Source organism: Rhinatrema bivittatum, chromosome 3 (assembly GCF_901001135.1).
Source record: "Rhinatrema bivittatum chromosome 3, aRhiBiv1.1, whole genome shotgun sequence".
NCBI lineage: Eukaryota > Metazoa > Chordata > Amphibia > Gymnophiona > Rhinatrematidae > Rhinatrema > Rhinatrema bivittatum.
In genome coordinates, this window is record NC_042617.1 from 313,315,329 (window position 1) to 313,449,135 (window position 133,807).

The following is a 133,807-nucleotide window of genomic DNA, read 5'->3' on the forward strand; positions in this document are numbered from 1 at the left end:
AATTAAAATAGTACAAAAATATTAAAACAGATTTAAGACACACTTGTACAAAATTATTATGATTAGTATCAGCAATGATGGTGGCCATATACATAATCATCTTTGAGTAATGCTCATTTTGGCAGACCTCCAGCATTGGACCGGAGTCTTCTGCTTTGGGAGCTCATCTCCTGTTCTCCTGTGCAAAAGCAGAAAACTCCCATACAGCCAAGACTCAGGCAAGTATCGCCACTGATCCTTAAAATGAGCACAGGATCTTGAGTAGAATGGAGGAGAAATGGCAGGAACCCGTCTTGTGGCAGCCGCCAATTCTGTGAGCGACTTCAAATCTTGTAGATGGCACTTCCTGCTGTTGATCTTGCAAGATGAACAGGAGGAAGTGCCAGCCGTGAGATATGAAATTGTTTGCAGTGCCAGTGATTACCGCATGATGGGCAACTGCTATTGTTAGTTGCCATAGTGAGGTAAGAGGGGATGCTGGAGAAGAGGAAAGGAGAGGTGTAAGAGGCAGGTAGAGACTGGGAAAGGAAGGAGAAAAGAGGAAGATAGGAAAAAGGCACAGGGCAGATGGTAGGAGAAGAGAACCAAAGAGGTAATAGGCAGTAGGACAGATGCTAGGAAAAGGAAATAAGAGGCAGGGGCAGATACTGAAGGAAGGAGGAAAGGCAGAGTGATGGAAGCTGGCAAGAAGGGGGAAAGAGGCAGGAGGGTGAGTGCTGGGGAAGAGAAAAATAAAGGATTGGTCGAGGCAAGAGGTAAGAATGGGAAATGAGACATTATAGGTTGGCAGGATGCGAGATAAAGCACTAGAAGGGTACAGAGAGAAAAGTGAAGGAATAGGTGGGGGCAGGCATGGATGCTGGGGATGAGGAAGGGGGCAGATGCTGGGTATAAGAATCAGAGGGTAGAAGAGAAGTGAGGGAGAGAAATGGAGGGTTGGTGGAGGAAAGGGGTAAGTAATGTGGAAGGATAGAAAAGAAGGAATTATAGGGATGAGATCTGATATGGAGGTGGAACAGGAGAAGGAGGTGGAAGGGATGGGATGGGAAACAGGAAAGAAATTGAAGTGTAGGAGAGAGGAAAATAGAGAGGATGGGTAGGGTAGAAGACTGAAAGATATCAGAAAGGCTATGGAGTGAGAAGAGAAGAGATGGCAATTAATGGACAAGAGATGGAAGCGTGGGGAGAGAATACTGGGGATCAGAACAGAGGGAGGGAAAGAATCTATGATGGGGGGCAGGGGAGACAGAAAATTGAGAATAGTGGGGAGGAGAGAGGATTGGGAATGGGGCGTGAGAAAGATGACCCTGGATTAGGTTGTGGGGGAGAGGACAAGGAGGAATCCAGGGAGATGATGGAGGGAGGAAGAAAAGAATGAGACTTGAAGGAGAAAGGGGAAGAGGAATGGGGAAGTGAAAGCATGCAGGATGAGATACAAGAAGAGAGAAGTAGGAGAAAAAAGCAGAGAAAAGAAAAAGAGTGTTAAAATATTAATTCTGAGACACAGAATGAAGAGCAAGAACTGAAACAGAAAAGAAAAAGGGAATGCACCAGAAGGAGTGAGGAGGCAGAGACAAAACTAAGAAGATGACGATCAAGCAGATATATGAGGGCAGAAATCAAACTGCAGACACCGAGATTAGAAAATTATTTTTTATTTTTTGACTATGATTTCTTGCCTCTTTTTTCCTGTGCAAGATAGCTATTTTAGGCCAAGGCAGGAGCCCCAAGATGTGGAGGACATGGCTATTATATATCCTTCTTAGGCATCCCATTCATTCCTAGTCTGCACCTAGCCCAGAACAAATACAGAATGTCTCAGGTGCCTAAAAAATGCCCATAAACACAAAACCTGTATCTAAACACCACATTCATTGAATCCACTTTTTACTGTAACCCACAGTAAATATCACTGGAAGATTTTCACTGTGCAGCTGAAGTAGTTACAAATGCATAGCGCATGTCTCTGGATTACCACATAGTGGTAATAGGGACAGGGTAAATCAGTATATAATATGTGTGCATGTTTACACATGTGCATGTATGTGAGTATACATGTTTGTGTGTATGTGTGTGAACATGGCCTGTGTACATGTGTGCATATGTTTGTGTGTGTGTGCTGTTCTGTTTGTGGAGGAGGCACATGTGCTGATCAGTCTATGAGGTCCCACATCCCATGAGCTGCTGAAGGCGTCGCTCTGTGCAGCTGGCACTCAGTCGTCCATCGGGGTCATGGTCCCAGCAGCTTTCCAGGGTTTCTTTTAGAAGGCTGTAGATCTGAAAGATACAAGGATGTGAAACTGGGCATCTCTTATATTCTACGCTCCCTACCTGTCCTCAACTACCTCTCCCATATCTGTCCATCTTCTGCACTCGCTACCTCCTCCTTGGTCCCCTGTGTCCTGATTTAAGCCATATCTCTTCCTGATTAATGCAGAGTTCTCAATACAGTAAGAGAAAGCACAGTATGGTATTATTCTCTTCTGAAGGTGAGATCGCTGTGCCAGCTTGCTCTCTCTGCAAAGCTGTAACAACGAAGAAAAAAAAGACCTTTCAGAACAGCTACTGTGTTCTCTCTGACACAGCAGCACCTGCAACATCAGACTGACCTGGCTAATGAAGCCCTTGCAGTGGTCTGCCATTGGGCTGGGTGGGTGTATAGCACTGCCCACTTATTTTCACAAGAAATGCAAGCTTGTAGACTTCAGACAGCCCAAGTCTCCTGGAACTTCCAGAAGACTCCCGGGCTGTTTGATTTCCCAATCAGATTGACCTTTGGGTATCTCAGAAACTGAAAAAAAAAACCCTTTTCTGCTCACTGTCCTCCATAGTAGCTTCATCTCTCTCTGTAGTGCCTGGTTCAAGCTCAGATAAGGAAACCCATGAAGGGAGAGAAGGAGCTACCATGGGGACAGTGAACATGTACACTCATTCAGAGTTCCTGCAGCTTGTACTGCCTAGTTGTTTAATATAAATGACAAAAAAAAGGGAAAAAATTATTAAAGAATGTTGGTCATTGCTATTCTCCAGTAAAATTAGCAAGCAGTACTAGCCTTGCTTCCTAACTACTGCTGAATACGTACTGTACTGTTTTTAATATGCTTGTGCTATTCTTCTTTTTTCCTTTTCATTAAATGTTCCCAAATTTTGCTATTTTTAAATTTTTAAATGCACTTAAAATTTCTTCCATTTGACGAGCTTGAAATATAGATATTCATTCAATATCAATCTCAATTCTCTCTCAATCTCAATCTCAAATAGAGCAGGATAGTACTGATCTATACTTATCTTAAAGTTGAGTAGGGTTGACTTTGCAGTGAGCAAGTCAACCCTACTCTATGTTCCGAGCCTCAGGGGCTAGAGAGAGGACTAAATACATGGATTGCCAAACTGTTAGATCCCTATACTTCCAATAGTAAAACCAACAGTAGTTAAGAAGCAAGGCTATTACTGCTTGCTGTCTTTACCGGACAGTAGTACTGGTCAACATTTTTTAATAATTCCCCCCTCCCCTTTTTTTTGTCATTTATGTTACTAGCGTTGAGATTGTTTCTGAGCTTGTTTTTGGTTTAGTAGTGAGAGCTGCCTAGCTGCTTGCCAAAATTGTGCCTCTGCAAGCACTGCTGCTTTGGGAGACTCAGGCTTGATCTTTGCACTGAGATAAGAAACTAAATGGATGACTAAGGTTTGGGGAGAGTGCCTGAGGTGAAAGATGGAGCACGGTGGAGATAAAAAGGGATGAGGGGAGGGAGTTGAGGACAGGAGGCTGAGGCAAGGGGGAGGTTAGGGTAGGAGCTAAGAAGCAGATATGATAGTGAACTGGGATATGGGCAGTTGTGGATTAAGACCCTCTGGGATTCTTAGGCACCAAGATTTTGGGGAGCTGAACTACAAACAGAGGTAATTTTTCTGACTTGAATTCAGCTGCTGAGACCTTATTTTGAAGGAGGATATTTTTTCTTTATTGCTTTTTTTTTGTTTATTTTTGGTTATTGTGCATTGCTTTTTTGTTTGTTGGTTATTATTACTGCTTAACTTTAGAAAGGAATAGCAGAATGGAAAAGGTTGCCTTGCTGAAATTTTTATTTTTCATATGCCTTTAGATTCAGTAGTTCAAAGGAAAGGTTTTTGTTTGGACTTGAAAGGAGCTTCTTATCTGTGTTAATTGTATCAGGGCCTGAGTTCTGTGTATAGGTCAACCAAGCTAAGAAGTTCTGCCACTCTTAGAGGAGCTGAACTACAACAGGAGATAATTTTTCTGACATGAATTCAACTGCTGGACCCTATTTTCAAGGGGGGATACTTTTCTTCATTGCTCTTGTTCAGCGATGGATTCCCGAGGAAGACCGGCCCGGGGATTCACTGCCCAGGCCGACCCAGGACACATCACGTGGTCTGCTAGCGCGGCTCCGTCACGGCCACGCACGGCAGACCACGTGACTGGAGCGACCGGCCTACCAGGGGATGCCCGATCCCCCGATAGGCCAATCCGCCCCTGCTCTTGTTTATTAGAAAAGAATAGTAGTAGGGAAAGGGCTCCCTACTTCCCACTCCACCCTTACCTTCTATTCTATCTTTATAGACTAACCCTGATTAACCCTCTAATTATAAATATAGCAGGCTATAATTATAAATATAATTATAATTATAAATATAATTATAAATATAGCAGGCTATAATTATAAATATAGCAGGCTATAATTATAAATATAGCAGGCTCCCAGGCGCCGCGCGCCGAAGGAGCACGCCAAAGAAGCCTGCTCCTTTGTGCGCTCCTTCGTGCACTCCCTTTGTGTACTCCCGTATGCTCCTCTGTCTTCAATGTTCCTCCCCTCCAACCCCCCCCACAGCCCTCAACAACTACCAGCCCCATTATATTCTTCCCAACACTCAACATATGAATCTCTGAAAAGTAATCATCCAACTCTCAAACAACCTAACAACCCCTACCACCATTCACTCCCCACTCAGCAACCAAGCAACAACCTTCTCACACAAAACTCACACAATGGCCTCAGCCCAATACATCCCCAAACTAACCCATCGCCACAACAACCACCACACTCCTAAATCCACACCCACCACTAGACGCCTCACCAAAATTCACCCCAACCCTAACATACCCTATACCACAATCACACTCATTACTCTACTCCTCATTAATGCACAGTCAATCACCAAAAAAATCCCAATCATCCATGACATACTCACAGACGACCAACCAGACATATTCTGTATAACCGAATCTTGGCTGAAACATTCTGACACAGTCCTACTCAATCAACTGCCCAAAAACACATACAACATTTTCTCCATACCCAGAAACAAAAGAAAGGGAGGTGGCCTACTATTCCTAGCTCACAAAAAACTTAAATTCTCTTCCCACTCCCTAAACTTACCACCCCCTATCGAGACCAACCTATTCAAATCAAAACATCTCCAAATTCTCCTCCTATACGCACCTCCTGGTTGCCTACAGCACAACCTTTCCCCCCTGATTGAATCCATCACAACCCACATAAACTTACAAGAACCAGCCATAATACTAGGAGACTTTAACCTCCATATCGACACCCACCCTCCATCCCCCACAAGCGAACTGCTCCTATCCACCATGTCTGCCATCGGATTCACCCAAATCATCAACTCACCCACTCAAAAATCAGGACACACCCTGGACTTAATATTCATAAACAACAAAATATCTGCAACTGAACCACCATCTACAACCCCCACCCCATGGTCTGACCACAGCCTCATCCAAGCCAAGCTTCAACTCCAATCAAACCCACTACAAACAAACAACCGAATCATCGAATTCACCAAACCATGCTCCAGTGAAGACATCGCCAAACTGTTACCTGAGGCACTAAAAACAATCAACTTAAATGATGCCAACACAGCCACAAACTCCTGGATATCTATCAACGCAGACATAGCCAATACATTATGCCCCATGATAAAAAAGGAAATAAAACAATCCACAAAGCAAAGAGCACCATGGTACACCCCAGAACTGAAAACCTCAAAGCGAACACTGAGACAGACTGAGAAACAGTGGAGACGAACCCCCACCTCAAACCTGAAAGACAAATACAGAACACTACTACACAACTATACAACTGACCTTAACACAGCAAAGCGTAATTTCCACACATCAAGAATTCACGATTACCAATTTAACCCAAGGACCCTCTTCGCCTATGTCAAAGACCTTACCAACCCCATCCAAAATGACAATACGCCAAACTCCAGCAACATCTCCAGTGAAAAACTAGCACAATTCTTCAAGGATAAAGTCAACAACATCATTGCCAAGATTCCCCAAACCCACAATGACTTAATTGACACCCCCCCTCCTATCCACTCATGGTCACAATTCACTCCCGTTGCTACCACAGAAATTGAACCTATCATCAGAAAAACCAACCCTGCATCCCACCCCTTAGACCCCATCCCCATCAAAACCCTAAAACTCATCAGAGAGATTATTGTCAAACCAATAACCTACATCATCAACCTATCCCTAGAACAAGGAATCTTCCCAGAAAAACTCAAAAACGCCATCATCAAACCAATCATCAAAAAGCCTCAACTCGACAAATCCGACCCAGCAAACTACAGACCAGTCTCCAACCTCCCATTCCTAGCAAAAATCATCGAAAAAACAGTCAACAATCAACTCACAGACCACCTTGAAACCTTTAATGTTCTTCAGCCTGCACAACATGGTTTCAGAAAACTCTTCAGCACTGAAACCCTCCTCCTCTCCCTCACCGATACCATCCTCAAAGGCCGCGACAAAGGCAAATCGTTCCTCCTGATACTTCCTTTAGTTATATTCCTTTAGTTATCTGGAAACCGATGTGATATCTCGATCGAATGTCGGTATACAAAATAAATAAATAAATAAAATAAATAAATAACCCACTAATTAGGAGGTTGGATACCACCGAATAACTTGATATTGGTTGGGAGAGAACCACAAGGAAGTAATTTAGATAAATTTAGTGTGAAACCAGAACACTTTAGTAAAATTCAGGGGGAGTTAATTAAATAATACCATAGTAAATCCTTCAGATAATTATTTTTAGTTGGTCTGATCAGTAGTAGCTAAGGCAACAAGATTTACAAAATATACTCTTAATAGATACAAAAACATATTTTATAAACTAAAAAGGTTTTTTTTTGAAATTTGTCTATAAACTGTATCTATTAGTGACCTTAGATAAATACGTTGAAATCCTAAGCAAAATTATAAGAAATAATAGGTCTATTAGAGATCATAGGTAAACAGAATATAATAAGAGATTAGGATAAAATACTAATCAGTTGGAGAAAATGCTGCTTTGTACCAGGAAGGGAAGGGATAACAAGTGGTTTAGGTCATTTTGTGTGATCTGCAAATATAACAAATTAAGTACATTTCTTGTGAGCTTGATTGGTAGCAACATATTTGATCTTTGTGGTAATATATTCTAGATGCTCTGGTTTACTTTTATACTCTGAACAGCAACTTTTATACTTTTATTGTTGCGCTCGGGGGTGGACCCTTGTCCTGAGGCAGAGGAGAACTGCCTCCTGGTAGGGACCAGGAAGCAACTGCCCCCAGGAGGCAGAGCACAGGAGGAGACAGAGGCTAGGAAGAGGTTCACCACTGGAAGCCCGAGGTCCCGCCAGGAGCAGCCTGTAGGGACCCGGGCCACTTGGACTTAGGTGGGCCTCACAGGGTCTCCTGGGAGAATGGTAGTCCGGCATGCCCACAGGCAGAAGGGGAGCGCGGTCAGGTTCTAGACTGGAGGTCAGATAGAACAAGGAGGACCAGAAGAGTGTAGGCGATGACAAGGCTAGGAACAGAGCCAGAATCTAGAGACGTGATCAAGCAGGCAGAGGTCAAAGTCCAAGAGTCAGTCCGAGGAGTAGTCAGCAAAGCAGAGGTCAGGTTCCGGAGATCAGACGAGGTCACAGGCAGGCCGAGGTCAGAAGGCAGGCAGGTCGAGGAACAGACTGGAGTCAGACGGCAGGCAGCCTTCTGACTCCGAGGAACACTCCGAGGTCAGTACCAGTAAGACAGTCCAAGGTACTACCTGGGAAGACAGACGAAAAGGAACAGAAGGACACTGGAGTACTAGGAAGCAGGAACAAGGCAGGAACAGAACTGGAACAGAAGGATCCTGGAACGAGATTTGGAACAAGAACAAACACAGTGACAATCTAGCACAAACGCCGACCCGATTGCCAAGGCAAGGAAGTACAAGCAAGGACTTCCTTATAACAGGGAATCAATCAGGGCGCGCCGCGGAGCTAGGACCCGCCCTTGGCCCTACAATAGGCTGGGCGGTCCGCGTGTAGGGGCATGGCCAACACAGCCAAGGATGGCGAGCTCCGGCGTGAGGCCTGGTGCGCAGTGGAAGGCCCGGCGACCGTTGTCGCGGGATGCCAGGGCCTGGAAGCACTTACAGCTGCCGCTAGGGAGGCCGACCCAGGACCTGCCATGGAACCATGAAGGTGAGCAGGCCCGTGCGTGGGCCAGGCGCGGATGGGATGCATAACAGTACCCCCCCCCCCCCCCTTCTAGGCCTCCCCCTACGTGGCCGTGGTTTATCAGGATAAGTCCTATGAAAAGTTTTCAGGAGCTCCTTATCAAGGATATTGTGGGAAGGCTCCCACGAATTCTCCTCGGCCCCATAACCCTCCCAGGCTAAAAGGTATTCCCATTTTCCACACCGCCGCCGAATGTCAAGGACCTTTCTTACCAGGAGGAAAGAGTCAGGTTTTGTAGAGACCCGTGGAGGAGAAAGAACTCTATGTGAGGGCCAGGAGAGGACCATCGGCTTCAATAAGGACACATGGAACATGTTATGGATACCCATGGCACGAGGTAGCTGGTGTTGATAAAATACAGCTCCCACTCTTCGGATTACAGAGAATAGTCCAATGTGCTTCGGAGCCAGGCTATGAGAGGGAAGTCTCAGTCGTATGTGTCGAGCGCTTAGCCACACTTTCTGGCCAGGACGGAAAAGTGGAGGAAGACGTCTATGGATGTCAGAGTTATGCTTGGAGCTTTCAGCAGCTTGGGAAAGATGCTCTTTCACTTGGTTTCATAATTGAAGAATGGTGTGAGCCATGGATTGTGCCGCTGGAGAAGGAACTGTCAGAGGGACTGGAAGAGGCAGTCGGGGCTGCCGTCCGAATACCACGGAGAACAGGGATACATCGGTGGCTGCAGCAACATGAATATTGTGCGACAGCTCAGCCCAAGGAAGAAGATCAGCCCAATTATCCTGCTGATCATTTTCATAGGAACGGAGGAAAGTCTTCAGAGTCTGATTGGTCCTTTCCGCTTGACCATTGGCCTGTGGAAGATAGGCTGATGTATAGTTTAAGGAAATGTTAAACTTCTTACTTAGGGAACACCAATATTTGGCAGCAAACTGTGGTCCCCGATCAGAAATGATCTCCTTGGGGAGTCCATGAAGGCGAAAAATGTTCTTCAGAAACAGCTTTGCCAATTCCGGGGCTGAAGGAAGGCCTGGCAAAGGAATGAGGTGACCCATTTTCGAAAAACGGTCAATGATGACCCAAATCACGGTATTGTTCTGGGAAGGAGGCAAGTCCATAATAAAGTCCGTCGAGATGCTAGACCATGGCTCTGTAGGTGCTGGGAGTGGTTGAAATAAGCCCCAAGGCTTTCCAGTAGGTGGTTTCTGTTGGGCACAGATGGGACACGAGTCCACATAGTTTCGGGAGTCTTGCACCATATTGGGCCACCAATAGTGTCTTCGCAACATCTCTAAGGTCCTGCCAACTTGGAATCATGAGCCCATTTCAAAACTCGTTCATATAGTCTACGCGGAATGACGGTTTTCCCAGTAGGGACTGTAGTGGTCACAGCAAGAGATATACGGGCAGGATCAATGATGAAACTAGGAACTTCAGGGACATCTTCAGGTTCAAATGATCTGGATAGTGCATCAGCGTGGAGATTCTTGGAACCAGGGTGGAAACAGAGGACGAAGTTAAATTGTTCGAAGAAAAGTGTCCATCGGGCTTGACGAGGGTTCAGGAGTTGAGCCTCTTTAAGGTGCTCAAGGGTCTTATGGTCAGTGAAGATGGTAAACTTGTGTTGTGCCCCTTCCAACCAGGGGCGCCACTCTTGAAGCGCCAACTTGACTGCGAGGAGTTCACGGTCACCAACTGTATAACGCTGTTCCATAGGAGAAAGCATGTGTGAATAGAAAGAGCAGGGAATCAGTTTACCCTTAGGGGAAAACTGGCTCAAGACGGCTCCTGCGCCAATTGCAGAGGCGTCAACCTCTACGACGAATGGGCGTTTAGGGTCCGATTGCTGCAGGCAGGGGCCAGAACAGAAAGCCTCCTTGATTGTCTGAAAGACGGCTAGTGCTTTGGGTGTCCACACCCGAGTGTTGGCCCCTTTCCTAGTCATCGCGGTGAGCGAGGCCACCAGGGAAGAATAATTAGCAATGAAGCTCTGGTAATAATTGGTAAAGTCCAGAAATCGTTGTAAAGCACGGAGGCCTACTGGCTGTGGCCAGTCGCGGATCCCCTGGACTTTCTCAGGGTCCATAGAAAATCCTCAGTCAGAAATGAAATACCCTAGGAAGGGTAAGCGATTACGCTCAAACAGGCATTTTTCCAGCTTGGCATACAAATGGTTCTCTCTCAGGCATTGGAGGACGATCCAAACATGATCTTGATGAGATTCAAGGTCTTTAGAAAAGATCAGGATGTCGTCAAGGTATACAACTACGAAGGAATACAGAAGATCCCGGAAGATTTCGTTCATAAGGCGTTGAAAGACCACTGGGGCATTGCATAGCACAAAGGGCATCACAGTGTATTCATAGTGACCATCCCTTGTATTAAATGTGGTTTTCCAAATGTCATCAGGTTGGATGCGTACCAAATTATACGCACCCCTCAGGTCCAACTTGGAGAAGATCCGCGCCCCTTCAAAGCGATTGAACAGTTCACTAATGAGGGGCAGCGGGTACTGGTCTTTGTGGGTTATGGCATTGAGCCCCCTGTAATCAATACAAGGGCGTAGACCGCCGTCCTTTTTCTTAATGAAGAAGAACCCCATGCCTGCAGGGGAATCAGACGGACGGATGAATCCTTTTTCTAGATTCTCCTTAATATACTCAGACAAAGCTTGAGTCTCGGGTTGAGACAACGGATAGGTTCTGTCTTTGGGAGGCAGGAGTTCAATAGGACAGTTGAACTTGCGTAACAGAGGCAAGGTATCTGCTTTCTGCTTCGAGAAGACATCAATGAAGTCAGAAAACTGCGGAGGCAAACCAGGTAGAGTAACAGACTTCAGGACAGGAACTACTGGAGATATGGAATGCAAACAAGTCTTCTGGCATTTGAGGCCCCACTGTACCAACTGCAGGGAATGCCAATTGAACTGGGTTTGTGGGACTGGAGCCAGGGCAACCACAGGATAACCGGATGGGTTGATCGCTTCAATACGTAGAAGGACATCTCCTCCTCGTGGAGAGTGCCCACGGTAAGACGAACAGATACTGTCTGGTGAGTGATGAGTCCTGGAAGATGATCTCCTTGGATGGAGGCTATGCGAAGGCTCACCTCCAATGGCTGAAGAGGAATGTTGAGGAACTTAACAATGTCATCCATAATGAAGCTGCCGCTTGCTCCGGTATCAACAAGAGCAGTGGTGGCAAAGGTGTGGGCCTTAATACCCAAGGATACAGGAAGCAGAAGTTGAGGGCCAGTAACAGTTGCGCCCAAGCTCAGGACCCTCGCCGGACTCAGGCGTTGCAGTTTCCCGGCCGAACAGGGCAGGACTGCAGACGATGTCCAGAAGTGCCACAGTAAAGGCAAAGGCCCTCCTTCTGCCGACAGAGATGTTCGGTCGGAGACAGGCGCCCACCATTCACCTCCATCGGTTCCACCACGGAGGGGGGTGGTGATGCTGAAGTTTTCACTGGATGGTTGGAGGCACTTGTGGGACGTGCTATAGGAGAGCGTGGAGCCTTTACTTCTAGGCGTCTTTGCCGGAGACGATGATCAATCTTACCGGCAAGGGATATCAGGTCCTCTAGAGACTTAATCTGGTTCTAGGATTTTGACAAATTTCCACTTTTCATACTCTATGAAGTCTCTCCTTAAGCTTAATTTCTTGATGATGATGTTTCTTGTGGTGATTTATTCTGCGCGTCCGGTCAGAGCTGTGGGCTCTTTCTTACTGAGAACTGTTCCTTAGGATGACTCCAGGGGCGGTCCAGTTTCAGACTGTTCCGTCCTTTTTTTGCTAAAAGTGGTCTTGGATTTTCATTTGGATCAATCTGTTTCCCTGTCAATGCTGGACAGGGAGAGATATGTGGATGAATATCACCTATTACAGACCTTGGATGTTAAGAGGCATCTGATGCAGTATTGGAGGTTATTAAAACCTCTCAGGAAGACTTACCGCTTGTTTGTTCTCCACAGTGGAGGTAAACAAGGTGAGTTGGCCTCACGAACTATGTTAGCCTATTGGGTTAAGGAGGTTATCACGGCCGCGTATGTGGATGCTGGGTAGTTGTTACCTAAATAGGTTAGGGCTCATTCCACTAGGGCTTAGGCTGTGTCATGGGTGGAGCTTCGATTGTTGTCTCCCATCAAGATTTGCCAAGCTGCGACGTACTCCTCCTTACAAACTTTTTCCAGGTATTGTCACCTGGATGTGCAGGCCTGGGAAGATGCAGCCTCTGTGCATGCAGTGTTGGTTGGACTGCAGGCAGCTTCCCGCCCTGTTCGGGAGTAGCTTTGGAACATCCCACTGGTCATGGATTAACTTGTCTGAATGCTGAGAAATGAGAAATTACTACTTACCTGATAATTGCCTTTTCTCTAGTGAAGACAGGGTAATCCACCTTCCGGCCCTTGGTGCTGGTTTGTGGTTCTATCGTCCTCCTGAGTGCCTGCATGTCTAGGGATAACTGGTAAGGGTCAAGTTTTAGTCCCTAGATTAGTGATGTTACCTTTGTCTGAGCTCAGTGTTTCCTGTTGAAGGAGTATTTTGAGTAGTTGTCTGTTAAATGTTATAATGAAGTGTTGTTAGTTTGTCCACAGTTGGTTTCTGCAGAGAATACTGGCAGGCTGTTAGTGCTGGGGTATATATACCGTGATGTCAACTTTGCTCCATCTCCATCTGCTGGTAGAGGTGCATAACCCACTGGTTGTGGATTAACCTGTCTTCACTAGAGAAAAGGAAATTAACAGGTAAGTAGTAATTTCTCATTTCCTGTTTCAGCAGAAAGGAACTGAAAGAGTCTACAAACACCTGTTGAAAGCCTTCCCTTGTATTTATTATGGCATTATTAGGGCTCCTTGCAGCTACTAAGCACCTAATTTACACTTGATGAGAGATGTCAGCATTTTCCCTTTCTGTTTTCATGTTTAAATCGCTGGTGTATAAAATAAAGCATAGATTTTTGGGTTTGTTGGTGTATCAGGAAGTTTAGTGTCTGAGAGGCTATGAAAGCAGCCCTGGATTGTGCCTTCTGTCTCAAGGCCATGAGCATACGGTCTCTATGAACCTGCGCTTCTAAGCTCATTTTTCCCTTATCCAAATCTCACCTAATTTTATTAGGAAGGCCGTGATCTCACCCTGAAGGATTCCTTTGCCATTTCCTAATACAAACTAGGATTACCCTGGTAGTCCTTGTTATATTGGTGATACTCTGCCCACTTATGCTGTAAAAAGACTATAAACCCTGGATCCGAAAGAGATATGCAAGAAATAGGCATGCCCCTCTCTTGTCCAATACACCTTTCCATTGCAGATCAAGCCAGATAAGCGTGAGGTCAGACACCTTCAAGGGTCCTATCTCCACCTTACTAACTGAGGAAAAGATCACCATCGAGACTATAATGTAATTATTCCTGGACTGAGAGGCATAGGCACAAGAAACATGAGTATAATATCGTTCTGTTGGATGTAGAATCTTCCATGCATCTAGGAGATTCAGCTAATTACAAAGCAGCAGCATGCTCATATGTAGCCTAACTCTTTCCCCTGGGAGATTGTGAGTTCAATCTAATAGTGGATCATAGACCACATTAAAATCTCCTCCAACTATAACCAGCCCTTCTACCCCTTCCCGTAATTTATGGAGGATAGATGTAAAAAATGTTTTGATCATATACGTTGGGGCCATATACATTGTAGAGTGTAATTGGTGTCCCATTAAGAGATCCCTTGAGAATAAGATAGCGGCCCTCAGGATCTTTATCAATAGTCCCAAATCAGAAAGAGATATTCTTTTTTGTAAGTATCACCACCCCTGGCTTCCGTGTCCCAAAAGATGCCCAAAAAGCCTGGCCAATCCATCATCTCTGGAGTTTCCTATGCTCTACAGCATTAAGGTGTTTATTGCTAAATCTCTATGTCTGCATTGTGTCTCTATTTTTGCCTTTTAATTGGGGACCCTAGGCCAGCCACACTCCAAGAAACAAGACGCAGTCCCTCCTTACTCATTTACCTTCCTGAGGAAGTGTGAGATCAAAAGTATACTGGCTTCTAATACTAGGAGCTCCCTCCCCCAGCCTAGAGGGAGCCACCAACCAATCTCATTGTATGCCATCCTATAACAAGTCTGTAGCGTAACCTCGGTAACCAAACTTGCTAACCTCAATCAATTTTCCAATTCTGAATTCCTTGTTCCCTGCATGGAACCTCCAACCGACCACCTCCCTCCCCCCCCCCCCCCCCAATTCTGACTTCATGTGAATCACACTGCCATGCTGTGAACCTCTCCACCATCCACCCCCCCCCCCAATCCCTGAATATGCACTCTCCATCCCACCCAACCATGAGCCCACAGTCCTCTCTTAAATCCAGGCGCCCTTGACTTGCAGAGACTTGTCAACATGGTCACTGTGAATCCAAGGAAGTCAGTCTGATGAGAAAAGAAACTGGTGAACAGACCTTTTGCAACTGCTGGAAGCATCCATTCGGTAGAGTCATGGTCCAATCACACCATTTCCACATCAATTGCACCACGGTGTAGACTCAGAAAGCCAAAGAATAACTGTGTACAACAGAAACTAATTTTGCCAACAGTGAATATAGTTCTTCGCTCCTTCATGTTCCATATAAGAGTCTTCATAAGAATATAAGAACATAAGATATGCCATTCTGGGTCAGATCAAGGGTCCATCAAGCCGAGTATCCTGTGGCCAACAAAGTCACAAGTACCTGGCAAGAACCCAAATATTAAATGAATAGATCCCAAGCTACTAATCCTTATTGATTATCCACATTACATTTCATCTGCCACTTAGAAGGCCACCTTCCTAGTCTCACAAGGGCCTCTTGAAAATCCTCACAATCAGCTTGTATTTTGAGTATGAATAATTTTGTGTTATCTTCATATTTGATCAGCTCACTCATAGGGCCACTGTAAATATGACATGATTTTGTCTGCCATGCAGCCTCATTGAGTCCCAATTCTGCTCGCTACAGCACCTGCTCACCAGCAGAGGCCTCCAATGAGCTCTGTTCTGAGCTATCCGAGCCGCCTTCTCACTACCTGATTCTGTCTGTGGTGCAGCCTTCTCTCTACCAAGGGACCTCAGCAAGCTTAACATCCAGCCTTACCAAGTTCTTCCTCACTGTTCACACCACACCCAAGCTCTAGACCTTCCCAGTACACCTTTGCCTCTTCAAGAAATCACTCTTGGTTCTTTGACTTGGCTGCTGTTACCTTGCTCTATGCCTTGTGGCCTCTGGGCCTTCTTGTTCCTTGCTTCTTGCCTTACGGTTTATCTAGGCCTTACCTTACCTTGTGACCTCTGGCCTTCTTGCTCCTTGCCTTGTGACCTCCAGGCCTTCCAGCCTACTCAGGCCTTACCTTGCCTTGCAGCCTATTGAGTCCATTTCTTGCTCTTGATCTGTGGCCTACTGTAGGTCTTACCTTGCCTTGTGGCCTCTGGGTCTGCTCTACTCTTATATCCTACCTTGTGTGGCCTATCCAAGCTTCACTGTACTTATGGGCCTTTGGGCCTATTGCTTAGTGGCCTACGGGCCTCCAGCCTTGCTGCCTTCGGGCTTCTATGGTCCTTGTTCTCTCTTGCCTAGTCCTTATTCAGTCTTATCCTAGTCTGTCTTGTCCATTCTTGTTTTTGTCTGGTCTTGTTATGCCCTGTCCAGTCCAGTCCCTAGCATCCATTCCCTGTTCCAGTTCCTGCTCAGTATCTTGTCCCAACTTGTGTCTGAGCCTAGTCCTAGTCTTTGCTTAGAGTCCTGTCCAGTATCCTGCCTTGCTTGTATCTCTCCCTGGCCGTGCTCTCTACCTTGTCTTGTCTCTGTCCATATGCAGCCCCGGTCCTTGTTCTGTGTCCAGCTCCAGTATCCAGTTCCTACTCTGTTTCAGCCTATCCAAGCCTTGCCTCATCCTGCTTGTACCAAGCCTTGCCTTGTCCTACCTTGTTCCAGTTGCCCAGGAATCACCATGATGTACTGCTGCTGCAGCCAAACTCTACTGGTCCCTACAACCCAAGGGCTCAATCTGTGGGGGAGGGAGCTGACTAGAAAGAAGACAAGCCCATATCATGCCTTGCAGTCCTGCACATTTCCATAAGATCATAAGATATGCCATAGTACAGGGTCAGACCAAGGGTCCATCAAGCCCAGTATCCTGTTTCCAACAGTGACCAATCCAAGTCACAAGTACCTGGCAAGAACCCAAACATTAAATAAATATCAAGCTACTATTGCTTATTAATTAATGGCAGTTTATGGATTTTTCCTCTAGGAATTTATCCAAATCTTTTTTAAACCCATTTACACTAACTGCTGTAATCACATCCTCTGGCAATGAATTCCAGAGCTTAACTATGCACTGAGTGAAATGCCCCCTAGTCCTTCTATTATCCAAACGTGTAAATAACTGATTCACATCTGCTTGTTCAAGACTTCTCATTATTTTAAGTCCTCTATCATATCCCTCCTCAGACATCTCCTCTCCATGCTGAACAGCCCTAACCCCTTTAGCCTTTCCTCATAGGGGAGTTGTTCCATCCCCTTTGTCATTTTGGTCTCCCTTCTCTGCACCACCAGTGCAACTATATCTTTTTTGAGATGCGGCGACCAGAATTGCACACAGTATTCAAGATGTGGTCTCACCATGGAGCGGGGTGGTGTACCCCCGAGTCCAGCCTAGCACCCCATGACAAAGTATATTAAGGGCTCTAGGTGAACTTTCAATCTCGCACCCTCCCCTTTACATACCTGTCTATTGGCATCAGCTCTGATATAACATCCCCCTCTCTTGCCCCACTCAGCATCCACCTCTCACCTCTGCCAAATCCCCTCCCTTTGGGGTTTTTACGGATGCTCCATGTGTAGATCTTAGTGGTCTGGAGGGCATGTGTGAAAACAGCCTTTCACAAAGGTCAGCTTCCTTTCTCATCCACACTCCAACATCCTTTCCTCTCCCCTTCACTCCCCGCTCAGCTCATCAGCAATACTCCCATCTTTGACCCCTTTTGAGATGCCCAGCACCCTCTCTTCACAGCTCCCCCACCCACCCAGCTTCCTTTCTGTCTTTATTCCCCTCCATAACCATTCTATTCTTTCTTAGGGTGCCATGCCTTAAAAGGGGGTAGGCGGCACCTGGAGGTTTCTGGGGATTTTGCCTCCCCCAAAAAAAGAATTGGCACCTTAAAGCACTGCCTATCATCTAATGAAAGAACCATCTCTGCTCGCTCATTGCTTCTTTTTCTGGATAATTAATAAGTTAAACAACACTGGTCCCAGTACAGATCCCCTTGGCACTCCACTATTTTCCTCTCTCTACAGGGAAAATTGACCATTTAGTAGGGGGTGTGCAGGGGTGTTGTTTTCATTTCTTTGGTAAAGGGGTTTTGTTTTGTTTATCTTTTTTTTTTTTTGGTACAGGCCATTTTTTAATAGCACGCACTAAAAGTGTGCACTAAAAGTTGGCTGCCAGCCCTTCTCATTCAACCTCCTGCCAAACTTTAGAAATAAATCTCCATGGGCTTGCTCCCATTCTCCCCAAACCCTCCCCTTCCGCATCTTACCCCATCTCTGTGAGGTCTAAAGGGGAGCAGGATTGATCCCCAGTCTGTACGGTATGAGTCTGGTCAGTAGGTGTCGCCATTGTACAACAATCGAGATTCTCTCCTGCAAGGTTGTGAGTGCTGTGTCTGCAGCATCTTCTGCCCTAGCCTGCCCAAGTAGCAGAAATAAGATCCAGGTATTGAATCTGGGTCTTCTGCACAGCTGGCATAAGGAGCAGAAACTGGGCTTGGAAAGCAAACCAAGATCTCCCACACTTACTGGAGGAATTTGTGCCGCATTGTATCTGATATTGCTATATTTTATGATCCTGCAAAATGTACAGTCATACCTGGAAACTGTTCAGGTTTCACTTGACGAATCTGGGATTTTATTGATACCTCTAGGTAGTGTTGGGCTGAAAGGGTGGTGGTGGTGGTGGTGGAATTGGCCCAATGAGGGCCAGAAGGAGGAGGCAGTGGCATTGCATCAGAAATGCAAGCTACAGTAAGGAAGAAGCGAAAGTGGATGAATCAGCTGGCGGCAGCTGCAACTATAGAGATGGGAGGGTTAGAGGCTTGGGGGGGGGGGGGATTGGAAGTTAGGCCTTGTTTGGGAGGGGGGAAGGGAGTAGAGAGAGTACTGGGGTCAAGCCTGTGGCAGGAAAGGGGGAGGGTGCAATAAAACTAGCAGGGAAAAGGAAAACTTCAAGAAACAAGCTAGGAAACTTCCCTTACTGAACATCTCCTGTCCTTGGGTTCCTCTTCAGGATGGGATGTCTTGCCTTCATCAAACACAGGGGCAGCAGCCGTACCTGTGACTTCTGCTTCCAGGGTTCAGGAAATTTTGGCCTCCTCCTCTTCTCAAACACCAGCTCCCGTAGCATGCTGAAGGTGGGCTCGCTCCCCAGCTCTGCTTCAAAGGCTAGCTGGAAGTCAGGCACCACAGAATCTGAAGAAAAGAGAAAGAAAGGAACGACAGAGGGAGGCAAAGAGAGAGAGAGAGGAACAGAGAAGATGAGAACCAGAGCGTCAGAAAAACCATGCAAAAGTGCACAGAGAAAAATACAGAAAAAAAAGAGACAGACACACGAGCGTAGTATTTAATAAACGGTTAGTGGACAAGTTATCCCACAAAAGATGGCCAGATAACTTGTCCCGTAGACTTAGCGGGATAAATATCCTGCTGAATATACTTTCCTAAAGCTATCTGGCTACATGTGGCCAGATCAGTAAAAAACCCAACCGGTTATGTTTGAATATCGCCAGTTAGGGTTTTGTTTTTTTTATTAGCCAGCCTTGTGTGGCCGGACAAGTTTAGGCTTCCTCTAAAACAGGTCTAAAGTTATCTGGCTGACTTAGGGCCTGATTCATCAAGATATTTTCCCACAGACACAGAATGGGAGAAAAGCCTTAGTGAATCAAGCAGTTATCTAGTTACAATTGAAAATCGGCTAAGCTAGCCAGATAAGTTAATCACGCTCCAGAACGCCCCCAGAATGCCTCTTATCCAGCTATAATTTAGAAGGATAAGTGGCTAAAGATGCCAAAACTTGCCATTTAGACAGTTAACATGCACGTTATCAGCCTAAATGGCTATTGAATATTGAATTTTTTGAATATTGACCTCTCAAAGGAATGGAGAAAGAGGGAAGATGAATGAAAGAGTAAAGTAAATGGAGAAATACAGAAGGGAAGAGTAAGAAGGGAGAAAGGATAGTGATAGGGAAAGAGAGAGAAGGCAGAGAGCTGAACAGAAGGGGTGAGCGAGTGAGAGAGAGGAGAGAAAAATGGGGAGGCGAAAAAGGGAAAGAAAGAATGGAGGTGAGAGAGGATAGATATAGGGATGGGAGGGAGATTAAAAGAAGGGCAGAGAGGAAAGCAAGACATTGGGGAAAAGGAGAAAAGAGAAAAATTTAGGGGAGAGAGGTGAAAAACCATATTGAAGAGGAGACAGAGACAAAGGAAAGGAGAGATATTATCGGGATCCACTCATTGTGCCTCTGTAGAGCTCTGCAGACGTCTGATATAAGCTATACAGTTGATTATTATTAATAATAATAATGGCGGGTAGCATGAACGCCTCTTCCTGTGCCAGTCAGCAAGGGCTGCCAGTTCTCACCTGGGTACAGGCTGTTGCACCTGCTGAAGGTTTCCCAGAGGAGGAGCCCCAAGGAGTACACATCGGCTTGTCGGAGTGCCCACTCCCAGCTCCTCAGGTTCATCGAGCCGTCTTGCATCTCAGGAGACATGTACCTCAGGGTGCCTGTCTGTACAACGCCGACATATGCACATTAGGCATCAAGAAACACGCTGGCACAAGTTAGACAAGAAGGAGCACCCAGGTGTGCAGGAAGTGTGGTACATGTGAGAAACCCCCCTGCGGTCCTCTGCTCAATATCATCTACATAGCTTTCTCTTTCTACCTCCGTTGACTTGGTCTTCGCCATGCCTGCCTCCTTTCACCTGGAAGGAAGGAGTCTTGAACAGGGAGGTCAGTAGTCGCCTACTAGCACATTAACTAGTGTCTGTAACTTACTGTGGGCCCTATGTACTAAGAAGTTTTCCCACAGACACCAAATCGGAAAAAAAAATTAAGTGCATAGAGCCCTATGTTTGTTTCAGGGGGTATTCCCCAAGCAACTCTGGGTAGGAACTAACTGTGCTTAAGAGCCTTTCTACCCAGTATTTTTCCATAGACAAAATGGGAAAAAGCCTTTAGTGCATCACTTTATTTATTACTTGGATTTATTTTACCCCTTTTTGAATATGAGATTTAATCAAAGTGGGTTACAGCATATTAGAGAACTGGCTTACAAGCAAATCCTTTATAGCTTTACATTACAAAGTATAAACAGTTTTGAGTAGAAGCAATAAAACAAAATAATTTGATAAATTTAAGGTGTACCTCAGGTCTAACTCTAATAGATCAACAATCACACCTACGTTCTAATTCTATAAATATATAGCTCTATTGCAAAACTCTCGATTGTATCAGCAGGTTTTAGGCAATTCGAGGTGAAACTCCAATACAGTTTGCTATAGGCAATTTAGCAGTTTTGGGTTTAAGTTTTAGTATTAAAGGCCTAGTAGAAAGGCTAGGCTTTTATTTGTTTCCTGAAGTAAGAGTACTCATGTGTTTATCAGAACTCTTCTGGGAGGGAGTTCCAAAGGGCAGGTGCTGCTCCTGAGAAGGATCGACCTTGTGCATCTGTATTTCTGATCTCTTTTCTCGATGGGGTTGTTACGGATGCTCCATGTGTAGATCTTAGTGGTCTAGAGGGCATGTGTGAAAAGAGCCTTTTGCTAAGGTAGATAGGTCTTTCTCATCCTAGAGCCTTGTAAGTCAGTGTCAGAGTTTTGAATGTTGTTCTGTATGAAGTAGATATTCAGATGCTACTTAACCAGATGAATCAGACTTATCCGGCTAAGTGGTATAGCCGGATATTCAGCAGCAGTCACTTAGCCCGATAAGTGACTTATCGGACTAAATAGTTAGTTGCATAGTCAGTGGATAGGCAGTGGATGTAACTGGGCAAGGCTACCTATCTGGATAACTTAGCCAGGTAAGTAGCTATATTAAGGATTATCCAGTTAAGTTAACCAGATAACTTAGACGTGGCCCATAGCAGGCCTAAAGTTAGCAGATAAGCTTATTCAGCTAACTTTTAATACTTATTCAGGTATATTCAGTGGCACTGCCATGCCGCTGAATATCCCATGTAAGTTAGCCAGATGTCTTATCCATCTAACTTACATAGCCGGACATATATTAATATTGGCCCCTATGTTACTGATAGCTAGTGTAGCTTGTATAATTCAGGTGTAATCTGGTCATGGGGTTTGCCTCCTTCTGTGTGTCATGTAGTGGAGTTTTGTATTATCTGGAGGGCCTTGTCTGTCAGACTCTTCTACAGTGCATTGCAGTAATCCAGTTGTGTGGTCACTGCGGCATAAACCACTGTGAGTAGGTTTGAATTCTCGATGAGTGGTAGCAATCTTCGTAAGTTACTGTTGCATGTACTGGCTGCGGCCAGGCCCTCTTACCCTCATCTGCCTGTTCCAGTGTCTGGCTCCACTTCCCTCGCGGCCATGGGCCGCTGCCTTCGACCTCGGGCCACCTCAGGTGCTCCTGTCTCCACGACGGATGTCCGTGCTCCGTGGCAGGCCTCCCCACGTGGTCCGCGGGGAGACGTCACCGTCCTACGCCGCACTTCTCCCTAGGTGCATGCGCATGCATCTTCTTTCCTTTTAAAGGGGCCGCAGCGAGAAACCAACCCGCAGCCCTGGATGATGACGTCACTGGGTCCCGGTGTATAAGGCCGGGCCCAGCCTCAGTTAGTTGCCTTTGCAACAGGTCTCCACGCTGGTCATGTACATCGTTGTCTCCTCTGGTGAATCCTTCATGTTCCTGGTTCCTCTTGTCTGTGTTCCTGATCATGGTCTTGTTACTCTTCCTTGTTCTTGTGTCTTGCATTTACTCTACTTGTTTTACGGACTGGACCCGACCTCTGCTTTGCCTGACCACGCTACTGATCATCTCCTGGACCTGACCTCTGCCTTGCCCAACTTCGCTATTCATTGTCTCCTGGACCTGACCATTGCCTTGCCATTCCTCCTTGCCTGCCGCTTGCCCTGACTCCACCCTGTTCAACGATGCCTCTACTATACTTATTCTGGACTTGGCCTCTCAGACTTCGGCCTGTTCTTATTCCGGCGTCCACTGTCTGTCTCTCGTTCCATTTGGTGCCCGGATCTCTGGGACTCTGCCTCGTCCAGTTCAGATCTTCCACTCCTACTGTTGCTGGTCCCTGGCTGACCTCCTCCTCATCCATCTGAAGACCTCGGATGGAGGCCCACCTAACTCCAGCTGGCCCCGACACCCAAGGGCTCAACCTGTGGGGAACGAGAGCTGGTATTGGTGAAGCTCCAGCCAGCCTCCGTCAGTCATCCAGCTCCGCCTACCAATGGTGGGGACCCGTAGGGCTTGCCCTGCGGGTAGCATCAATCCCACCTCGGCTCAAGGGTCCACCTTCTGCGCAACAGTTACAAAGTTGAAACTGGCAGCGTTTTACTGTTGCTTGGATTTTTGGCAGCTTGATGAGTTCTATCTCCAACAGGCTTTTTACCTGAGTTATTAGTGGAGTTCATTGGTCCCAAATGGGATTTTCAGGTCAGGGATTTGTTTGTGCCTATTCTGAATCCATAGTATTTCTGTTTTGTTGGAATTCAGAAGGATGTTGTTTTTTTGTCCATTCTTGAACAGCCACAAGACATGTGCTTAGTTTATTTATAACTGTTGATGGGGCTGGATTCAATGGTAGTACCAGTTGTATGTCATCCGTCTAGATATAGAGATCAAAGGTTCGAATCAGCTGTGACTCTATTGGCCTGTATTCTTTTTACAATCTACTAAGGAGGAGCCCCAGATGCAACCCAAAGTGCTACTTCTCCACCTCCCTAGGGCATTACCCAAACTAACTACTGCCTTAGGATAGAAGAGAAGGGAGGGGCCCCACCTGTCACATGCATGAAATGTGCAAGCGCATGTTACAGACAGAAATCACACACATGTGTATTATGCAGATCAGGCTGGGCCTGATTTGAGGACTATACCATGGTGATCACTGCTGAATCCTGCTCCCCTGCCTTTCCCTCCTGGTGTCTTTGAAGCAACATGGCAAGACCAAAGTCGGAGATGACACACGTTCCATCATCTTTCACCAGCACATTCTCACTGCTCAGGTCCCGATGGGCAATGCCTGCCTTATAGCAACCTGGGAAGAGAGAGGAGAGTGCAGGACAGGTCAGAACCTGGTGCCTGACCCCCAGCACTGGCTGTCGTCTAAAACAAACATGGATGGATGGATTACAAATAGAGAACATATAGCTGTTACCCATTCAGAGAGCCATTTTTAGAGCCATTTATCTGGCAAATAGTGATTTACCAGGGTGTAGAGACCACCTGGGATCTCCACTAGATGGCTTCAGTTTCCAGCCCTTGGTAGACAGCTGTAAAGGGTCTTACCATTCATAACAGCTGACTGGAATGGAGAGCCCCTGAGGCACAAGGGAGTGGGAGGCTAGTCCAGGTTAGAGTGTGGCAGAGTAGGTTTGATTTTGAGGCAGAAGGAGCCGTGTCAGTGTGCTTTCCGAGTTAGGCCCCCAGTTTAGCATAGAAAAGGAGAGACCCCGCCCTGTCACTTCCTGCTTCAAGGCTGGGGAGTGATTTTTGCTGTTTTTCTGGTTTTTACAGTTTTGACCTGTGTTCCTAGCAGACTGTATCTCCTGCTCAGGGTGGTCAGGAGGGGCTGTGCACCTTTTTCCTCAGATCGAGAGGAGGTTAAAGTGCCCAAGCAATGAAAAAAAAGAGAAGGTTTTTCTCAGTTTGAGTTTTTCCCTATTGCAGAGGTAAGGAAGAATTTTTCTGTCACCCTTCTTACCCAGAACAGTATAACGTTTAAGAACTGTTATCCAAGAGAAGGTCCTGCAGTTCTCTTTTGAAGAGGAGTCAAAGGAAGAGGAGATTGACATCTGGAGACCCCTCATGGAGCTTCCGCCTTTGGGACATAGGACACAGGACAATGGCCAGGTTGGGACTGCAGGTACTGGGGACGGGGATCTAGCCATGGTTAGGACACTCCAGCCAACTTAGAACAATTATCATTCCACCCCATGGAGGATAAACAGGTTCCAAGCCCCTGCCCTGAGGGACACATCCACAGAGGTAGAAAAATTAAAGATCAGCACTCCTGTAGAGCTAAGGATGCTGGATATATCAGGATGCTTCATTTTTCTTTTTGCACCTACTATTTCTTTTGAGAACAATCACAGTAAACTTTAATTTGAACACCCATCCAGCGAGTCCAGCCTTGTTTGTAACTGTGCCTTGTCCTAAAGAGCTATGGTAACCCACCCACGAGGGAGATCATCTATGCCCTGAGCTTAGAAGGTTCTCCTTCCCCCCAACAGAAAGGACCCACCCCTTGGGACAAGAAAAGAGGGAAAGAGTCTGAGGAGTTAGCCCCAAGAAAGAAATTCTTTTATGGCCCTTTGGAATACAGCCTACCCCCCAAAAAAAGGTTTACTCGGGTGAAATGGCCTGGTTATAAATCTGGATCCTCTGGCTGGATAAAACAACACATGGGCTTCCATAGAGTGCATACTTTTAGAGGGTTAAAAAGAGGCGCCCCCAAGGACGGGTGTAGGTTGGGGGGAGTAAACCAGCGTGTGCGCATTTGATTTTTAAATATGCACGCGCTATATTGTGCACCCTAGGCCAGCTGCACACATAGCAGATGCAAAGTGTGCAGTCGGTTTTAGCACACAGATTTTGCGGCTGCTAAATTTCATAGAGAAACTACGTGTGTGGGTTTCCCTGGGAAAAGTGGCTGCAACATGCATGAGCTGAAGGTGCAAGTGCACATTGCAAACTCCCCAGTGCTCCAGGCTGTCCCCCCAAAAGAATGTATTCTTCCTGAGTAAGAGGTGGCAGGGTGTTGCGGTCATCACTCAAGGGTGACACCTAAAGACTGGATTCAGGGCCCGTGACTGCAGGTTTCCAGAAGGAAACATGGACTCCAGCTGAAGAACTGTAATTTCAATGATCAATTAGGTATACTGAGTGTGTAGGGAGGGGAGCTATAAAACTGAGGGGGAAATTCCTGAAGAGTCATGGTGCCAGAATCCCAGACCTGGTTCTGACTGTCCAAGTGTGCTGGAGACCGAAAGGAGCAGGAAGAAACTGCAACCTGTACCTTTACCTTTGATCTCCTTTTCGAGGAATCTTCCTGTATTAAAATCGGAGCATGGTTGTTTCTACCTCTGTTTGTATGTACTGCAACATCATTGTTACTGTGTTAATGCAACAGTAAAACAAAAACCTTGGGAACATGGAGATTTGTTTGGTGTCTTGTTTAAGCTGTATGCAGAGACTTAACACACCGGTAAGGCCTTGGATTCTGGCTTCCCCCCATGGAAAGACCCATAGAGCCCAACGTAATAAAACGTAAGTAAAAATTATGAGCTAAATTTTAGCTCACATTTTCTTTACTCACGCAATAAAAATTGAGTTAACTTTTGAGGCGGGAAGCTAATGGTGGTCAAATGCATTGCGAGTTTTAAAAAAGTGCGCTATCCCAAAAATGTGTGCACCATAATATGCACAGCGCACACAAAACACGATTTATGCACAGAAAATGTGCCATGCAAAATCAAGGTTTTTATGCATAAATCATGATGTGTGCACATTGAACACGTTTTCTATGCATAAAACGATTTGTTTATAAACATTTACAGCCGGATTTTAAAAGGCCTGCGTGCGTAGAATCTGGGGTTTACGCGCGTGGCCGGACCTTGTGCGCACTGCACGAATTTTCAAAGAGGCCCGGCCACGCGGGTAAACCCCAGTACGCGCAAAAGTGCCGGGTCTCTTCAAAGGGGCGGGCTGGGGAACGGGCTGGGACAGCGCCATTGAACGCTGTCCCGAAGACTCGCACGCCGGCAGCTGGCCGGCGCGCGCAACTTACTTCAGCTCGGGCCCTGAAGCAAGTAGTAAAACAAAAAACAAAAAAAAGGATAGATAGGTAGGGTTTAGGGGGGTGGGGAGGAGAGGGGAAGAGGGAGGGAGTTTAGGTAGGGGGGTAGGGGAAGTTCCCTCCCCTTAATTTCTCACCCAAACTTGTAGGCACCTGGGTGAGGCACAACAACAACTATACAATAATACTTAAACTGTAAAATAAAATAGTCAATAAAATAAGCAGTCCCATTACCCATCCCAAATCTCTCCACAAAGAAAACAGGATTTGTGAACATAAAGCAACTGAAAAGGGGCACTGGACAGGTGTAAGGTTTAAAAAAAAGTGCTTCTCTTTGGGGAAGGCACTCATTAGCACAATTGTCACCCAGCAGTTTGGGCAGACACGTTTTATATGTATGTAACGGACCCTGTGGTCCATTACCATTAAGCACTGGGTGAATCTTCAGTTTACTTAGAGTAGCATAGGTGGGTACGTCAGGGGAGGTGCCATTCTAATGCAGCCCCTCTCTTTCAGGCTGCTGGAGTGGCCGGGCCCTGGGAAGGTTTCTTAAGCAGCTCTCTCCTGAGAACTCTGGGGGCAGCTGAAGCTTGTGCTTGAAGGTTTAGGAGGTGTGTAGGAGCTTTTGCATATTTTTGGATTTTTGCCCCATTCTCAGGACTCCAGCAAACCCTGCTGGAAGTCTGTGAGTTAGGTGGGGGATCTGCCCTGCTTATCCACTCCTTGGTGGGGGGGGGGGGGGTAGGATCTGCATCCTGGGATCCCACCCACCCAGACTTTCATTTGTAGGAAACCTGGTGAAACTCTATGCACTGCCTGGGCTCAGGGCATGGGGAGACCTGTGTCTGTGGCTGCCCTGCCTAGGGAAGACCTGCCCCTCTGCACCCTCAGCGAGGACGGAGGAAGTTGGTGATCCCGGCGCCAGGACCTTCCAGTGTTTTTACCTGAGTTCGGGGAAAAGAAGAAATTATTTTGAGAAGAGAGGGCAGGAAGCGTATGGCTGTTCACTTCCTGCCCATCAAAAGGAACAACCTGAGCTGCTGTTCCAGAGTGGATCCCTTCCATCAGGGATCGAGTTGAGATAAAGAGAGAACTCAAGATCTGCTAACTGTGAGTAATGAACTGATTGAGAACACCGAGGACCCCCATCTTGAATCTTCATCCTGGGGGGAGAGAGGTTTTGGACTCCCTGTGCAGTGACTGTGATTTTTTTTTTTTTTACCAGTTATTGGAAGGGTTTTTTTCCTGCCTATCTAAAGAATACCCCGCCCACCTGGGGACTCCACTTACCCAAGAACTGGAGGGTGGATGTTTCCCTTGCCCTGGTAAGAAAACGCTTGCACAGATAGAGGGAAAGAGACTGTGAACAAAGAGAATTTTGTGGTGCTGAGGATTAAGTTTATTGTGCCATACTTCATCAGAGTTTTCAATAGTAAAGACTTTAATTTTGGATACTAACCCAGTGGCTCCAGTATTTTATTTGGCACACACAGTGAAAGAAAAATACCCCTCTCCCAGGGACGGCCGAGGGGAGATATGATAGGGGGCTATAAAATAATGAGTGGAAAGGGTAAACGCAAATTTGTTTTTTTACTCTTTCAAAAAGTACAAAGACTTGGGGATATTTAATGAAGTTACTAGGTGTTACATTTAAGACAGGAGAAATACTCAATGCATAATTAATCTCTGGAATTCATTGCCAGAGGATGTGGTGAAAGCTGTTAGTGTAGCTGTGTTTAAAGAAAGATTTAGACAAGTTCCTGGAAGAAAAGTCTATAAACCATTATTAAGGTAGACTTGGGAAAATTCACTGCTTATCCCTGGGATAAGCAACATGGAATCTATCGAACTTTAGGGATCCTGCCAAGTACTTGTGTCCTGATTTAGCCAATGTTGGAAACAAGATACTGAGCTTGATGGACCATTGGTCTGACCTAGTATGGCAAATCTAATCTTCTTATGTTCTTATCTGCCCAGCATGCTACTGTCATGCAGCTTCTGTCTGGCCAATAGTTCTTACGCCAGCTGTTTTCACAGGTCTTACACAAATCTAGAGAAGCATGGGATAACAGTAATAGACAGTTGTACATATGGCGAACACTGCACAATGGTGAAAATTATGCTTCTATACGTGCCTTTCCCAAAGAGCTTACGTAACGATAGAAAGTTGCATGCACAACAACTGCGTCTAGGACTCGCGGATCCTGGGTTAGAAGCTGTCTGGCTCAGGAGTCTCAGGCAAAGAATTTCTGGCAATGTTTCCTGTGAGCTGTGCTCATGTGCACATGCACACAGGAAAACCTAGCACTCACAAAAAAAAAAGGAAAATAGAGTGGTAAAGTTTCAAAGAACATTGCATACACATTTGTACTCATATTACATGAGACCTTCTTTTCTGCACAGAATATTAGAGGGAATATTAGTCTCTGGCTTGAGGTCCTGGACTTGGATACCCCAATGCTTAGCCCAATTTTTTTAGGCTTGGAAATTAAACTCCTGGGTTAGAAGTGAGGTAAGCTCAACTCACATTTCTGGGGCATGTCTATGGTGCTGTGCCAGTATGGTTCCAGACCTGGGATTCCCAGGTGCGCTGGTCCACCCTGGACAAGTCCAGGACCCCTGCACCCAGAAACTGTGACCATGCCGGTACAGTGATGGAGAACTCCAGTCCTCGAGTGCCACAAACAGGCCAGGTTTTCAGGATATACACAATGAATATGCAGGAGATAGATTTTCATACAGTAGAGGCAGTGCATGCAAACCTTTCTCATGCATATTCATTGCAGATATCCTGACATCCTGGCCTGTTTGTGGCACTCAAAGCCTGGAGGTCGCCATCCCTGGACTAACACTAGCCCCGGAATGTGAGTTAAATTCATTCCACCTCTGACCCGGAAGTTAAATTTCCAGCGCTACTTGGAATTCAGCAAGGCTTTTGATATGGTCCTACATAGGAGGCTTTAATGCACCTCCCTGCTTTGGAGAGTAATAGCTAATGCCTTCATTAACATGGGATTTACATGCAGGAGCATTCATTTGTGCACATACATTTACTCCCATTTGTGTGCACATTTTTGTGTGCTACAATCCTTTTGAATCATGAGTAGAATTATGTGCACAAAAACAGGACACGATATGAGTGCTGAGCCTAGTGCACCTTAATACTTTGGTCTCTCACACAGGCTGATGTAGCAAGGTGTGCTCAGCTATGCGCAGGTTAATGCACAGTTTTGGGCACAGTTTTGGGGGTACAGATTTACTCCCAATGTAAGAAGGAGTTTAGTGCACAAAAAACCTTGCATACAAATGTGAGTAAAACTATGCACCCAAATTAGAGGGCCTCATACAAAATCCCATGTTAATGAAGGCATTAGCTATTATTCCCCAATGCAGGAAGGAGCAAACCCTGAAGGCTTAACTCTGGTTTTTACATTTAATTTAATTTTTATTGAATTTGAATACATTCCAAGAATAAATCTTTGTAAGCAAAGTGTATTCAAGAAATAACATCTTAATAATAAAAGCTAATATGAAAATCATAAATACACAAATGTCCACAAAATATCTGTTGGGGGGAGGGGGAGGGGGTGAGAGAGCACAGAACTAGTGGGCCGATACAGTAAAGTCCGCAGGAGAGCGGGCGAATGCCCGCTCTCCCAGCGCGTGCACAGGCCACTCTCCTTTGCGCGCAATTCACTATTCAAATGAGGCCCGGCGGTAAAAACAGGCAAAAGGAGGCGCTAGGGACACTAGTGCGTCCCTAGCGCCTCCTTTTGGACCTGAGCAGTGGCTGTCAGCGGGTTTGACAGCCGACACTCAATTTTGCCGGCATCGGTTCTCCAGCCCGCTGACAGCCACGGGCTCGGAAACCGGTCGCCGGCAAAATTGAGCGTCCGGTTTTCGACCCGACAGCCGCAGGCCATCTTCAAATTTTTTTTTTTTCTTTTGGAAACTTTCGGGACATCCGACTTAATATCGCCATGATATTAAGTCGGAGGGGGCACAGAAAAGCAGTTTTTACTGCTTTTCTGTACACTTTCCTGGTGCTCGAAGAAATTAGCGCCTACCTTTGGGTAGGCGCTAGCGCTAATTTCTGAAAGCAAAATGTGCGGCTTGGCTGCACATTTTGTTTTCTGAATTGCACAGGAATACCTAATAGGGCCATCAACATGCATTTGCATGTTGTGGGCGATATTAGGTTCGGGGGGTTGGACACGCGTTTTCGGCCTCTTACTGAATAAGGGGTAACGCCAGCGTGTCGAAAACGCGTGTCCAATAGAAGGTTAACAGTGCACTCCGTCGGAGCGCACTGTACTGTATTGGCCCATAGGTCAGCAAATAATCATGGATGCTAATTCTGCCCTGTCAGTCAGGAGAATTAATCCAGCAACTTCTAGAATATCACCCACTGTTGACTTACCACTAAGAAAGAGTGAAAGCTTACTGAGTTCCAAATAAAAAACATACCAGAATTAGAAAAAGTACAGAGAAGGACAACCAAAATGATAAAGGGGATGGGACAATTCCCCTATGAGGAAAGGCTAAAGAGGTTAGGACTCTTCAGCTTGGAGAAGAGACAGCTGAGGAAGGATATGATAGTGAGCTATAAAATAATGGGTGAAATGGAACAAGTAAACATTAATCAGTTATTTACTCTTTCAAAAAATACAAAGACCAGGTGACACACAGTGAAGATACTGGGTAATGCATTTAAAACTAGTAAGAGAAAATATATTTTTCCTTAGCGTTCAGGTACATCAATCCTGAGTGGGTTATGTACCTCTACGAGCAGATGGAGACGGAGCAAAAGCTGATGTCACCGCTATATAGTCCCGCCCCGACATCAGCCCACCAATATTTTCCATCTCTAGCAGATGATGGACATGCATTTCCCTTTGGGAGATTGCCTGTGAGTCTCTGGCTTGAGTCCTGAGTAAAAGAAGAGTAAAAGAAGAGAAAAAGAAGAAAGAAGTTGGAAAGGAGATATCAGGAAAACAAGCTGTCTATGTAGTGCCGCATGCCTCCTGAGGTGATACCATTCGGTCCCTCCCTCAGTAGAGTGCCATCAGTCTGGTAGCCTTGACTGCTGTGGACCTAAATTCCAATTCCAGGCTGAGAAAGGCTTGGCGGTGAAGGCTTTAGTCCTCTCCCCCAATAGCTGAGACACATTTTTGCTCTCAGCCACGGAGGGCTGAGCTCAGGTAAGTTTTCTTACTTAAAAAAAAAAGGTAGCAAAAGGAAGACAGCAGGAGAAGAGTCTGGTTCTTCAGCGTTCGACTGTCCCTCTCAGTCTCTGGGTCGTTCTGTGAGGTGAGGATAGAGGCTGTCGGCTCGCGCTTGCGTGTCCGTGTGGGCGTCAGTTCTTGCCTGTGCGTTCATTTTGGGTGTTCTTCCTTCTGCACACATCTTGTGCATCTAGTTTAGGCTTCAGTGCTTGGGTGCCCAGTTGGATGAGCGGCCTAGGCGCGTGGACTTGGATGCACTTTTTTTGTGCATTCATTGTGGGCGTGCTTATATGTGTAGTTCAGCTAGGTGCGAGTCTTCCTCAGTTTGCATACTTACAGCATAGTGCCCGCAGTGAAGAAACCTAAGGGGCGGATTTTAAAAGGGTTACGGGCGTAATATACGCGCGTAGCCTTTTAAAACCCTTCCTGCACGTGCCGAGCCTATTTTGCATAGGTTTGGCAACGCAAGCAAGCCCTGGGACGCGCGTATGTCCCGGGGCTTGAAAAAATGGGCGGGGAATTGGCAGGGGCGGGGAGTGGGCATGGCTAGAGGCCTCGCCACTGCCGCTGGGCCCGGGGATCGTGTGCCAGCACTCGACTGGCTCATGCAACCTACGCCTGCCTGGAGGCAGGCATAAATAATAAAACAAAGATATGGGGGGGTTTAGATAGGGCTGGAGGGCGGGTTAGATAGGGGAAGGGAGGGGAAGGGAAGGGAAGGTGGGGGGTGGAAGTAAAGTTCCCTCCAAGGCCGCTCCGATTTTGGAGCGGCCTTGGAGGGAACGGGGAAAGCGTTCGGGGCTCCCCGAGGGCTCTGCGCGCGCAAGGCGCACAAGTGTGCACCCCCTTGCGCGCCCTGACCCCGGATTTTAAGACATGCACATGGCTCTGCGCGCATGTTATAAAATCGGGCGTAGATTTGTGCACGCCGGGTTGCATGCACAAATCTACATCTGTGCGTAGGTTACAAAATCTGGCCCTAAGTGTCTATCTATCTGTGCTGCATGCCAAATCAGGGCCATTCAGCTGGAGTTTTCTTTAAGCATGTGTCAGCACTGCCTGGATGCTTGGGGAGGTTTGCCTCCTTCTGATTTTTCCGGCAATGGTTCATCTTCTCGATCTGAGGGGAGTGGGACCGAGGGAGACACAGCAGGCTCACCTGGTGGTGCAGGAGATAGATGGTCACCTATCCCGGTTTTATCACATGAAGGTCCAGATTACTTTGGATCAATGGGTTCTCAAAGTGATTCGGAATAGGTATGCTCTAGATTTCTTCGCATTCCTCTGGATACCTTCATGGTCTCTCCATGCAGCTCCCCTCAGAAGAGGGTAGAAGTGGAAGCAACATTACAACGGCTGTTGAATCTGAAAGCATTGTTTCCTATTCTCAAATCACAGAGAAATAGGGCCGATATTCCATTTATTTTATTGTGCCCAAGAAGGAAGGGTCGTTTCGGCCTATACTGGATCTCAAGGGCATCAACCGTCATCTATGAGTCACACATTTTTGGATGGAAATGGTGAGCTCTGTCATAATGGCTGTCCAAGGAGGAGAGTACCTCACATCTCTGAATCTGATAGAGGCATATCTGTATATTTCCATCAGGCAGGAATATCAGCGGCTCCTCCGATTTGCTATCTTGGATCATCATTACCAGTTTCAGGTTTTGCCTTTCGGTCTAGCCACGTTGCCCAGGATCTTTTCCAAGGACATGATGATAGTAGCAGTGACTCTTCACAAGGAGGACATTCTAGATCACCCTTATCTGGATGACTGGTTGATTCGAGCCAAGACTTTGGAGGAGAATCTTCGCGCCTCTCACAGGGTGATTTCCTTGCTACAGGAACTAGGCTGGGTGCTGAATCTGGCCAAGAGCGATTTGCAGCCATCTCAGACCCTGGAGTATCTCGGGGTTTGATTCAATAAAGGCAGGGCAGAGTATTTCTGCCAGAGTCTCGGATCCACATATTGATGCTGCGAGTTCGATCCCTGAAGAACTCTGTTCATCCGACTGTGTGGTCTTATCAACAGGTCCTGGGGATTAATGGCTGCCACTTTAGAAGTGGTTCCATGGGCAAGAGCACATATGTGCCCTCTTCAGCGCGCCTTGCTCTCCCGATGGAGTCTGCAGTTGCAGAAATATGAGGTGAGGCTGCTCCTTCCATTATAGGTGAAATCTCAGTTGGACTGGTGATTATATGTGGATCATCTCAGGAAAGGAATTTCCCTGACAATTACAGATTGGTTGGTACTCACAACAGATGTGAGCCTCTGGGGCTCACTGGCAGGAGTTGGTGGTGCAAGGCCACTGGAATGCAGCAGAGCGGCAGTGGAACATTAACAGACTGGAGGCATGATCGGTTTGGTTGGCGTGTCTGCGGTTCACCGAGCAGCTAGAGGCTCAGGTGGTCCGGATAATGTCTGACAATGGTGGCTTACATCAATCATTAGGGTAGAACCAAGAGTCAACAGGTGACGGAGGAGATAGATGCGCTCATGGTGTGGGCAGAGCAGCATCTCCTAAGCTTATATGCCTCTCACATTGCTGGAAAGGACAATATCAGAGCTGATTTCCTCAGCAGGAGAAACTTGGACCCAGAAGAATGGGAGCTGGTGGATGAGGCCTTTGACTCCTGGTGAACCACTGGAGCCTACCGGATCTAGACCTGTTGGTGACCTTCAACAACACAAAGTTCTATGATTCTTCAGTCGCAGGTGTGACCCAAAAGCAATGGGCATCGACGCTCTTGTTCTCGACTGGATATGCAGCACTCTTCTATGTGTTTCCGGCCTGGCATCTAATAGGCAGGATTGTTCAGAAGATTGCAAGTCAAGCCAACACTATCCTTTTAGTGGTTCCGGATTGGGCTCAAAGGCTGTGGTATGCCGATCTCCAGAGACTTCTGGTAGGCAGTCCCCTCAGGATACGGTCTCAGATGGATCTTTTATGTTAGGGGCCCATTCTGCATGAGGATCCAGGTAGATTCTGTCTTATAGTTTGGCCTTTGAAAGGGCTCGATTGTTGAAGCGGGGTTTTTCACCTGTGGTAATTTCCACTCTTCTTCGGGCCCGGAAATGTTCTACTTCTCTAGCCTATGTTAGAGTTTGGAGGGTGTTTGAGGCTTGGTGTTCTGAGTCAGGTTCTCATCTGCTCAAGGTGGATATTCCATTGATTTGGAATTTTTACAAGACGGCTTGATTAAGTGTTTGGCCCTTAACACCTTGAAGATCGAAGTTGCAGCTCTGGCTTGTTATAGAGGAAGAATCAGTTGAGGGCATTTGTCTTCCCTTACAGATGTATCCCGTTTTCTGCAGGGAGTTAAGCATCTTTGCCCTCCGTTGTGGCTTCTGGTGCCCGTGTGGGACCTTAACTTGGTCCATGAGTTTTTGGCAGATCCGACCTTTCGACCAATGTGTACTCTTTCCTTGTGGCTGCTTACCTTGAAAACAGTTTTTCTGGTAGCAATCTGTTTGGCATGTCAGGTCTCGGAACTGCAGGTTCTTTCCTACCATGAGCCTTTTCTCCGTATGACTCCGAGTGTGGTTCAACTTCAGACTGTGTCCTTCTTTTTGCCCAAAGTGGTTTTGGACTTTCTTTTGAATCAGTCTATTTCGCTACCTGCCTTGGACAGGGACAGAGATGAAGTTAAGTACCACCTTTTGCGTTCCTTGGATGTGAAGCGTCATTTGCTGTGGTACTTGGACATGACTAAGACTGTTCAGAAATCTGATTGCCTGTTTGTGCTCCATGATGGAGGTAAGCAGGGAACACTTGCAACATTGGCAACGATTGCCCACTGGGTTAAGGAAGTCATTATGGCAGCCTATGTGGCTGCTGAGTTTGCCTTACCAAAACAGATTAGACCACATTCCATGAGGGCTCAGGTGGTATCGTGGGCAAAGCTTCGTTTGTTATCGCCTGCTGAAATTTGCTGAGTGGCGACATGGTCATCTTTGCACACCTGCTCCAAGCATTATCACTTGGATGTTAAGGCTAGGGAAAACGCCATGTTTGCATGGGTAGTATTGACTGGACCACTGGCAGCCTCCCATCCTTTTCGAGATTAATTTTGGTACATCCCACTCATTGGGATTTACCTACCGAATGCTAAAGAAGGAGAGATTACTACTTACCTGATAATTTCCTTTCCTTTAGTGAAGGGAAGTCAATCCCAGACCCGCCTTCGGCTGCCAGTGTTTGAATTTGTGGTTAGCCTTTCTTAGGGCGAGCTATGCAGAGTATGATTCCTGCTCTTCGTTGACAATTGATAAGTGCCTTCTCTAGCCCTTAGTTTGCTTGATGTGCTCCTTCTTTTGGCTGAGCTCAGTGTTCCTGTTGGTTGAGAAACATGAATGGTTGCCTGTAGTAAATAATGTTCAAGTATAATCAGTTTTGTCCACAGTTTGGCTTTTCCAGAGAATACTGGAGGGCTGATGTCAGGATGGGACTATATATCTGTGATGTCAGCTTTTGCTCCATCTCCATCTGCTGGCAGAGGTGCATAACCCACTTGTTGGGATTGAACTACCCTTCACTAAAGGAAAGGAAATTATCAGGCACGTAGTAATTTCACCTTAATCAATGCATAATTAAGCTCTGGAATTTGTTGCCAGAGGATGTAGTGAAAGCTATTAGTGTAGCTGCATGAGAGGGGGCATATAAGGATCCCCACTTGGAGTCTTCACCCCTGGGAAAGGTGGAAAAATTGGGATTCTGTGCGGAAACAGTGAAATCCTTTTTATTTACCAGTTGGAGGGTTTTTATTTCTGCCCAACAAGATTACCCCTGCTCATCTGGGAACCTCACTTTTTCCAAGCCCTAGAGGATGAGTGTTTCCCTTGCCCTGGTAATAAGAGACCCTTGCACAGATTGGGAACTGTAAAGTCTACCGTAGGAAAAGGACTGATGTTGAACTGTGCTATTTACTTAACTAAAACATCATCAGTAAAGTTTATCTGTGGTTAGGCCACAGATAAATAAGCCAAGCAGGAAACTCCATCTGAGTTTCCTGCTTGGCTTATTTGGCATCTACATCATTCTCAGTGGCAAAAGAAGGTATACCTCCCCAGGTGAAAGAGACAGTGTCATCCCTGCCACTCAGGGCCTTGAAAAAGACATTCCTTCCCTCCACCAGTAAAGAGCCCAGGCCCTGGGGAAAGAGTCTTGCAAGAGAAATAGTGGAAGTGGAGCCAGCCCCTAGAACTCTAAATTCTTTTATGGCCCCATTGGTAATTAACTGCTACCCCAAAATGGGATTACATAGATAAATTGAGGTCCATATTCAAACGCTACTTAGACTTATCTGGCTAAGTGGCATAGCCAGATAGTCAGTGGATGGGCAGTGGGTCTAACTGGGCAGTGCTACTTATCCAGCTAACGTAGCTGAATAAGTAGCGATATTCAATTTTATCCAGTTAAGTTAACTGGATAAATTTGACGTGACCCATAGCAGGTCTCAAGTTAGCCGGGCAAGCTTATCCAGGTAATTTTATTACTTATCTGGGTATATTCAGCAGCATTGCCATATCGCTGAATAACCTGTGAAAGTTAACCGGATAAGTCTTATCTGTCTAATTTAAGTATCTACCCCACTATCTTTAACCAAAACAGACTTATTTAGTTGAACCTGAGTCATCTTCTGCTCCAACAAATCAAGTCTCTTATTACTCTCCTCCAAATTTTACTCAGAGACTAAAAGCCCTGATAGTTGGAAGAAATTTGTGAGATTTGTGCAGTCAAATTTTCCCTAAATTCTCAATAAACATTCAGATTGCTCCAAGTTCAAGTACTTGGGGTTTTTCCAACCTATACAATGCCTGTCTCACCCCTGCTTTGGCTTTTTCCTCCAGTAAGCCATCGTCTCCTTTCCTGATCATTCCTCCAACTTCCTTGAGGGCTTTCACTAATGCCAGGGTCTCCAAATCTTTGAGCACAGCTTGTTGACTCATCCCCATCCATGCTCGAGTCAGATCCAATGCAGTGATATCATCCCTGGGGAAGCACTCCCGTCCAAGACATCCTGAAGGTCCACCAGGCTCAAGGAGACATATAGGGCCATGGAAGTCGACAGCAAATCTTCCCCTGCTGATCCTCCAAGCAGCCTTCTTTTGGAGAAAATTGACTGACCCTCGCTACAGCAAAACTAGTGGTTGATGGGTCCAGAAACAGGGGCCACTGATGGCTCCGATGAATAAAGACGAGTCAAGCCTTTTCTCTTCATCATCCCTACAGTGCTCAAGAAAACTTAAAAAGAAATATAGCGCAAGCTCAGCACCATGGCACAATCTACCACATTCTGCCATCTTGCTCCAAGCCTCAGAATTAATTTAAACTGAGACCAACACCACCTACAAGGTTCATGAAGTCCTTGATGTTTGCCATAGGGGTCACCGGTGGGATTACCTCCTTTCCTGGGAGGGTTATGGCCCCGAAGAAAATTTGTGGGAGCTGGATAAAACCCTCCTTCAATTTCATCGTGCCCATCCGGGCAAACTCAGACCTCCAAGGGGGGTGTGTGTGTGTAAAGGGGGGTACTGTTATGCGTGCCAGATGCGGCAGACCCGCGGCTCGGCCCCCTTACTTAGGGGGCCGAGCCGCGGGTCTGCGCCACCACTCAGCGCCACGCTTAGGGAGGGGCGTGGCGCTGAGTGGTGGCGTCTCCGCGAGGCCCGTGGAGAGACGCCACCACTCAGCGCCACGCCCCTCCCTAAGCGTGCGCATCACTGTATCTTAAGTAGGGCCTGCGGCGGGAACCGAGCTGCGGCCCCGGATGATGCAACAGGTCTCCTCGCTGGTCGAGTACTCATTGCCTCCTAGAGCTTCTCTTCGTTCCTGGTTCCTGATCCTTGCTGACTCCTGTTCCTGGTTTACTCGTTCATGTGTTCCTGATCCTCAATCTTTCCTTGGATTGCTTCTTCAAACTTTGACCTCTGCTTTGCCTGACCACGCTATTGACTCTTTCCAAGCTCAGACCTCTGCCTTGCCTGACTACTCCGTTGCCTCTCTCCAGACCCGGACCTCTGCATTGCCTGACTACTCCGTTGCCTCTCTCCAGACCCGGACTTCTGCATTGCCTGACTACACCGTTGCCTCTCTCCAGACCCAGACCTCTGCATTGCCCAACTACGCTCTTGACTCTCTCCTCATCCAGACCTCAGCCTTGCTTGCCACTGCTTCCAGATTGCCACTGGCCCTGACTCCTGCTTGCCCTACGACGCTTCTTAAGTCTACGTCCTGGACTTGGCCTACTCAGGCTTCGGCCTGTTCTTGCTTGGGCGCCCCCTGTCTGACTTTGGTTCTTTTGGCGCCCGGGTCTCCGGGACTCCGCCTCATCCAGCATAGACTCTTAACTCTCTTCTGTTGCTGCCTCTGGGCTGACCTCAATCCTTCCATCAACAACACCACACGGAGACTCACCTAAGTCCAGCCGGCCCCGGCACCCTATGGCTCAACCCGTGGGGAACGAGGGCTGCCATTGGTGAAGTGCCATCCGGCCTCCGTCCATCAGCCCTCTCCCCCTGCCGACAGTGGGGACCCATAGGATCTTTCCTACGGGTTGCATCAACCCCACCTCAGCCCAAGAGTCCACCTCCAGTGCAACATGTTATTAGAACATAAGAACATAAGGTTACCAGTAAGCCCTGGGTATTTAGTGACAATATCAACTAGTCAGACAATATCAACTAGTTGGGAGGTCCATGCAGATGCAGCCCCTCCTTCTGTGAGGTTAGCCATGGCATCCCACTTGTAATACTATATAACAGTGCCCTTGCTACAGCTTGGGAGGCAGTCCTTTGGGTTTAGAACTGAGTACAGAAGGTAGAAAGTAGTTCAACTCTTATTTTACAGGCCCAGCCGGTTTCAGCCAGGCAAGCTCTGCTTAGTAGTCCGGGCCAGGGTGGGGAGGGGGTCCTTTCCAGTCCACTCTCTGGCTGGTAATAAGAGACCCTTGCACAGATTGAGAACTGTAAAGGCCACCGTAGGAAAAGGACTGATGTTGAACTGTGCTATTTACTTAACTAAAACATCATCAGTAAAGTGTATCTGTGGGCACTCCATCTGAGTTTCCTGCATGGCTTATTTGGCATCTACATCATTCTCAGTGGCAAAAGACCCTCTGGGTCATTTTTGAAACGTTTACTCTTTAAGTATTGGGGCCTCTCTGGAGCCTGTTCAGAGCCTGGCTCAGGGAATGGGAAACCCTGGGTTTGGGCCTGGGCAGATTAGGGAAGACCTGCCCTCCGTTTGAGCCTCAGTGAGGAAGGGGGGTGCAGTGACCCCGCTGGGAGCCACCCCAGAGTTTTCCTGAGCTTTGTAAACCTAATTTCAAGATCCAGGTGGGAAGATCTGACTGCCCTTCCATCCTGCTGGGAGCCTTAAGAGTCCTGCTCCCAGGGTTCCTCCCATCAGGGACCCGAAAGAAAGGAAAGAACAAGAACTGCAACAGTAACCAAGGCTAATCCAACAAACTGTGAATAAAAGCAATTCCTGCTATTCAAGAAGTCACCCAACTGCTGCTTTCAAACCCTAAGGAGAGAGAGGAGTTTATCTCTCGGTGCAGAGCCTGCAACAAAATATCCTTGCCAGTTGGAAGGGATAGTTCTGCCCATCAAAAGGACACCCCGCCCACCTGGGGATCCTATTTTTCCAAGCCCTGGAGGGTAGGAATTCCCCTGGCTGGCGTTTGACTTTCCTGCACGGATTGAGGAGGAAATTCTGACAAGAGCAATCATTGGGCTGCTGTGAATTAAGATTGAGCCAGTTTTCATTGCTTTCATCAGTAAATATTCATTTGGACACTAACCCAGTGACTCCAGTCTTTCTTTGGCAGACCCAGCTCGCTGTGGGACCAAAATAATAAAAGGAGTCAAGGAAGCCACCCGTAGCACATGGGGCCCTGGGAGTTACCCCCCCCCCCCCCATCCCCCAACTCGACCATGGATCCAGGCCCTGGAAGGAAGATTCAGTGTTCAAGCTAAGCCGGGGTGGGTTCCTGACCCCCCCGAGAACAACAGATATTTTTATGGCCTCATCGGGTACAAACCTGCACCTGGAGTTGGGGTTACATTATTATGAGTACCCAGTCCTTGTCCCCCCCCTAGCAAGGACACTTAACAATTGCAAAGCACTTTATATTGAGTCTTTGGGGTATTTTGCTAATTTTTTTATCTGTCAAAAAAAAAAGAATTTTTTGTAAAATATATTTTTGTTGACTTTTTCAAAAATAACCACATTATGGAACAAAATGCAGACAGGAGAGTGGCCCAGGGCATGCTCTTAGAGGGGGGCGGGACTGGAGGCAGGGGTGCAATTGAGGACCTGGGGTGGTGGGTGACAGCATCAGTAATACAACCAGGCGTGTCCATGCAGACCTGCAGCTCATCAGCCCCTCTTTCCAGAAGGAGGTAGCCAGAGAAAAACAACTGATCACACTGATTGGCAAACTGATTTAACTGGTGGCGGGGCAGGCCAAGAAAAAGGCAACCAACATTGCGCCCCTGTGAGCGCAGGGCCTGGGGAAGCCTCCACATTCGCCAGCCCCTAAGGTTGGCTCTGGGGGCAACCATTTCCGATTCTAGTGCCTCAGCCTCTGATGGTGTACTGCAGGTGATACGATCACTGCATAGAGCTGTAAGAGGCAGTCTAGCTGAATGTGAAGCACTGGAAGATAGAGACATTAAGGGCCCAATTAATGAAGCATTTTCTCCTAATCTTTGCCTCTCTGGGTCTGAAAGAGGCCCTGTTTTGGTGTAGTAACAGTCACCATCTCCACTCTTAAGGAGATTCCCTTTTATAAATTAGCTGTGCCACAGGAAGGAGCCATATCCCAGAGGCAGAGGTCGGTGGGGACCGTTCTCACCATCTCGCCAGACTTCTTCATGGAGAAATTCCAAGCCTCGAGCCACGGACAGGGCCAGGCGCATGGTAACATACCAGTCACTGGTGTGATGAGTCAGGTAATGTCTCAGAGAGCCCTGTAGAAAGAAAAGCACAATGTGTAAATCTGAGAGGAACTTCAGAGGAGGAAAGAGAGAAACAAGGATGAGAGGTGGCTGGTCCAGTGGCTCAGCTGCAATGCAGGGCACTAACGCGAGCAAGGTCTGATACCTGAGTTGGGTGGGCTGGGGAAGATTTGGAGGCAGCGCTGACAGCCTCTGGGGAGAGTGCCATCCTCACTGCTCTAGTGACACCTAGTGGCCAGGACAGTTTAAAAGCCTAGAATTGCAGGGTGCCAGGGGAATAGTCCAAGCCCTGTACCAGGGAGGGGCAGAAGATTATAAAAGAGGGCAACAATGTCCAGGTTGTTGCAAATGAAGGCTCATGGCAGCAGGACTCCTAGCATTGGTTCTGATTGAGCTGGAGGCCTCCTCACGGAAAAGGGAAGATGAGAGACAGAGGAGGAAGGCAAAGAATAAACTTAAGGCAGAGAGACAGAGAGAGAGAGAAAAATCTGAAAAGTAAAGATAGAAATATTGGAAAACGGAACAAGCTGAAGGGCAGAGATGCCTACACAGCACCTACTTGCTTAGCAGAATACTTCACCTTGGCCACACACGCAACACACAGAGAGACCGACACCAAGTGACCCACAAATTAGAAACAGAAACAGGTACTTAACTGGAAGCCCCCAAGAAACTAGCAGCATTAGAGAAAAGAGAAACCGAAATTCATTTTCTCCTGTACTGTGCAACACAATACAGGAGAAAAGATACAATTGGAAATCCAATTAAAATTGCAGAAGTGATATTTTTATGAAATTTTGCCCGTGCTTGGTCTCTGCTTCAGGAGTCCGGGAGAAGAGAGGATCCCCTGGCCCCACACTCACTGTGTGTCCTCCTAGGACCCATTCCCGGCTCAGTGCTGACCATGTGCATCCGTGCAGCAGTCACTGTGACCACTGCCACACACCTTGTTTTGTTCATTTTTTAGGTGTCGTGTCACTTTTTTCTTAAAAACTCTATTTTCACCCCAAACTACAGCTTTTGCTGTTTACAGATATGCTTCAGTCACCGGTATAAGGCAATAGGATGTCATGAATGTGAGTCCTTGGTTGACTCAGCTTAGCAGGTGAGCCCACTAGGCCCACACTGACAGCAGGTGGACGCGCTCTTCCAAGGACTGGGATGGGAGCTTCACCTAAACCAGCCTCATCCCCCACAGTTTGAGTCTTTGGGTTCCAGGGGCCGGCAGAGCTTAGGCGGGAGTCCTGTAAGAAGCGGTCAGACGAAGCCGAGTATCAAGCCAAGGTCAGAGCGGGCAGTCAGAAAGTGGTGTCAAGGTTCAGGCCAAGGTCAGGGCAGGCAGAGGTCAGACAGTGTCGAGGTCCAAGCAGTGGTCAGGGCAGGCAGCAGTCGAAAAGCGTAGTCGGGGGGTCTGAGGCCAGGGTCAAATCCATAAGTCAGGCAGAGATGAACAGAGAGACAAGAACAGGGAATCCAGAAACAGCAAGATCAGGCAAGGCAAGGCAGGGCAATAACAGGGAGGCAAGGCAAGGAGACGATGCAAGTACAGAGGCAGCGAAGCAAACATGCACTGCAGGAGCAAGAGGAACTGTTGCTGAGGCGCTGGCTGGGGTTCAAATCCCAGCCCGTGTAGATGTCATCTGCTGGCGTCGATACTGTTTCCCACCACGGGGGTCCTTGTAATTCACTGTGTGCCATGCATGCATTGCCTAAGGGGAGCTAAGGAGGAGGCAAGATGGCGGCGGCCCTGCCTTGGAGTGAGCGGCGGCATCATGGGGGGGGTGGGGGGGGGGTGAGTGCGGCTGGTCACAGGGCCTTCCCGCGGCCGGCCCAAACGTTTCACAGGAAATGCGCTAAGGGAGCATTTTCCAAGGCTGACAGGGAATAGAAAAGATTTCCCACAATCAGGAATTTTGAGAGAGAGAGAAAAGGGAAGAGTAACGGGGACGATTTTCCAGAAGCCGCTCAGTGGCAAGGTAATGGGGTATGGGTAACCCCCCTGCTATTTCTGCAGCCAGCACTACGTATATTGAAATATTCCGTTTTCTCCCCCTTTCAAGTTATGTACTTCCCCCTCAGGAACATCTACATTGAGCTGCTTAATGAAGCTAAGTGGCTAGACGCAGCTGCTCTCTGCTCGGCAACTTTCACACAAGGGATCTAACCGCTTACCTCTGTGGTGAAGCAGCTAGATCCCTTCTCAAAATTACCCTCAAAGAGAGAGAGCGAGGAAGAGGAGAGAGAGAGAGGACACGGAAAACCACAGATGCTGAGACTGCGAGCATGAGCTTTGTAAATTTTATTAATCCAAATGTTAAATTATAATCAAACAATTCTGCATACAAATTAGCGAGACTCCACTGGGCACCACTGAGTTGATGTGAAGGGAGGATTAAGGTCTCTGCTCATCCTTAGGCCTGGATTTTGGCGCAGGCAACATAAGCAACTGCAGACCAAAGAGGAGCCTGCCTGTGTCTGCTTTAGGGGCATGTGCTAGCACAGCTTCAGAAGGGGCATTGCTGTAGCACCCTGCCTGTGGGCGACAGAATCTTAAACCCAGCCCTCATCCTTCCTGACTTTTACGCCCCTGAGTGAGGCGGTCTTGAGGGTTGGAACGGGTAAACTCACCGCTGGGTAGAACCGCGAAACCAGTAATCTTTCCTTCCCGAGCCCTGCGCTCCCTGCGGCGAGGAAGCACACCACATTCTCATGGGGGACGGGCAGCATCGTACTGAGCACCTGCCACTCATTCATATACTGCGCTGACCCACAGGCAGGAAAGGATTTAATCACAACGTCCTCTCCACGGAGGATTCCCCGCCAGAGCACAGCAGTCGGGCTCACTTTCAAAACCTGCAGAATCAGAAGAGAACAATGCAGTTTATATTCTGACCCTAAGTGTCTCTCTCTTTCTCACACACACACACGCACACACACACACACACACACACACACACACACAGGCACCCATGCACGCACACACACCCCAGAGGAAGGGACTCATCTCCCAGTCTGCGCTAAGGACGGAAGCACATGGCACACAGAGGAAGGGGATGGAGTCAAAAGATGCGTGCGGCACTGTCTCTAGGGGGTACTGTGCCTGACAAAAAAAAAGGCAGGAAAAAGGACCTGCGTAAACTGGAGGTCCCGAAGATCCTCCCTGGGTGGATGTTTCACGCTGACGTAGTTAAAGCTGGGGGCAACTTCCTCCAACTCCAGAGTCTCTTCGCGCCTCGGCATGACACGGGCCCTCAGCCACCACAGCACTAGGAAAGAGAGCGAGGAGGAGACAGGGAGAGAGAAGCAGAAATGAGAAGTGGGTTTCTGAGCTGGGTTAAGGCTTTACAGGGCACATTTGCATTAAGCTGCCCAACGGTTAAAGTATGTACAAAACTCTTTGCCCACAGAAAACCAACTTGATCATCGGAGTATCCGCAAAATGTGGATACAAGGTACACACATACTTTAAGTTGCCTGAAATGAGGGCATAAAATATGCATGTACATTTTTTAAATTAAATGTACATTCTTAGTTTTCTTCTGTGACACGCCTCTTTTTAATGTCCTAAGTGTGCACATGTATATGAACACATGGGCGGATTCAGTCCTTCTACCTGCATAACCCCTTGTTGTACCTCCATAATTACTGACCAAGCCCTTGAAAATGTACTCATGAAATAAATCTGAAGGCAGAGTACAAATCAACTGCAAACCGTCTGAGGCCTTTCAGCTGAATAGTGACACAAGGCAAGCTAGGTTTCAGTTTGCCATCTCACTAGAGTCCCTAGCCCAATTAATCAGGTAATGTCCAAGGGTAATGGATAATAGAGGTTAAAGGCATAGGTCACAAAGTGGCATTACAAGAGGGTTCCCTGAGAGGAACGAGGGCTGGTATAAGTGAAGCTCCAGCTGGGACTTTGCTTCACCCAACTCCGCCAGCCAAAGGAGGAGACAGGTTGGGTCAACCCCACCTCAGGCCACACCCACAACAATCAGTCTTGAATAATGTTACTGATTCTGATATGATGCCATCTTATTTATCTGATCATCACTCTCTCACTATTTCTTTGGATTTTATAAGGGATAGAGGTTCTCACATTAGATGGTGACTCAGTTTCTCATTTTTTAAGAATACTGAGTTTTCTGATTTGGTTAGGCAGGTTATTCAAGATTTTAAGACTCATCGTTCAGTGACTGAATATAATTCATGGCTGCATTTGGGAAACCTTGAAGGCAGTAATGCAGGGCGAAATTATTTCATGTGCTAATCATAGGAAAAAACAGAATTTATCAAAACAAAAAGAATTGATACAGGTAATAGAGGGTCGTGAATCAAGACATAAAATTGACTGTGCACCCAAAACTTATAGAGCTTTACTGCTTGCCAGGGACGAATTGGCTGCACTGCAAACTTCACAGATTGAAAAAATGTTTAGATTTGCAAAGCAAAAATATTACGAGCAAGGAAACAAACCAGGTAACACGTTGACCCATTTAATTAACACAAAAGGTCTCCCTGCTGCCATTAGCACTTTAAAGGGAACATCAGGTGCAACTTTGCACTCCACGAGTCTAATTCTATAGGAGTTCAGGAGCTTCTCTGAACCAACTGCATGAGGAAACACCTTGGGTTACGGAAGATGAAATCTCGACATTCCTGGCTTCCATGCAGCTGCCCAAAATCTCTGTGGAAACACAGGAATCTTTATGTGGCCCCTATATGTCACACAGAGCGTGCAAGTTGTAATCTTCTAAAGATGTGTAACATTAAAGTGGAGTCTGTAAAGGTTGCAGTGAAGTAATATGAGAAGGTTCTAGTGCAAAGGGTCCACTGTTGGTCAGACAGTTTGGTACAGCCCCAAAGGACCTGGTTTCAGGAGAAACTATTTGGTCTGGGGCTTTGCCAGGGTCACAGAGCCTAAAGGAGGATGTAGCTATGACCCTCTCTCAGGGGCTACAGGGGGAGAAGCAGGAGTTCAAGCAGAGATAACTTTTCCAGCAGTGTCTCAAGAAGCTTGAGGGGAATAAGGGTCTATGAGGGTTTGTCTGAAGAGTGAAGAGGAATAGTATTTTAACTGTGGTGGGAACCTGTTTGGGTCAGGTTTCCAATACTTCAGGATCTCTCCATTCGCGGGCACATTCCCTTGGAAAAGGACCCGCTTCTGATCACTCAAAACGACGGGTGCCTATGCCACCCCAATCTTCAAGCCTTGTCCCTGACAGCCTGGATGTTGAAAGGTTAATTCTTCAGCTACCTAACCTTTTGGAGCCAGTTTCCCGTGTCCTGATTGCTTCACGGAAGCCTTCCACGAGAAAATCCTATCTTTACAAATGGAACAGGTTTAAGTCATGGTGCTCTTCTCAATCCCTTGACCCCTTTACCTGTCCTACCATGAAATTTCTAGACTATCTCTGGTACTTGTCAGAATCCGGTCTAAAAACTTCCTCCATCAGAATGCATGTCAGTGCGGTAGCCGCCTTCCATAAAGGTATAGGGGATATTCCTATTTCAGTACAGCCCCTTGTAACAAGTTTTCTGAAGGGCTTTCTTCACCTCAAGCCTCCACTGCGTCCTCCGGCCCCTTCTTGGGACCTCAACCTGGTTTTGGGTTGGCTCATGAAACCACCATTCAAGCCTCTCCAATCCTGTGATCTTCGCTATCTTACATGGAAAGTGATCTTCCTTTTGGCAATCACTTCAGCTCGCAGAGTTAATGAGTTACAGGCTCTAATCACCTCTCTGCCTTACACTAAACTTCTGCAGGACCGGGCAGTGCTCCGCACTCACCCTAAGTTCTTACCTAAGGTAGTATCGGAATTTCATCTCAATCAATCCATTATACTACCTACCTTTTTTCCCCAGGCCTCATTTCCAATCCAGGAGAACAGACTCTGCATACCTTTGACTGTAAACGGGCTCTAGTGTTCTACCTAGACCATACAGCTGCCCATAGGAAGAGCACTCAATTGTTTGTCTCTTTCCACCCCATCAAATTGGGGCAGCCTGTGGGTAAGCAGACTCTCTCCTCCTGGTTAGCGGACTGCATATCCTTTTTCTATCAGCAAGCAGGCATTCCACTTCAAGACCGTGTTAAAGCACACTCTGTAAGGGCCATGGTGACTTCAGTAGCACACCTACGCTCGGTGCTGCTTCCTGACATTTGCAGGGCTGCCACCTGGAGTTCTCTCCATACCTTTACAGCCCATTATAGCTTAGATAAAGCCGGAAGACAAGATTCCATCTTCGGCCAGTCTGTCTTACGCAACCTATTTACAACTTGACGTACCAACACCCTTCCACCTGCCCGGTGGGGTTCAGGATGCCCTCCGCCAAATTCCACCCCAGTCCTAGTGCCTTTGCATACCTGGGTACATTTGGTGCATACTCGGACATCCTCAGCTCGGTACTCACCCATGTGTGAGGACTACCATCCTGCTTGTCCTGTGAGAAAGCAAATGTTGCTTACCTGTAACAGGTGTTCTCACAGGACAGCAGGATGTTAGTCCTCACGAAACCCGCCCGCCACCCCGCGGTGTTGAGTTAGTTACGTTTCTTATTTTCTTTTTCGGCACTTCCTGTAGCTTTTAAACAAGACTGAAGGGGGACCCCTGCTGGCTGCAGGGTTAGTGCCATGCTGGGCATGCCCAGTAGGTGCTAGTCAAAGTTCTAGAAACTTTGACAAAAGGGTTCCGTGATTGGGCTCCATCCTGTGATGCCACCCTTATGTGAGGACTAACATCCTGCTGTCCTGTGAGAACACCTGTTACAGGTAAGCAACATTTGCTTTATGTTTGGTTATGGGACAGCTGGAGGTACATATATTTCTAGGAAGGGTCTGGGGCATTTTCCCTTACAGGCAGCCAAACTCACTGCTACTTCTAGAAGGAAATGGGTTGTACCCCCATAAACATTTTGATTGCTAGTTAAAGATTTGCAAAATATTAGAGGTGGAAAGTTTGACTTTCCACCTCTAATATTGACAAATCCCTTCTGTTTCAAGAAATTTGGTCTCCTTTCCTCCAATAAGTTGGAAGGCCATAGTAACTCTCAATAGCGCCCTATAACAAAGACTGGGCCTTCGAAAGCGACAGCTTCCCTTCCCTTTATGAACAGGACCCTTTCTCCCGCCCTGTCCAATTCAGTTGCTCAGTCATGAAACCTTGGAGAAGTTTCTAACACCTCTCCCATCTGAAATGGTTTATCTGCCCTTTAACCTTCTGATGCTTTTTCATATGTGTAACACTTTGTATTGTTTTCTACGCTTCCATTGGCATTTTGTACTGGCAATCCTGTATGCCTGTTCTCTAAAATACATAGAAACATTTTTGTAAGAGAAGAAATGAGAACTTTACCTTGCAGTTTTCATGACTCTTAGGCAATGTTTTTGTTTTGACTCTCCATCAGGCCGAAGCAAGAAAGTGCGCTCAGCCTACCACACAGGCTTACGTGCGGTTGGACGCGTGTTTTGGACACGCTAGACTAGCACCCGATTGAATAAGATTAGTGCGTCCAAACAACTGCTTAGCCTATAGTGCTCATCACATGAACATTTCATGTGGATGAGGCTATCAGCTATTACCCCCGATTCAGAAAATCGCCAGGCACCCAAATCGCACTTTTTAATTCGGAAAATTTAACTCCAGCCCCAGAGCTGGCGTTAAATCAATCTGCAAGTCAAGGGCTCAGGAAATATGTAAAAAATAGTGTCCTGTGTAGTTCCTTCCTTTATCCAGAAACACCTACTGCTTGCAGTGTTTAAGAATGAAGGTATAATGTAACGACTTATGAAAAAAAAAAATTCTGGACGTGTTATATACACGCACAACAGACACACTCCAGGACGATTTCGCCCCTTGCTATTGTGCATGTATATTTGGCGTCCAGAAATCGACCTGAAGCTGCATAAAACGGATGCTTGCACTGAGTGCTCGTTGCAATTGTGCGAAAAAAACAAACCGGAAACCAATCCAATACTGCAGTAGCGACCAAAACAAGAGGATCAGTGAACACCAGGAATTCTTTTATTCTGCACAAAACATCATAAAAAGCCCGACTCAGGCCGAGTTTTGCTCATTTGAGCTGCTTCAGGGGCTTTCCGGTTTGAAGAAGTTATCGCGCCGACCAGTTAAGTGTTGGCGGTGAAATACTTTTGAATTTAGGAGTGAAGCTAAACGGCGGCTCCAGCTTGTTTTTTCGTGTTTGATGTATACGGAGACTTCAGCTCTTGAGAAGCGATTGTGCCGACATCAAGGTTTGGCGCACGCTCAGAGAAGCTGAACTGCTGTATGGAGACAACCACCGGCATCAAATTTAATAGCCCCTGAAGCAGCTCAAATGAGCAAAACTCAGCCTGAGTCGGGCTTTTTATGATGTTTTGTGCAGAATAAAAGAATTCTTGGTGTCCACTGATCCCGTTGCAATTGTGCGTGCACAGACACGTCTCCTGGGCGCCCGATGCATTTGAGCCTTAGGGATGCATAATGCGTAATTCTTCCCTAGCGCGTCCTTTTTAACGCAGCAGCTCATTAAAATATAGCATCAGGCGCCCAGGAGAGGTGGCTGTGCGCACGTTAGGAAAACGGGCGCTCAATACGCTCTTATTGCATCGGCCTGTTTGTGTTCCTATGTAGACAAAGTTTCAAAACAAAGAAGAAGAAATCAGGCCATGGACTCTGGAACCTTCTGGCATTAGGTTAGGTTAGTGTCTACTCTCTTGCCATATAATCTACACCTTCACCCTCTCATACACATCCAGTCATCTCCCCATCATCCTCCCACACATTCTCTCCTCTCATTCAGTCTTTTCCTCCTCCACCTCCCACACGTATCCTCTCCTGCCATCCAATCTCCTACTTTTCTACCCTCCCATATACATCCTGTCCTGCCATCCAGTCTTCTCCCCCTACACCCTCCTACATACATCCTCTTCTACCATCCACTCTTCTTCCCTTCTACCCTGCCACACAATCCTCTCATGCTATCTAATCTCCCTCCCCACCCTTCCACACCAGTCTTGTCCTGCTAACTAATTTCCTACCCCTCCACCCTTCAATACACATCTTACCAGATACCACTCTCTCACACACAGGCCAATACAGTAAAATCGCAGGAGAGCAGGAGAGCGCCCGCTCTCCCGGCACACGCACAGCCCACTCTCCTGTGTGCGCGATACAGTATTTTAATTTATTAAAATTAGGGCCGGCGGTAAAAAGAGGCGCTAGGGACACTAGCACGTCCCTAGCGCCTCTTTTTGGACAGGAGCGGCGGCTGTCAGCGGGTTTGACAGCCGACGATCAATTTTGCCGGTGTCGGTTCTCGAGCCCGCTGACAGCCACGGGCTCGGAAACCGGACGCCGGCAAAATTGAGCGTCCGGTTTTCAACCCGCGAGCCTATTTCAATTTTTTTTTTCAAATTTTTTTTACTTTTTTTAACTTTCCGGACCTCTGACTTAATATCGCCATGATATTAAGTCAGAGGGTGCACAGATAAGCAGTTTTTACTGCTTTTCTGTGCACTTTCCCAGTGCCGGCAGAAATTAGCGCCTACCTTTGGGTAGGCGCTAATTTCTGAAAGCAAAATGTGCCGCTTGGCTGCACATTTTGCTTTCTGAATCTTGCGGGAATACTTAATAGGGCCATCAACATGCATTTGCATGTTGCGGGTGCTATTAGGTTCGGGGGCGGGGATTGGACACGCGTTTTCGACGCGCTATTACCCCTTACTGAATAAGGGGTAAAGCTAGCACGTCCAAAACGTGCGTCCAATCGCGGGTTAACAGTGCACTCCCCCGGAGCGCACTGTACTGTATCGGCCTGTAAGTCAGAAAATTCCAAGTATTCCAATCTGAAAATGTTATGAAGTTTTAAGGAGATTAAAATATATTAAACATAGCCAGTTTTGAATGTGAAATGCTTGTGCCTGTTAGTTTTTACATATATTTTTAAGTAAATATTTCCAATAGAAGATGAAGTGAGCCTTAACTGATAAATACTCAGGCCTCCAAAAATGGATACTCAATTTCTGTCTATTCTATTATCTTCTGTACTATAAAACCTTGCAGCAGCTCTCAGAAAGCTGCATTAAGTTACAATGAAGAAAATGTCTCTTGCACTGTTGGGCACCTGCAGGTTACTAGTCCCCAGTTTCCCATCTGGTCACACCCATGTCTGTATCAGAACGGGGGGGGCATGCCCCGTACATCTTGCTATACCTATGAAGAGCAAGGACATCACCAGCAGCAATGAAGGAACAGCCACAGATTCCCAGATGAACGCTGGGCTGCCTGGTAGGGACTGATCTGAAAAACAGAGAAACAGGGTAGAAGTTACATGGGGATAGTAGATGCTAAGAAAGACGGTCCAGGTTATAAAAGAGAAAAAAAAACAACCCCACAAAGATGAGCATTCCCCTCCCCAGATGAAGGTCAGATGAAGGAATGGTCAAGTTACAAAAAAAACTTTGAGGACAGAAGTGATTATGGCCACAACACTAAAACACTTCACATTAAAACTGAACATGCTTTCAGGGTTAAAACGATCCTTGGCTATGATATATATGTAGGGGCGCCTTAGATTCCCCATTAAATAAATGTGTCCCCTTTTCAAGGACATATATTTGGTTGTAAGGTGAAGGAATGATTCATTTGTAAGAGCGCTCTGTGTAGAGGTTGCCCTAATGCATTGTGCCTGTCAGGGCATATAGAGACCCCCTAGAGTTTATAGCGAGCTTAGTAGAGGGAGACACACAGGCAGCTTATCTGCTGTTGGAGACCTCATCAGGCAGGAGTCTGTAGGCTAGCTCCCCCTGCCAAAAATGTATGGAGGGGAAAGCAAGTCTGAAACTTTCTGTTCTGATTTTCTTTTAAATTCATAAGGGCGAGAAAGAACGCAGCAGGAGGAAGAGCTTTCAAAGTATTGGAACATAGCTCATACTTCAGGTGAAGGAGAGAACGGTGACTCTGAGTGGAGGTGAGAGTTCCAGTATGAGATTGCCAGAAGGGATCTGGAAGCCACCCAACAGTTGGCTGTGACCCCTGCAAGGAGTTTGGCGCTGATTTGTCCAGTCCGTGTACAAGGTGCCAACAAGGTGCTACACAATTGTGAAGCAGAGGAGTCAGTGCCAACCAGGTATATTCAGGAAAGGAAAGGGAGAGGCAACTATTCTGTTGAGGAGCCGTGCGGAGCTATTGGATTCCAGGTAGAAGGGGCCTTAATGAGTGTAGGATTTTCCCTTAAATCTTCAGTAAGAGAAGGTACACAGGAAGAGGAGGGAGATCTTGACTGCTTGTAAGTTATGAATCAGTAAACGGAGAATACAGATTCATCTCCCAGTAAAAGTACTGTTTGCCAGACGATTTGTTTCTGTAAAGATTTCTGTTGGAACACCAGTTTGGGTGTGGAGACTTTTTGTTCAGGTCCACTTGTGCAACCCCCAAAGGCCTAGATGGGTAAATCTCCCCCACCCATCCTGTTTGGGAATGATCCTCACCCAGAGCCCATCTTCAAAGTGAGGACATGGAAGGGGGTAGGGGTTAATTGACCTCAAGGGAACATGCTAATTAAGGGACTTCCACTATTCACCATATCCAGAGTAAGGAGAAATGGTTTTGCTCACGATGCATCTTGGCAGTGATTTCCCAGCTCTCTCTGGATTACCGTGTACAGAGACTCAAAATAGGATCGGACTTGATGAGCTTCTGACCTTCTTAGAAACACATAAACACGAAGTCAGAAAAAAAACAACCTATGGCCCATCTAGTCCTATTAACTTAGCATTCAAATTCTCATCACTTCCTTAGAGATCCCCTGTATTTATCCCATGCTTTCTTGAATTCAGATACTGTTTTCGTCTCTAACTTCAACAACATCTCCAACTCACTATGTGCAAGATATACTAAGCTTTTATCCCATAGACCCAAACGGGGTAATTTTGAAATTAAGAACATGAGGACAGAGTTCATGGGTACTTTTAATCTCTGGACTTTGCATCAATTTTGTAAGAGAAAATGCTTGTATGCTGGGATCCCGCCTGCGGACCTAGCCGCAGGCAGTCCCTTACCTCCGGCGGCAGGCCGTCGCCATCCTTCACGTGGCCCGGAGGCCGCTGCTGTGCTGGTGCCTCTGCGGTCCTAGCGCCACCACCCGGACTGCTGCTCCTGCTTCTTCGCAGCTCCTAGTCGCCGCCGGGAGTTCCTCATTGCGGCATGAAGTCGCCGCTGCCTGTTTCCTCTTCGTGGCAGGGGTGCTGCTGCCTGCTCCCATCCTCCACGTGGCAGGACGCCGCCACAGGCTCCTGCCTCCCGGTTCTCCATAGGCGCGGGTGCCCATCTCTTCTCTTCTTTTAAAGGGCCAGCAGCGGGAAAAGCCCCGCGGCCCTCACCGATGACATCATCCATCCTTGCCTGGATCAGCCCTATAAAAGGGCCCTGCCTCATTTCCTCAGTGTCTTCGGATTTGGTCTTCACAGTGTCTGTGGTCTTCCTTCCGGTCCAGGTCTTCTGCGGTCTTCCTGTGCCTTGATGGATCTTCGTTCCATGTTCTTCGTGTTCCTGGTCTCCTTCATCGTCCCTCATCGGAGCTCCTTCGTTGCTTGATCCTTGTTCCTGTTCCAGATGTCCAGATGTTCCTGATGTCCGATGTTCCAGCCCTGAATCCGTCTTCCTCGTCTCCTACTCTTCGTCCAGTTCCCAGGTTCCTTGTCTGTTCACCTTGCCTGGCGTGCCACCGTCGTGGTCCATGACCAGCCCATGGGGGGCTGTGTAGGGCGCCTCGTGGCACAAGGCCTCCCTTCTTGTCTTTAGCGCAAGCCTCCGGAAGGCTCCTGTTTTTAATGCCAAGTTCCTGAATCTGAATCCTGAGTCTAGAATCCTGTCCCGGTCTTCGGAGATCCTTGTTTCTGCTTCCGTCCATGCCCAAGACTCTGGCAGAACCTGCTCCGCTTCAGCGTGGTCCGCAACCAGCCCAGTGCAGGCCTCTCCTGAATCTTCATCATGTCCCGGCTTCAAGTTCCACTGCTTTGTCTGGAGTCTGCTTCGCCTTCGGCTTGGTCCACGACCAGCCATGGGCGGCTGTGTAGGGTGCGCTGCGATGCAGCACTCACCCAGTACTTTCTCCTGAATCCTGAACCCTTGCCTGATACCTCCAAGTATCCTAAATCCTTGCCTGAGACCTCCAAGCAACCTGAAACCTTGTCTGAGCCTTCTGAGTAACCTGAATCCTTGTCTGAGTCCTCCGAGTATCCTGAGTCTACGTCTGAGTCCTCCGAGTATCCTGAGTCTACGCCTGAGTCTTCTAGTTCCTGTCTCATCTTGTTCCTGCCCTCAGCCTCCGTCTGGCCTCACGCACTCATCGTTCCCAAGCAGCGGGTCTGGAAGGGCTATCGAGTGGCCGGAGGGCTACTCCCAAGACCAGCCTTGTGTTGCTGGGTCTTATTGGTGCGTGTAGGTCCAGTGGAGGGCTGAGCCTGCCTTGTTCCTGTTCCAGTCGTTCCTTGCCTTGTCTTCAGTCCAGCCTTGCTCCTGCTCTGCCTGTGCTTGTATTTGCTCACCTGTCGCGGTGTGTCTTGGGGCTCCTCCCTGAGCCGCGCCATGATAGTGTTGGAACAATGCAAGTACTTTCAGTCACACTGAAAGAGGGAAATTATCAGCCAGCAGATTAACATGGATAAAAATTCTATTTATTCACAGCCATCACGTTGAATACTGCCTTCATAAAGAACAATTGTCAAAGGTATTCACGCAGGCGAAATCATGTTGACCCACACAGGTTGCCCTGTTTGAAAACTGCTCCCCTGGGGGACCCTCCAGATTCATAAGTACTGATTCCGGAGGGGTGGTGGGTAGGAGCGGACAGGCTGTGGAGGGGAACTGGATAGTCATTTCGGGGATTAGTGGTGGGAGCTGGGGAAAGAGGCAGGTTAGGGAATCTTTTACATTGCTGGTCAAGTACCAGGCCTAAGAGAACTGGAACTAGCCTGGGTAAAATGTACCTGTGGGGGTTCAGGACCATGCACAGGGGTTTATTTTCCCCGCATGAGTTTCTGCTATGGGTCCAGTTTTCAGACTGTCCACATTGCTGTGAAGTTCATGGGCATGTTTTACCCGCGGTCTCTGCACTCGTTTTCAAAGTGTATTTTCACTTTTAATAATTGCTGCAGGGGGGAAAATGTATCCTCAGGCATTTACACCTGCTTTTTCTGTGGTTGAAAACAGCTTGTGCGGATCTGAAAAAATGTAATCTCTGTGTGCTATTTTCCTTCCCCGGCCTATAAATGCCCCTCAATGTGGCAAAAAGCATGCATGACATGAAATCCTGCATGCACTTGTCACCAGCTCTTTTACCCGGGTAAATGGCTTTAGAAAGTTTGTCCTCTGTTTGGGCAGTTTTTCTTTTGCAAATCCAACACTGGATGTGCAGGACAGAACTACCTCCATTACTGACCCACACAAATGGGATCTGAAAATTGTCTCCAGAACCCTTTAGCACGTTTGGCCTCTGTGCAACCAGAAAGGACAGGCGGTTAGAAGTAACCCTAAAGCCAAAACATTTCATGTTGGAAGTGGTTTAGTGGGCTACAGACCCCCAGCCAAGTAAATTATGATTTACTTGGAAAAGAGCCAAGGGCCTTGAATGCATCTAGAACTGTTACCGGGGAACTGGGCACTGGCGACTTTTGCAGTCAGCACCCCACACTCGCACTTCCCCGGGTTGCCTGCACATTTCCCATGGCCCAGCCCTCAGATTGGGAAAGGCTGCTACTGGCCAGCTTGGGGAGATTGTGCACCCATGTCCAGAGGTGGAAGAGGAGACAGAAGGCAGCCGGAGCAGTGTGTGACGCGCTCCTTTTACCTCAGGTGGGTGATTTACTCACCCTTCTGTGTCGATGGTCCTGAATGCACTATGCCGAGAAATTGTGAAGCAGGAAAACTCTACCTACACAAAAAGCAGGTGCAAGTGACTTTTGGTAGTTTACCTGTTGTACAATATTGAATCTATGCTTCCCTTCTATTTGAGTGTCCTTCTTGGTGCTGTAAACTGGAAATTCTAATGCGTATGGCAGACAATGTCAAACAAAGAAAACTTTAACCCCCTTGAGGAAAACCTACCCAGTGAACCTAAGGAAAGTGAGAGACGGTAAGCCAAGAGGTCCCACGCTGAAAACACTCGCGACAAGAAAAATGTTCTCACAGCAAGAGGAAAAAAAACACAGCTATTAATGTTCCATGGAAAAAAATAGAACTGAAGGGGCCTCATGTGACATCCGTGACGAAGGGGTATGAACATGCCAAAAGCTTCTAGAAGCTTTCTAGTAATCTTTACCAGCTGGGTTCTGTCAGATAACATCACCCATCCTGCTTTGTCCCTGGAGAAAAATAATTTATTAGAAAAAAAAAAACAAAAAACCCAACAACAAACATGTCTACTGGAATGTAAAATCCAGTTATTTTTTGTAGGATACATTCAGCAGAGGTGAATAGGTCACACACCAATTGATCTTAGAACCTCCATGAAGCTTCACAGTCAATTCTAAGATGATGTTTCCATGCACGGAGGGAAAAACTCTTACTTTCTGCAAACATCAAAATCAGATGTATGACACGATGAAGGAATGAGCAGCTACCTATATGAACACAGGTGTCTTATTATCCCAATAAGGGGAACTGCTCCTGAAGCTCAGCAGCAGAGCTCCTGATATGGAACCAGAATCTTGCAGGGTCAGATCTTAAGATTCCAGCATGGAAAATAAACCCTTAGGGGGCTGTGGCAAGGGCAGGATCCTCATCCAGGGCAGGTTCAAATGAGATGGGATCTCCATCAGTGTGAGAGACTGGGCCGGCTGGAGCCTGAAGGTCATGAGTCAGGCTTCAGATGACTCAACTAACCTTGACTGCAAGCACGTAAAAGCAATCCCAGCTCCTGCCTGGTTGAAGCAGGGAAGCATTCCAAGGCTCTCCGCTGCCTCCCACTCGGGCCAAGTTCCTACTCTTTCTCAGCAGGCACTGTGCTGCCCTCCCTCGCTCGCAGCTGTAGCAGCTGATAGCAGATCAGTAGACACGTCACTGGGCTCTCACAGGACTCTCCTCCTCATACCACCTGGCCTCTCGGTGATAAGACATTCTCTCTTTTATCCACATGCACACACACAAACATAACTAACAGTCACATGCTGCTTACAGATTGCTTAAGGCGCCCTCAAAACTTACTGAACAGGATTGCCAACTTATAAAATCTTTTTGTTTTCTGACAGCCTGCCAGATTTTTACTAACAACCTAACTTTTTTTTTATGGATGCATGTTTTACCATTGCCGTTTTGGGCAGCGCTGAACTTGCCCTTCCTAGATCCACCCTTTTAGGCACCACGGAACTCCCTGTGACTGAATAAGGAGTCTCTGGGGCTATGTATTAATTTTTGTATCATGCCCTGGTTTCTGCGGAAGGAAGGCGTGTGAAAAATAAACTGTTATTGTTACGTTTACAAAGGACTACAATTGGGTACACCGCCTGCTCCTCCTCTCCTCATGTCAGCTTAGCTCCATTCTCCTGCTGGGCCCGATTAAACCCGCCATTTCAAGCCTGGCTGTGGAGACATGGAGGGTTTCTGAAAGTCTCTGGCCCTCTTTCAGTCAGACCTAGATTTGCCATTAGGCTCACTAGGCCTTGTGCTTAGCATGGCATAAGCATGGGGGCTGCTGGCTGCCTGAAGATTTAATGCCTCCCAATTGCTTTGAATCTCACTCAGCAGAGAGCAGCCCTCTGCTTCCTGCTCCAGCCTTTCCCTTCCCAGGCAGCATGCAGAGGAGTGGAGGGGGTGAGACTGGAGCAGATAGCAGAGCAAAGAAATGCTGCTCTGCTCCCTAATCCAGCTCACCCCCCTCCCGTCATGTACAAGGAGCTGGGAGGTGGCGGGGGGCAACAGCACCAACTATGCCTAAAGCAGTCACTGCTTACATTATATTTCAACTGGAGCCGCTGCAGGAGCTGCTCTTGCTTCCTGTGGCACAACACCTCAGGGGAAAGCAGAGCCCCTTAACCTTACAGGCAGCGGCTGCAATGAGGCCTCCCATGAGTCCCGATGGCGGCAGAGCCATCTTAGATGATAGGAGTGAAAGGTGTCAGCTTTGTGGGTGCAGTGGGTACTCGAGCACCCAAAATACTGAACAAAGCCCTTCACTGGGTTCAGACAGGGGTAACTTGTACTGAGTTTTGCATCCCCGATCCTTTTGAAAGTTGGCTCCTCTGATGAGGAGACCACAAAGGAAAGTAGTGCTGGAAAAAGAAATCCAAGCACATTTTAAAAGGGTTGACTAAAGTTTGCGCTCTCTTCCAAACATGGGACTGGGGCACGTACGTGTGCAGAGCAGATACCGCATGCCGTACCCCTGTTGCGCACCTGGAGCTGGCAGGAAACGTAGGGAGCATCAAGGAGGAGGAGCCGAGATGCTGACCCAAAATGATGCAGCTTTGTTCTGAATTCTCTAGAAATGGACTGATGCCTGAAATTCCCACGCTGCACTAACAACAAAATGTCATGCTTGAGGCTGTGGTGATCAGGCGCGCAGTGACAACACACAGACTGACAGGCCAATACAAAGTAATCTGAGTTTTAAGAAACCGTGCGCTGGTTTTCAGTGCAATTTTAACGCTCAAATTAAACATTTTTTAAATTCCTTATGCAGTAAGCTAATGCTATATGCTATACAAAAAAGTGTATTGAGTGTAAAATGTGCGTTCGGCACAGGCTGAATGCACATTTTAACTTGGGGGGGGGGGGGGGGGAGGTACATTCCTGACAAGCCAATGGAGTCCTAATAGCCACTGCCACCACTGATCAGGTAAGTATAATAAGTTCTTATTCAGAGAAAACTTTTTTTTTTTTCATGCAACGCACAGTTAAGTTCTGAAATTCCTTGCCAGAGGATGTGGTAAAGGCAGTTAGCATAAACGGGTTTAAAAAAGGTTTGGACAAGTTCCTGGAGGGAAGTCCGTAAACTGTTGTTAATCAAATTGACTTAGGGAACAGCCACTGCTTATTACTGGCATTGGTAGCATGGAATTTATTTACTGTTTGGGTATTTTCCAGGTCCTTGTATCCTGGATTGGCCACTGTTGGAAACAGGACGCAAATCTATCTCAGGCATCATCATTGTGGATATCCTGAAAACCTGTCAGGCTAGGTGTGCTGAGAACCCCTGCCCTAGCATATATCTGAGACTCTCCCAGAACCCTGAGACTCCCCTAGCACATCTCTGAGATTCCATTAGCACATCTCTTGGAGACTTTGAAGCACAGCTACCAGACTCCACCCCCCCCCCCCTTCCCCCAACACACCTCTGATGGCTCTGGGAAGGTCTGCTAAGAGTGACCAGCTGACAGTAATTCAACCAGTGGTCCTCCTGCTTCTGTGACAGAGAAGGCCCACAGGAGTGCGGTCCTTACTCTCATTCACCCAAGGATGCAGTATACCTTCCAGCTGTGTTTATTGCTGTATTCTTAGGCACCAGAAGTGTTTGTCACCTTACTGCACCCCTACCTCCCTTCTCTGGAGCAACCTCTATTATTATTATTATTATATATATATTTTTTTTTTTACTTACAAGTGGTCTGGGGATGGTGAAGGGTGGGCAGAGTCCTGCTGATGTTGGCATTACACATGTCACTTCTGCACAGACACTTGTACAGGGAGGAGTTGGAACTGATGGGCTGAAGCAGAGCCTCACAGTTTGCATCACACCTAATGGCTTTATCTTCCCAGCATCCTGGAGGGAGAAAAGAGTCAGACACAGCAGAAAGGCAATCCTACAGACATGACTTCATATCCCAGTATCACTGCTACTCGTTCCCATATATCTCAGTATCACCCTCACTTATATCCCAGGATAACTCCTACTGCTCTCCGTATATCCCACTGTTACTCCCACAGCTCTTCTTACATCCCAGTGTCACTCCCACACGCTTCCCCTACAACCCTACATCATTTCTTTTATATAATGATAATTTCCCCTCAGTCTTCTGTGGGTCTCTTTCTCCCTTCTTCATCTTGTATCTGCGAGGGTTTCCCTGCACCTAGTACCTGCAGCTGTTTCTCTCTCCACCTCCTATCTGTAGGGGTCTCTTTTCTCACCTTGTCTGGGGGTGTCTCTCTCCACCTCCTATCTGTAGGGGTCTCTTTTCTCACCTTGTGTCTGGGGGTGTCTCTCTCCACCTCCTATCTGTAGGGGTCTCTTTTCTCACCTTGTGTCTGGAGGTGTCTCTCTCCACCTCCTGTCTGTAGGGGTCTCTTTTCTCACCTTGTGTCTGGGGGTGTCTCTCTCCACCTCCTGTCTGTAGGGGTCTCTTTTCTCACCTTGTGTCTGAGGGTGTCTCTCTCCACCTCCTGTCTGTAGGGGTCTCTTTTCTCACCTTGTGTCTGGGGGTGTCTCTCTCCACCTCCTATCTGTAGGGGTCTCTTTTCTCACCTTGTGTCTGGGGGTGTCTCTCTCCACCTCCTGTCTGTAGGGGTCTCTTTTCTCACCTTGTGTCTGGGGGTGTCTCTCTCCACCTCCTGTCTGTAGGGGTCTCTTTTCTCACCTTGTGTCTGGGGGTGTCTCTCTCCACCTCCTATCTGTAGGGGTCTCTTTTCTCACCTTGTGTCTGGGGGTGTCTCTCTCCACCTCCTGTCTGTAGGGGTCTCTTTTCTCACCTTGTGTCTGGGGGTGTCTCTCTCCACCTCCTGTCTGTAGGGGTCTCTTTTCTCACCTTGTGTCTGGGGGTGTCTCTCTCCACCTCCTGTCTGTAGGGGTCTCTTTTCTCACCTTGTGTCTGGGGGTGTCTCTCTCCGCTGGCCTCTAACCAGATTCCGTAGCAGCACATGTTCTCTTTGCAGCGAATTCTGCTGCTGTTGACCAGATCCCCCTGGCTGGGAAAGTCTTGCTTGATATCTGGCCCTTGGTAAAAGGCACAGGTGACAGGACCTCTTCTGGGTTCTTTCAAAAGGAAATAAAGGTTTGTAGCACTTTAATGCCTAAATCAGGAAAACCATGCAAGATATCAGTAGGACCGTATGGGTTTACTGCAAGATAATGTAGAAGAAATGTATGTATAAAACAATTTGGTTTGTCAAATTTAAGATATCACAAGCTCCTAAGTACTAGATTAAATCAATGGGAAAAACAAGTTTGCATCTACAAATCAGGAAAAGTGTGACAACGAAAGCCCCTTCCAGCCCATGGAATAAGGAGCCAGTACCCGCAGGGATAGTAGGAAGCATATAACAAAACTGTATATATATATATATATATATATATATGATGTAAACACGTAACTTAGATTCAAAACAGCATCATATTTTATGGAAATATCAATAGCTGATACCATGTATTCTCATATGTGGGAACAGAGAAACCTCATATCAAAATGGCGGGCTTTGCTTCCGATAGCCCTGATTGCCACTAATATAATTGTGCAGTCACAGATAAGTATTCGGACCGTCACTAAATTTTCAATCATCGGTTTCTCTGTGGTAATTTTTTTAAGATTTTTGCTTTTTCAAAATTATTTCATTATTTTAAGTCTGGTTACATTACCAGTCTAAGGGCAGTGCGATTACACTTATTGTAGCAGAGTATATGCAGCTGGAATATCAAACTGGCCCCAGTTAACCAGACTTAAAATAATGAAATAATTTTGAAAAAGCAAAAATCTTAAAAAATTACCACAGAGAAACCGATGATTGAAAATTTAGTGACGGTCCGAATACTTATCTGTGACTGCACAATTATATTAGTGGCAATCAGGGCTATCGGAAGCAAAGCCCACCATTTTGATATGAGGTTTCTCTGTTCCCGCATATGAGACTACATGGTATCAGCTATTGATATTTCCATAAAATATGATGCTGTTTTGAATCTAATAGTAGGAAGCATGAAAGTGACAGTTAATCTCTGCAAAATTGGAGGTGTGACACCAGGCGGGCTTCTGGGGTGCACGACCAGTGAGGCCGCACAGGGTGCCACGACTAAGGGGGCACCACTGCTCCCCTTCTGCTTCCTTCCATGTGATGTCTGCAGACAGGAGACTCAGGAACACTGTGCAGGAGGAAGGAGGCTTCTGTCTGTAGTGGTGGGTGCAGGATTAACCTGCAGGGAGGAGGAGGAGGAGGAGGAGAAGAGGACAGAAAAAGAGGGGGATACTACTGGGCAGAAAAGGAGTGAGAGGGAGAGAGAGATGCCGAGCACTGTGAGCAGGGTGAAAGAGAGAAGAAGGCAGAGAGGATTCTGGTGCTGAGCAGAGGTTGGGGGGCATTGGGAGGGGGGAAAGATAAATATACTTTGCAGGAGTCACTGCCACTGCCAAAGGAGGGAGTGCTGTGCTGCTAAGGGGGGCGCCAAATTAATTTTTCACACAGGGTGCCAGTTAACCTAGAGCCAACCCTGTGTGAGACACTGACAGGCAATTACTGCAGGAATGGAGGCCGTGTGTGACGATAAGAACCAGTCCCTGTAGGGATACAGCTCTGTGTGGTAGTGACAGCCAGTTTCAGCAGACATGGGAGGAGTGGAGGCAATATTAGCCAATTCCTGTATGGATGGGGAAAGGGGTGTGACAGTGTAGGCAGGGGTGTAGGAGTCTTACCCTGAAAGCATGGTAAGACAACACTATGGTAATAGCTACTCTCTGCAGAGACAAGAGGAGGTGTCATAGCAACCACTAAACTCTGTAGGGTTGGGAGAGGGTGTAACGGGATGGGAAGAGATGTAAGAGAGATAACCAATCACTGAAAGGATGGAAGGAGGTGGGATGGTAATAGCCAATCCCTATAGAGATGAGAGGAGTGTGACACAGTCAATACCTGTAGAGAAGGGTGGAGGTGTGATCCTGACAGGCAATCCCCATTGGGATGGGAGGACGAGTGACAGTGACAACTGATACCTGTAGGGATGCAAGGAAGTGTGCCAGTGACAGTCAATATTTGTAGAGGTGAAAGGAGGTGTGACAATGACAGACAATACTTATAGGGATGGGTATAAGTGTGATAGCAACAGGGGATCCCTATAGAGATATGAAAAGAATTGATAGTGACAATTGAACCCTGTAGGGACGGGAGGAAGTGTGACATTGATAGCCAATAATTGTAGGGATAGGAGGAGGCGTGACACTGGCAGCCAATACCTGTGGGAATGGGAGGAGGTGTGATGGTGACAGGCAATTTCTATAGGGATGGGAGGAAGTGTGACAATGGCAACAGATCCATGTAGGAATGGGAGGAGGTGTGACACTGGCATCCAATAACTGTAGGGATGGATGGAGGTGTGATAACAACAGGCAAGCCCTATAAGGATGGAATGAGAAGTGATTGACAACTGATCCCTGCAGGAACGGAAGTTTAACAATGACTTTCAATACTTGTAGGAATGGGAGGATGTGTGACAGAAATAGCCAATACCTCTAGGAATGGGAGAAGGTGTGACAATGACATCCAATCCCTGTAGAGCTGGGAGGAGGTGTGACAATGACAACCAATCTCTGTAGCCTTATCTTTATTCACAGGAGGAGGTGTGACAATAAAAACCAATCCCTGTAGAACTGGGAGGAGGTGTGACAATAACAACCAATCTCTGTAGCCTTGGGAGGGGGTGTGACAATAACAACCAATCCCTGTAGAGCTGGGAGGAGGTGTAACATTGACAGCCAATAATTGTTAAGGATGGGAGAAGGTGTGACATTGACAGCCAATACCTGTAGAGATGGGAGGAAGTATGACAGACACAGCTAATACCTTTAGGAATGGGAGAAGATGTGACAATAACAACCAATCCCTGTAGAACTGGGAGGAGGTGTGACAATGACAACCAATCTCTGTAGGCATGGGAGGAGGTGTAACATTGACAGCCAATACCTGTAGAGATGGGAGGAAATATGACAGACGCAGCTAATACCTCTAGGAAGGGAGGATGAGGTGTGATACTAAGAACCAGTCCCTATAAGGACGGAAAAAGGTGTGACAGAGACAGTCAAAATCTGTGGAGGAGGTGTGATAGTTACAAGTGATCCCTACAGGGAAGGGAGGAGGAATGACACTGGCAACAGATCCCTGTGTGGATGGGAGGCGATTTAACCTGTGGGAATGGGAGGAGGCGTGATAGTGACTTCCAATTTTTGTAGGAATATGAAAGGGTCTGACAGGGGAGTAATAGCACCATTTTGGGGCTGACGGTGAGAATCTCTTCACTCTTTGCACTCACCTTACCGTGCAGTGCCCCGTGCTCTGGAGAGAAACTCTGGCACTATCCTGGGTCTTCTTACATCTCTTCCTAATGCACTGCGGTACCCGTAGTGCTGATTTCCAATGTCAAAAAAGCAAGACCACAACTGCCCAGTGCACTGGGAATGGAAGTTCGAACTCCAGGGGCTGGGCAAAAGTCTCCCTGCAGAAACTGGGTCTCATGAAAGCGCATCTGGGAAAATGACCTGGCATCCTGAACCTGTTCCCTGAGACTGGCTCTGACCCGCAGCCCCCGTGTAACACTCACCAGGGATGGGCGCTCCTGGGAGCATGGCGAGCAGCGCCGAGACCCTCGTCCAAGGAACTGGTGGCATGGAGGTGCAGTAGGTCCACCGCTTCTCACCGATCGTCTGGTGCCTGGAGCAGGGACTGCACTGCTGTTCTCTCTCTCTCAGTCCTCTTTTCCTTCCCTCACTATTGCTTTCTCTGTCTTTGTCTGTTTGTGGCTGTTTCTTATCTTGCTCCCAGCTTTTCTCCTGGTGCTTCTCTCCTCTTTTTTTCTCTCCTCTTTCCCTCCTCCCCATCTGTCACTGTCTCTCTTTGTCTGCTTCTTCTTCTCTGGTCTGCCTTTCTCTCCCCATCACTGTCGGTATCTTCTACTCTTTGCCTCCGTGTCTCTTCTCTCTCTCTCCCTCTCAGTCTGTCTCCATCACTGACACACTTTTTCTTTTCATGTCTGTCTCATCACGATTTTTCTACCGTTCTTGCCTGTCTATCTGCATCTCTCTCTCTCTCTCTGTATGTGCCTCTGTCGCTCTGTCTGCCTGTTCCTCGCTGCCTTTGCTTCTGAAGTGAGCTCCTCTGCTTTCCCCGGCAGGTGGGACAGTCTGGGCTGGTGACTGTGGGAGTGGGAGTTGTTGTAGGGGCCGTTCCACACGCACAAAGATATCAGACTACAAATGAAAAACTTGGCCACTGATCCCATTGCTGGGCTAAAGTCCCAGGGACCTGACGGGGGTGGATGGGGAACGAGAGGAATGCTGCAGGTTCTTGGACATCACCCCCGGCCTCCACTCATCATCCCCGGGACGCATGGCAGGGGATAAGTCCCACCTGCCTTAAGGGAATGAACAGCTACACTCAGGGAACTTTTTTCTTCTTCTCTGCTATGCTAGTGGTTCCTATGTTTTGTTTTATTTTTAATCAGCAACTACCCCCAAACTATTCAGATCTCACCAGAGCCCCTCTAGCTCACAGTGAGACTCTGAATATTGGAGGGAGACTGGCCAGTCAACTTCAACTCACCCAGTACAGCCTTGTCTACTCCTGGTGTAGGTAATACACGATTCAGTTCTATTCACAGAATGGGACTACCCCAGTTCAGGACAGAATGCCGAATGGTTTCTGTTTATATTAAAATTTAGCTCCACATACATTTAATTCAGCAATAGTTCTACTGCCTCCTGGGAATGGATTAGTTAGGGAATAAATGTGCAGCCACTCCCCATGCACTTTGCAGAGTGAATGCAAACAGAGAGCAAGTCCAGCCTGAAGCTGCACTCAGACCAGAATTGCACACTAACATACAGGCCGATTCAGTAAGAGTCGCAGGAGAGCAGGCGAGCGCCCGCTCTCCCGGCGCGCGCACAGGCCATTCTCCTGTGCGCGCGATTCAGTATTTAAATGAGGGCCAGCGGTAAAAAGAGGCGCGAGGGACACTAGCACGTCCCTAGCGTCTCTTTTTTGACAGGAGCAGTGGCTGTCAGCGAGTTTGACAGTCGGCGCTCAATCTTGCCAGCGTCGGTTCTCAAACCCGCTGACAGCCACGGGTTCGGAAACCGGACGCTGGCAAAATTGAGCGTCCAGTTTTCAACCCGCGAGCCACGGGCCGATTTAAAATTATTATTATTTTTTTATTATTTTTAACTTTTGGGGCCTCCGACTTAATATCGCCATGATATTAAGTCGGAGGGTGCACAGAAAAGCAGTTTTTACTGCTTTTCTGTGCACTTCCCCGGCGCCGGCAGAAATTAGCGCCTGCCTTTGGGCAGGCGTTAATTTCTGAAAGTAAAATGTGCGGCTTGGCTGCACATTTTACTTACTGTATCGCGCGGGAATAACTAATAGGGCCATCAACATGCATTTGCATAGGTGTCGGATTTGGGGGAGGCCGCAGGGGCCATGGCCCCTCCAAACATTTCTGCCTCATTACTCCTCCTCTCTCTTTGGCCTCCCTTCTCCACGTCCTTCGCTCCCTCCCTTCCTTCTCCTTTTCCCTGCTCCTACTTCTTCCTCTTTCTTCTCCCTCCTGCCACCACTCCTATCCCTACCGAACCCGTACCTCTTCCCCCAACAAGAAACACAACAAAGGCTCGGTAGACCCAGCATAGTACCGCATAATGCTGACACTGCAGAGCCTTCATTGTTTTCCTTGGTGCAGACCTCTCTTCCTGGCCCCCACACCTTTCCTCTTTCTCTTCAGCCCACCCATCTATATCCTGATTTCCCTTTTACTTCAGCTCCCCACCTCTCTCCCTAATCCCACCCCTTCTTGTAGTCTCCCCCTCTCCCTCTTCTCCACCTTACACCATTCCCCCATCTCCATGCCTCTTGTCCCATACCCTTCCTTTCCCTTTGGTCTCCCTTCTCTCTTCTCCCTGCTCCCACCCCTCCCCCCTTCCTGCTCCCACCCCTCCTGCCCCCACCCCTACCCACAAGAAAAATGTGGGCAAGACTGTCATTTTTCTTGTGTGAGGTGCTATGTAACAGCTCTCACTCCCCATAAGAACAGTGACTGGGGCCTGGCTTAGTCTATGAGGAAATGCCCGTCTGTTTCTAGTGCTCCAGGGTTGCCTCGCATGCAGAGTCTGGCTTCTTGAGATTATTACCATTCTAATTTTTATCTGCATATTTCTGTTTTTAATTTATGATCACTTACTTTGCATTTGAGAGCCATTCTGCATGTGACTAAGGTAAAATATTCCGCTCACATATATAGTTTCTGTGGATCTGTAGCAGTCTTGATAGTTGTGTTTTCCCAACAGGAGGTGTACTGGTGTTCTATGACCTGCTGTAATCCTGCTTCTGTATCCTTAGGCCACGTTTTCTTGGTCTTTGAGTCCATCTTTTAATATTTGATGATTTCTCTTTCTCCATACATAGTACGGAATAATCACTTAGTACTGACTTTTTTTTTTTTTTATTAGTAATACTGCTTTTGTTATTTTTCCTTTAATTCTATGTCTGGGTTTCTAGCATCAAGCATTTAATTGTTCTCAGAATGAATTATTATACTCTTTACTATATGTGAAGCATGTATGTAAGATAGAATGACATAAACTGTAATGTAAAGTAAAAAACTGGCAGTGGGAATGTGGGTGGTTAGTGGCGGAGCTTGGTTGCCCCCCCCAACTAAAATGACGCTCCACTGCTCCTGCTCAAACATCCTTTCCTTTGAAACAGGTTTGATTCTTGTGCATTATTAATACCTTTCAGGTGTCTGAATGTCTCCATTATGCCTGCCCTCTCCTCCAGGGTTCATGTTTCAATGTCCAAGTCTCATCTCATAGGACTTCTGCTGTGGAGCTGCCACCATCTTGGTAGCCTTTCTTTTGACTGCCTCCATCTATCTCCTTCTGGAGGTAAGGCCAGGTGCAACCTCACCAACAAACCGAACAACAGCATAGTCATCTTCTTTTTCTTCCACTATTATACCCTTCTTCTTTCTGGCTCTGGCTCCCGACATGTCATATTGTTTCCCTACCTTGAAACCATCATAGTGCGGCTGAAAAAGATTAGAAGTGAGAGGGAGGGGGGGACGACTTATTGCTTAGACAGATGGACTGAGAACAAAGAAAGGAGAGTTCAAGTCCAGGCCTGGAGAATTTAGGAGGTCAGGTTTTCTCCCGTTACCTCAGATAGCCTCAGAAATAGTAAGCTCTTTGGGGAAGGGCCTTGGTCTACCTGCACGTGATTTGTTGTAAAACTCTCTGTTATAGAAAGCTGTATAAAAGCCTAAAATAAATAAAAGCCGGAAATAAAAGGCTGGGTTTGTGAGCAAATCTCCCACACACTATATCCGGTCTATCTCTAGCACAATCCAATTTAGCTCCGGATTTTAATGGGAACCTCAAGAGGGGGGGGGGGGGGGGACTTTCAGCGGCTCAGGAGGGGAATAACGATGACCCTTAACCCTTGATTGAAAAGCATTTCTCTCTTGTGCATGGATAGTATCACGCTTTCTCTTATGTTTTACACTGGACTGGAAGGCGCTCCTGATCGGATGAGGGCTGATTCCCCTCTCAGGTGCTGCCTGTTCTCATCACTGCTAGCAGAAGTCGAGAAAGAACTCAAAACGCCAAAGAGCAGAGATCTGAGCTTTAGGAAGCAAGCGTACTCAGCGCCGCCGGCAGGGGACGCAAGTGCTACTGCGGCCCTCGCCTCTGCGCGCTGTCTTATATGGGGGGTGTTCCGAGCTCAGCAGGGTGGGGCTTCCTCTACAGAGAGCAGGGTACGGTGGGAGAGGGAGAGGGTGAGGGTGTGGTGACCACGGAGGATGGCTGAGAAGGAAACGCAGGTTTGTACCGGAACAAAGAAAGAAGAGACCGTAAGTTTATCGCCGTCCTGCAAGAGACATCCACCTCCTACTGTTCAACTTCCTCCAAGACATCCCCTCCAATTGCCCAAACTCACCACCTACAAGAGACATCCCCTCGCCCTGTTCCACCTTCCCCAAGACATCCCTTCATACTGTCCCTCTACAAGAGTCATCCCCATGCAGTGCCCCATCTGCCCCAACCCATCCCCTCACGCTGCCCCATCTCCCCAAGACACCTCTCAGGCTGTCCCATTTTCCCTCTCCCAAGATATCCTCTCACACTGCCCCTTTGATAAGAGACGTTCACTTACACTGCCTCACCTCTCCTACCCAAGTCATCCCCCTCACACTGCTCACTACAAGTGACATTCCCTCACATTACTCCACTTCCCCAAGACGTCACTCGTACTACCCCTGTACAAGACACACCCTCACCCTTTCCCACCTCCCCCAGACATCGCTCACACTGTCCTCTAGAAGAGACACCCCCTCACCCAGCCTGACATCCCCTCACACTGCCCCACTCTCAAGCTTCTTTCTCACTGTCATCTTAATCAACATCTCACACTGCCTGACCTCCTCCGGGACATCCTTTACCCGGACTCCACGAGTAGACATCATCTCACGCCCCAGCACACTCAGGACAGATTCCCTTCCTTTCAGAATGGCTAGACCTCTCCCTCCACTTCTGCAAGCCTTGCCAGTACCATTGTCGGATTTCATTTTCTTTCTGCAGAGTGGTACATTTTACAGTTAAATATCTGTAATGCTAAAATAGCAGCTGACAACATCAGCACCTGATGAAACTTTTATTTAAAAGAAAAAAGCTGTCTAGATCAGTGGTTCTCATCCTTTTTTCAGTGGGGACATGCCTGACAGATGGTTCTCACATGTGTGACACTGAACATGTGACCATCACGGGGCTAAATGTAAACATGCACTCTGCATCCACAGGAACCCCCTCAACTCCCAAAATGGGTACAGAGCAGAACTGTACAACTCACCATACAAAAAAGATGTTCTGGTGACATCTCAGTAAAAGCAAACCAAGCTCCCTCTCCTTCCAGAGGCAATAGCCCGTCTTATGAAAAGACAGTAATTTACCACCAATGCACGTCCTATTGAGAAAACACAACAAATAGACCTAGAGCTGCTAATTCCTCTTAAGCCCTCCCTACCCCTTCCTCTCTCCCCTCCTTTTACCACTCATCTCTGCCTTTCACCTGCCTCTCTGCCCAGCCTCACGCCTCCCTTTCCCCCTCTCCCCCCCCCTTCCGTTCCTTTCTATAGTTGGTCCCATCCTTTGGAACACCATCCCCCCCCCCCCCCCCCGATCTGAGACAAGAACCCTGCATCAAGAAATTCAAACAAATATCTCCTCCCCCCCGACCTTGCAACCCATCTCTCTCCTACCTCTCTCGTCATAACTTATTAGCTTATTGCCCACCTTCCCCTTCCTCTCATTCCTCCCCCTCCTTCCTCTGCAACCTTCCTACCTCCCTTCTCCTCTCCTTCTCCTGTGACACTCTTGCTCTTATTTACCTCTACAACCCTGTAAATTGCCTCAACGCCTGTAAATCGTTCCAGCGCCCCCCTTTGGTATACTCAGCGCCTGTGAATTCTCCCAGCGCCTCCCTTGGTATAACTGTTTCCTCCATCTTCTTCCCCTTTCAGCCTCCTCCTTTCCCTCCCTTTTCCATTCCATCATATTGTCTTCTGATGTAGCTGATTTATGTGACTGATACTCCTCGCCGGATGTACCTGATTTATATGATTGTTACTGCTCACCTATCTCATCTCTCCCCAATTTACTGCTTGCCTGTTACAGCTCTCCCTGTTATAACTGATTCCTTGTTTTAGTTTTTTTTTCCTGGTTTTAATCTTAACACCACTCCCCCTCCCAGTTGTAAATATGTTTATTTCATAAGAACATAAGAACATGCCATACTGGGTCAGACCAAGGGTCCATCAAGCCCAGCATCCTGTTTCCAACAGTGGCCAATCCAGGCCATAAGAACCTGGCAAGTACCCAAAAACTAAGTCTATTCCATGTTACCGTTGCTAGTAATAGCAGTGGCTATTTTCTAAGTCAACTTAATTAATAGCAGGTAATGGACTTCTCCTCCAAGAACTTATCCAATCCTTTTTTAAACACAGCTATACTAACTGCACTAACCACATCCTCTGGCAACAAATTCCAGAGTTTAATTGTGCCTTGAGTGAAAAAGAACTTTCTCCGATTAGTTTTAAATGTGCCTCATGCTAACTTCATGGAGTGCCCCCTAGTCTTTCTATTATCCGAAAGAGTAAATAACCGATTCACATCTACCCGTTCAAGACCTCTCATGATTTTAAACACCTCTATCATATCTCCCCTCAGCCGTCTCTTCTCCAAGCTGAAAAGTCCTAACCTCTTTAGTCTTTCCTCATAGGGGAGCTGTTCCATTCCCCTTATCCCCTTGTAATATGTTTATTGTAAAGCTCTGTTTCGTTGCATTACTAGTTCTCTGGAAACCGATGTGATGTTCCCAACGTATATCGGTCTATAAAAATGTTAAATAAATAAATAAATAAATAAATAAATATGATTGATACAAATGCCTACAGGCTAGTAAAATACCTCACCTCGATCACACAAAAAAACCAACCTTCACCAAGTACAGAAAGACCACAAATTATAAATATGGAGACAGAAACTGGAATGGAAACCCAAAAAAGCCACTCTACCTCAGTGGCGTAGCCAGAACTGATTTTTTGGGTGGGCACAAGTTTAAGATGAGTGACATGCAGGTCTGAGACCTACTAGTTGTATTCTTATTGATATAAAATGCCATATTCTGCACCCTACAATGGCTTTCTAAGTAGTTTGCAACAGTCATTATGCATCATGTATGAAATTTTAAAACATTTTACCTCAATTATTTCAAGCACTTACCAGCGTAGTCAGGCAATGCAGAGGTCCGGGTCTGGAGAGAGGCAACAGCGTAGTCAGGCAATGCAGAGGTCTGGGTCTGGAGAGAGGCAACAGTGTAGACAGGCAATGCAGAGGTCCAGGCTTGGAGAGAGTCAACGGCGTGGTAAGTCTTTAGGCAGTGGGCACATAGGGAGATCACGACATTTGGTCATTTATTTCGCATAGGGAAATTAATGATGCCAGATGAGTTAGAACATGTATATCAAATAGAGAATGTCAATTTTCTTGTGTATGCACAGATTAAGCACTTTTTGGACCATATATGAAAATCTAATATTATGCGAGAGATCTTTGTTTGAAACATACTTTACTCATGCTGACACAATACGTGGGATAATTTAAAAAATGTATAGCTTATTAAATGACCAGAGCCCCCAGACGCCATCTCATGTACTAAAGTGGGAAACAGATTTGGGATTAGCCTTGGACCCTAAAATATGGAGATCTATCTACTTAACAGACATTAAGTGCTCAATATCTGCACGAATGCAAGAGAATTGTTATAAAATGATATTTCGGTGGTATCAAACGCCAGAACGTCTACACGTAATCTACCCAAACCAATCCCCCCTATGTTTGCATCAGTGCGGACAACAAGGGGCCTTTATACATATATGGTGGCAGTGATAGATGTTATTCTTGCCGTCCGTGGCAGACGCCGGTATGGCCCTCTCACCTCTTTGCAGTAACTCCAGCTCCTGGTTCCTCGTTGCTGGCGGCGGTAGGCTCCCTTGGACCTCCCCTGGTGCCTCCGGCCCAGCTACAGTACCTGGCATTCCCGGTCCAGCCACCACTTCCATTGCTTTACGTCGGGCCTCTCCGCGTGGCCCACGGAGAGACGCTGCTACACCGCACCCCTCCCTAGGTGCGCACACACGCATCACCAATGCTTAAGTAGGGCCTGCAGTGGGAACCGAGCCACGGCCCCGGATGATGAAGTCAGCGGAGCACCAGTACTTAAGCCCGGGCTCTGCTCCCTAGCTTTGCCTTTGCAACAGGTCTCCTTGCTGGTTGAGTACTCATTGCCTCCTGAGAGATTCGTCTCACTCCCATGTTCCTGTTCCTGGTTCCTGATTCCTTGCCTCAACGTAACTGCTCTTCACCTTCCCTCGGATTTCCTACACAGACTTTGACTTTGCTTTGCCTTACCTCGCCGTTGACTCTCTCCAAGCCTGGACCTCTGCACTGCCTGACTACACTGTTGCCTCTCTCCAGACCCAGACCTCTGCATTGCCTGACTACGCTGTTGCCTCTCTCCAGACCCGGACCTCTGCATTGCCTGATTACGCTGTTGCCTCTCTCCAGACCCAGACCTCTGCATCACCTAACTATGTTGTTGCCTCTCTCCAGACCCAGATCTCAGCATCGTTTGACTACGCTTGACCATCTCCATGTTCAGACCTCAGCCTTGCTTGCAACTGCTTCCAGATTGCCACCAGCCCTGACTCAAGCCTGTTCTTTGACGCCTCGTCAGCCTGCTACCTGGACTTGGTCTATTCAGGCTTCAGCCTGTTCTTGCTCAGGCGCCCCCTGTCTGCCTACGTTCCTTTGGTGCCCGAGTCTCCAGGACACAACCTCGTCCAGCGTAAGACTGTACCATCTTCCTTCTGCCTTCTCTGGGCTGATCACGATCTCCTGATCGACAACAAACAGAAGCCCACCTAAGTACAGCCGGCCGATTCAGTATGGTGCGCTCAGGCTGAGCGCACCATTAGCCCCCGTCGTGACACGTGTTTTCCACGCGCTGATATTACCCCTTATACAGTAAGGGGTAATAGCGGAGGAAACCGCGTGTCCAACTCCCCAAAAACTAATAGCGCCCACAACTTGGTCCAACTCCCCAAAAACTAATAGCGCCCCAACTTGGTTAACTATATGTAATCTCATTTAATAACTGTGGCGCCCGTTGGCTCTACAGTAAAGTTGTCACCTTTTAACTTTCTATCCTTCCTCCATCTATCATTGTAATTTCCTTTCTCAGTTGTCTGTAAACCGACATGATGTTTTTTTACGAATGCCGGTATATAAAAGTTATAAATAAATAAATAAATAAATAAACATGCAAATGCATGTTGATGAGCCTATTAGTTAGTCCCGCGCCATACAGAAAGTAAAATGTGCAGCCAAGCCGCACATTTTAATTTCTGCCGGCACATGGAAAGTGTAGAGAAAAGCAGAAAAAAATGCTCAATTTTGCCGGCGTCCGTTTTCCGAACCCGTGGCTCTCAGCGGGTTCAACAACCGACGCCGGTAAAATTAAGCGTCGGCTGTCAAACCCGCTGACAGCCGCAGCTTCTGTCAATAAGGAGGCGCTAGGGACACGCTAGTGTCCCTAGTGCCTCCTTATTACCACAGGCTCTCATTTAAATACAGAATCATGCGCCCAGGAGAGTGGCCTGGGTGCATGTCGGGAGAGCGGGCGCTTGCCTTGGAGCGCCGGCTCTCCCGCGAATTTTACTGAATCGGCCCGATAGATTACAGGAAGGAGCTGGGCTTTATTTGATGGGCTGGGACAGAGACTGAATGTATCTGGGTGGAGGGGGGGTGGGGGCAGCACAGTAATTGTTCAGACAGGGCAGCAAAAACCTAACACTGGCCCTGATTGTGCTAAGAGGGGAATATTGAGTAAAGCTGAAGCTGGGGAAGGGGTGCAATTGATTGCAAAGAGGTTGCTTATCCATTTAAATATGCTTTGCCAATATTGTGCAACTCTATTGTTGCGCCGGAGATGGACCCTTGGGCCGAGGTGGGGTTGAAACAAGAGCAAGAAAGGCAGCTACACCATCAGCCCCCAGAATCATACCTTATAATAGCACCCCAGTTTGGCAGGGACATCCTTGCATGGGATGAGTTTCTCTAGACGCTATACTGTGATTCCCATCGTCTCAAATCTAGTGTCCCGTGCTTGTTACAGCGGTACAGATACAGACTCGGCTGGGTGGCAGTTGCAACAGTGTGTGTAAGCTGAGCTCTAAAATGGTTGAGCTTCCAGCCATGAATTTGGCAGACAGAGGAATTAACACAAGGAAAAAGAACTTCTAGCAATACAAGCATTCCCTTTTCAGGAAAGATGCATCTTCGGGTACAAATGTTGGAAGAAAAATCTTTTTAATGCATCCAAGGATTTTCATCACAGGTTTTACAGTCTTGTAAGTAGTATGCAATGCGCATACTATAAAAAACATCAGTCCTAGATATAAGAGGATCTGTATCCCTGTGCCCATCCTCTGAGCCATCCAGTCCTAGAGGAGCGAGGTTCTGAGTCCCTGTGCCCATCCCCTGAGCCATCCAGTCCTAGAGGTGAGAGGCTCTGTGTCCCTGTGCCCATCTCCTGAGCCATCCAGTCCTAGAGGTGAGAGGCTCTGTATCCCTGCGCCCATCCCCTGAGCCATCCAGTCCTAGAGGTGAGAGGCTCTGTGTCCCTGTGCCCATCTCCTGAGCCATCCAGTCCTAGAGGTGAGAGGCTCTGTATCCCTGCGCCCATCCCCTGAGCCATCCAGTCCTAGAGGTGAGAGGCTCTGTGTCCCTGTGCCCATCTCCTGAGCCATCCAGTCCTAGAGGTGAGAGGCTCTGTATCCCTGCGCCCATCCCCTGAGCCATCCAGTGCTAGAGGTGAGAGGCTCTGTGTCCCTGTGCCCATCCCCTGAGCCATCCAGTCCTAGAGGTGAGAGGCTCTGTATCCCTGTGCCCATCCCCTGAGCCATCCAGTCCTAGAGGTGAGAGGCTCTGTGTCCCTGTGCCCATCTCCTGAGCCATCCAGTCCTAGAGGTGAGAGGCTCTGTATCCCTGCGCCCATCCCCTGAGCCATCCAGTCCTAGAGGTGAGAGGCTCTGTGTCCCTGCGCCCATCCCCTGAGCCATCCAGTCCTAGAGGTGAGAGGCTCTGTATCCCTGCGCCCATCCCCTGAGCCATCCAGTCCTAGAGGTGAGAGGCTCTGTGTCCCTGTGCCCATCCCCTGAGCCATCCAGTCCTAGAGGTGAGAGGCTCTGTATCCCTGCGCCCATTCCCTGAGCCTTCCAGTCCTAGAGGTGAGAGGCTCTGTATCCCTGCGCTCATCCCCTGAGCCATCCAGTCCTAGAGGTGAGAGGCTCTGTATCCCTGCACCCATCCCCTGTATCCCTGCGCCCATCCCCTGAGCCATCCAGTCCTAGAGGTGAGAGGCTCTGTGTCCCTGCGCCCATCCCCTGAGCCATCCAGTCCTAGAGGTGAGAGGCTCTGTGTCCAGTCCTGCAGTCTTAATACAAGGTTAAATTTACCTCTTTATGACATTTTTTCTATACACTAGCTATTGCTAACTCTGTATAATTAGGTAAAGTACTCATGTATTGGTGGACATGGGTGGATATCTTTAGAAATGTGTCACTGTAGTGCCCCGAGGAAGGAAGTATTAGCTCCTCAAAGCTAGTCAAGAAATGTATTAAATTAGTCCAATAAAAAGGTATCACCTTTCTTTGTTGTTGTTTCTATTTATTAACCTTTATTTCTGTGTAATAAGTCGTATTCTCTGCCATACACGCCGAGTAGATGTTCAGATGGGAAATGGGGGCCTCTGAACGATTAGAGATTAGTTGGTGCTGTCTTGGCGGCAGAGATCCTTATTCATCCAGGCTATTGGTTGATTTGCAGTCTACGGTGCAGGATTCTGACAGTGTGGATCCATCAGACGCAAAGAAGGCAGAGACAGAGTCCAAGTGCTCCTTTGAAACTGGAAAGTTCGCCCTGCGAGTGGTGCTAAGGATGACCCAGTCATCTGCAGCCAGTGAAGAGGGGGAAGAGAGGACAGGATCCCTGACAGCTTTTCCTCTCACCACTGTGACGCCACCTGGCATCTCCAAAGCACAGCTTGACTCCGACCCCGAGGAAGAAGCTGAAGTCAACTTCTTGGAAAGAAGGGCTTTGAACATCCAAGCCAACAAAGCCGTGGTATTATCCTCCCTCCACCCACCCACCACCTTGCGCTCTGTCCCTCTGCGGCTCCTCCTCCTCTCTCTCTGTTTCCTCTCCATTTTCACTCTCTCTTTAAAGAGGAGAAGGCACTGCTCAAGATCTGTGCCTCAGATTTTGCCTTGGTTGATTACCTTCTGGAAGCTTTATAGCATTTTTTCAAATACTCATTCTCTTTGTATTTACTACAGAACTTCAGGCGGGATAAGTACATAGAGTACATCACAAATCTACATCTTTCTGGATGATAAAACTGCATGCAGGAGACATTGCTTATGTACAAATGTGCCCAAAGAAACTGATACAGTTAGTTCGCTCTTTGAATAACTAGTTACAGTAAGTGGTTATAGTTCTTAAGGTACCTTTTTATTTATAGCCGTGTGAGCTCTCTGTGCAGAGCAGGTCTGCAGCAGGCAGTGTTTCTGAGATGCCTTGACAGTGGCTTTTGCTGCCGCCATATTCGGCAGGATGGACAGCTAAAAGCCGCTGCTCCTCTCCTCACATGTATCCCTGTTTGTTCCACAGCTGGCCAAACCGTTTGCAGATCTGGAAGAGGTGCCAGGCCAGCCTTTCCCTCGTGCAGCTGGTGCTCAGGTGAGTGTGTTGGTAATATTCCCCCTGGTGTCCTGCTGCCCCATTGTGTGCTAAAACTGGAAGCATTGACTGTCTATGGAGCAGGATGGAGGGCTGGGAGTGGGTTGGGGTGGGGGAGTAGTAATGTAGGAAACAGCTTTAAAACATTCTGAGGAGATGTTAATCTGTAGCAATAAAACTGACACGGAGGCTGGTGTAACCTCATAGACTAACAGAATTATTGAGACGTGAACTTTCAAGGACAAGAGTCCACATCGTCAATCACATCTAATGAACTGGACTCTTGTCCTCGAAAGTTCATGCCTCAATAAATTTGTTAGTTTATGTCAGAAGGGGCAAAACCTTTTTATACGGGGCCGCATTACTGGTTGTTGTCTATACCAGAGGCCGGAGGTGGGGAATTCCCTCTTGGACCTCCTTGAGCAAGTTGGGTGGGAAGGGGATTGCTACCACTTCTTTCTCCTTTTCCTCAGCAGGTTAGTCCCCAGGCTGGACCAGGCACAAAACGTCTGTCTCCTGGCCGAGCCTGAGCATTATACGCTGGGCCTGTCTTCTTCTACCCTCCCCTGCCAACTTCCCCTGTTCGACATACCTTCTTCCCTCCCCACCCACGTTGCTGTGTTCTCTCTCTCCATTTCTTCTCCTCAAGCCTCACCTCTTCTCATTGTCGTTGCTGCTTTCTTCCCCATTCCCATGCTTCTGGCTCTTGTCTGTGGGGGAATTTGAGAAAATGAGTGTGAGCGAGCATGTGTGTGTGTGTGTGTGTGTGTGAGAATGAGAGTAGCCTTTGTGAGAGAGAGAGAGAGTGAATGTGGGAGAGTGTGTGTGAGAAGGAGATGAGCCTTTGTGAGAGACAGAGAGAGTGAACGTGAGAGAATGTGTGTGAGAAGGAGATGAGTCTTTGTGAGAGACAGAGAGAGAGAGTGAACTTGCTTCTCCCACCTAAAATAAGCATTGCAAGCGCCAATGTAAGGCTGGGGAGTTTACCACAAGAATCTGCACCAGACACTGAGGAACTCCTTGAACCCAGGTTGTGCTACCACCACTGCAGTGTCTCAGCAGAACGTCAGGCCGGCCCTGAAAAGCTCCTCCCCTGCCCAGCCATGGAAGTAGCAGTCGCCGGCTGCAGCAGTGCTCGCACTACTCCTCTTCTTCCTCTGACCTTTGCCGGGCGCTTGCGCTCATGCCTGCCACCGACTCCTTGCTGTTGCTGTTTCTGAAGAGAAGTGCTGGCTGCCATCTTCTTCTCCCACCTTGAGCGAATTGATGTGCTATTGCCGGGCTGGAGATAATGCAGTTTTTAGGGGAGGTAGCCGGCCGGAAGGAAGGCGCCAATGGGCCCGTTTTTGCCTGCAGACCATACTTCGCCCACCCCGGGTCTATGAGGTGCCAACAGTTTCTGTGTTGCTTTAAATCGGTGCCCCCCCCCATTTTTGCGCCCACGCCCCCCATTCTGATCGCTGCACTGTTCTAACTTGCAGAAAACCTGTCATTAAATGGCATTGATCAATTTTTAAAAAGCAGGTGTTCTTTATGGTTTCTAGGATTATAAGAGTTAGCATTTCCTTTTGCAAGAAAGTAAAACAAGACCCGCTTTCTACAATAGAGATCCCCCCCCCCTCTCTCTCAAATCTCCTAACACGTTTCTCCTCATGCAGTAGGTAGTCTCTCCAAAACAAATAAGTTTGTTTTGTGCATATTATGGTCAGAATGAACCTCACTCATAATACAGAGTACGCTGGGTAAGATCTCAATCTTTCAGATTTACTGCTTGTGATCTTCTTAATACTTGCACTCTGCCAAACAGGTTCTTTCTGAAGTTTGTACACTGTCATATGCACAGGAAACATAGTGAGGTGCATTTTGAAGTTATTTTTAATCAAGCTGATTGTGCCCAATACAATTAGAACCATTTCTGTATCTTTCAGCCCCTTTTCCCTTGGTCTCAGATTGCATCTCTAAGTACATGAGCATGTTCTCTCATTCCATACGTTGTATAGAATAGCTGTTTGTTACTGACACTTCTATTGACATTGCTGTTCTTGTGTTTTTCTCCTTATCCACTCTAACCCCATCTCGGGCCTGTCCCAAGGGTGAAGACTAACACTCCATACTGGGGGAGTCCCTGGTTTACTGAACCAAAACTCCAATGTAGGTTATCCATTAAGAGGATAAACCACCAAGGCCCAAGTTGTTAGGTGTACTCTTATCTTTCTAGGTCAACATTACAGCAAATGCAAATTCTAGATCATATCCATACATATTCTAAGTCAACACATCAGCAAATATTTAATCTAGTACCTATTCATACGTTTTCTAGTTCGACACAACAGCAAATAGAAATTCTAATTCTACTAACAATACAATTTACATCGTTCGGTCCTTATCGCTCATTCTGATAACATTATATCTGGTATTGACATTGAAGTTATCAGCAAATTGATATTTTACATTAAATCATATGCATTTCTAAAGAACCATATTTATAGCTCTCGCTTGAAACTTTTTATTTCTGTTATTTGACTTAATGGCTCTGGCAGACAGTTCCATAAATTGGGTCCTGCTATGGAGAACATTCTTTCTTTTATTGGTTTTGGTGTGTGTTCTGAATAGAAGGCACCTGTAGAAGTCCTTTGTTTTGTGATCTTAAGGTTCTCTGTGGTGTGTAAAGTTGATGTGTAACTCCTAATAAACCTGAGGTAATATTGTTGATGATATTGAAAATTAGAGTTAATACTTTGTAATGAATTCTGGCTTGTACAGGAAGCCAATGCAGTGCTATCAGCGATGGGGTGATGTGGTCAAATTTCCTTGTTCCTAGTAATAGCCTAGCAGAGGCATTTTTGAGTAACTGTAGTGGTTTTAGTAATACTGAGGGTAGGCCTAATAATAGGGAGTTGCAGTAGTCTAAGTCTGAGAATATTAGAATTTGTAAGACAATGCGGAAGTCCTGTATTATTCATAAAGGTTTCAGCCGATGTAATATTCTCAGCTTGGTGTATCCTGTTTTGATTAATTTGCTTATATGCTTTTTCATAGTGAAGTTCTCATCGATCTGTATTCCAAGATCCCACACTTGATCTGAGGGAGCAATATCCATTCCTTTACACCACTACTGAATTCTTGTTTAGTTTACTGTAATTTTAATTTAATTTATTAGTTATAGTTTTATTGTTATTAACTATGTTTCATTCTATAATTAATTTGGATTGTAAAGCCTGTTGCTAATTTAATGTTCTTTGTAAACCGAGGTGATGTTTGTTAACGAGCCGCGGTATATAAAAATCCTTAAATAAAATAAATAAATAAAATAATATTAATATCTCCTAGTTCTAGGGTTGGCAGTTTGATTATTGTGGAATCTCTCCTTAACCACACTATTTCATTTTTTGGGGGGTTAGCGTTAGTTTCAGTTGGGAAAGTTTTAGTTGTATTGTCTTCATGTATGTTGACAGATGATACAGTTTTTTCAAATGTTTTGTCAAAAGGGATGTTGAATTGTATGTCGTCTGCATATAGGAAGAAGTTGATTCCTGGATTTGCTAGTAGTGTGCATAGAGGCAGCAAATAGATGTTGAATAGTGTGGCCGAGAGTGCTGAATCTTGGGGGACACCTGTATTGATTGGGAAGGTGTCAGAAATTTGATTGCCCAGTTTGACTTGGAACTATTTGTTAACTTTTCTGTCTATTCCAATTTCTCTCAGCTGGTAGCATAGCAGGCTATGGTCAACTGTGGCGAATGCTGCTGTTAGATCATTTAGAACCAAGATATATGTTTCATTGTTGTCAAACCCCTGTAGTACAGGATCGGCTAAGGAAATGAGTAGGGTTTCTATTGAGTGATTTTTTTTTTCTGAATCCGAAGTGGTTATGGTAAAGTTAAAGTATATTATTGTCTTCTAAGTGGTTCTCTAATTGTGATAACACTGCTTTTTAAGAACTTTGGCAATGAAAGGTAGGTTGGAAATTTGTTGATAATTGTCCCAATCATCACTTCTGCCAGTTTTATTTTGAATATGTGAATGTTGACCAAGAATTTTAATGCTGACTTTGTAAACCATTGTGATCTTTTTTTGGAACAACGGTATATAAAATGCCTAAGTAAATAAATAAAATATCTTCTAAGTGTCAGTAACTAATCTGGATGCTGAATTTGTGCTCCAACACAAAACTTTACTGAAGCATTTGTTCAACATGAATAAATGTGGCACTCTGTATAGTTCTTCTTGGTAGCATCCATAATGCAACTCAAATAGTAAATTAATGAATCTGTATTCCCTTGATATCTCCCTCAGGATCACCTTCCGTTCTCTTGTTGAAATCTGAAGCTATCCTAGGCAAACCGAAAAGGATCCTCCTATTTACCTGGGATCTATTGTTTAATCTTCTATTCCTCAATCCACTCCTATACGGGGTAGGCACCTTCTTAGCCATCTCCACTGGGTGAGCACCAGCTTGATGGTTTTTCTCCTCCTCTTTCTACCCAAGTATGGTACTGGATGGGTATCTACTCCTCCAACAATATGCAGGTTTGACAAATGAGTCTCTTAGGATGAAGGACCCAAGAGTGACTGAAACATTTCAAAATCCTCAGAAAAACTTTTAGCCACAAAATAACAAAACAAAACTCCATTCTTTTTTCTTGCAAGAAACAAGGCCTTACCGGGACTGAAGCTTTCATCCAGATCTTAGCTACTTCTGACCTCTTTCTGTGGAAAGGAAGGATGGACAAAACTTCTTTCCAAAACAAAATACAAAAAAGAGAGAGCAGTTCATTAGCCACAGGGTCTGTGTTGCGATTCTGCTTATGGGATAAGCCCCCAAGAGCCCTTTCACCTTGTTCGCGACCTGGAGGCTGCCGCCATTGCAGCTGCCACCGTGGTCCGCATGGGCCAGCCGCCCCCAACTTCGCCGCTGCTCCTTCCACGGCCCAGAGCTACCGCCGTCAGCTCTCCTGCAGCTTGAGCGCTGACTCTGTCCATCTTCGCAGCCGGGAAGCCGCCGCTATCACCGCTGCCGCGGCCTGGGAGCCGCCACCAACCGGGCTTTCCACGCAGCCTGGGAGCTGCTGCCGTCCTTCTCTTCGCAGCCTGGAGGCCGCCACCAACTCCGCTGTTTCTTTGCGGCCTGGAGGCCGCTTCTGATGTCCTCTTCTGCGGCCAGGGGGCCACCCCGGAGCTCCTCTTTGTGCGGCAGGGAGCTGCCATCAATCTTCCTCCTTCGCGGTAGGACGCCGCTCTCCATGGTCCTGCCTCTTCCTAGGCGCGTGGCCGTGCTCCCTCTCTCCATTTAAAGGGCCAGCAGTGGGCTGTCCTCCTGGGCTCCTCCTGCTGACATTCCAAGGCGTTTCCTCTTCAGCCCTGTAGAGGGCCTTCCTTAATTCCATCTCGTCTGAGTTCCAAGTTCCAAGATTCCTCGTCTCATCCGAATTCCAAGATTCTTCGTCTCGTCCGAATTCCACGTTCCAAGTGTCCTCGTCTTGTCTGAGTTTCAAGTTCCAAGAATCCTCGTCTCGTCTCGTCCGAGTTCTAAGTTCCAAGAGTTTTTGTCTGAGTATCTGGAATCCTCACCTGAGTCTTCGTCTGATTTCCATCTACGTCTGAGCATCTTGCATCTGGGTTCCAATTGTCCTCGTCTCGTCCAAGTTCCAAGCGTCCTCATCTCATCTGAGTTCCAAGTTCCAAGTGTCCTGTTTTTGCCCGAGTTCCAAGTCCCAAGCATCTTCGTCTCGTCCAAGTTTCCTCGTCTCGTTCAAGTCTTCAAGTCTTGTCCAAGTCCCGAGTTCCAAGTATCCTCTTCTTGTTCAAATCTTCAAGCCTTGTCCAAGTTTCGAGTTCCTGTCTTGTTCCAAATTCCAGTACCATTGCCTGTCCTCGACCTCTGTCCATCCTGTCGCATCTGCCGCTCCCTAGTGGCAGGTCTGAAAGGGCTATCGAGTGGCCGGAGGGCTACCCCAGAGACCAGCATTGCATTGCTGGGTCTCTACCAGTGCGTGTAGGTTCGGCAGAGGTTAGGGCTCTGGTGGTAAGCCTGTTCCGCCCATGCTTGGAGAATTCTTGCCTGCCTCGGCGCTTCCACAGAGCTCCTCTCTGCAGTCGCGCCGTGGTCCAAGGGCACACAACTCTCTCCGGAATCAGGACCACTCCCTAGCGCTCCCGCAACAGTCTGAACTAACCATGAAACTCTTGCCCAGCACCAGGGCATCCCCCAAAGCATTGGGCTGCAACTCAAAATTATGCTCTTTCAAATTCAACTCACAGATGCAGAGAGGGGGTCACTCTCTGATGCTGAAAAAGAATTGGACTGTTACAGCTATCTTCTGGGCATTTCTCTGGACTTCACTGCAGGGTATGACCTTCTTAAAGGGACATGCTTCTTAGTAGAATTCTCAGTGATGTCTGATTTTATTGCATTGAATTTATCAGTTTTTCTTTTTTTTTTTTTCAAATTCTGGTGGAGTCTCACTCATTCTTTCTGGTATTCATCCTTAAATGAAACCAGGGTCTCCTTTAATCACTAATATGCATGCGCTTCCTGCAGTGGAAACTCCATCTCACCTCCATCTTCTGGGTACATCACCGCAAGCCTGGCTGAGGTTGGAGGCCAAGGCATAATATATTTATTTATTTATTTATTTATTTATTTAGGGTTTTTATATACCGACTTTCTTGATATATATATGTCAAATCAAGTCGGTTTCCATATAACACAACTATCGCCGGGGGGGGCATTACATTAAACAATAAACATAGTATTGAACAGAGAACATGTAGCGTTACATTAAACAATCAATAAGGTCGTTACATTAAACAATAAACATAGTATTGAACAGAGAACGTGTAGGGTTATTTTAAACAATCAATAGGTCCTGATGGTCCTGAGGGTATTAGGTTGGCGGTGGACTTTATATTGCGCTATTTTGTTCTTTGTCCTGTGTCGAAGTGTTCCTGCGATTCCGGAAAGGCTTGCCGGAAGAGCCATGTTTTAAGGTTTTTCTTAAAGGTTAAATGGCAAGTTTCGAGTCGAAGATCTGGCGGAAATGAGTTCCAAAGGGTGGGCCCGGCTGTGGAGAGTGCTCGTTTGGCTAGCGAGGTTTTAATCAGGGGAGTGTGTAGAGAACCTTTGTAGTTATATCTGAGAGGTCTTTTTGATGTGTGAAGGCGGAGTTGCGAGGTAAGATTTAGGTGGGCGATTCCCATAATATCTTTGTGGATCATTGATAGTGTCTTGAAGGTGATTCTAGCTTTTATTGGAAGCCAGTGAAGGTGGTGCAGAATTGGAGTGATGTGGTCTCTTCTGTTGGAGTTGGTGAGTAGCCTCGCCGCGGCGTTTTGTACCATCTGTAAAGGTTTTATGGATGATAGCGGAAGACCTAACAGGAGGGAATTGCAGTAGTCTAACTTGGACAATATTAAAGACTGGACTACTAAGCGGAAGTCATAGAAGTGAAGGAGTGGTTTAAGATTTTTTTAATACTTGTAATTTGAAGTAACATTCCTTAGTTGTGTTGTGGATGAAAGATTTAAGGTTGAATTGATTGTCAAAGCGCACCCCTAAGTCTCTGACTGAAAGTGAGATAATATAGAATGTTTTGTTTAATAATTTAATGCAAACTTTCCCATGTTATCTCCCACCCTCTTTTAATACCTTGTTTACATGTTTTAATCGTTCAATGTAAGGCGCCATGCCTGGCGCCTGTTTATGTTACAATGTGAACCGATATGATATCCTGGATGAATGTCGGTATATAAAAATTTTAAATAATAAATAATAAATAATGAATTCATCAGAAAAGTAGTAGCTCACTATTCGTCTATAAACAGCCCAAGGACCTCAAACATCTGTATGTATATTGCTTCTACTGCCTCCGGGGGGGGGGCTTCTCCATTCCTTTCATCCTTCACATCTTGTCCAGCTTACTGCCCTGCCTTGCACCCCATTCCCTGTCCCTGCTACATACACCTTCACATCTCATGCTGCCCTGTAATTCTGTCTGCCCCATGGCCCTCCCTGTGTTCACTCTGTCCATCAGCCCCATGTTCGGATACACTCACTGTCCCAACATTCAGGCCGAACCGACAAAGCAAGAGGGTAGGCTATCTAAGAAAGCCGTTTAGGCAACAATGTGGACTAGACGCCAAAAGATAGTCTAAGTATGAGCTTTATTTGAATGGAGACATAATTTCTGAAAGTAAAATAAAGCTCATACTTGGACCAACATTCAGGCCAATACAGTACAGTGCGCTCCAGTGGAGCGCACTGTTAGCCCGCATTTTGCTGCGCGTTTTTCAACGTGCTATTTTTACCCCTTATACAGTAAGGGGTAACAGCGCGTCAAAAACACGTGGCCAACCCCCCCGAAACTAATAGCGCCCGCAACATGCAAATGCATGTTGATGGCCCTATTAGTTATTCCCGCGCGATACAGAAAGTAAAATGTGCAGCCAAGCCGCACATTTTAATTTCTGCCTGCACCAGGAAAGTGTACAGAAAAGCAGAAAAAACTGCTTTTCTGTACACGGTCCAACTTAATATCATAGCGATATTAAGTCGGAGGCCCCAAAATTTAAAAAAAAATCAAAAAGTAAAAAAAAAAAAAAAAAAGTAAATCGTCCGGTTGGAAGACGAACGCTCAGTTATGCCAGCGTCTGTTTTCCAAACCCATAGCTGTCAGTGGATTTGAGAACCAACGCTGGTAAAATTGAGCATCGGCTGTCAAACCCGCTGACAGCCGCCGCTCCTGTCAAAAAGGAGGTGCTAGGGACGCGCTAGTTGCTTGGCTGGCAGCTGCTTACATTGTGTTTGTCACTGTAGGTGCAGGGGTTTATCTCTTCTTCTTTCCACCCCGCCATCCTTGCACCAACAAAGACCCTTGGCCTTAACTTTTCACATCGCTGAAAACCTTTGTTTCACCAGTGAAATATAAATACAGTCTAAAAAAAAAACATCATTTGCACAAGCCTGCTGGTAGTGAGATAGAACTGATTGTAAGTGCTGTGTTTGATCTTCATTCCAAGGGCAGTGTCTGGTTTGTCTCAGGTCTCTGGCAAACATTAAAAGGGGCTCTTCTGCTAGGGTGAGTCTCCTTTTGCAGAATTTCATTAATGCTCTGCACAGGTCTGCTAGAAATATTTTTCCCAGCCCTTGCACATAGGGGATGTCAGGCTGCATGGGTTATTGCATGCCACCCAAGGTCAGCATGACCTAGAGAATCCTAAATTCACTACCCAGGAATGAAGACTCTGGTTGGAAATGGGCATATGCAGCCATCGCTCAGCAGCAAAGGCCCCTTTGTAGCAAGCAAGGCTTGGCCAGAAAGGGTAGGAGGTGGGTGCTCAACGGGACATTGCTGAGTGCTTCACCTAGAGCAGAGATTGCTCCAGATGCTGGTCTTGTTTTGCTCCTTTTTTTTCTCTCTTGCTAAATAGGTCACCTTGGAACTTCCAAGTAGCACCCAGTTCGTTCTGGTGCCACCCTGGGTCCTGGAAAGAGCTGCCAGTGGATATCCCCACTAGATCTTGCAGTGGGGTACAGTGAAACCGGAGACCCCAGTTCTCTACCCTCGTTCACCAGAACAAGTCAATTAAACTGTTTGTGTTCCGTCTTGGACTGTAAGCTCTTTGGCTCAAGGACACTGACTGTTTCCTATTTGGCACTGTGAATAATTAATATAATTAATATTAATTTCCTTTGCAATGCTGCTAGCTACAGCTGGCCTGACAAAGGCAGTCATTGCAATCAGGTGCCATCATCTGTCTGCACAATGAAATGCTTCTAAATGTTGCTGCTACCAAGGGTGGCAAGGACTGAAGTAGTGTGTGTCCGGGGAGGGGATATAAGATGGTCCCACTTGAATAAACTGTCAAAAGTGGTTGTGGAGAGGGGAAATGCAGATATGCAGAGAATGAGACAGCAGCTGGAATGGAGTAGGGAATATTAAATTGGGAAAAACACAGCATGTACAATGGGAATCAGAAGGGTTTGACAAGACTATTTGTTGTTGAAATGGAGTGGCAAGTGGGGCTATGATATGTGCCCCTTTGCTGGATGAATGTGGCCACAAGGGAGGCAGGAATTAGAATTGTAAAAGCCTCTGAAGCCTTTGTTAAATATTTGTCGTCTATTGGCCAGAAATCTAAGAGCCAGTCCAGGTCCAGCTGTTGCCAGCCACCCAGGGCACTGCAGCCAGCGGCAGACACGTTCCATGAGGGCTGTGGTGCTCCTATCTCCTGAGCGGCAGCGGAGGCAGCAACAGACGAGGAGCTTGCAGGAGGATTTCCTGAGTGATAACGTGAGACCAGCGAGTGATGAGGCAAAACAGAAATGCGTAAGATAGTCCTCATATGGAACACACTGTTAGCAGCATTACACATGGACATTTACCACACAGTCAGTCAGACAGGAATTCAAGACTTGAAATGAGATAGAATGAAGCAGTGGGGTGGTGGGGGCCACACTGAAGTCAAAAGAAGCTTAATATTGCTGGAGGCCACCAGAAGGCTGGAAACATGGGAGATGATACAGTTGCTACCAGGGAGCGGGTAGGAGAACAGGGAGAAGTGTGGGAGCAGCCTTGGAGTGTAGAGAAAGCAAAGGGAGAGGAGGTACTCCAGGGTAGGTCAAAGCACAGGGCAAGGTCTGTGTGCTTGGGGAAGGGAAGCAACAGGGATGCCCTGGGTGGATGGAGGCACAGGGGGACAGCGTGACTCGAACACCCAGGGGGGATCTGGAGCTTGCCCTAGGGTTTATGGATCATGAGGACAATGACTGTAAAGAGCAACAGTGATGTAGAAAAGAGTGGTAGAATCTTTTCCATGTTAACTCTTGCCCTTCTGGGACAGAGGGAGGCTCCGAGGAAGAGATGGTGTCAGCAGCAGCAGCAGCAGCGTGTGAATGCACTCGTACCACCACCTATCGTGAGGCGAGTGGAGGAGATCACGTCAGCGGAGCTGAGTAACGTTGCAACTACAGCGTGGGATAAGATCTGCAGCAATGTGTATGTGAGTGTCACATGGACAGCAAGTAGGGAAGGGTCAATCAAGGAAACCCTCAAAAAAAAGAAACTCTATGCGGGGTACATTCCTGGTATCAGAGGTATGCAACACTTGACTGCAGGAAGGTTTCCGTGGGGGGTCCTGAAGAAGGAACATTACTGGAATTTTGCACTGAGTGCTTGAAATCTGGCATGTTGGCCCTTTTCTTCCCCTCCTTCAGGGATCCACCTGCCACCAGTGTTGCCAGAAGACCATGGATACCAAAACCAACAGCTGGAGACCGGGGTGCCTGGGTGTGAGGGGTCAGTTCTGCGGCCCATGCCTGCACAATCGTTATGGAGAGGAAGTGCGTGAAGCGCTGCTGACCCCAGTGAGTGAAGAGTCTCTTCTGTGCCTGATAACAGTTTTTGCGAGTGATTTGGTCAAGATAGCAGTAGAGGGAAAAATTGGGGGGGCGGGATCAGGAAGAATGTTTGCTGGACACTGATGGGCTGCGTGCTCTGGATTGCTTTCTTTTGCCTTTGGTCTTTTCAGAGTCAGCCTGGTGGAACAACACCTGTCTGTTTCTAAGGCAGAGTAGAAGACAGGAAACAGGGAAATACTGAGGGGTGTGCATGATTGCTTTAGGCATGGTGAAGGAATTAGATCATATATGACAGCTCTCTAATAAGAGAGCCTGAAGGGAAGGAAGGAAGGAGATGGACTGTGCATCATGACTTTTTGATGGCTGCCGGATGTGTAGAAAAGGAAGGCTCTCCCTGACAGATCTCTGATGAGAGCCAAATGGAAATCTGTTTCGATGTATGTACCAAGAATTGCTCTTATCCTATTTCCCTTCTTTTGTAGGACTGGCCGTGCCCGTCGTGCCGGGGAATCTGCAACTGCAGCTTTTGCCGTAAGCGAGCGGGTCTGTGTGCCACGTGAATACTCAACCCACTGGCATGTGACCATGGTTTTAAGGACGTGCACTCCTACCTAAGCAGAGTTCTGTACGTGTGCTATTCTGCATTAAGGGGACTTGTCCAGGTACAAATAGAAGTGTGGGAATTTTAATTATTCTGCCAATGCACCTCTATCCTGGCTGGATTGAAAGAGGAACAAGGAGGCAGGTGCCTCTGGAGCACACTTTATCAGGGCCATCAGATCCCATACACATAAGAACATAAGAAATTGCCAAGCTGGGTCAGACCAAGGGTCCATCAAACCCAGCATCCTGTTTCCAACAGAGGCCAAACCAGGCCACAAGAACCTGGCAAGTACCCAAACACCAAGAAGATCCCATGCTACTGATGCCAGTAATAACAGAAGCCATTCCATAAGTCAACTTGATTAATAGCAGTTAATGGACTTCTCCAAGAACATATCCAAACCTTTTTTGAACCCAGCTATACTAACTGTACTAACCACATCCTCTGGCAACAAATTCCAGAGCTTTATTGTGCATTGAGTGAAAAAGAATTTTCTCAGAGAAAACCTGGCTTTTCGCAGAAGCCTACCGCTGAAGGATCTCCTCAACCATCACTGACTCTCACTCCCCCACCCCTCCCCAATCCCTTCCCCCCACCCAACCTCACCCTTTCCTTCTCCCTCTGGACATACCAGGCTAATAACTGCCTAGGACAAACCTATGTTTTTGTATCTTACAGTTTTTGTTGATTTATATATTTATCTCTCTCTAATTGTTTCTTAGTTTAAACTCTGCACTGTCTTCCATTGCCCAGGTTTTATGCTCCCTGTTTAATGTAACTTTACTTTCTACCTTGATGTTAATTGGTTTCCCCTCAGTTACATTGTAAACCGGTACGATAAGACCTAGTCTTGAGCATCGGTATAGGAAAAGAAATTAAATAAATAAAAAATAAATAAATGTGCTACTTGCTAACTTCATGGAATGCCCCCTAGTCCTTCTATTATTCAAAAGTGTAAATAACCGAGTCACATCTACTCGTTCAAGACCTCTCATGATCTTAAAGACCTCTATCATATCCCCCCCTCAGCCATCTCTTCTCCAAGCTGAACAACTCCAACCTCTTCAGTCTTTCCTCATAGGGGAGCTGTTCCATCCCCTTTATCATTTTAGTTGCCCTTTTCTGTACCTTCTCCATCGCAACTATATCTTTTTTGAGATGCGGTGACCAGAATTGTACACAACTGTGGTGGGGCCATAGTGTCCTTCTATCCCCATCCCCATACTGCATCTCTGGCTAAACACAAGGCCTGTCCACTGTAGAGCCAGAGATGGATGTGTCATATAGGCCATGCCTGTGGAGCTTTGACCCAGTAATCAAGACACTTCTACCTACTGTAGTATACTCAATGTGTGGGCTGGCTGGGCATTGAGAGCCACTTCCAGCAGCAGTGCTGGCTTCAGCTAGGTAGCCAAGCCAGTCCCTTCAACAGACAGGCTGCTGCTTATGGAGACACAAAGGGGGGAACCAGCCTGCCTGCTTGTGGGCTCTGCCAATGGCTCTAGATCCTCGAGACCCAGTACCCTGCCTGCGGCAAGGCTGTTTTTTTCCCCCTTGATTCTCTCAAGCTCTAGAAGCAGCAGGAAACACTGGGAAGCTGCTGGCATTATAAAGAGACTGGGGCTGAGAACTGGAGGGCAGGAATGTCTTCTTAAGAGCCCTCCTCCCCAGATGGGACACTCCTGGGGGTGTATGAGGTGTGAGTTGCTGCTTGTTGAAGTGATGTAACTGGGGGGGCGGGGCTTAAGGAAAGGCTGTTGATGTGGTTCAGGCTCTCCCTCTTCCCTTCCCCATTTTGCATACCTGTGTTTGATTGAGATACCATTCTATTTTTTAGCATATGGGGGCTGGGGGAGGGTTTATATTTTACCAAGCCCCCATGGCAATGAACACGTTAATACTGCACACATCAGGTATGCTCTATGCAAATGATGATGATGATGATGCAGGCCTATCAGTTGTCAGCGAAGGAGGCTTCAGACTAGGGCTGGCTAATTCTGGTCAAGAGCCACACACAGGCCTGTTTTTCAGGATATCCACACTGAATATGCGCGAGAGGGATTTGAATGCACTTACCTTCACTGTATGAAATCTCTCATTGCATATTCATTGTGGACATCCTGAAAACCCGGCCTGTTTGTAGCTCTTAAGGCCTGGAGTTGCCAACCCCTGCTTTAGACCCACAGTACCTGAGAAGGCAGAAAATGCCTGTGGGGAGTTTCTCACCAGTGTCCTTATCATCGGATCCTTGTGGTGGGGGGGGGGGGGGGGGAGAAGGGCTCTTACTAACTCCTCTGTTTCCTGTGCAATGTTTCTCACTTGCAGCTTGCAGACTAAAACAAAGGATGAGGAGGAGGAGAGCTGAAGCTTTACTCCCCTTCTAGATATCCCAGGAGGTTCCAAGAAAACAACTTGCTACACCCAGCCAGAGCCAATAGGAACAGCACAGACCCGGCTGCCTTTTGAAACCAGAACTCGCCTCTGTGCTAACATCCAGCTAGTCCTTCTCTGCTGGATCCTAGGAGTGGTTCATGCCAGGGTGCTGAGGCTTTGACCGGTTTGTAACTTGTCAGCGCCTGGTCAGGGCTAGAATGCCTTCTCATTTATAGTAGTCAGTCCATACACTAAACTCTGTCCAAAATGTCAGTATTTAATAAGCAGGGAATATCAGATCCTAGCATGAGCCTAGGAAATCACAATCCCTGCTATGGGCAGGAGACTCTGCCCTGTCTGTTGCCCTGCGATCTTATTATGGTCTGATAAAAGCTGCCTATTGGCTCATAGCTGATGATGGCCAGAAGTTTTGGATTGTGATTTTTGCTTTTATAAATATTTTAGGCCCTTGCTCTTGAGCTTGCTTGAGGGTTGCATTTTTGTTTTAATAGGGGTTTTGGTTTGGTTTCAGTACATTTTAACAGAGAATTGTGGAAGAGCTAATAAAAGGGAGTTCTGCTTTAAGCTGGAGCACTTCCATTGGGCTGCAGTCGCATTCTGTGATCCATTCATTTCCCTCTCAGCTGTGAAATAAAAGGTCAACAAATAAAAGCAAACAGAAAAGGTGATACCTTTAAGTTAATTCAATGAAAAGGTATTACCTTATCTATATTATTTAGTAAGCTTTTATGTCTGTGTATTTAAGTGGACTAATAGCCCAGCCAAACTACTCCATGCCTCAGCTGTGTTAGAGTGGGGGAGGATTTGAAGAGGGTGAAAAATTCAGGGGAGAACTGTGAGTCAGTCTATCAAGCAGGCAGTAGGGCTGGGCAAGTGCTTACCTCGAAGAGCTCTCCCTTGGTCATAATATTTTCGACCACATCCTGATGAATGGGTTTTCCACTAGGAGACCCTTTGCTAGCTGGGGTTTGGCTCAGGAGGAATGCTGCCATAAAGGGAGGCTCGACTTTATTTCTAATGCCTGCTCTCGTTGGGCTGATCAGGAAGGGCTCGACAGACCCCAGAGATGGAAGGAAACAAGGCAGAGGAGCCAGCCGGTGGTGGCACTGCACACTGCAGAGCGCTGATGATAAGCACATTGGTCCTAGAGAAAAAAACCCCCCCAGTTCCTTTAGCGACTGTGCTGGCCATTCAATGGAGCAATGCAAGAATTTTGCAAAGAGGAAGATATACCCGCACTTTGAAGACTACATAGGTTAATTGAAGGGTGCACCTGCCATCAGTTGAGACAAATGATCCAGCAGACTACAAACAACAGCAAAAAGGAGCAGGTTGTGCGGCTTGCAGCTGTGGGCACTTGCTGCTGCTTCAGTCTCACTCCCCCAAAGGTTGTGGCAGCCAAGGAGGAACAGGACCAGTTCCAATTAGGCTGCAAGCCCAGGAGTAGGCTGATCTGTGAAAGGAAAAGCCTTTGAACCAACAGTTGCAGAAGAGGAAAAAAAAAAAAAAAGTACAGACTCCCTTCCATCACTAACACTGAAGGAGTGTGTTTTCTTAATCACAAAAATCATTCAAATAATACAATAAATCCCTACTGGGAGGGAACCAAAGCAATCTAGAAACTCTGTGAACTGACAGCAAGTCCCTTTTTATACTGAATAATATTATTTAATATACAATGCTTCCACTAATCATCTGTAATATATGAACCGTACAACAGAGGGCTTATGTGACAGACAGCAGAATATTAAGTTTTAAGAGAAGAAAGCCAGTTCAAAAGGGTGTGTTGGCTCCAGCCATGGCTGGACCAGAGAGATTGAAAGCACAGGCTGATTGCTGCAGAAGGGATAGGATCCTTCATTTTCAGTTTAAACCTATCTGCACCTTAATTTTAATCTTATTTAAGAGCAACTGCAGATGTAGCCCTTCAAGGCCTTCCACCACAGCTGGAAGCCAGTGCAGGCCAAAGTGTGGTCTGTATTTAAAGTCCCATGCGCTGAGGCTGCTGTCCAGTCCCCACTGATGTGCTGTTTGAAGGGCAACCCCCCCCCCCCCCCTTCCCAGTGCTTGGAAATGTGGGGGACACAGCACCTACACTGCTGACAGAGGGAGGAGGAGTCTGGAGCCAGCATGGGTAGGGAGGGGAGCAGAGGGATAAAGAGGGACATGCAGCGGAATCTCCTTAACTTTGTTTGATTGTGCTGGCTTTTGTCCACCAAAATACCCTGATCGTTTGCAAGGAAAATGAGTTTTCCCCACTGATTTTTCTCCTGTTTTTGTCATAATAAACCCTGCTAAATTCCCATGAAAAATAAAAAAATGAAAATGAAGATTCCTTAACTAGAGCTTAACTGCTCTTCAAGGCATAGACAGGGCTGGAAGTAGAGGGACATTATATTTTCAAACTCATCTTTGACCCATAACTTAGCTAAGTCCTTACAAAGTTCTGGGGCTATACAGTGACTATAGAAAGTTTACACCCCCTTCCAAAATGTTCACTTTTTGTTGGTTTAAAGCCTGGCTGTAAAATGCATTGAAAATGTTTGTTCCATATATTCACAAATCCTGCTGTACAAATTCCAAAAGAAAAACATATTCCAGAATTCCATTAAAAAATGAAGTAGAAATAAAAACGGGATGAATAGCTTGGTTGGGTAAGTGTCCACCTCCCCTGTATTGCTGTAGCAATCCTAAATGTTTAAAGCTCTGGGGCAACCCCTATTCTTCAGAAGTGCACACCAGGTGAATTGGCCCCATCTGGGTTAAATTGCACTGATTTACATGAGGACAGGATGTCAGCAATTCCTGTTGCTTCTCTCTCTGCTGGGAAGTGCATTTCAAAGCAAAATCCTAACCATGAGCATCAAGCAGCTCTAGGACAAAGTTGTGGAAAGGCACAGAGCTGGGGATGGCTATAAAAGAATTACAAAGTCCTTGAACATCCCTCATAGCCTGGTCAAGCCGATTATTAAGTGGGAGTTGAATGGTAGCAACTACATGACCAAGCAAAACGGAAATTAAGGAGGCAACCAAGAGACCAATCACAACTTTGCAAGAGCAACAGGTTTTCATGGGCAAAACCAGCCCAAATGTGCTTGTGAAAATAATATCCCAAGCATTTAACACATTTGGCCTGTATGGTAGCGTAACAGGAAGGAAGCCATTATTCAGAACAGCTCATTTTGAATCCTATTTCAAGTAACCTGTATCTATGTGACAACATTTTGAGGTCTTTTCGGATAAAATGTAAAGTATTGATCAGGGTTTTTAAAGCTTTAAAAAATGTTCATCTTCTATTTTGAACACAGTTGTTTACGTTTTACCAACCCTGTCGATCTTTGGGTGTCCACTAATCAACAGCTTTTAGTGGTCCCGCTCAAGGGAAAAATTTGACTGCAGACAGCAAGGAATCGTGCCATTAATTGGTTGTAAATTATGGAATGATTTGCCAGTGGAGTTACGGATTTTGTCTCGTTTAAAAGATTTCAGGAAACAGCTTAAGATCTTATTGTTTAAAGAAGCATTTAATTGAGAAAGTCACGGTAATTGTTTTTGTTTGTTGTCCATGATTTTATTGCTGTACGTTAAGATATGATCTGCTTAGCTTCAAAAGTTTTTTTTATTATAGGCAGACAAAAAATGTTTTTAAATAAATAAATAAAACTAAAATAGAGCTTTTTGGGCCCGAATACAAAGTGTTAGATTTGGTAGATTTGGTACAAGCCATATCACTCAAAGAATGCCAGCCCAATCGTGAAGCTTGATAGTAGCAGCATCGCATTATGGGGATGTTTCTCATAGGTAGGGATGGGGATACTTATTTATTTAAAGAAGTTTATATACTGCTTTTGAAACAAATAGTTCGTTAAAACGGCTTACATAGTATAGTATACATACATAAAAAATACACACAAAAACTCATTAAAACATTAGGAAAGTGCGGCTACTTAAATTATACAGGGGAGCTTAAGGGGAGGGTAAGATTAGAAGGTAACGTGCCCATAAGTGACCAATTGGATGGTAGGAGAAGAGCTGAATGCCATAGAAAATAGGTACGTTTTTAAACTGCATTTAAATTCCTTGCCGGATGATAACTGTCTTACGTGTTTTGGGATCAAATTCCAGAGTGTGGGGCCTGCTACTTAAAATGCGCATCTTCTGGTAATATCTAGCTGTGCCAAGCGCACTGACAGAATTTCCAATAGGTTTTTATGTAGTGACCGTATTTGTCTGCACGGTTGATAAATACAGAGAAAGGTGAGAGCTAGGTTGTTGAGTCATTGTATATTAGGTTATGTAGAATAGATAGGATCTTGTACTGAATTCTATAGTGGACTGGGAGCCAGTGCAGTGAACAGAGGATTGGGGTGATGTGTTCTTTCCGAGAGATTCCAGTCAACAAATGAGCAGCGGAGTTTTGAATAAGTTGTAGAGGACGGTGTATTGGTGAGAAGGCCAAGATAAAGAGCATTACAATAATCTAGACTTGAGAAAACGAGGGCTTGTAGCACTGTTTGAAAATCATGAGGGAAAAGGAGAGGATGGAGATGTTTTAGTGTCTGAAGAAGGAGTTTTTGACAATAGTAGATATGTGGGCAGACATAGAAAAGCTCGAGTCTATGATTACTCCGAGGTTTCTTGCTTTGGATACAATTGGGATAGATAAATCATCAATGTTCAGATGAGTTGGAGGAATACAGACAGATTGTGGAATGGAGGTGTTACGATCGCCCCTGTTGCTGCGCTACAGGAGGTATCTCACCTTTCCACTGGAGGCCGCTTCGAAGCCAGGGCCTCGCCTGTGTACCATCCAGGATTTGCTTCAGGGCCTGGAAGGCCTAGCTGTTCCTGAGGCCTGCCTGTGGCTTGCTGGCTGGGTTTGGACTTCCTGGTTCGGCCACGCCCTTCTCCCTAGGGGCCGGCCCGCAGCTCTCCACCTCAGTTATAGGGCCCGCAAGGGGCGGTCCAGGTGAACTCCTCCCAGGGAGTTGCCCACATCAGCTGTATAAAAGGACTTTCATTCCACTTCCTGCTTGCCTTCGGATTAGCCTTGCACATCGCTGTGTTCTGTCTGCTGATCCAGGTCCTCCGTGGTCGTCTTTGCTTCGATGGCTCCCTGTCCTGTCCATGCCTGTTGCCCTGATGTCTGTTCCGGATGTTCCTGATGTCTGTTCCTGTTCCAGTGCCTGATCCAGTTCCCGATGTTCCTTCCTGCTTTAGGCTGACAGGAGTGCAGCAAACCTGCTTTAGGCTGCCAGGAGTGCAGCAACCTTCCCTACCTTGACTGCCAGGAGTGCAGTAACCCTCCGCTTCCTCTTCCCTGCACTTGTCCGCTCCCGCATTTGTAGGACAGGTGGTCCGTGACCAGTCCAGCTGTGCTGGCTGTGTAGGGCGCCTTGAGAGATAGTGCCTGTATCTTGCTTCAGCCCTTGCCTTTGATGTCTTGCTTCAGTCCTTGCCTTGGATGTCTTGCTTCAGCCCCGTCTTGGATGTCTTGCTTCAGCCCCATCTTGGATGTCTTGCTTCAGCCTCATCTTGGATGTCTTGCTTCAGCCCCCGTCTGATGTCTTCAGTGTGCTAAGGACTCTGTCTGCCCTCACCTCTGTCCGGCCTGCCGCCCTATGCCATACCCAGTGGCAGGTCCGAAAGGGCTTGGAACAGTCGGAGGACCTTTCATCAATCAACATTGCCTTGTTGGTTGCCATGGGCGTGCAGGTCCAGCTGAGGGTCAGACTCCGCTCCTTACCCCCTGCTTCAGTACCCGCCTGGCTCACCATGCCTGCATCGGCTCACCTCCCACGGTGTGGCTTGGGGCTCCCCTAAGTCTTGCCGTGGCCCAAGGGCTCACCACCTGCTTAGAAGCGACCGCGCTCCTCGCGCTCGTAACAACAGGAGGAGAGGTGAAGAATTTCATTTTTTGAGGTGTTTAATTTCAGGTGATTATGGCATAACATGAATTGATGGTTTTGATATAGAGGGTGACAGACCATTGTCCCTTCTTAGACCAGGTGTGACAATGGACGGAGAAAAGAATTAAATCCTTAGGAAAACATGCTGTTCTCTGGAAGGAAGGTGAAACTGGGACAGAAGTTCAACATAAAGACGACTGGAAACTTACAGCCAAAGTATCACTAGAGTGACTAAAGCACACCTGCATTAACAAAAATGTTGTGTAGCACATCGGTTTCTACAAAGCAGGCAGTGCGACGTGAAGAGGACTTGTAGGACTAAACTAAAAGCTAGGGAAGTATTGAAATCCCTGCCAATCTTCTCTTACAAATTTTAAAAGGGGGGAGGCAAACCACATATGAACCTGTCATGATGCTGCTCCAGCTGCCATAGAAGGAAGAAGTTGGTGTGGTGTGAGCAGTTGACTTAATTAGTTACTTTGGCTGCCATAGCTCTTTTACTACTGCTGCTCCTACTTCTAACACTCAGAATCAGATCCAGTGCTCGGTGAATGCTTTCTGCACCTCACTCTGCCTAGAGATAAGAAAGAAGATTGAAGGACTCAAAGATGGGGAAGAGATGCTGTGTGCCCTGCACAAAGCGGGTCCCAGTTATCTGTGCCCTGCCCATTGATTGCCACCCCTTGGGGCTCATACTGAAGCTAGGAAGAAGCAGTACATGATTACACATGTTCTCAGAAAGGAGTTCCTATCAGTTTAAGGAGCCACTACTGGTGTCTCTTGTTGCTGTGAGGTGCTAGGAACAGAGCCCTGGTGTTGGCTTGGATCTGATCATCATGCAGTGATGACTTTCTTGCGTAGCACACCTGATCAAGTCTGAAGGCACACTGGTTGGGAAACACTGGGTGAAGGAACAAAAAGGTAAATGTCCTGGAATGGCCCATTCAGAGCCTCAAGTGCAATCAAATCAAAAATCTTTGGCATGACATGAAGATTGCAGTTGACCAGCACTGCCCATGGAACTTGGCAGAGCTTGAAAGACAAATGGCCTAATATTGACAAATCTACGTGTGCAAAGTTGGTGAAGGCCTATTCCAACAGACTCACAACAGTAATTGCTACCAAAGATGCTTCCACAAAAATATTGACTCGGGGGGTAGGGGTGGAGATTTATCCATTTGAATTTCAGTTTTGTTTTTTGGATACTTATGTTTTATCCCCCAATAAAACATTTTTAGCCTCTGAGCCAAGATAGTGACCTACAGTGTAGATGAGATTTGAAGTGTTCCTGCAGTGATAGTTATAATTGTTGCATCGGCCAGCCGCAGAATACGCAACCGGCCTTCCTTACCCGGCCTTGCCACCCTGCCGGGGGCGGGCTCTGGCTTCCTGGCAATGCAAAGGGAGTGCCTCCAGCACTGCCCTCCTCTTTGTGGCCCTGCTTGCCGCCGGCAGGCCTTCAAATGCAGCGGAGACACCACTGCTGTCCGCTCCTCGCACCTGGCCCTCCCCAGGTGCGTGTGCGCGCCTCTCTAGTTTATTTAAAGGGCCCGCGGCACGCTTGGGCTGCCGGCCCTTTCCAGTGATGTCATCGGCCTGGGACTATTTTAGGCGAGCTCTGACTGTCAGAGCTTGCTTTGGCAACAGGTCTCCACGTTTGCTTGTGTGCTCGTTGCCCATTGTTTCTGATCCTGACTTCATTCCTGGTTCCTGATCCTGACCCATAACTTGGTTCCTTCCTTGTCTCGCTGGACTGACTCTCTGGCTTTGACCCTTGCTACATTGGACTATGCTCTGGACTGACCCTCTGGCTTTGACCCTTGCTACGTTGGACTACACTCTGGACAGACCCTCTGGCTTTGACCCTTGCTCCATTGGATTCTGTACCTTGTCTTGCTCAGCCACCTGCCCTGACACCAGCCTGCTTTGACTATGTCTTCGGTATCTCCCTAGACTTGGCCTCTTAGGCTTTGGCCTTCTTCTACCCAGGCGCCCCCTGTCTCTGCCCTGTGCCTGTTGGCACCAGGGTCTCTGGATCCCTGCCTCTTCTGGACCTACACCAGTCCTCTGATACCTCTGCTGGTCCTTGGCAATTCTTGTGTCTCAATCTTCTGGGAGTCATCACACGGAGGCCTGCCTAAGACCAGCCAGCCCTGGCACCCAAGGGCTCAACCTGTGGGGAATAAGGGCTGGTATTGGTGAAGCTTCAGTCGGCCTCAGTCTCCTAGCCAGCTCCACCTCCCGACGATGGGGACCTGTGGGGCTTGCCCTACAGGTAGCGTCAACCCCACCTCGGGCCAAGGGTTCACCACTAGCGTAACAATAATTACCTGTATTCTTTTTGCTTTGGTTTTGACCATGGTGAAAAGGAAGAGGAAGATCTGGGGATAGCCCCCTGCTCCTGCAGTAACTTCTCAGATGCACCAGAGTTCAAGTCCGTAGCTCTTTCAGGTTCCTTCCCTTCCTCCCCTGAAATGTTACTGCGAGCCAGGTATGTTTCTCCAACTGCTGCTGCAGTTGGAGAAACATTGTGGCTACTTGGAGACATTGACCCCCAACAGCAGAGCTGTCCCTTCTGTTCTGATCATGGCAGCAGCAATGCTGATACTGGCCACAATGACTCTCACCAGGCTACATGAGTCCAGAGTTGCTGCTAGGGACACAATCAGCTTGCAGTGTGATTGCACAAGCGCAGCAAACCTTGCAGTCAGCAGCAGAGGATGGAGGAAGAAGGATAGAAATGCAAGGAAGGAATGAGTCTCGCTATGTAGAACAGTTTCTGGTCTCTGCTCAATGGATAGAACTTTTTCCTCTCCCAAAGTGCAGGCTGCTATCTCTTACAATATATTTATAAATGATCTGGAAAGGAATAAGATGAGTGAGATAATCAAATTTGCAAATGATACAAAATTATTCAGAGTAGTTAAATCACAAGCGAATTGTGATAAATTGCAGAAAGATCTTGTGAGATTGGAAAATTGGGTATCCAAATGGCAGATGAAATTTAATGTGGGTAAGTGCAAGGTGATGAAATAGGGAAAAATAACCCATGCTATAGTTACACAATGTTAAGTTCCATATTAGGAGCTACCACCCAAGAAAGAGATCTAGGTGTCATAGTAGATAATACATTGAAATCCTCGGTTCAGTGTGCTGTGGCAGTCAAAAAAGCAAACAGAATGTTGGGAATTATTAGAAAGGGAAAGGTGAATAAAATGGAAAATGTCATAATGCCTCTGTATCGCTCCATGGTGAGACTGCACCTTGAATACTGTATACAATTCTGGTTGCCGCATCTCAAAAAAGATATAGTTGCGATGGAGAAGGTACAGAGAATGGTGACCAAAATGATAAAGGGGATGGAACAACACCCCTATGAGGAAAGACTAAAGAGGTTAAGACTGTTCAGCTTGGAGAAGAGATGGCTGAGGGGGGATATGAGAGAGGTGTTTAAAATCATGAGAGTTCTAGAACGGGTAAATGTGAATCGGTTATTTACTCTTTCGGATAATAGAAAGACTAGAGGGTACTCCATGAAGTTTGCATGTGGCACATTTAAAACTAATTGGAGAAAGTTCTTTTTCACTCAACGCACAATTAAACTCTGGAACTTGTTGCCAGAGGATGTGGTTAGTGCAGCTGTGCTTAAAAAGGATTGGATAAGTTCTTGGAGGAGAAGTACATTACCTGCTATTAATTAAGTTGACTTAGAAAACAGCCACTGCTATTACTAGCATCAGTAGCATGGGATAGACTTAGTTTTGGGTACTTTCCAGATTCTTATGGCCTGGATTGGCACTGTTGGAAACAGGATGCTGGGCTTGATGGACCCTTGGTCTGCCCAGTATGGCATGTTCTTATCCATCATATTGGAGGGTATCTGGGGGTCCTGGCCTCTTTAGCTTAATTATGACTGATATTCATGCTGTAATTCAATCTCACCAATCTATTCTGTCCTCCTAGATAGAGAAGACTGGAAATTTGGAAGGTAAAATTTATCAGTTAAGTAGTAATTTCCTCTCCTTTGATACAGTCAGGCAGGCCAGACGAGTGGGTTATGCATGCCAATCAGCAGATGGAGACAGACATCAACAGAGTCATGATGTCATTCCTTATATACCTCTGTGCTGATACCAGCCTGCCCATATTCCTGTACAAGCTGTGGACAAGCTCAATACCATCAACTATCAAACAAATTATCGGACTAAACCATCCCTTTGTTTTTTGTTTTTTTTTAAACCAGTGGACTTTCAGAACAAGGAAGTAGAATTGGAGCATTCCTAACAAATTATAAAACACACACCTGCAGAAAGGTATACACATACTCCTGATCTTCAACTTTGCCTAGCTACCTGCAAGCAAATTGCCCAGGGAGGCACAAAGTGTATCTATAAACACTCCAAAGACATAAGTAGCATAGGTAGGGCCCTGGCCTGATGCGACTGTTTAAATGAAAGGAAATTAACACGCAAGTAGTAAGTTCACCTTCTTCTTCATCCTGTCAGACTAGGTCAGACCAGTGGGATGTACCCAAGCTACTCCCTCATAGGGCGGGATGCTGCGCCAGCCCCCTCCTCTCCCCCGCAAGCTAAGACATCAAAGTGGTAATGTTTAGAGAAGGTATGTAAACGTACAAATCTCCAAAGGTGAGACCAAACAATTTCATCCAAAAACAGCCTGCACCCTTGTGGAATGACTCTACACTTTACCTTGGCAAGGAAACACCTGCATCTACATAAGTTGCTGTAAATCAATTCCTTGATCCAGCACTCCACTGTAGCCCGAGAGGCTGCCTCACCTTTTCGCATTCCACCATACAGAACAAAGAGATGATCAGAGCGTCTAAGAGCATTAGTGACTTTCAGATATCTCAAAAAGTGCCTCTTCACGTCTAATGGAAAAAGGAGTGCATAGCCTTCAGTCAGCCTGAAGTCCTAAAAGAAGGCAAGGAGATTGACTGGCTGAAATGAAACTCTGAAACAACCTTCGAAAGGAAGGAGGGAAATGTATGAATCTGGGCCCTTTCCATTGTAATTAATAAGAAAGATTCCCTTCAAGAAAGCAACTACAACTCAGACATTAAGTCGAATAAATAACTATGAAAAAGACTTTTCAGCATAAGCAGCCATAAAGAAATATCTTTAAGGGGAGAAAACTGCAGTCCTGTTAAGAATGATGAAATTAAGTTCAGATCTCATGGTAGAGCCAGCATCCAAAGCAGAGGTCTAATATGCTTCACACCTCTCAAGAACTAAGAGATATCCGAATGAGAAGAGATTGGTCTACTGCTAATATAACCCCTATAACAAGAAAAAGCCATTACCTGCACTTTCAAGGTATTAAGAATCAAATCCTTAGAGAGGCCTTCCTGCAAAAACTCCAAAATCAATGGAACAGGCTCAGCCCAGGGACATACTGATATCCAGAGCACAGTCCTTGAACAGTCTCTAAATCTGCACATAAGCTAAGGAAGCGGAGACTTTCTAGCTTTCAGTAACATAGCCACCGAGGCTTGAAAGTAAACCTGCTTCACTAATTGTGCCCTTTCAAGGGTCAAACCATAAGTCAAAATCGATCCGGAACTTTCTGAAGCAGTGGACCCTGGTAAAGTAACTCCTTGTGAGTCAGAAGACACAAAGGTCTGTCAAAGAGCAGTTGCAGATTCTCATACCATGGGCAGCAGGGCCAGTCTGGTGCAATCAGCAGGACTAGCCCTGAATGCCCAGCAATCCTTTGAAGAAGTCTACCTATCATGGGCCAAGGAGGAAAAACATATAACATCCCTTCCATGGGTCACACCTGAATTAGGGCATCGATCCCAAACAAACATCCCTCTTCTAGCTGAAAAATCTGTGCACCTTCACATTCTGGCTGTTTGCCATCAGATCCCAGTCAGGTGCATCCCCACTTTGTGACAATATGGCCAAAGGCCCTATGAGAAAGGGTCTATTCCCCTGGATTTAAGACATTGCCGCTGAGGAATTTCGCTTGGGTAGTGTCTACACCTGCAATGTGGGATGCTAATGCATGTAAATTCATTTCTACCCAAGAAAGAACATCATCAGTCTCCAATGACACTTAAGGATTCCGAGTTCACCCTTGATGATTTATGTATGCTACGACTGTGGCATTGTCAGACATCACTGACTGCCTTTCCCTCTAGCTGAGGTGCGAATTTAAGGAGGGCTAGTCTGGCCTCCAAACAATTGATGGACCAACTTACCTCTTTGGGAATCTATTGACCCTGAACAAACAGCTCCTGACAGTGTGTCTCCCAGCCTGACAAACTGGCATCAGTCGTCACTATGATCCAGGTGAGGATCATGAAGACCGCCCCCCTCCTCCTATTCCAACCACTTGACATTCAGCAAGTTCTGCCTTTATCAAATCCAGGAGTGGCAATTTCACCAAACATTCTTGAGTTTGGGGACTGTATCTGGAAAGCAAGGCCCTCTGAAGAGGATGCATCTGCACCCCTGCCCATGGTGCAAGGTCCAAGGCCACCACCATGGACCCGAGAGTCTGAAGGTAACACCACATTGTTGGGTTTTTGGTCACTCTCAATGCTGTATCTGGCCACCCAATTTCTGAATCCTTTGGTCCATAGGCCGCCGGGACGCGCGTAAGTCCCGGGGCTTTCTAAAAGGGGTGGGGAGGGGGTGTGTCGGGGGCGTTCCCAAAACGACACGGCGTTTCGGGGGTGTGCCGCGGCGTTTCGGGGGCGGGCCAGGGGGCATGGCGCCGGCCCGGGGGCATGGTCGAGGCCTCCGACTAGCCCCCGGGTCGGGTGACGGCGCGCCAGCAGCCTGCTGGCGCGCGCAGATTTACATCTGCTTTTAGCAGGCGTACATCTGCCAACAAAGGTAAGGGGGGGGGTTTAGATAGGGCCGGGGGGGGGGGGGGGTGGGTTAGATAGGGGAAGGGAGGGGAAGGTGGGGGGAGGGCGAAGGAAAGTTCCCTCCGAGGACGCTCCGAAATCGGAGCGGCCTCGGAGGGAACAGGCAGCGCGCGCTGGGCTCGGCGCGCGCAGGTTGCACAAATGTGCACCCCCTTGCGCGCGCCGACCCCGGATTTTATAAGATACGCGCGGCTACGTGCGTATCTTATAAAATCCAGCGTACTTTTGTTCGCGCACCAGGCGCGAACAAAAGTACGCGATCGCACAATTTTTTAAAATCTACCCCTAAGCTTCTGGATATGGAGCATAATAAGTTACAAAACAATGGGTCAGAAAGCTATTCTCTGCTTCCTCTAACTCTTGGTGAGTGGGGCTTGCTATATTGCTTCACAAGGCCTTTTCCTTCACACTTCAAAAATCTCTGGTGGATCCTGAAGGGAGGTACATCTTTTTGGAAATCGAGTTATTTGGTCCCAATACTTACTCTCAATCTTTTTTCAATTCTCTATTCAATATACTTTTTTCATATTCCCAGTTACCATCATTTTGGAAGGGGATTTTAATGCAGTTGATGACCCTAGTATGGATAGGCAGCCTTCTAGGCCTGCCTTGAGGTCTGTTATTCTAGAGGCCTTCGTTATCTTTGTCATAACTTGGGCCTTGTGGATGTTCGGAAAGCCCTGCACCCGGAAGAGGAGGACTTTACTCATGTCTCTCTTGTCTAGATTATGTATTGGTTATCAGGGATTACTTTGCTAAAGTGGTCAGTTCTGAGATAGGCCCCCTTGCTATTTCAGATCACGCGCCTGGATGGGTGAATATTACTGGGCTATCTCCATTACAGAAAAGCCAACGATGGAAATTCCCAGCTTTCCTTTACTATGATACTAAATTTCAGGATTATTTGCGGGAAAAGTGGAAAGAGTTTGCTCATTTTAATCAAGACCATCAGGCCGACCCAATTCTTTATTGGGAAACTACCAAGGCGGTACGGAGGGGGGAGGAAATTGCTTATGTTGCAAGTGGAAAAAAGATAGTTAATGGCATCCTGTGTCTAGAACAACAGCTGGCGATAGCCAAAAAGAATTATTGTCAAACCCCCTCGGCGGCGACTCGAACACAGTTTTATGCAACTCAAAGTGCTCTGCGTGATCTTATTCAACAAAAAACTCAGAAAAGCTTACTTTATTTCCATACTGAAAAAGCTTATATTTATAGTAGAGCAGGGAAGCTATAGGCACATCTGGTCTTTACCAGAAGGGAGGGAGGGCTCATATTTTAGCTCTGAAAGACGGCCAGGGACAGGTTAAGACCTCCACTAAGGATATAGGAGATATTTTTTTTCGCTATTATCAGGACTTATATAAAGCTGAGTCATGTGAACTTCCAGCAATACAAGATTACTTAGCTAAAATAGATCTGCCCCTGGTACAGGAGAAGGATTTACGTTTAAATGCTCCAATCAGGTCAGCAGAATTGGCTATGGCAATTCATTCCTCAGCATTAGGTAAATCCCCAGGGCCCAATGGGCTATCTAACGAATTTTACAAGATTCTGTCAGACCAAATTTGTTTACCTTTGGTGGAGATCTTTGGTTTCTTGTTGGACCCACAGTTCATGATGTGGCAGACCAATAAAGCTACAATAATAGTCCTCCCCAAACAGGGCCGTGATCTGGCTTTACCTCATATATCCCTTATAAACTGAGATATAAAACTTTTGGCTAAGGTCATGGCAGAACACTTGTCATCCATTCTCCCTAATCTGATAGTACCGGTTCAAGTGGGATTTGTTAAGGGGCAGCAGGTGGTCATTAATGTAAGGCACGTTCTGGCCTCCCTGGATCTTTCTCTTAAAAGGAAACTGAATTCCCTATTGGTCAGTTTTGATATCGAAAAGGCATTCGATAGGGTAAATTGGCTCTTTCTATTCAAGACTTTAAAAAGGTATAGCTTTCGTCGGAAATGGAGAAGCAGAAAGGAGAGAGAAAAATCTGCAGGGTCTACCGGAGGTGAGGACTGAGCTATCCCGGCCCCAACGGAGTTGCCGCTGCCTTCCCGAGTGACGTCACCATTTCCGGACCGGCGGGGTCCTTAAAGCTGGTCCCTCTTTACGGCATGTAGCACTTGCCAGCGTGTCGCCCAAGGGGCGCGTGCGATTTAGCTCCGACTTTGCTCCTGACTTTAAAGTTTTTCTTGACATTCAGTCTTATCCTGGTTCTAATATCTATTGATTTATAACTTTACAAGGAAAAACTTCTCTGAATCCTGCATTTGAAAGGATCGAAGGACAAACTGAAGGAGAGGTCATGCTGGTAAGACCCTTAATACTGGTTTATTTACTTAATTTACATTATGCCTCATACAAAGAGGAATGGACGTTTGAGGCTCGAGTCCTCTGCCCCAGCACCAAATAACCCTTCACAACCGCGAATTGAGGGTTTTTTCACCTCGGCTGCAGCTCAACACCTGGAGCAGAGTCCGCTGAGGGACCAGGCGGGGAACATAGCCTGTCCCTCATGGACAATCAAACATCTTCGTTCTCCCTTTCTTATTTCCTACTCCCAGTTAAGGCATCCTTGTTATAATGTAACTTTATACTCCTTCAAATTGTCTCTTGTTGATTGGTTGGTTATAGTTTCTGCTTAGTTCGATGTAAACCGAGTTGATTTGATTTGTATCAAGAAAGTCAGTATATAAAAGCCTTTAATAAATAAATAAATAAATAACTCTTTGAGCCCAGGTTCACCTGATACTCCCCCTCCTCCAATCCAAGACAAACCTCATGGACCCGTTCAGGGTACATGACTATCGGCTGGAGGGAACCTGGGTGCAGAGGCCCCCCTCTGCACCCAGGTTTGCACTTTTTGGAAATGCAATGGACTCTATACATGTGGTTGGTCAAGAAATGATAAAAGTTAATACAAAAGAAAAAACTTTGTTAAATGATCATGTTGAAACATCAAAGAATATGGAAGAACAAGAGCTGGGGGGAGACTCTGCAGGAGAGATTAAACTATCTCTGAAGTCTGTCGAAAAGGGGGGATGAATACTGGTATCACCTTACAAAAATTAATTAAACCCAATACAATTACACTGGATTCCATTTGGAATGCGATAATGACACTAGAGAAGTCTATTTCATCATTAGTTAGTTCAATAAACACCTCACAAAATATGATACAAAATATGGAACCTAAGGTAAATGAACAAGAGAGTAAGATTAAGGACATGTCAGATAAAATAACAGTAGTACAAGAGGTTCAGACTACACTGATTCAATCAGATAGTATGATGATGAGAAAAATAGAAAATATGGAGAATAAGATGTGGTATTTAAATTTGAGAATTTTAAATTTCCCATGTATTAAGATGATTTCTCCTAAAGAACAATTTAAAAAATATCTTATAGATATTTTATTAATACCCCTTGATTCATTACCAACAATATCTAAGATTTATTATGTGCCAACATCAAAGTATGTGAATAATCTTAGAACAGATGTCCTTAATATGAATCTGGAAACAGAACTTACTGCTTTCTTGGAAACTCCAAGTGAAGAACAGATAGAATATCAGGGAACAGTAGTAGTATCATTTACTTACCCTACTGACAGAGATATGGTTTTGAGATTGTTCCTAAGAAATCAAAACAAATTGTACTTAGGACAAAAAGTTTGGATATATCCAGACATTATGAGAGACACACAAATACATAAGAAATCTTTTGAGGGAATGTGTCAAGAAGAACGTTAGGTGCCCAGATAACTATTAGGTACTCGTATAAATGTATGTTACAACTTAATGGGAAAAGTTATATTTTTTACGAGCCATTCCAATTGAGGAGTTATTTAGATAGTTGTAAGGGTGAAACCAGTGTCACTTAACTTGTTCGGGTGTATTTAGGAAATAAAAGGTTGAGATATCCTCCTCCTTTCTTATAAATTTTTGTAATAGTCAAGAAATGTTCCAGTTAACCAGAGATCCTTTTATTTCTTCATAAATGATTGACAGGAATACTGTTTACATTAAGTGTTTGATTCTTATAGTAATATGTTTAGTGAATCTTGTTGAAGATTTAATTTGATGTAAACTTTTCTGTTTATATAAATGAAAAAAGTGATAAAGAATAAAAAAAAAAAAAGGAATAGCTTTCAGGGCCAATTTATCTCTTTCCTTACTAAGCTATATTCTAACCTGCAAGCAGTGGTGCTGGTCAGTGGGGAATTCTCCAAAGATTTTGTTACCCAAGGGTACTCACCAGGGATGCCTCCCTGTCCCCTTTACTCTTTGTGATATCCTTAGATCCCCTTCTACGGCTTATAGACTCTTCAACTGAAATTGTTGGGATACAGTTTGGGGCATTATCTTTTAAAGTGGCAGCTTTTGCTGACAACTTGTTGATTCATGAGGCAAACCCAATTAGATCTCTGTCAAGCACTTTGGTGGTAATTGCAGAATATGGGCCCCTAGCTGGATTTAAATTGAATTTGGATAAATCAGAGGCTATGATGATTAGTACAGGGGGAGGTGGAATGGGGGGGGGGGGGGGGGGATATGTTCCCATTAAAATAGGTGGGGAATCAAAGTAAGTATTTGGGCATATGGATTCCTAAAGATATTTCTGCTTTATATGCTGTTAATATTTCAAAATTGCAGGCAAAAACTGAGGCATCACTCTCTTTCTGGATGCATTTATCATTGTCTCTTACAGGCCGTATTCATGTACAGTGGACCCTCGAGTTACAACCGGCTTGACTTACAAACAACTTGAATTACAACCAAAATTTTAGTTTTGAGTTACAACCAAAGTCTTGAGTTACAACCTATATGCTGGCCAAGGCCACGTGTATCCGCTCGTGCGTGAGGTTGCTTCTAATTGGGCGTTTTTTCCTGTCAATCGTGTTTTTTTGGGCTTGGTGAGTGGGACTTCTGCTCTGCTATTGCAGTGATTGGCTGCTGCTGCTGCCGATGAGGCCTGTCCATCTCAGGCGCACCCAGAGCTGCAAATGTTCACAAGAGCACATAAACAGACCCGGCACTGCATTGCAGCAAGCAACAGCATCACTGGTGACCAAGGAAGCGTCTGTGCAGCAGCAGAAAGGAAGTGTAGCACTTAGCTGGCTACATCAAGGTATCAGGAGGGGAGGAACGAGTATGCTAGGAGGGGTAAATGAGTGTTGGGGGCCAGAGATGTGCTCTGAGGGGGTGGGGAGGGGGGAATCCTCCCCCTCCCCCCTTCCTGCAAGCCAAAGATGTCAACGTGAATGGTGAGTACAGTATGAAATTGTTGTTTCTGGTAGGCTAGGCACACTTTATAACTTTTTGGTGAGTACACTAGGAAAATTATAGGTGTTTCTGGTAATTATGCACATTATACAACACTTTTTTATTATGAAAATGTTAGGTAAGGGGTGCTTTGGGAGATTCAGAACGAATTATGGGTATTTCCATTATTTCTTATGGAAAAATAGTCTTGACTTACAACCAACTTGAGTTACAACCAGCCCTCTGGAACAAATTGAGTTCATAAGTCAAGGGTCCACTGTATTGAAAATATTATTCTACCTCGATGGTTATATGTCTTAGGGGTGCTCCCATTTACTTTGCACAACTTTAATCTTAAGAAATTTCAGGGGTTGCTCAGCCTATTTCTCTGGAGGGGAAGGAAGCCCAGGTTGATGAAGCCAGTTTCTAAGGGGGGACTTGGTCTGCCTGATTTATGGGTCTACAATCATGCTATTAACTTAAGGCATATAACTTAAGGCATATAACTTAAGGCATACATCACGAATTTCCAGCATAGCTCTCTGCTTCAACGGCAGGGGAAAAGAAAAACTGATACTTCACGCATATCCAGCATAACTTCAACGGCAGGGGAGAAGAAAAAAGGATTCACACTCACAAAGCGGGGAGTAGCTGGCTTGTTACGGCGGTTACTACCCCAAACCAAATGTGCCTGATACTTCACTTTCGATGCATATCCAGCATAGCTCTCTGCTTCAACGGCAGGGGAGAAGAAAAAAAACTGATACCTCACGCATATCCAGCATAGCTCCCTGCTTCAACGGCAGGGGAGAAGATAAACAACCAATAAGGGCTGTATAACATAATCTGGGTAAAAACAAATAAGCATGGGTGTAGCTTGCTTATTGCGGCGGTTACTACCCCTACTACCTCTAACTAATCAAGCTAGATATTTCACTTGGATGCAGCTCCATCACCGCTCTCTACATTAATGGCGGGGGTGGAAGGGAATTAGAACCAAGAGCTAAGAGAAACAGATAAGTATGAGAGAAAAAATGAGGGAAGCTTGCTGGGCAGACTGGATGGGCCATTTGGTCTTCTTCTGCCGTCATTTCTATATGTTTCTATATATATGTTTCATATAGGGGATTGGCTGTTAAATACCACCTTTTACTCTGATACTACTTTGGAAGCACAACTGGTTTTTCCTTTATCTTTGTATTACATGTTACAGGCAAAATATTCTTCCATCTCTTCACAAGTACAGTCTGCTCTACTTCTTTTACCACTGCAGCGAACTTGGTGATGGCTTTTGACAAAAGCTTTGTTGTCTTCCACCGCATCTCCTTTTTTACCAAGTTGGGTCTCTCTATTTTTCAAAAGTGGGAGGTGAAAGGGCTATGTCATACTTCTCAACTGTTTACTTCTGATGGTTCTTTGTTATCTTTTTCTAATGTTTGTAATCAATATGACCTATCTCCTAAGGACTTCTTTTCCTACTATCAAGTGAGACATTACATTCGGACCCTCAAGCTTCTGGAAGTACACAATCTGAATTGGCATTTTCTTTTGGACTGGTTCAACTTGGAAGATCCCCAATGCCACTCAATATATATATTTTTTTAAATAAGTTTTTGGAAAGCAATTACAAAAAGTGGTCTTGGGGGACAGCTTGGACAAAGCGGCAATAGGAACTGCAAAGCACTTTTTCACTTTCCTCCTTTACTACTGGCTTCATAGATACTCCTAAAATCATGTGCAATGTTCTACTCAGGGAGACTAGATACAAGGTGTTCTACAGATTGTACTCTGCATCAAGCTTATTTAGCCAAGATTACATACTCTGATCTATGTTTAAAAGGTAAAAAGAGGATGGTACATATGGGCCATTACATTTGGCAGTTGAGTGTCTCCAACCATTCCAGAAGAAAGGGTTTTGCTTTGCTGGTCGGGTACCGGATCTTCCAATTCCATCCTCTCCTCACATAGCTTTATTGCTCCTAGTAATAAAAGTAGTGCTACAGATGTGGCAGAAGTCCAAGGAACCATCTACCATACCGTGGCACACCACTATTATTCATCTTCTCACAATGGAAACACTAATAGACATCTTTTTTTTCTAGGTAGGAAAGATGGATATCTGCTTGGATGCCTTATTTATTGTCTATACCACACAGAACACAGAGCCAGTTCCTTAACCATTTGGAATATTGAATGACTATTTTCTTTTACTAAGCCTTCTCAGCAGTGGGTGGGAGGGGAAGGGGATGTTGGGGTTTAGATTATTTCAAACATGATCTTGTTGCTGATGCATGAGTTCTGTTCCTGTATATGTTTGCGAGCATGAATAAACAGATTAAACAAATTATTCTTGTAGATTTGGTGGTCATGAGCCATTGAAATGAGCTGCAAAGCAGCGTGAAGAAGTTAGTTTGTACAGCTGCTCTATGCAAGACAATAAAAAAGCTACTGCACAGCCACGGCGCTTTTTGAATCTTTTGGATACTTTAGCAATACAGAGACTGTGGCACAATAGGCAGGTTAATTGCTATGATATAGGATTCCCAATTTATTCTTTGTGACTTTAGCAGCTGTTATAACATATGAAACATTTGATAATTTTTTTTTTTTATAGACCATGTGATTTAAAGACAACCTTTAGTCACTGCTCTCCATCTTTATGCAGCTCATTTTTATAATAGCTTAGTCAATCTACAAAGGAATGAGGTGAAAATTGGAGAAATTACTTACCTGATAATTTCGTTTTCCTTAGTGTAGAAAGATGGACTCAGGACCAATGGGTATATAGTGTACTCCTGATAGCAGTTGGAGACGGATCAGATTTCAATCTGACGTCAGTCCCTAGTACATTTACCCCTACAGGAAGTGCAGCTCTTCAGTATTCTCCTCGAAAAGCATTGTGGATATATGTGTGACTAACTGATTGATTAACTTAATAATTTGGTTAACTTGGATAACTTCATAACTTGGTTAAACTTGATTAACTTGAACTGGTTGATTGACTATAGCTGGAGACCGCCAGTGTACTCAACCGGAAAGCGTCGACACCCAGCAGGGTGGATGCCCTAGGTCAGGGGTGGGCACTTCCGGTCCTCGAGAGCCACAAACCAGTCTGGTTTTCAGGATATCCCTAATGACTATGCATGAGAGAGATTTGCATGCACTCTGCCTCAGTTGTATGCAAATCTATTGTCATGCATATTCATTAGGATAGCCTAAATCCTCGACAGGTTTGTGGCCCTCGAGGACTGGAATTGCCCACCCCTGCCCTAGGTAAATGAAAAACATGACTTACCCTTGAACATCTGAAGGCCCTGCGTGACGGCAACCAAGGGTGGAATGCTGAGTCCATCTGTCTACACTAAGGAAAACAAAATTATCAGGTAAGTAATTTCTCCATTTCCTAGCGTGTAGCAGATGGACTCAGGACCAATGGGATGTATAAAAGCTACTCCCGATCCGGGTGGGAGGCTGCCCATGATCCACTTAGTATTGCCCTTGCAAATGCTGTGTCCTCCCGAGCCTGAACATCCAGACGGTAGAATCTGGAGAAGGTATGGATGGAGGACCATGTAGCCGCCCTGCAGATCTTGGCAGGTGACAGCATTCTAGTTTCTGCCCATGATACTGCCTGGGCTCTGGTAGAATGGGCCTTGACCTGTAGAGGTGGTGGCTTGCCAGCTTCTACGTAGGCCGCCTTGACTTCCTTGATCCAGCGGGTGATGGTTGCCCGTGAGGCCGCTTCCCCTTGTTTCTTTCCGCTGTGAAGGACGAAAAGGTGGTCCATTTTTCGTACGGGCTCGGACAATGCCAGGTATCTGGATAGGAGTCTGCAGATGTTGAGGTGGCGGAGACTATGGGCTTCTTCCGAATTCTTCCGGGCATCTGTCGTTGGTAGCGAGATGGTCTGGTTAAGGTGGAAGTGTGAGACCACTTCGGGGAGGAAGGAGGGGACCGTGCGTAGTTGGATGGACCCCGGGGTGAGCCTGAGGAACGGCTCACGGCAGAACAGTGCTTGTAGTTCCGATATGCGGCAGGCTGAACACACCGCCAGCAGAAACACCATCTTCAAGGTTAACAGGCGAAGGGACAGGCCTCGTAGGGGTCTGAAGGCGGTTCCCGCGAGGAAGTCCAAAACGAGATTGAGATTCCACCGAGGTACCGGCTGCTTTAGTGGTGGGTGAATGTGTTTGACTCCTTTCAGGAAGCGTGACACGTCCGCGTGAGAGGCTATGCTGTCACTCTCGCTCTTGGAGCCGTAGCATGACAGGGCAGCCACCTGTACCTTGATGGAGTTGAGGGACAGACCCTGCTATAGTCCGTTCTGTAAGAATTCCAGGATCACGGGGACAGTGAATGAGCGTGGTTTGATGTTGTGGTCTTCGCACCAGGCTTCAAATACTCTCCAGATCCTTATGTACGTTAGTGATGTGGAGAACTTGTGTGCTCGTAGGAGGGTGTCGATTACCGCCCCTGAGTACCCGTTCTCTCTCAGGCGAGCCCTTTCAATGGCCAGACCGTAAGAGAAAATTGAGCTGGGTCCTCGTGGAGGATCGGACCTTGTTGTAGCAGGTCCCTGTGAGCAGTCTTCTCATGTCTGCGTACCAGGGTCTTCTTGGCCAGTCCGGAGCCACCAGAAGAACTAGTCCCTTGTGTAGGTGTATCTTGTGAATGATTGCACCCAGTAGGGGCCACGGCGGGAAGGCATATAGTAGAGTCCCCGGGGGCCAGGGCTGTAGCAGGGCATTGATCCCTTGGGACTGCAGTTCCCGCCTGCAGCTGAAGTATCTGGATACTTGGGCTTTGGATCTGTTTGCCAGAAGGTCCATGTCCGGTGTCCCCCACCGATCCACTATTATCTTGAAGGCTGTGGGTGATAGCCTCCATTCTCCTGGGTCTAGACTTTCCCTGCTGAGGAAGTCTGCCGTGATGTTGTCTTTCCCAGCGATGTGGATGGCGGCGATCTCCTGGAGGTTTGCTTCCGCCCACGCCATCAGGGGGTCTATTTCTAGGGACACCTGTTGGCTTCTGGTTCCCCCCTGCCGGTTGATGTAGGCCACTGTCATGGCGTTGTCCGACATTACTCTGACCGCTTTGTTTCAAAGACTGTGGGCAAACCGCATGCAGGCTAGTCTGACTGCGCGTGCTTCTAGGCGGTTGATGTTCCATCCCGCCTCTTCGCGTTCCACTGCCCTTGGGCGGTTAGCTCCTCACAGTGTGCTCCCCATCCTCGTAGACTGGCATCTGTGGTGAGTAGAGTCCAGGTTGGGGAGGACAGACTTGATCCCCGGCTCATGGGGCTGGCCTGCAGCCACCACCATAGCTGGGTCCGAACTCTGCCCGGGAGTGATAGACGTACGGTGTAGTTCTGGGACCGTGGGCTCCACCGTGATAGGAGTGAGTGCTGTAGGGGTCTCATGTGGGCTCGCGCCCATGGCACAACTTCCAGTGTGGATGCCATCAGCCCGAGGACTTGCAGGTAATCCCATGCTGTGGGACGAGGATCGTCCAGGAAGGTTTGTAGCCGGTTCTACAATTTTGATCTCCTTGTGGGGGTCAGGCTGACCTTGTCCTCTTTGGTGTCGAATCGAACTCCTAGGTACTCCAGCGACTGTGAGGGCTGTAGGGAGCTTTTGTTTGTGTTGACTACCCATCCTAGGCTTTCCAGTAGAGTTATGACTCTGCTGGTTGCTTGGCGGCTTTCCTCCGGTGACTTTGCTCTGATCAGTCAATCGTCCAGGTAGGGGTGAACAAGGATTCTTTCCTTCCTCAGTGTTGCCGCCCCCACCACTATTACCTTGGTGAACGTCCGGGGTGCTGTGGCTAACCCGAAAGGTAGTGCCCGGAACTGGTAGTGTCGGTTCAGGACTTTGAAGCGTAGGTAGCGCTGATGTTCCTGATGAATGGGGAAGTGCAGATAGGCCTCCGAAAGATCCAGGGATGTGAGAAACTCTCCTGGTTGTATCGCCCTTATAACGGATCGTAGGGTTTCCATGCGGAAGCGAGGGATCCTGAGGTGGCGGTTGACCGACTTGAGATCCAGGATGGGCCTAAATGTTCCCTCTTTCTTGGGAACGATAAAATAAATGGAATAATGGCCAGTATTTATTTCCTGTGGAGGTACTGGGGTTATGGCCTCGAGTGCCAGTAGCCTGGACAGTGTAGCTTCCACCCCCGCCCTCTTGGAGGGGTCGTGGCAGGGGGACTCCACATACTTGTCCGGAGGGGTTCGTCGGAAATCCAGGTCGTGCCCCTCCCGAATGATGGCTAGGACCCACTTTGTCTGAGGTTCTCGACCCATCTGTGGTAGAATAGGGCTAATCTCCCCCTATGGCTTCTTCCCTTGGATGGGTTGACTGAATCTCATTGTGGGGTGCGGCTGGGGCCCGTACCAGAGCTGGCTCCCATCTTGTTGTGCTTGGTCCGAAAGGACTGGGTCCTGCCCGTAGGGTGAGGCGCTTGATAGTTGTTCCTGTAAGGATTGAAGCGCTGCGAACGTCTGCCCCTGGAGGACCTGGGGAAGGGATGCTGATTTCGCTTTGTCTTATCTTCCGGCAGTCGTGGCAATGGGGACTCGCCCCATTTGTCGGCCAGTTTCTCTAGTTCGCTGCCGAACAGGAGGGATCCTTTGAAGGGCATCCTTGTGAGGCGCATTTTGGATGATACGTCGGCCGACCAGCTTCGGAGCCAGAGTTGTCTCCTGGCAGCCTCCGCAGAGGACACTCCTCTGGCCGCTGTGCACACTAGGTCGGAGGCAGCGTCCGCTAGGAATGATATCGATGGTTCCATGTCTTCTTCCGGGGTGTTGTTCCTGGTTTGTGATAGGCAGGCACGTGTCACCACGGTACAGCAGGCCGCAATTTGTAGAGACATAGTGGCGACGTCAAATGATTGCTTGAGGATGGACTCCAGACGTCAGTCATGTGCATCTTTGAGCGCAGCTCCTCCCTCCACTGGGATAGTGGTGCACCTAGAGACTGCGCAGACCATAGCATCCACTCTTGGGCATGCAAGAAGATCTTTGGTTGCTGGGTCCAGGGCCGCCAAGGCTCGTCCCCCTTTGAATGCGGACTCCGGAGCATTCCATTCCAGGTCAATCAGCTGTTGTGCTGCTTGTAACAGAGGGAAATGGCGAGAAGTCTGTCGAAGACCCTCCAGCAGGGGGTTCGGTTTCGGTTCTTCTGAAGTACCTGGGCCCGGGATAGCGAGCTCCGTCAGACATTGATTGACCAGGTCCAGGAGCTCGTCCTTTATGAAGAAGCGTCTCATGGTTCGGTGAGGCTCTGTCCCCGGGGGGAGCTCTCCTTCTTCTAGGGGTTCGGCTTCTTCCTCAGAGGTGTCAGAGTCCCCGTAGGTGGGGTTTCTGGGTAATGGGAGCCTGTGCCTAGGTCTTGAGGGGCCTGGAGCATGTGGGTCCTCCGGTGGAGCATGTGGTTGGACAGCCAGAGGTTCAGTTTGTATTTGAACAAAGGCGTGAATCCCCTTGAAAAACTCCACCCATGATATGGATGCTGGATCAAAGCCTAGAGGCGCTGGTTCCTTGGGGGTCCCCGTCTGTGGGGGGGTCCCCCTGGCTAGGTCCGGGGAGCCCCCTGAGGAGCTGGAACTCGGCCCTGGGTGGGACTGGCCCTGAGCTGGATCTTCCAGGGCCTCCTCGCACTGCGTGCACAGGGCATCGGCCTCCTCGCTTTGTGCAGCTCTGATGTGGCATGCCGGGCAGAAGCCTTGCGCTTTAATTTCTGTTCCTGGGGGTGCCATGGTTGTCGGCGCGTAAATCTTATGCGCTCCGGTGTGCTTAGATTAAGCGTGTAAGTTGTGCGCGCGGCTGTGCCGTAGATATGCGCTCGGCTATGTGCGTGCAAGTTATGCGCGCAAGGATTTATGCACGTGTAAGTCTATGCGCAGAAGCGCTCTGAGATGTGCGCTCGAAGGTGAACGGCGCGGCGAGTAGGCCAAGATGGCGATGGCGAGCACACGGGCAATATGGCAACCCCCTTGGAGAGTCTCCATGTGGGCAGACTCTTGGAATAGCTGGGGGCCTGGCCCTGCTAGGGCGGATCAACCCGGTGGCACTGGTCCCGGTCGGTGACCTGTGCTCGTCCTCGACCCTCAGAGACCAGATTCGAGTAGAAGATTTCTACCTTACCTTGTCTTCGGCGCTTCCCGGTTTTGTCCCGGGCGGTCTCCGGCTACGGGGGGAGAGGGCAAATATCTTCACCGCCGCGCTCGAGGGTGCACCCGCTGCCTCTCAGCCGTGCCCGAAGGGTCGGGGGCTAGGTCCTCACCGCGATTTGGCTGCCGGACCGAGGCTCACCTCCGAGGGACCACGGAAATCACCTCGGGAATCTCAACTGGGGGAGGGACCAGAGGGTATCACCGCAGGAAAGCGGGGCTAGTCTTCAGGTAGGTTTTCTTCTTTCAATTTTGGGTTTTCTTCTTTCAATTTGATCTAATGCTTGAGAGTGTGCAGATAGTCCCTAACTGCTATGGAGACAGAAAATACTGAAGAGCTGCACTTCCTGCAGGGGTATATGTACTAGGGGCTGACGGCAGATTGAAATCTGATCCGTCTCCAACTGCTAGCAGGAGTACACTATACCCATTGGTCCTGAGTCCATCTGCTACATGCTAGGAAATGGTTATTTGTGGTCTTCATTCAATTTTTTATGTTTAGCGATTGCAAAAGCTATAGCAGTTTGTACCACATTGTATTCCTGACATATACACAATGTTCAGGAATTTTTAAAATTAGGTGTTAAAGATTATATATATATATATATATAAACAATTTATGAAATATTTGATTCCTTCTTGTAATATGTTTGAATATGGGATTTTTCTTTCCTACGTTTATGTGGTTATGTCTTCAGCTGTAGGCCTTGAAGCCACAGAGAACAGCCTTATATATTTATTTTATTGATTTACAATCTCTTTTCCAGGTCATTCAGAGTGGATTACATTTAGGTACTGTAGGTATTTCCCTATCCACAGAGGGCTTACACTCTTTTGGACCTGAGGTAATAGAGGGTAAAGTGACTTGCCCAAGAGCACAAGGGCTGGCAGTAGGACTTGAATTCGGACTTCCCTGGTTTGGAGCCTGCCGATCTAACTACTAGGCTCCTCCTCCTTTTAGGCCTCTCCTCCGATGTCACCAGACTAACTTCACAGAAAAAAAAATGTATTTTAGTAGTAGCACTTAAAAGTGGTCTTGAAGGGCTGCCAAGCAGGGAGCAAAAAGTTTTAGAACAGCAATAAGGCAGAGCGAAAAGGGTGAATGCAAAAGAAAAAAATACATAAAAAAAAAAAAAGATCACAGCTGCAGAAGCTTGGATAAAATCAGACTGGAGTCCATGAGGCAGTGCCTGCACGGAAAATACATGTTTATTAAGATTTTTATTGAGCTTTGATAGACCCATTTGACGCCATTGGCTAATATCACCCACATACCATGGCTAATTCAGCCCTGCTTGTTGGAGAAAGCAGAATTGCTTTTCTACCAGGTGTTCTCCTAGTTCAGCAGGATGTTAGTCCTCACACATAGGTGACAATATCAGAGCCCAGCATGGAATGTGTCAGTTTCTAGAAACTTTTGACTAGCTTACGGAGCATGCCACTGTCCACGCAGGGTCTCTCTCCAGTCTCATAACATAGAATTATGAAAAAATAAAACACACACAGAAGAAACCCCACTCCCCCGGGTGGATTTCAGGAGGACTAACTTCTGCTATTATAGGAGAACACCTGTTACAGGTAAATAACTCCTTCGCCTAGGACAAGCAGGATGGTAGTCCTCACACCAATGAAGCCCTAGTTACAGGCTGTTCCCACCGAGCAAGACCAAGCAACATCTAACCAGGAGCCACCAGGCCCACCACTGCTGCAGTTGGTAACAGAGGGAGACAGCCTGAACCCGAACAATGGCCTGTAAGTAAGAAGAGTTCGGTTCTACAACTGAAAGAGATTCTGGAGGAGAAACTGGCTGAAGCTGCTATCGTGTCAGCCATCTATATCCAGACAGTACTGGGCTGTGAAAGGCTGGAGAGAACTCCCCATCGCACCCTTGCAGATTTCAGAGACTGCTCGCAGGTAGGCTATCGAAGTTGCCCTGGCTCTGATTAAGTGAGCCTCCCCATGGCCCTTAAGCTGCAGGCCCACTTGCACATAGCAAAAGGAAATGCAATCCGCTAGCCAGGGTCTGTTTGGTGACCGCACCTTCTAATCTTTTCTTATCAAAAGAGATGAGTTGTGTAGACTGCCTTTGGCCAGATGTTCGCTCCACATCGAAGGCCAAGGCTCTCATGCAAGCCAAGCTGTCCAGAGCCTGTTCTGTCTGTTGCGAATGAGGCCTGGGAAAAACGGTGGTTAGAACACCTTAGGTAAGAATTTTGGGTGCGTGCGCAAAACCACCTTGTCATGAAAAATCTTTGCCTGAATCTCATTGATCCTGCATGCTAAAATGACAACAACCAAACACATGACATTCCAGGTCAGGTACTTCAAGGTACAGGAGTTCAGTAGCTCAAAAGGACCTGTCATGAGCTGAGCTAACACCACATTGAGGTCCCAGGACACATGGGGAGGCTGCAGGGGAGGTTTCACTAAAGCAGACCTTGCCTAAAACACCCTACTATGGGTTGCACAGAGATGGGTGAACCATCTACAGGCTGGTGGTAGGCATCGACAGAACTCAAGTGTACTCAGACAGAGTTGGTTTTCAAGCCAGCTTCTGCGAAACTTAGTTGGTACTCAAGCAGCTTTGGTGTGGAGCAGGAGAATGCATCTAAGGGGTGACGTTCACAGCACACAGAAAACCTCCTCCACGTCAAGCCATAGGACTTCCTGATGGAAGGCTTCCTGGAAGGCACCAGGACCCGAGACACATCATCCAATAGGTCAAGGGGCTAAAGCATCAGCCTCTCAGCAGCCAGGCAGTCAGCGATAACACCTCAACTTTGAGATGGTGGAGCCTGCCCCGATCTTGAGAGATGAGGTTGGGGAAAGGCACCAGCCAGATTGGTTCTCGGACAGAGAGATCCTGTAGGAGCGGGAACCAGATCTGCCTTGGCCAAAGAGGGCCTTATGAGGATTATGGTCCCCCTGTCCTGTCGGAGCTTCAGGACAGTCTTCATCAGCAGGGGAAGCAGAGGATACGTATACGTATACATGTGCGAAGATGTCAGAGGCTGGTTTGCTTTCACCCCTGTACAGAGAGCATAACTGTTTTGGTTTGCTGTTACAGGGGAAGCGAAGAGATTAATGGCCAGGGTTCCCCAGAGGCAGAAGATCCGATCTGCTACTTCCTGATTCAGTGACAAAGTGGGGGCAGAAGGTTCGACGCAGGTGGTCCGCCACCACATTCTCCGTCCCAGCAAGATCCATGGCTCATAGCAGTAGACCCTGGGACTGAGCCCATGACCAAATCTGAACTGCCTCCTCACACATGAGAACAACCTTGTACCTCCCTGCTTTTTGATGTACCACATTGGCACTTGGTTGTTGGTCTGGAGCAGAACCACTTTGTTGAACAGGCGGCCCCTGAACACTCAAAGCGCATAATGGATCGCTTGAAGCTCCAGGAAGTTGATCTGGGACTGGGCTTCCCAAGCAGGCCACAGAGCCTGAGGGCGGAGCCCCTCCACCTGGGCACCCCAACCCAGGGTGGATGTGTCTGTGATAAGTACAACTTGGGTAGGGGGACACAAAAGGCAGCCCCTGTTCCAAATTAGGCAGGCTTTCCCACCAAGCCAAGGAGGTCCAGAGAGCCAAAGTAACTCAGTTGCAGAGAGGAAGGTTCTAGATCGCCTGCTGCCATTAGGACCGCACTGTCCATTGAATTCTGCACCTATGCACGCAAGCCAAGCCAGGGGAGTAACATGGACAGACGCAGCCATGTGACCCAGGAGTTGGAGCAAATGCTGTGCTGAGACCTGCCAGTTCCAGTGAACCACTCCCACAAAGGATGCAGAGCAAGTGTCGAATCATGAGACACATACGCCCCAGGCTGAGCTTTATCGAGCCAGGCACAGATAAAACTCAACTGAGGTGACAGAGTAAGATGGGACTGTGGGTAGTTGATGACAAACCCATGACTCCAATCACCAAATGGTCAAGTGCAGGAACCAAAGCACTCCTTCGTGGGTGGCACTCTTGAAAAGCCAAATCATCCAAGTAGGGGGAACACCTGCACTTCCAGATGGCAGATTGGTGTGCCGACTACTGCCAGACACTTGGTGAAGCCACATGGGGCCAAGGTAAGGCCAAACGGCAACATCCTGTACTGAAAATGCCTCTTGCCCATGACGAACTAAAGATAGTTCTTGTGGCAGGGGAAGGTTTTGATGTGGGCATATGTGTTGTTCAGATTGCGGGAGCAAAGCCAGGCCCCTCTTTGTAGGAGGGGAAGCAGGGTGCCCAGTGAGACCATTTAGAACTTTTCTCTCTCAGGTCCAAAATAGGACAGAGTCCCCCAGTTCTATTTGGAATCAGGAAATAGCGAGTAGAACCCCCACCCTTGCTGCCGCAGCGGAATGAGGGTGACTGCTCTGGCCAGTACTAGGCCAGAGAGCTCTTTCGAGAGTATTTCCTGAGGCAAGGTCAGACCCGAAGAGGTGCACAGGGGAAGAGTACAAGAGAACACCCAGGAAGGTCAACAGATAACTTTGACGAACTATATCCAAGGGTCAGCAGTCCATGAAGAACTGCAGCCGGCCTGGTGTTGAGGGTACAGCTGATTGACTTATGCTCCCCCGAGAGAGTCAAAATCCCATAGCGGGGCTCAGATGAGGTCTGGGGGTTCACTGCTGCCTGGAGCAGCCCCTAGAGGCCACACGCTGAGAATGGGTACAAGAAGCCAGAGCATAGTTCCTCTGGCAGTAAAAGGACCTTCTCAGACCCTGCTGCAAACATTTCCTGGCAGAGGAAAGTGGTCCCGATGTACTGGCCAAGAGATGCTGAAAGGTCTCATGGTGATCTTTCAACTGAGCCACAGCATCCCTCAACTTGTCACCAACAAGGTTTTCGCCAGTACACAGCAAGTCTGCAAGATTCTCCTGGACCTCTGGCCGAAGGTCAGAGGTTTGGAGCGAGGCCATCCTGCAGGTACCAATGGTTGCTGCTGCCATTTCAAACACATCGTAGGTGGAGTTCAAGTCGTGTTTGCCACATTCCAGGCCCTACTGGATGACTGCTGCCAATGTATCCTACTGCTTTTGAGGGGAGGTGCTTGGAGAACTCCTGGACCTGCTTCCAGAGATTCCTCGAGTATTGCGTCATGTACAGCAGGTAGGAGGCAATACAGGCGATCAATATGGTGCCTTGAAAAACCTTCCTTCCCAGTGCATCCAATGCCATATGCTCCTGTCCTGGAGGGATGGAGGCAGGGGTGCAGGAACGCTTGGCCTCTTTGAGGGCAGACTCAACTCCCTCCATCAGTCAGTGGTAATAGACACCTCTCAAATCCCAAGTCATGCAGCACTAAATAAACAGCATCAGCCTTCAGATTTACTAGGGGCACAGAGATGGAATGTTCTCAAAACCTAAGCAGTAACTCCTTGAAGATCTCATCGACATGTACAGCCACCACCTCCTTCAGGGCATCGTCAAACTGGAGAGAACCTCTAGCATCTTATGTCTGGCATCCTCTTCCATCAGAAGCTGACATGGAATGGTTTCTTCCATGGCCCAGACGAACCTTGCAAAGGTCAGGTCCTTGGGCAGAGACAAACACCGCTCCTCTGGAGGGGACAGGTCCAAGGGGAGATGCCCCAAGTCATCAGACGACGACTCTGAAGTGTCATCCCCCCCCGTGGGTTATACGGGGCATCTTCCTCAATAAGATCAACCGGAGACACCAGTGGGGGGGTCCCCTTCCCAGGCCTCTTGGCTTGGGCACAGATGGCATCAAGGCCTCCAAGGGACCCGGGACCAGACCAGGCAACATGGGCTGCGGCACCAAGGGCCTCGATGGTGCTGCAGGCTGTAATGGGCCTCCCTCCTGAGAGGAACCTACCACAGGGATCACCCCGGACGGAGACGGCAACGGTGGCCACTGGGCTATCAACGGATCCCTGGTCACTAGCATCAGCTATGTAGGGAGGATGCCAAGAAGGACTCAAAGGCACTCCAGCAGCGGTACCAGCATTGAGGGTGCAGGTGGCTCTATACCCTACAGGGCTCGAAGGACCGCCCGTTGCACCCTGCGTTCCAACTCCTCCTGGAAATCTGCTGAAGAGGGGATGGAGGGAGGAGGGGGAGGTAGCATCAGATCTCCCTCAGAGCCCCCAGGGGAAGCAGTGAACAGCACTGGTATCGGTGGGGGAACACCTGGGAAGCTCAGGTTTTATGGAAGAAATGCCTTCTCCCAACAGGGTCGCTTTGGAGGCATTGCAGCAGGCACCAATGCTGAGCTGAGCAGGGTATCATGTGTAGATAGAGATCAATGGCAGTGTTTGCTGGACTTCCACCAGTTCTTGGCCCAGTCTTTCCCCGGCATTGTGGAGGGAGACAAGGCCAATGTCCTGGAGTGCGAAGAAACAGATGACAGCCGATCACCGGTGCCTCTCTCCATCGAGGGCCCCGGTCGAGGGGTGGCGAGCAAAGGCTCAGTGTCCATCTGTTGCCCTTGGCATCGATGCCCCCGCTGACAGAGTTGAGGGTTCAGAATTCGTTGACCCAAAGAGCTTTTCCATTTTATCCAGATGGGCCTGCCGATGCTTTTGAGTCATCTGATCGCAAAACCAACACCCCTGCATGTCGTGCGATGCCCCCAGGCAGAAGATACACACCTCATGCAGATCCATGAGGGACATGGGCCAAGGGCACCAATGAAACCCCAAATCCATTACAAAAAAGGTTCAGAACATGGTCAATGACCAGCAGCCACCGAAGAGGCAAACCACAGGGAATAGACTGCACAGAACGAGAAAAAAAAATTTGATGAATTGATCTGGGAAAAGCTTTCCAATACCAAAAACAGCACACAAGTTACACAAACAGGAGACAATTCCACGGAAGAGACTGGAGAGGGACCCTGCCTGGACAGTGGCATGCTCAGTGTGCCAAAGTTTCAAAAACGACATGTTTTCCATGCTGGGTTCCATCTGATGATGTCAATCCATGTGTGAGGACTATTATCGTGCTTGTCCTAAGACAAAGTGGAGTGATAAGAGCATGAAATTGGATGAAGATATAGAGAAAGTGGGAGGGGAGGGAAAATAAGATAAAAGGGATTGTGGAGAGAACAGAGAAAATTAAAAAGAAAGCTAGTTAATAGTTATATAGTCATTTGAGAAGAAACAGACTGACCGTAGGTAAGGACTTTTTTTTTTTTATGTATTGGTTGGCTCTTTCTCTCCCTCTCTCTCTATATATATATATGAAGACAGCCAACCAATACTGCACATAATACTTGCCCTTGGGAAGGTGTTTAAAAATAAGACCCCTACTTCCTCACTCAATCACAGCACCTATAAGCAAACAATGGAGAAATTACTTACCTGATAATTTCGTTTTCCTTAGTGTAGACAGATGGACTCAGGACCAGTGGGTTATGTGCTCTTCTGCTAGCAGATAGGAGACAGAGTCAGATTTCAAAGCTGATGTCACTCTAGATATACCCCTATAGTAACCTCAGCTCTTCAGTATTCTCTTCGAAAAGCCATTGTGGATATATCTTTGCTTAATTAACTTCATTGAACTGGTTCAACTGATTCAAAACTGGAGACCACCAGTGCACTCAACCAATCAACGTCGACACTAGACAAACTGTGGGTGTCTTGAACTTAGGGTAGGCAGTGGCTTACCCATATTTGCTTAGTCTCGAGGCTCGCTTTCCAAGGTTCTCCTTCTCTGGGGCAGCCGTGGGCGGGATACTGAGTCCATCTGACTACACTAAGGAAAATGAAATTATCAGGTAAGTAATTTCTCCATTTCCTAGCGTGTAGCCAGATGGACTCAGGATCAGTGGGATGTACAAAAGCTACTCCTGGACAGAGCGGGAGACTGCTAGTGGCCCACTTAATACTGCCCTTGCGAAGGCCGTCTCTTCTTGGGCCTGAACATCCAGGCGGTAGAACCTGGAGAATTTGTATGGAGGATCACGTTGCTGCCCGACAGATCTCGGCGGGTGACAGCAGCTTGGTTTCTGCCTGAGCCCTCTTATAAGGAGCATTAGCCTGCAGTGGTAAAAGCTTTCCTACCTCTATGTAGGCTGCCTTGATTACTTCTTTGATCCAGCAGGCTACGGTCGCCCACGAAGCTGCTTTTTCTTGTTTCTTCCTGCTGTGAAGAACGAACAAGCGAGCCGTTTTGCGCACCAGTTTCAATCTTTCCAGGTACTGCACTAGGAGTCTGCCAACATTTAGATGGCGAAGAAGGCGTGAGTCTTCAGAGTCCTTATGTTCGTCTGGAGATGGTAGGGAGATGGCTTGATTCAAGTGAAGCTCTGAAACCACTTCAGTAGAAAGGAGGGGACTGTGCGCAGCTGTATGGTTCCAGCAGTGAACCTAAGGAACAGTGCCCGACAGGATAGGGCCTGTAGTTCGGAGATGCGACGAGCTGAACATATTGCCAGCAGGAATACAGTCTTCAATGTTAAGAGACGTAGTGATAGACCACACGTTGGTCTAAAGGAAGCCCCTGCTAAGAAGTCTAATACTAGATGGAGATTCCATAGAGGCATCGGCCACTTTAAAGGTGGTTGGAGTTGTTTAACCCCTTTCCGGAAGCGGGACAAATGCGGATGAGTTGATAGCCAGAAATAGTCCACTTCAGCTACTTGAACCTTGAGGGAGTTGAGACAACCCCTTCTTCATACTGTCCTGTAGGAACTCCAGAATCATGGGATCTTGGCTGTCCACGGGAGTATCCCACAGTCCTCGCACCAGGCTTCGAGAACTTGCGCGCTTGGAGCAGGGTGTCAATCACGGCCTTTGAGTAACTGCGCTTCTTCAGGCGAGTCCTCTCAAGGGCCAGACCGTAAGAGAGAATAGAGATGGATCTTCGTGAATAATCGGGCCCTGCTGGAGAAGGTCCCTATGTGGAGGTAGGCACAGCGGGTTCCCCGCAAGGATTCTTTGCATGTCTGCGTACCATGGTCGTCTTGGCCAATCCGGGGCCACTAGCAGAACTAGTCCCCTGTGATGTTCTATCTTACGAATGACCTTCCCAATAGCGGCCATGGGGGGGAAGGCGTACAGTAAGTCTTCCTCTAGCCAAGACTGGACAAGAGCGTCGATTCCTTGGGAGTGTGGCTCTTGTCTGCAGCTGAAGAACCTGGGAACTTGGGTACTGAGATGGGTGGCCAGTAGACCCATGGCTGGGAGGCCCCAGCGATTTACTAATCAGTTGGAAGGCTGTGGTCGACAGTGTCCGTTCTCCCGAGTCCAGGCTCTCTCTGCTGAGGAAGTCTGCTGAGATGTTGTCTTTTCCTGCAATGTGAGAGGCTGAGATCCCTTGTAGGTTTATCTCCGCCCATGCCATAAGAGGATCTATCTCCAGAGACAGCTGCTGGCTCCTGGTTCCTCCCTGGTGGTTGATGTAAGCAATCATTGTAGCGTTGTCAGACATTACTCGAATCACTTTGCCTCGAAGTCTGTGGCTGAATCGCAGACACACTAGTCTGACTGCTCAAGCTTCCAGGTGGTTTATGTTCCATTCCGCCTCTTCCTTGTTCCATTGTCCCTGGGCCGTCAGTTCCTGACAGTGGACTCCCCACCCTCGCAGGCTCGCATCCGTGGTGAACAAGGTCCAGTTCGGTGGGGATAGGCTTACTCCTCTGTAGCCACCACTGGAGAACGTACCTCCGCTGGTAGTTGGAGGAGAATTGAGTAGTCCTGCGACCGTGGATTTCATCGTGACAGTAAGGAGCGCTGGAGCAGTCGCATATGGGCCCTTGCCCACGGGACGACCTCCAGGGTTGATGCCATGAGGCAGAGGACTTGAAGATAGTCCCATACCTCGGGGCATGCATTGGTCATCAATCGTGTAATTGTTATATCAGTTTCCTTTTTCTACTCTAGAGATTGAGAGGGCTGTAGACTGCTCTTGCCCGTGTTCACGACCCAAACGACTTCCTGCAGGTGACTCTGCTGGTCACCTGCTGGCTCTTTTCCGAAGACTGCCCTGACCAGCCAGTCATCCAGGTAAGGGTGTACCAAGATCCCTTCATTCCTTAGTGTTGCCACCACGACCACCATAATTTTGGAGAATGTTCTGGGGGCGGTTGCAAGGCCGGAAGGTAGCACTCTGAACTGGTAATGGTGACCCAGTTCCACAAAGTGTAGAAAACGCTGGTGATCTTGATGGACTGGAATGTGAAGGTAGGCTTCCGAGCGGTCCTGGGAGGTAAGAAACTCTCCTGGTTGTACTGCCATTATGACGGAGCGAAGAGTTTCCATGCGGAAGTGTAGTATCCGCAGATGACGGTTGATGTTCTTGAGATCCAGGATGGGTTGGAATGAAGCTTCCTTCCTGGGAACGATAAAATAGATGGAATAGAGCCCTGTATTTTGTTGGGGCATGGGAACCAGAGTTATTGCCTTCAGACTGAGTAGTCTTGTCAGAGTGGTTTCCACTGCCAGTCTCTTGGTGTGGAAGTGGCAGGGTGACATCATAAATTTATCTCGAGGGATGCTGCAGAACCCCAGAGAGCAACCTTCTCGAATGATGTTTAGTACCCATTTGTCAGACGTTATCTCGACCCATCTTTGGTAGAAGAGGGCAAGTCGACCCCCCCCATATCTCCTCTTCCTGTGGAGGAGTCAGCCATTCTCATTGTGGAGCACGATGGAGCCTACTCACGGGCCTGCTCCTTTCTTGGTCTGTCGGTTCCAAAAGTCCCCTGGTGCCTGGAACTGCGAGTTCCTGTAGGGTCTAAAGCGTTGCGAGCCTCTGCCCTTGGTTCTTCTGGGAGAGGGAAGCTGAGATCTTTTATTCCTATCTTCCGGTAGCGAGGCCCAGGGGATTCACCCCACTTGCTGGCTAACTTCAATGTGCTTCCAAACAAGAGCGATCCTTTAAAGGGCATTTTTGTGAGATTTGCTTTAGATGTCGCATTAGCAGACCAATTCCGTAGCCATAGTTGTCTTCTGGCTGCCACTACAGAGGCTATGCCTCTGGCTGAGGTGCGCACCAGGTCTGAGCTTGCGTTCATCATGAAGGCTGCTGCAGGTTCCATAGTCGCACCAGAATACATTCCGGAGTTATTTGCCTCTCTCTCGAGAGAAGCGAGCAGGAATGTGCCACCAGTGCACAGCAGGAAGCAAGCTGCAGTGTCATTGCTGTTGTGTTGAAGGCCTGCTTAAGAATGGATTCCAATCCAATCCAAACAGAATGTTAGGAATTATTAAGAAGGGAATGGTTAATAAAACAGAAAATATCAATGTCTCTGTATCACTCCATGGTGAGACCACACCTTGAATACTGTGTATAATTATGTCTCCACATCTCAAAAAAGATATAGTTGTGATGGAGAAGGTACAGAGAAGGGCAACCAAAATGATAAAGGGGATGGAACAGCTCCCCTATGACGAAAGGCTGAAGAGGTTAGGGCTGCTCAGCTTGGAGAAGAGATGGTTGAGGGGGGATATTGATAGAGGTCTTTAAGATCATGAGAGGTCTTGAACGAGTAGATGTGAATCGGTTATTTACACTTTCGGATAATAGAAAGACTAGGGGGCATTCCATGAAGTTAGCAAGTACCACATTTAAGACTAAAAGGAGAAAATTATTTTTCACTCAACACACAATTAAGCTCTGGAATTTGTTGCCAGAGGATGTGGTTAGTGCAGTTAGTGTAGCTGGGTTCAAAAAAGGTTTGGATAAGTTCTTGGAGGAGAAGTCCATTAACTGCTATTTATCAAGTTTACTTAGGGAATTAGTCACCGCTATTAACTGCATCAGTAGCATGGGATCTTCTTGGTGTTTGGGTAATTGCCAGGTTCTTGTGGCCTGGTTTGACCTCAGAAACAGGATAAGAACATAAGAACATAAGAAAATGCCATACTGGGTCAGACCAAGGGTCCATCAAGCCCAGCATCCTGTTTCCAACAGTGGCCAATCCAGGCCACAAGAACCTGGCAAGCACCCAAAAACCAAGTCCATTCCATGTAACCATTGCTAATGGCAGTGGCTATTCTCTAAGTGAACTTAATAGCAGGTAATGGACTTCTCCTCCAAGAACTTATCCAATCCTTTTTTAAACACAGCTACACTAACTGCACGAACCACATTCTCTGGCAACAAATTCCAGAGTTTAATTGTGCGTTGGGCTTGATGGACCCTTGGTCTGACCCATCATGGCAATTTCTTATGCTCTTATCCTGAGTATTCTTCAATGCATCCCCTCCCTCAAGGGGAATCGTTGTTCGCTTTGAGACGGCACAGACCATGGCATCCACTTTCGGGAAACACAGGTGTTCCTTGGTCATTGGTTCTAGGGGGTATAGGGCTTCCAAGGCCCGACCCCCTTTGAAGCTGGCCTCCGGGGCATCCCACTCTAGGTCGATGAGTTCCTGGATGGCTTCCATCATTGGGAAGTAACATGAGGCCTTACAAAGGGACACCAGGATGGGGGTTATTCTTTGGTTCCGCCATCGGGTCCGTGCTTGGAATACCCAGAGTCTTCAGAGTCTGGGAAACAAGGGCTGGTAGTTCATCCTTGTGGAAGAAGCAAAGCATGGTACAGAATGGTTCCAGGCCTGGAGGAATTTCTCCTTCTTCCAGGGAGTTGCCATCATCATCTGAGATGTCTGGTTCCGTCAGGGAAATTCTTGGTTAAGCAAGGCATGTCTCGAGGCATCCGAGCAGGGCCAGGAGGATCTTGTGCTTCTGGCAGGGGTTGAGCTTGGGGCGCAGCTGGGGCTGATTGCACCTGAACAAAGGCTTGCAGTCCTTGGAAAAATTCTAACCAGGAGAAGGTCCCTGGGTTGCATGTTAATCCCAGGGGGAATCTGCATAGGAGCCCCTGAGGTGCCTTCTTGTGGAGAAGCCATCTGAGAGATGCATAGATCCGGGGAACTTAATAGTCTGTAGTAGTTCCGGACCCATCCCCAGACAGTGAGGTACCAGGCTTTGGTTCCCCCTGGGCTTCCTTGCAATGCTGGCAGGACTCCAGTTCAGGCTGTGCAGCTCTTATGTGGCAGGCTGTGCAAAGAGAGTGCCTTCTGGCCTTCTTGGGTGCCGGTGCCTCTAGCTTCAATGCACGCGTGTAATTGCAAACACAGCTGTGCGTGTAGTTGTGCGCGCGTCTGTACTGGACATGCACAAGTTAGGCGCATCGGCCACCTGGCCTGCCCCGTGCGTACCGCCGGTAGAGAAGGGAAGATGGCGCCCCGAGGGTCTCCACATGGACCCCTGCACCGGATCAGGGCCTAGCCCAACCAGGGCTGCTCAACCCGAAAGGTGCTCCCTTTTACCTCGCCAGAAAATAAATTGAATCGGTTCGGCAATCCGAGCCTAGGAGACCTGAATTTAAAGTTTTCTGCTTACCTGGTCTTGGCGCTTACCGATCGAGTTCCGGGATACATTCAAGCTGCGGGGGGAGAGGGCTTTACCTTCACCGCCACACTCTGTTGTGCATGCGCTGTCTTTCAGCCACTCTTGGGGCTAAGTTCATGCCAGGAACTGGCTACTGGACCAAGGCACACCTCTGAGGGACATTGGAAATCACCTCAGGAATTCTCAACTGGGGGAGGGACCCTTAGGTTTCACCACAGAAGAGTGGGGCTCGATCTTCTTTAAGGTAAATTTTCTTTTTCTTTCTTCTTTGCTGTAATTCTTAACACTATTCTAGTGTGTGGGACAGTGTCTGCATCTGCTAGGAGACGGAGAGATACTGAAGAGCTGAGGTTACTGCAGGGGTATATCTAGAGTGACGTCAGCTTTGAAATCTGACTCCGTCTCCCATCTGCTAGCAGAAGAGCACATAACCCACTGGGTACTGAGTCCATCTGGCTACACACTAGGAAAGTCTCCTAACCATAGTTACATGTCCTGAGCACATAATTTTTTCTACTCTTATTGTTTTTAGTAAACTGGATTCATGAAAGACACCCTCCGTGACTTATTTAAAACTACAGTGACTAGTTTTTGCTAGTCACTGTAGCGCTTCTACCAGATGAAGCCCCAATGAACTGAAAATCTTTTATTCTACAGTTAACTATATTACTGTTTTGCATTTCCCTAAGCAACTGGGTAGCTGAGTTATCTTCATTGATATATAGTTTTGCAATTTAGAAGTATCATTAAATTATATACAGCTTTAACCTTTCCTTTTACAAATTAGCCTGTAATTTTGAAATTCACTATTTGAGTCCTTTTTAATATAACTATTGTAGACACTTGTTTATTAAAAAAAATTTAATTGGTTTACAAAGGAGCTACAAACTACAATGAAAGTAATCTTTGTACAAAAGAAAGGATAGCACTTTTAAAAATTGTGTTTCAGACATTATTACATCAGAAATTGAATTAAAAAGCACAGGACATTATTACAAGATAAAACAGCTTTTACAAGTAACCAATAACTGCCAGTGTCATAACAGGTTGTGAGAGGATCTGTAATTGGACATGGGCACTGTAGAAACAGATCTGCAGAAATGTAACAGAGGACTAGCAGTAATTTGGAATGGGTTAGTGATCACTTGAGTTCCTGGTGGACCAACTACATTCCAGCTTAGCAGAACCACACACACTTTCAAATCCTGCCATGGGATGTCCTTAGAGCTAGCTCAGTCACTTTTGGGCATTTCTTTTTACACTTGTTACCTGTGTCACTGTCTATGTTCCAAGGTATCCTGTTAGTGGGGAGAGGAGGGGAGGGGAGGAGGGAGTGGGGAGCAAATTGTATTCGACCACTAGGTGGCAGCAACATTCACAATCTGAATTTTAATTCATCATGCTTTCACCAGCTTATACCTTAACATTAGAGCTGAGACTGTCCATTGGGGTGGAAAACAAAATATTTAACATCACTGGTAATGTGGAGTTGAACCCATAACACCAAGAGTAAAATCTTCCAGCCTTGACAAGAACTGCAGACTTTGTCATCTTAACTAGGCAAGAAATACCTGCCCACATCTCAGTGATCCTGTAGATTCACAAGCAATTGTTTCCTGAAAGCTGCATCTCATTAACTCCCCCCTGTCCCCGAGTCCCCCCACCTTTTGTTTCTATAAAAGGCAGTCCCTTTCATCCTCATACATGCACAGGTCACTAACTTCCAAGACAGCGAGTGACTGAAAAGAAAAACATTCTGAAGTATTTTCAGCTTCACCACATGGAAAAAAAAAAAAA

At 47.1% G+C, this 133,807-nt stretch overlaps 1 protein-coding gene and 1 pseudogene across 2 annotated transcripts; one reads left to right on the forward strand and one right to left on the reverse strand.

Moving 5' to 3' along the window:
- Positions 1–1,667: 1,667 nt before the first annotated feature.
- AMHR2 (anti-Mullerian hormone receptor type 2) lies at positions 1,668–65,826 on the reverse strand. Of its 2 annotated transcripts, XM_029595213.1 has the most exons (11): positions 65,283–65,826; positions 61,566–61,736; positions 60,369–60,530; positions 51,986–52,072; positions 44,904–45,040; positions 44,403–44,627; positions 41,672–41,786; positions 23,665–23,825; positions 20,171–20,318; positions 18,864–19,000; positions 1,668–2,277 (listed from the first exon to the last, which is right to left on the reverse strand). In XM_029595213.1, exons 1-11 carry the CDS (start codon positions 65,557–65,559, stop codon positions 2,158–2,160), a joined length of 1,740 nt encoding a protein of 579 aa, XP_029451073.1. In that variant the 5' UTR covers positions 65,560–65,826; the 3' UTR covers positions 1,668–2,157. The 2 variants fall into 2 exon arrangements, with proteins under 2 accessions (XP_029451073.1, XP_029451074.1); XM_029595214.1 differs by lacking the exon at positions 51,986–52,072.
- Positions 65,827–69,530: 3,704 nt separating this feature from the next.
- LOC115088580 lies at positions 69,531–92,412 on the forward strand (annotated as a pseudogene).
- The last annotated feature ends 41,395 nt before the right edge of the window (positions 92,413–133,807 follow it).

What these genes read in the sequence shown, in the direction of transcription:
- AMHR2 (XM_029595213.1), bottom strand. Translation starts at nt 65,559, where the DNA reads ATGGGGAGGAGGGAAAGAGGAGAGAAAAAAAGAGGAGAGAAGCACCAG. An exon ending in GATGTCCTTGCTCTTCATAG is followed by an intron (nt 45,041 to 51,985) that starts GTATAGCAAGAT and finishes TCTCTTTCCTAG; the next exon opens with TGCTGTGGTGGCTGAGGGCC. An exon ending in CCTGGAAGCAGAAGTCACAG is followed by an intron (nt 2,278 to 18,863) that starts GTACGGCTGCTG and finishes TGTATCTTTCAG; the next exon opens with ATCTACAGCCTTCTAAAAGA.